The sequence below is a fragment of the Polyodon spathula genome, chromosome 50 (genome assembly GCF_017654505.1).
Source record: "Polyodon spathula isolate WHYD16114869_AA chromosome 50, ASM1765450v1, whole genome shotgun sequence".
Lineage (NCBI taxonomy): Eukaryota > Metazoa > Chordata > Actinopteri > Acipenseriformes > Polyodontidae > Polyodon > Polyodon spathula.
The window spans coordinates 305,697-449,875 of NC_054583.1; the positions used below are offsets into that span (position 1 = coordinate 305,697).

At 41.1% G+C, this 144,179-nt stretch overlaps 1 protein-coding gene across 1 annotated transcript; it reads right to left on the minus strand.

Moving 5' to 3' along the window:
- Nucleotides 1-18,993: 18,993 nt before the first annotated feature.
- Nucleotides 18,994-83,181, minus strand: doc2a (double C2-like domains, alpha). Its single transcript, XM_041238710.1, has 6 exons — nt 82,846-83,181; nt 81,125-81,362; nt 80,470-80,549; nt 65,624-65,698; nt 62,107-62,216; nt 18,994-19,282 (listed from the first exon to the last, which is right to left on the minus strand). Exons 2-6 carry the CDS (start codon nt 81,354-81,356, stop codon nt 18,994-18,996), a joined length of 786 nt encoding a protein of 261 aa, XP_041094644.1. The 5' UTR covers nt 81,357-81,362; nt 82,846-83,181.
- Nucleotides 83,182-144,179: the final 60,998 nt, after the last annotated feature.

A 144,179-nucleotide genomic window follows, 5' to 3' on the forward strand; every position in this document is an offset into this window, starting at 1 on the left:
AATTAATGCGATGGGGGCAGGGGGGGAGTATTGAAAGGACGGATCATGAACTGATTGTCTATTTCCTTTTGCAAAAGGGCAGTTACAGAAGCAGGATCAGACGTGGCATTAAGGAAGTTGTTGCAGTAGGGAGGAGAGAGAAAAAGCGAAGTGTCTGGTTAAAAAAAAAAAAAAACAAAAACATTCCTATGGATCGACCGTGAAGACAGTAAACAAACTGTGTCGGATGATTGCGCAGTTCTGATTTGAGAGCTTCAATATTGATTGGGGTGGATAGGAATTTTAAAATTAATACATTAGAAACATTTTCTTTTGGTTTTTGGGAGGAAATTAGCTTCACCACAGTTACTACAGTAATTACAAGAAGAAAAAGAGCATGCACTGTGGTTGAAATTATTGCAGACCTGGCAGCCATCTGTAAAGAGGATTGTGCAACCATCTTTTGAGTGTGAGGGAGCAAAAAAGACAGAAGGAGAAGGAGTTTTAGCCGGGAAATGGGTGGAGGAAGGGGCAGACTGAGTAAGAGAGCAAGCTGTGGTGGTTTGAGAAGTAGAACCACATACAGACCATGCCAGGAGTCATAAGCCAGTGAAGAAACTTGAAAAATTTTCTAGGACAAATTTGGTGGGGGGGAAAAACAAAACTGAACCAGGTAACTACAGACCAGTAAGCCTGACTTCTATTATATGCAAACTTATGGAAACTATAATAAGATCCAAAATGGAAAATTACCTATATGGTAACAGGGTCCTGGGAGACAGTCAACATGGTTTTAGGAAAGGGAGATCGTGTCTAACTAACCTGCTTGATTTTTTTGAGGATGCAACATCGATAATGGATAATTGCAAAGCATATGACATGGTTTATTTAGATTTCCAGAAAGCTTTTGACAAAGTCCCGCACAAAAGATTAATTCTCAAACTGAACGCAGTTGGGATTCAAGGAAACACATGTACATGGATTAGGGAGTGGTTAACATGTAGAAAACAGAAAGTACTGATTAGAGGAAAAACCTCAGAATGGAGTGTGGTAACCAGCGGTGTACCACAGGGATCAGTATTAGGTCCTCTGCTATTCCTAATCTACATTAATGATTTAGATTCTGGTATAGTAAGCAAACTTGTTAAATTTGCAGACGACACAAAAGTAGGAGGAGTGGCAAACACTGTTGCAGCAGCAAAGGTCATTCAAAATGATCTAGACAAGATTCAGAACTGGGCAGACACATGGCAAATGACATTTAATAGAGAAAAGTGTAAGGTACTGCACGCAGGAAATAAAAATGTACATTATAAATATCATATGGGAGATACTGAAATTGGAGAAGGAATCTATGAAAAAGACCTAGGAGTTTTTGTTGACTCAGAAATGTCTTCATCTAGACAATGTGGGGAAGCTATAAAAAAGGCTAACAAGATGCTCGGATACATTGTGAAAAGTGTTGAATTTAAATCAAGGGAAGTAATGTTAAAACTGTACAATGCACTAGTAAGACCTCATCTTGAATATTGTGTTCAGTTCTGGTCACCTCGCTATAAAAAAGATATTGCTGCTCTAGAAAAGAGTGCAAAGAAGAGCGACCAGAATTATTCCAGGTTTAAAAGGCATGTCATATGCAGACAGGCTAAAAATGAATCTGTTCATTCTTGAAGAAAGAAGACTACGCGGCGACCTAATTCAAGTATTTAAAATTCTAAAAGGTATTGACATTGTGGACGCAAGGGACTTTTTCAGCCTCAAAAACGAAACAAGGACCAGGGGTCACAAATGGAGTTTAAAAAAAGGGGCATTCAGAACAGAAAATAGGAGGCACTTTTTTACACAGTGAATTGTGAGGGTCTGGAATCATCTCCCCAGTAGTGTTGTTGAAGCTGACGCCCTGGGATTTTTCAGGAAGCTGCTTGAATGGCCTCCTCTTGTTTGTAGACTTTCTTATGTTCTTATATTCTTATGTCCCAGTACAGATTCTGATTTCACTGCAAGAGGGGTGTGTTGGCTTTACTAGAAAAAAGCTTTATGGTAAAGCTTTTTATGGCCATAAAAGCGGAACCTCCAAAATTGATGTAAAGATTGAGGATGATGTATAAATTGTCATCTAGTTCATGGCAGCGATCAGGGTAGACTTCACAAATAATGTCTCTGAATGGCTAAAAGCTAGAATGAATTCTGAAATTGTAGGTGTTTGAAATAACCTGGTTCTGATGAGTTTAAAGTGACAGAAAGATTGGAACAATCAATGGTCCTGTGGCAAAACGGAGTCAAGGGTGTTAGTGAGTAAAGAGTCAGGGTTATTATCTGAGAGGGAGGGCTGAGGAAGGCTGTTGAACAGAGGACAGAATATCAGGCAGGGGGATACAGGGGTCTGTTGGATGCCCGCATCTCCCACAGAAAAGTTGGAGGGTACGAAGTGGTTTCCTGCGTGGAGTACCTTACACTCTTCTCTATTAAAAGGAGTCATTTGCCGTGTGGGTGCCCAGTTAGGAATCTTGCCCAGATCAGTTTGAATGACCTTTTCTGCTGCAACAATGTTTGCCACTCCTGGATACCTTTTGCAGTCAGGAAGGAGGATTTAGCAGCTGTTGCTTGCTGTACCAGAATCTAAAGCATTAATCTAGATAAGGAATTGTGGAGGACCTAACACTGAGACCTGTGGTTACAGCACAGCTTTTACCACACTCCATTGCAGAGGTTTCTCCTATAATCAGTACCTTCTGTTTTCTACATGTTAACCACTCCCTAATTTATGTACATGTGTTTCCTTGAATCCCCAGATGTGTTCAGTTTGAGGATTAATCTTTTGTGCGGGGCTTTGTCGAAAGCTTTCTGGAAATCTAAATAACCATGTCATATGATTTGCAATTATTCCTTATCGATGTTGCTTCCTCAACTGTAATTACTCTTTCATGTTCTGTAGTACTGGAACTGGGAGAGTCTCATCCGCCCAGGGATTTCTTGATTTAAAAAGAGCTCCTAGGTCCCCTTAACAATCTGCCTCATTATGCTAAGTTTATTTAAAACTTAGAGGAACTGGATGACATGTGGGAGTCAGTGTTGTGCCAGTATCGGGTCCTTTGTAAAAACTTGTGAAAGTAATCACCCTAACATAAGAGTGCTGACATTTTTTTTACCAGATGCCAAAGAAGTTTTTAAAAAACTAGGCAACAACAAAAGCAATATATGGAGCTAAAAAAAAAGGTGTATTGACAATGAACTAGATTGCCTGGCCAGGCTTACTGGCATTCATTTAAGAATGTGCAGGTGCCCCTTACAATGTTCATTGTCTAGTTCTCTCCTAGGGTTGGCCTTGTAGTAGGTAACTTCTTTTTTGTCACTGCGTTTGCAGTTCCTGTGTAATTCTTCCTGCGATACTTTCTTTTTGGTCCTTTTTGGAAGGGGAAAGACTTCCACGCATTTGGAAAAGTAATCAAATCACTACTAAAAGATATACATTGCCTTTTTTACTTCATGGAAAAGGTCCCATCTAGTCAACTCCCAGCTTCTCTCCTGGCTCACAGATGGCAGTTGGCTGTAACAATCCTGCTGGTTTATTAATAGCTGGCTTGTATTTCTGACAAATACAGCATTCCTTCATGTGTTGCCATGTGTCTTGCGAACTTTGGGCCACCAAGCCACCTCCAAGATCCTGAGCAAAGTCTTCAGATGTCCCAGGTGTCCACCCAAAGGATTATCATGGAAACAGGATAAAAAAGATTGTGCAAGTGCAGCAGGAACCACTAGCTGAAATCTGTAACCTCACCTCAATAGGGACCCTTAGGTAGACCAACCCCTGTTGTTGGACAAAGGTGATCTGGTTAGGTCCTTCCAGAGGTGGCATCTTCATCTCATCAAGAAACTCGAGCACTGTGGGATCCTTTTCCTGCGCAGCCGCCACCTCACCGCGTGAAGTAGGAAGATTGGTCCCAAAGTGGTTCCTCTGTCTCACACACACTGCTGTAACTGCCATACGGGTGACTGAAGCACGGGACAGGGCATCTGGGACTACATTGATGCTGCCTTTTCTGTATAAAACAGTCAAAGAAAACTGCTGAAGTCTCAGTGTCCACCTTGTCAGCCAAGAAGATGTCTTCGGATCATTAAAAGCCCATGTTAGTGCGGCATGATCCATCACCACATGAAACTATACTCCCTCCAAGTAGTGACGCTACTTCTCAACCACCCACACTGCTGCCAGATATTCTTTTTCAGAAGTGGAATAATTACATTCTGCTCTGTTTTGCACCCTGGAAGCATATGCAATCACATGCGCTTCATCATCCTCTCTCTGGGTAAGCACAGTGCCAAGACCCACCTCGTTCCCATCCATTTAGACCCAGAAGGTCTTAGAAAGATCTAAGTGTGACTAATTCAGAGGGGCTTGAAGAGCTTTCTTAAGAAGCTCCAGGCTGGTCTGACATGCTGTTTTCCATTACCACTTCACATCCTTCTTTTTTAGATGATTGAGGGGAGATGCGATGTCTGCAAAATGTGGAATAAGGTTATGGTATCAATCTGCCAACCCGATGAAACGCTGTACCTCCTTAATGTTGGTAGGTGCTTGATAGTCTTGGATGGCTTTTCTCTTCTCCCAGTCAACGGCCACGCCTTCCTTAGCCACAATATGTCCTAAAAGCTTAAATGAGCTTTTGAAGAAGTTACACTTGGCCAGGTTTAAAGTAAGACATGCTTGGTGTGGCTTCTAAAACAGAAGCCTGAGGTCCTTCAAATGTTGGGACTCACTGGGAGAATAGAGGATGATATCATCTTTGTAAATAAAACAAGAGCTTCCTCCCAACTCTCCCAGCATGTGATGCATGAGATGCTGAAAAGTAGCAACAACGTTCTTCAGTCCAAATGGCATGACCCTGAACTGATACAAACCAAATGGAGTGGCAAATGCAGTTTTCCTTTTGGAGTCGGTGTCAATGGCAACTTGCCAGTATCCCAAGCGCAGATCTAGTGAGCTGAATACAGCTGCTCCATACAGTGACTCTAAGATGTTATGGACTTGAGGCATGGGGTAGGAGTAAAACTGGGTTTTGAGGTTCATGCACACAGAACCAGTAGGATCCATCATGCTTCCGAATTAAAATAACCAGGGCAAACCAATCTGATGAAGATGGTTAAATCGTCCCATCCTCTGTCATCTGAGGCAGGTGTTCTTGTATTAATGCTTTCTTGTGGGGAGATACTCCGTAGACCCTACACCTCACTGGCATTTTGTCTGTAGTATATATGGTGTGGGTGCAAACAGTAGTCATGCCTAGTTGTGAGGTGCACACAGCAGACCATTTTTTCATGAGTTGCTGTAAATCTTGTTGTTGGATCAAATTATGCAAGTCATTCATGGTATTCTCCTCTGTAAACTGGGTGAGACCTATGGATCTTAGAGACAGCCTGATGGTCTCCACTCCATCTTGGGCAAGAATGGATAATATGCATATCCCTTTTGTCCTTTGACCCCATAATGTTTGTTTTGCATGTCAATCACAGTGTTGGTTTTATATAAAAAATCCAAACCCAGAATCAATGGAAATGCAGGTGTTGGTCTGACATGACGTAAATGTCGACCATCCAGATTTAGCCATGAAAATCGAAAGGTGGGTTTTTCCCAGGGCACAGTGAGTCTGTTCATCCACCAACACGAATGCTTGACCATCACATGGCTGCAATGTGTCGCTTGGCTTCTGACTCCATGTCAGTACTCCTTGCTTCTCAGCCATCCACCAGCTTTTAGCTGGCCCCTTTAAAATTGAGGACAACGTTGCCATAATATCATTGTCCTAGAGGTTGCAATGCTAAAAACTCTTCACACGAATCGATATATCCCACAGTATCGGAGCTCTCATCGCTCACCTCATGGGCCCCTGTGACAGAAATACACATGTGAAGGCGCTAAGCAGCGAGAACAGAATTCCTTGGACAGGCTGGCCTGACAGTTCATTTCCATGGTCGGGAAGTCAACCAGTCTGGGAGAAGGCGAGACTCTGTTGCAAGAACGTATTGACCCTGAAGGGAAACAATGTAGCAGCCACAGGTTGTAAAGGCAGCTGCATTTGTTTACTAAGGGTTCATGTGTGACAGCATATAAGGCGACGGGGGGGGGGGGAAGGGGACGGAGAATCGGAATCTGTTCCTTTGTTTTGGTTACCGTATTGAGACTGGAAGGACCCATATTATTGTATCATGAGTGTTATGTTCTGTTTGTCTACCTGTCTTTGCTTGTTATTTGTTAGATGGTTAAACTTTCCAAGGCTGTCACCAGAGGCCAGCACCCATCCAGTACATCATGCATTAGAAAGCACATCACTATTGTATATATTCACACGAGCACTACTGCACTCATTAAAGGACTGGTGACCGTGTATGTTTTGTCTGTTTGTGTCTATTTTTGTGTGTTATTATTTGGGACTGTCAGTGCATTATTTATACAGAGCAGTAGCAAGCATTGTGTACTGCCTATATCTCTTTATAGTTTCTGTTGGTCATTTTCGACCGTTGGATTATAAGTAAAATTGTTGGTCGTTTTTATAGTGTCTTGACTTAAACCCACAACCTTCGCACTGCATCACCTCTGCACCTGCGCACTATAACCCACTTTGCCACAGCCACCCATGGGGAATCAGCTGGGTGGGACCTCAATGTATGATGGCGAGATGGAATGACTACAGGCTAACACTTTTAAAAGCTTCTGGAGACTAACACTTATAAGGGTCTAAAAACTAACTACGTTTATGAAACTGGTTATGAAAATATGTACAGTATTTATTTATCTTTAATATAAATAGCTGCAAGTCTAGTGCCTTGCATATACTATTGCTTTACAATAATACCTCAATACCTGATTGTCTAAATATGTAATGAATTGGTACACTTGTTAGTCCTTTCAAATACGGTAACTGCTTTGATAATCTGTGCTATCCGCCAACGAAGCCACTAATAGTCCCTTTGTCCCCTACGTGGGGGTGGGGGGGTGTAGATAATAGTGACCCCTCGCTTCTAAATATAGCACTACATCACTGTTTATTGGCTTGACAAGTTCAACAAGTATTGCCACAGATACATTGCATTAACACAAAGGAACAGACCGGTGCTTGAATTACACTGTGTAACAATTTTTTTTTTTTTTTGTTTCTGGGTAGTTAGTGTTATTTCCTAATTTCTTTTGCCTCAGAAGTATAGAAAATGGCTAATATTCCCCACTATTTCCAATGGGAGAGCAGGCAAAAGATTATTAGAAGTGAGTAGTTTTTCGAGAAAATTTACGATTATACTGTATTTACAGTATATAACGTAAAACATCTCGAAAAACTACTCACTTCTAAATACTTTGTAGTCATTTTTGTATTACTTTAGTATAAATACATGTTAATTTGGATTCATATGTTGTTTTTTATCTTGACTTTATGTGAACGAAAAGACACACATTTATGCCAGTTTTCCCACTGGAAATAGTGATATTTTTGAAATATCACTGTCCTGGTCACAAAAGCAAAGTTTGTGGGGAATAATAGCCATTTTCTTTACTTTTGAGGCATAAGCAATTTGGAAATAACACTTACTACCCAGGAACCAAAATTGTGTTACTCTTGTTATAGGGGGCCAAGCCTCCTTACTTCTTTTAAGGACCCCTTCACTTTTTTTTATCAATGTTGGGCCCCCTTACTTCTCACCAGGGATGATAGAAATCTGTTTGCAGCGGGAAGATTTTCTGTCTTGCCAGATATATCTTTTTTTTATTTTGTGATGAAAGTGCATTTTTGCATAAGTGCATAAGCAAGACAGTTATCAACACCACTGAATTAGCTTTACCTTTGCATGCTTTATATTTAAAATATTTGCAGGTGTGCATTGTAGAAGTGAACACGCTTTCTGCAGTGTACATGGCAGCCTGCTTCCGAAGCGTGTGCCATCAGCCGACCACTTCTTCACACACTGCAGACTCACCATGCATCCACCCAGAGCTACAGCGTCGGAGGACAATGCAGCTATGGGCAGCTTACAGGCAAGCCTGCACCGCGGTGTGGGGGTGGGGGGTGGGGGCCCGGACAGTCTACAGGGGTCGGTGGTGCGCGTTGAGCCGAGGACACCCTGGCTGACCTAAGTCCTCCCTCCCCTAGTGACGTTCAGCAAATTGAGCGCTGCCTCCTGGGAACTCACGCCCACGGTCAGCTGTGGAATAGCCCAGACTTGAACCGGCAACGTCCAGGCTGTAGGGGGCATCCTGCACTCCACGCAGAGCGCCTTCACTGGATGCACCACTCGGGAGCCTTATTATTTTATAATAATAAGACTAAGAATAATAATAATAGTAGTAGTGGTAGATTTATTTTATATAGCATCTTTCATTACAGAAATCTCAAAGCACTACAGAAACATTAAAACAAACCTAAAAACAGTGAACATATTACATAAACACCAGGTGATAAAAAAAGAAATCTTTAGTCCACATAATGACAGAGGATTTCCTTAAGATAGATTGGGCCAAGGCTGTATAAGGTTTTAAAAGTCAGCAGCAAAATCTTGTAATCGATTCTGAATTTTACTGGCAACCAATTCTCTCTCAACACAGGACGTAGTAACAGAACAAAATAGACAATAGAAAGAAACTGAAGGAGTAGACAACAGGGGCACAACACCAACTCTCTCTACCAACGTCATTTTAAGTCTTAGCTAATTGTTCTAAACGACCGACTGAAAAATTTTTGCTAATATGTCGGACGCGGGTTACGATAGAATTCCTTTAGCGACAGTTAATACACCTGATTCTAAAGAAAACTAGTGGACCACAAGACAGTATCAAGTGCAAAAATTCCAAACAGATTGGTTGCCAGTAAAATTCAGAATCGATTACAAGATTTTGCTGCTGACTTTTAAAACCTTATACAGCCTTGGCCCAATCTATCTTAAGGAAATCCTCTGTCATTATGTGGACTAAAGATTTCTTTTTTTATCACCTGGTGTTTATGTAATATGTTCACTGTTTTTAGGTTTGTTTTAATGTTTCTGTAGTGCTTTGATATGTCGTTACCTGCAACGATGCTATCATCAATAAATCTACCCAGTACTTACTATTATTATTATTATTATTTTATTATTATTATTATTATTATCCCGACGACTTTCAGTGTTAATCCAGTAAAGGCGCTCTGCGTGAGTGCAGGATGCCCCCTACAGCCTGGACGTTGCCAGTTCGAGTCTGGGCTATTCCACAGCCGACCGTGGATGGGAGTTCCCAGGAGGCGGCGCTCAATTTGCTGAACGTCACTAGGGGAGGGAGGACTTAGGTCAGCAGGGTGTCCTCGGCTCAACGCGCACCAGCGACCCCTGTAGTCCGTCTGGGCGCCTGCAGGCTTGCCTGTTAGCTCACCCAGGAGCTGCATTGTCCTCCTCCTCGCACACTGGGTAGCTCCTTGTGTGGTTGAATGGTGAATCCGCAGTGTGTAAAGAAGCAGTCGGCTGATGGCACACGCTTCGGAAGCAGGCTGCCATGTACACTGCAGAAAGCGTGTTCACTTCTACAATGCACACCTGCAAATATTTTAAATATAAAGCATGCAAAGGTAAAGCTAATTCAGTGGTGTTGATAACTGTCTTGCTTATGCACTTATGCAAAAATGCACTTTCATCACAAAATAAAAAAAAGATATATCTGGCAAGACAGAAAATCTTCCCGCTGCAAACAGATTTCTATCATCCCTGGTGAGAAGTAAGGGGGCCCAACATTGATAAAAAAAAGTGAAGGGGTCCTTAAAAGAAGTAAGGAGGCTTGGCCCCCTATAACACTATGTAACACAATTTTTGTTCCTGGGTAGTAAGTGTTATTTCCTAATTGCTTATGCCTCAAAAGTATAGAAAATGGCTATTATTCCCCACAAACTTTTTCTTTTGTGACCAGGACAGTGATATTTCAAAATATCACTATTTCCAATGGGAAAACGGGCAAACGTGTGTCTTTTCGTTCACATAAAGTCAGAAAAAAACAACATATGAATCCAAATTAACATGTATTTATACTAAAGTAATACAAAAATGACTACAAAAGATTTAGAAGTGAGGAGTTTTTCGAGATTTAGGATATAATACTGTAAATACACTATTAACATTATACGAGCTGTTTATGAGTGAAGATTGAGAAAACGGACGAGAGGAGGGGGGTCTCCCAATTGTAAAGTGTAGTGGGGAATAATAGCCATTTTCTGTATTTTTGAGGCATAAGCAATTAGGAAATAACACTTACTACCCAGGAACAAAAATAAAAAATTGTTACACAGTGTAATCAAGCACCGGTCTGTTCCTTTGTGTTAATGCAATGTATCTGTGGCAATACTTGTTGAACTTGTCAAGCCAATAAACAGTGATGTAGTGCTATATTTAGAAGCGAGGGGTCACTATTATCTACCCTCTACCCCACCCAGCCCCCTGCCATCCACGTTTCCCCTATAATCAACAGAAGCACAGCCTATCACTCTAAAGCAGTTACCGTATTTGAAAGGACTAACAAGTGTACCAATTCATTACATATTTAGACAATCAGGTATTGAGGTATTATTGTAAATCAATAGCATATGCAAAGCACTAGACTTACAGCTATTTATATTAAAGATAAATAAATACTGTACATATTTTCATAACCAGTTTCATAAACGTAGTTAGTTTTTAGACCCTTATAAGTGTTAGTCTCCAGAAGCTTTTAAAAGTGTTAGCCTGTAGTCATTCCATCTCGCCATCATACATTGAGGTCCCACCCAGCTGATTCCCCATGGGTGGCTGTGGCAAAGTGGGTTATAGTGCGCAGGTGTAGAGGTGATGCAGTGCTCCAAACAACGCCAAATGCAGTTCTGGTGATATGCTGGTTGTATTTTACTTATAATCCAACGGTCGAAAATGACCAACAGAAACTATAAAGAGATATAGGCAGTACACAATGCTTGCTACTGCTCTGTATAAATAATGCACTGACAGTCCCAAATAATAACACACAAAAATAGACACAAACAGACAAAACATACACGGTCACCAGTCCTTTAATGAGTGCAGTAGTGCTCGTGTGAATATATACAATAGTGATGTGCTTTCTAATGCATGATGTACTGGATGGGTGCTGGCCTCTGGTGACAGCCTTGGAAAGTTTAACCATCTAACAAATAACAAGCAAAGACAGGTAGACAAACAGAACATAACACTCATGATACAATAATATGGGTCCTTCCAGTCTCAATACGGTAACCAAAACAAAGGAACAGATTCCGATTCTCCGTCCCCTTTTATGCTGTCACACATGACCCCTCGGTAAACGAGTGCAACTGCCTCTCCAATCTGTGAGTGCCACGTTGTTTCCCTTCCGGGTCAATGTGTTCTTGCAACGGAGTCTTGCCTTCTTCCAGACTGGTCGACTTCCCGACCCTGGGAAAGAACTATCAGACCAGCCTGCCCAAAGAACTCTGTTCTCGCTGCTTAGCGCCTTCACATGTGTATTTCTGTCACAGGGGCCCATGAGGTGAGCGATGAGAGCTCCGATACTGTGGGATATATCGATTCGTGTGAAGAGTTTTTAGCATTGCAACCTCTAGGACAATGATATTATGGCAACGTTGTCCTCAATTTTAAAGGGGCCAGCTAAAAGCTGGTGGATGGCTGAGAAGCAAGGAGTACTGACATGGAGTCAGAAGCCAAGCGACACATTGCAGCCATGTGATGGTCAAGCATTCGTGTTGGTGGATGAACAGACTCACTGTGCCCTGGGAAAAACCCACCTTTCGATTTTCATGGCTAAATCTGGATGGTCGACATTTACGTCATGTCAGACCAACACCTGCATTTCCATTGATTCTGGGTTTGGATTTTTTATATAAAACCAACACTGTGATTGACATGCAAAACAAACATTATGGGGTCAAAGGACAAAAGGGATATGCATATTATCCATTCTTGCCCAAGATGGAGTGGAGACCATCAGGCTGTCTCTAAGATCCATAGGTCTCACCCAGTTTACAGAGGAGAATACCATGAATGACTTGCATAATTTGATCCAACAACAAGATTTACAGCAACTCATGAAAAAATGGTCTGCTGTGTGCACCTCACAACTAGGCATGACTACTGTTTGCACCCACACCATATATACTACAGACAAAATGCCAGTGAGGTGTAGGGTCTACGGAGTATCTCCCCACAAGAAAGCATTAATACAAGAACACCTGCCTCAGATGACAGAGGATGGGACGATTTAACCATCTTCATCAGATTGGTTTGCCCTGGTTATTTTAATTCGGAAGCATGATGGATCCTACTGGTTCTGTGTGCATGAACCTCAAAACCCAGTTTTACTCCTACCCCATGCCTCAAGTCCATAACATCTTAGAGTCACTGTATGGAGCAGCTGTATTCAGCTCACTAGATCTGCGCTTGGGATACTGGCAAGTTGCCATTGACACCGACTCCAAAAGGAAAACTGCATTTGCCACTCCATTTGGTTTGTATCAGTTCAGGGTCATGCCATTTGGACTGAAGAACGTTGTTGCTACTTTTCAGCATCTCATGCATCACATGCTGGGAGAGTTGGGAGGAAGCTCTTGTTTTATTTACAAAGATGATATCATCCTCTATTCTCCCAGTGAGTCCCAACATTTGAAGGACCTCAGGCTTCTGTTTTAGAAGCCACACCAAGCATGTCTTACTTTAAACCTGGCCAAGTGTAACTTCTTCAAAAGCTCATTTAAGCTTTTAGGACATATTGTGGCTAAGGAAGGCGTGGCCGTTGACTGGGAGAAGAGAAAAGCCATCCAAGACTATCAAGCACCTACCAACATTAAGGAGGTACAGCGTTTCATCGGGTTGGCAGATTGATACCATAACCTTATTCCACATTTTGCAGACATCGCATCTCCCCTCAATCATCTAAAAAAGAAGGATGTGAAGTGGTAATGGAAAACAGCATGTCAGACCAGCCTGGAGCTTCTTAAGAAAGCTCTTCAAGCCCCTCTGAATTAGTCACACTTAGATCTTTCTAAGACCTTCTGGGTCTAAATGGATGGGAACGAGGTGGGTCTTGGCACTGTGCTTACCCAGAGAGAGGATGATGAAGCGCATGTGATTGCATATGCTTCCAGGGTGCAAAACAGAGCAGAATGTAATTATTCCACTTCTGAAAAAGAATATCTGGCAGCAGTGTGGGTGGTTGAGAAGTAGCGTCACTACTTGGAGGGAGTATAGTTTCATGTGGTGATGGATCATGCCGCACTAACATGGGCTTTTAATGATCCGAAGACATCTTCTTGGCTGACAAGGTGGACACTGAGACTTCAGCAGTTTTCTTTGACTGTTTTATACAGAAAAGGCAGCATCAATGTAGTCCCAGATGCCCTGTCCCGTGCTTCAGTCACCCGTATGGCAGTTACAGCAGTGTGTGTGAGACAGAGGAACCACTTTGGGACCAATCTTCCTACTTCACGCGGTGAGGTGGCGGCTGCGCAGGAAAAGGATCCCACAGTGCTCGAGTTTCTTGATGAGATGAAGATGCCACCTCTGGAAGGACCTAACCAGATCACCTTTGTCCAACAACAGGGGTTGGTCTACCTAAGGGTCCCTATTGAGGTGAGGTTACAGATTTCAGCTAGTGGTTCCTGCTGCACTTGCACAATCTTTTTTATCCTGTTTCCATGATAATCCTTTGGGTGGACACCTGGGACATCTGAAGACTTTGCTCAGGATCTTGGAGGTGGCTTGGTGGCCCAAAGTTCGCAAGACACATGGCAACACATGAAGGAATGCTGTATTTGTCAGAAATACAAGCCAGCTATTAATAAACCAGCAGGATTGTTACAGCCAACTGCCATCTGTGAGCCAGGAGAGAAGCTGGGAGTTGACTAGATGGGACCTTTTCCATGAAGTAAAAAAGGCAATGTATATCTTTTAGTAGTGATTTGATTACTTTTCCAAATGCGTGGAAGTCTTTCCCCTTCCAAACAGTAAAACACAGAGCATCTCCTGAATCCTTACTCAGGAGATTTTCACCCAGTGGGGTAAATCTCGTTACCTAGTGTCTGACTATGTGGCAACAGCCACACAATGTGCAGCAAGAAGCACAGCACCTGCACATTCTTAAATGAATGCCAGTAAGCCTGGCCAGGCAATCTAGTTCATTGTCAATACACCTTTTTTTTTAGCTCCATATATTGCTTTTGTTGTTGCCTAGTTTTTTAAAAACTTCTTTGGCATCTGGTATAATTCATGTCAGTACTCTTATATTAGGGTTAATACTGTAATTTTCTGGCTATGTACAGTTGTATTTGGCTCTGTCAGCTATCGTAGTTGGGGGTGGAGCTTCCTTTGTTTTGGGAGCTTGTTACTTGGAAGGTATAAAAAGCACAAAAAAGCCAGGTTGGCGAGACTTGCTGTTCCTGCTATGGGTGAAGAAAGATAATGTAGTTAGTTTCCAGAAGCTTATAAAATTGTTAGTCTCCAGAAGCTTTTAAAAGTGTTAGTCTGTGTTTTGCATCAGCTATTTCTTTGTTAGTCAGACACATTTATTTTCTTTCCTACCAGTTTCAATATGTGTGTGGACTAAAACTAGTGAGGCAAACATGCAGTTATACTAACACGTAGCTCTTTCATTTTTGAAAAGTTTTATGTGCAATTTTCACTAACAACCCCCTCGGTTTAATTGATTTATTTTGCTACATTACACAAAGTGAAATAACATCATTAAGTTTAAAACTAAAGTTCGGGAGGATGGACAAACCCCCACACATTTACCACTTCATCTAGTGGAATCCAGATTTAATAATTTAAATAACCTGTCTACTCACCCTTCTTTTCACATTTGATCTTTCACATTCGCCAAGGAAGTTATACTGGATTACAGTATCTATGATGACAAACAATTATTTACTGTTCCTCCCCAAACAAAATCCTCCGGCGATGCAACCTTTAGTTACCCCCGGCAGCTGATTCCATCTGCAATAATTCCATCCCTGGCTTTCTCGGTCTCAATGTTAGTCTCCACAATCCTTAAGATCTGCTTTAACATGCAACAGGCCCCAACAGCTGTTCCTCCTCCTTCCTGTCTGCTGTGGGTGTCCAACAGGCCCCCACCATGTTCCCTCCACCTTGTTTGTCCACTCTGGGCATCCTACTGGCACCCACAGCCCCTCTCCCTCCTTTTCTGTCCTTTGTTGGCATCCAACAGGCCACCACTTCGTTCCCTCCAACTTTTCTGTCCACTGCGGGCATCCAACAGACCCCTGTATCCCCCTGCCTGATATTCTGTCCTCTGTTCAACAGCCTTCCTCAGCCCTCCCTCTCAGATAATAACCCTGACTCTTTACTCACTAACACCCTTGACTCCGTTTTGCCACAGGACCATTGATTGTTCCAATCTTTCTGTCACTTTAAACTCATCAGAACCAGGTTATTTCAAACACCTACAATTTCAGAATTCATTCTAGCTTTTAGCCATTCAGAGACATTATTTGTGAAGTCTACCCTGATCGCTGCCATGAACTAGATGACAATTTATACATCATCCTCAATCTTTACATCAATTTTGGAGGTTCCGCTTTTATGGCCATAAAAAGCTTTACCATAAAGCTTTTTTCTAGTAAAGCCAACACACCCCTCTTGCAGTGAAATCAGAATCTGTACTGGGACATAAGAATATAAGAACATAAGAAAGTTTTCAAGGAGGAGGCCATTCGGCCCATCTTGCTCGTTTGGTTGTTAGTAGCTTATTGATCCCAGAATCTCATCAAGCAGCTTCTTGAAGGATCCCAGGGTGTCAGCTTCAACAACATTACTGGGGAGTTGATTCCAGACCCTCACAATTCTCTGTGTAAAAAAGTGCCTCCTATTTTCTGTTCTGAATGCCCCTTTGTCTAAACTCCATTTGTGACCCCTGGTCCTTGTTTCTTTTTTTCAGGCTGAAAAAGTCCCTTGGGTCGACACTGTCAATACCTTTTAGAATTTTGAATGCTTGAATTAGGTCGCCACGTAGTCTTCTTTCTTCAAGACTGAACAGATTCAATTCTTTTAGCCTGTCTGTATATGACATGCCTTTTAAACCCGGAATAATTCTGGTCGCTCTTCTTTGCACTCTTTCTAGAGCAGCAATATCTTTTTTATAGCGAGGTGACCAGAACTGCACACAATATTCAAGATGAGGTCTTACTAATGCATTGTACAGTTTTAACATTACTTCCCTTGATTTCAATTCAACACTTTTCACAATGTATCCGAGCATCTTGTTAGCCTTTTTTATAGCTTCCCCACATTGTCTAGATGAAGACATTTCTGAGTCAACAAAAACTCCTAGGTCTTTTTCATAGATTCCTTCTCCAATTTCAGTATCTCCCATATGATATTTATAATGTACATTTTTATTTCCTGCGTGCAGTACCTTACACTTTTCTCTATTAAATGTCATTTGCCATGTGTCTGCCCAGTTCTGAATCTTGTCTAGATCATTTTGAATGACCTTTGCTGCTGCAACAGTGTTTGCCACTCCTCCTACTTTTGTGTCGTCTGCAAATTTAACAAGTTTGCTTACTATACCAGAATCTAAATCATTAATGTAGATTAGGAATAGCAGAGGACCTAATACTGATCCCTGTGGTACACCGCTGGTTACCACACTCCATTCTGAGGTTTCTCCTCTAATCAGTACTTTCTGTTTTCTACATGTTAACCACTCCCTAATCCATGTACATGTGTTTCCTTGAATCCCAACTGCGTTCAGTTTGAGAATTAATCTTTTGTGCGGGACTTTGTCAAAAGCTTTCTGGAAATCTAAATAAACCATGTCATATGCTTTGCAATTATCCATTATCGATGTTGCATCCTCAAAAAAATCAAGCAAGTTAGTTAGACATGATCTCCCTTTCCTAAAACCATGCTGACTGTCTCCCAGGACCCTGTTACCATATAGGTAATTTTCCATTTTGGATCTTATTATAGTTTCCATAAGTTTGCATATAATAGAAGTCAGGCTTACTGGTCTGCAGTTACCTGGTTCAGTTTTGTTTCCCCTTTTTGTGGATCGGTATTACGTTTGCAATTTTCCAGTCTGTCGGTACCACCCCTGTGGTTTAAACCAGGATCTTTTTTCAAGTTTCTTCACTGGCTTATGACTCCTGGCATGGTCTGTATGTGGTTCTACTTCTCAAACCACCACAGCTTGCTCTCTTACTCAGTCTGCCCCTTCCTCCACCCATTTCCCGGCTAAAACTCCTTCTCCTTCTGTCTTTTTTGCTCCCTCACACTCAAAAGATGGTTGCACAATCCTCTTTACAGATGGCTGCCAGGTCTGCAATAATTTCAACCACAGTGCATGCTCTTTTTCTTCTTGTAATTACTGTAGTAACTGTGGTGAAGCTAATTTCCTCCCAAAAACCAAAAGAAAATGTTTCTAATGTATTAATTTTAAAATTCCTATCCACCCCAATCAATATTGAAGCTCTCAAATCAGAACTGCGCAATCATCCTGACCACAGTTTGTTTCCTGTCTCTCACGGTCTATCCAATGTTTTTTTTTTTTTTTTTTTTTACCAGACACTTCGCTTTTTCTCTCTCCTCCCTACTGCAACAACTTCCTTAATGCCACGTCTGATCCTGCTTCTGTAACTGCCCTTTTGCAAAAGGAAATAGACAATCAGTTCATGATCCGTCCTTTCAATACTCCCCCCCTGCCCCCATCGCATTAATTCCATTGGCATAGCAACAAGAAAATATTGAGGCAAAAAAAGATTCATCATAGATCTCTCCACTCCTTACAATTCCTCCACTCCCAGCATAAACAGTTTAATTTCCCATGATTTTTCCATCCAGTATGCAACAATCGACCATGCTATTTCTCTCATAAAAATAGTAGGCCTTAACGCGTGGCTCGCAAAAGCCGACATATCAAATGCTTTTAAAATAATGCCTATAGATCCTGTGTTAACGCATCTCTTTGGAGTTCAGTGGTGTAATAAATTCTCGCTTTACCTTTGGTTGTAGAAGTAGTCCAAAAATCTTCAACACCATTTCAGAAGTGCTCTGCTGGATCCTCCTCATATTCCATTCCTGCTCCAGTTTTTAGATGATTTCCTTGTAATTGATTTTCCATAAACCCCACCCACACAACATATCCATTCTCAAAATCTGTTTTTCTAAGTTAGGGATCCCATTAGCTGAGGCCCCTCTGCATGAATTGAATTTCTGAGTATCAGCATTGATTCATTTTCCTTTAAAGCCTCGCTCCCCCAGGAAGAAATATGTCCTCATGCCTCTCCTCGGACACCTCAGCTACACAATGAGAATCATCCTGCAACATCGTTCTTTCATTTCCTACCTATTCCAACTCGCTTCCTCTGTCAGCTTCCTTTCAGACATTATTTCTCTGGATGTTTCTGTTCAGAAGAATTAAGCCTCTGGAAACTTCTCCTAAGCGAGTGGAACAGAATAACCTTCTTTATGATAAAAGTAGGTTTTCACCCAAAGTTTTACAACTTTTCACAGATGCCTTTCTTTCTCACAATTTTGGAGGCATTTTAAGGGGAAATGGTCTGCTGCCCCCTGGCCAAAAGAGTTTGATTCCATCCACATCTCCGACCAGTCAAACAGAAGTGCATCCGTTTGTAAACAAATATTTGTGTAAGGCCAGAGTTACCCTTTATTTGTTTGTTGCAATTAAGTTTTATCTTTTAAATAAATGTTTAGCTTACTTTATCTACTTGATTTTTGATATCTGGGTCAAAAATTACATCTAATTGTAAAACACTGACACTGCAGCACAGTATTGATACAGGTTCTCTTCACCTCACTTACTCATTACTCACTCCTGTTGTTCCAGACCAGAAGCTCGCTCTATTCAAACTTTTTCATTATTTGTCTCTCAAGGGTTTCTTACGATTATTGTATTCTTTGCTTATTTGCACGAGTTATACACATGTATATGTATCGCCATATATTAATAGGAGCAAAACAGTTAAATATTCTACATGTGAAGTACGAAGTGATTCACTCCCTGCCGACTCCCAGCACTACACCCCTGCTAATCAAATACTTAAACTTGAACTTGAGTGAGAGAGAAAGAGTGAGAGAATGAGCAACAGAAAGAGTGAGAAAAAGAGGGGGAGTAGCACAGTCTGTGGAGTGATAGTCAATAGGAGAGGTCCTTACAGGAGGCAGGTGTTCCAGGCAGATGCTGAATCTTTTGATTTGATTGGCCTTCAGCCTCCGCAAGGCGATGCGTGATTCACCAATGAACTCATTGTGGGACAGCTTGTCTTCGTCACATACAGAGACCCTGTAGACAGTGCGGAGACAAGGGGTACAAAATAATACATATATATATATATATATATGTATATATAATATATATATATGATCTCATAGTTGAATTATATATAGTAAAATATATATGGGCTATATAATAATGAGAAAAATAATATATCATGCAATATATATATATATATATATATATATACATATGTGTGTGTATTATCTCACGTGTAAAATCACCCCATGGGGTCACTTGATATATATAATATATATTATATATATATCTAGTTATATATCTTGTTTTGAAAAAAATTTAAATTAAAAATAGCAAAAAAAGTCTACCGTTCCCCAATTTGTCATGCATGAAATATTGAATTTCCCCAAGCAACATCGGGTATTTAGCTAGTTTAAATATAAAAGGAAACTGTGAATGTTTATTTTGTTTGCATGCATTTTTTATTTTAAAACAACTAACATTTTTATTAAATTAATTTCCTATTGAATACAAATGGGCTGGGCAAGAATATTTAAAACTTTGTTAAAATAACTTTAAGGATGCAGTTCAAAATCACAAAAGTCAGGAAATAGGACAAGAAACCTTGATTTGATTTAATTAGATATGATGTCATACATGACATCAGTAATGACATCAGCAATGACTAATCACATGACAAACGCTCCACCAAGGCTGCCCAGAAGGTCATTACCTGAGTATGTTTACCGGTATAGAGAATATTGTGCCGTCAGTTATTTTTAGGAACTCATATGACAATAACAAGACAAAGAAGCAGAGTTTGGTCCTCATTCTCCATGGCACTGTTCTAGAAAAAAATGTACTGAGTGAGCTACACATTCAAAAGCATTTGGGAACCCTATGGTCTTGGATATGTGGCAGTGCCATATTGCATAGTGGCAAGTGTGCCAACTTTTGCATTAGAAGTAACAGCAGTAATTATGCAACACCGATATCACGTCTATAGACAATAATATGAAGAGTGACCTGACTGACAGTGAATGCAATGAAAGGGTTCTTGTTTTGTCTATAACTGTGTCTTAGTTATGTCAGCATTCATGTTAAATTGAATTACAAAAGCAAAAGACATACTCCTCTAGACGATTAGATTTGACCTGTGACCTAAGCAAAGACGTCTTTATATTGTCTTTTTTTTAACAAATACTATTATCCAGGTATTATAAAAAATAAAATATGTACTTCAGTGAGTTACGGGTTCTGTAACTCTGTGAACTAAATGTCTTCTAGTTTATGATGACATCACAGAAACTCTGCAGAGGTTATGATTTTGGTAATGTCCTTCTGGGCAGTCTTGGTGGAGTGTTTGTCATGTGATTAGTCATTGCTGATGTCATTACTGATGTCATGTATGATGTCATATCTAATCAAATCAAATCAAAGTTTATTTATATAGGGTCCTTCATACAGGTGTATCTCAAAGCACTTTACAGGACAAAACTAGTCAAATTTATAAAAACAAACATGTTAGATGAAAACAGTTGAAGAAATTTATAACGTAAACAAAAATATATAATGCAGATAAAATAGAAACAGATACAACAACAAAAACTGAAACAGATATATACATATTATAAAAATGCCAGCTCAAACCAATATGTTTTTAGTCTGGTTTTAAAAACAGATAGAGTCTCAGTTTCCCTCACATGTGTTGGTAGCTCTATAACAAAAAACCCTTCCGCCACATTTACACACTTAATTTTAGGGATCATCAGCAGTCCCGAATTCAGGGATCTAAGGTTACGATTGTGGAGTTCTCCTAAATAGGTAGGTGCCGAGTTATTTAGGGACTGTAAGTTAATAGCAGTATTTTAAAATCAACTCTAAAATTTACAGGTGATATGTTCCCATTTTGAACCAGTTGCAAATGAGACAAAAACATTTTGTGGATACCAGAAAATAACGCATTGCAATAATCAATTCTGGAGGATACAAAGGCATGTACTAGCCTTTCAGCATCAGATGTAGAGATTACAGGTCTAAGATTTGCAATATTTCTCAAATGATATAAAGACGATTTTTTAATCTTTTTTTTTATATGTTTCTCAAATAAAAGAGTAGGATTGAAGAGCACACCTCAATTTCTCATTTCTAGTGCAGGTTCAGAAGATAGTCTGCTGAAATCCAGGCTAAATGATTCAGTCTTATCTAGCTGGTTTGATGAACCCACTAAGAAAACCTCTGTTTTTTCTGCATTCAACACTAAGAAATTTTGATACATTCAGCCGTTAATGTCAGTAAAACAAGATACTATATTGGTCCCAAAAGAGGCACCACCAGGTTTTAGAGACAAATACAGCTGGTTGTCATCGGCATAAAAATGGAGCCCTATGGAACACCACAAACTAATTCAGACAATTCAAAGTTTTCAGTCCCAATTAAAAGAAACTGAGATCTATCAGAAAGATAAGACTTGAACCAGCATAAAACAACTCCAGATAAACCCACACAATTTTGCAGCTGATTGATTAATATAGAGTGATCCACATTATCAAAAGCACTTATATCTAATAGAATTAAAACTGATAAATAGTCAGTGCCAATTAATAGATCATTTAATATTCTAACAAGCGCTGTCTCAGTACTATGTGCATGGCGAAAACCAGACTGACATTTTTCATAGATGTTGTTTTGTGTCAAAAATTAATGCAGTTGATTTGCAACTGCCCTTTCTATTATCTTTGCAAGAAAAGGTCGGTTTGAAATAAGGCCTATAATTATTTAGAATTGTTGGATCCAAGATATGTTTCTTGATCATTAGTTTCATGACAGCGACCTTAAGAGCCGATGGAACTAGCCGAGAAGAAAGTGAACCTATAATATTATAAAATTAAGAATATAGGTATTAAGACAACAACATATTCTTTCAATAATTTAGTTGGAATAGGATTAAGAATCTAGGTAGTAGGTTTAATATGCATGACTATAAGGTCACCAGAGAGAAGGAATAAAAAATAACCAGAATAGGTCTAGTAGGTTCTACTGGGGTTAAGTCTTTCATTAACAAATATATCTGTGAAATTTGATTTTTGATGTTTATAATTTTACCATGGAAATAGTCAATGAAGTCATTGCAAGAGACAGCAGCAGAAGGATTACATGGAGGGTTAACTAGTTTATTCAAAATAGAAAAGAGATATCTAGGATTATCCTTGTTAGTTTCAATTTTGAGTCATATGTTGATTTGGCTCTTACCAAAGCCTCTCTACACTTTACTTGATGGTCCTTCCATATAAGATAATGTACATGTCGCTTAGTACCTCTCCATTTATGTTCAAATTTTCCACGATCCCATTTAAGTTTCTGAGTGGTGTCTAAACCACGGAGAGTATTTTTTTTGCAAAACATTTCGAACCTTAGCTGGAGCAATAGTATCAAGGGTACTAGATAGAAAGATATTATAATTATCATCAAGCTCATCCATAGTTTCAGAGTGCAAAGGTAAAGAGCCAAGTGCCTCTGAAAACTTTAAAGTAGCTGAAGGGTTAAGTTCCCAAATTGTAAAAGTGTATTTCACTTTATTTATAAGTACTGGCACACTGATCTAAAAAATCACAGCTAAATGATCTGAAATAGTAAGATCAGTAATTATAAAGTCCATAGCGTTTATGCTGTGAGAAATTACTAAATCTAATGTGTGTCCATGATTATGAGTAGGACCTGTAATATGCTGGATATAGTCTAAAGAATCAAGTAAATTCAAAAAATGTGTTGATACTTGTCTGATTCGATATCTACATGAATGTTAGAATTCTTCTGTTGGGTGATTTTATCATAGTTGGAAGATAGGAAAGACAGAAAATCACCAAATTCAGATAAAAATTAAGTATGTGGCTTTGGTGCACGATATAATAATAATAATAATAATAATAATAATAATAATAATAATAATAATAATACACTATTTCGAGAGCGCCTTTCATACTAAGAGGTTCAAGGCACATCACACAGACTTACAAAAAGCTAATTACAAAAAATATTGTAAAAAGAATAAGACAATAAAAGACAATGTAATATAAAAAGATAGGTAAAATAATATATACACTGAGTGTACAAAACTTTATGAACGCCTTCCTAATATTGAGTTGCACCCCCTTTTGCCCTCAGAACAGCCTCAATTCGTCAGGGCATGGAATCTACAAGGTGTTGAAAGTGTTCCACAGGGATGCTGGCCCATGTTGACTCCAATGCTTCCCACAGTTGTGTCAAGTGGGCTGGTAGTGGATCTCTACTCCGAATAGCTCGTTCCATCTCATCCCACAGATGCTCAATTGGATTGAGATCTGGTGACTGGGCAGGTCACTGCAGTAAGATGAATTCACTGTCATGTTCGTGGAACCATTCCTGGATAATCCTAGCCTTGTGGAATGGGGCATTATTCTGCTGAAAAAATCCATTAGCAGATGGATACACTGCTGCCATGAAGGGATGCACCTGATTGGCAATGATGTTCAGATAGCCTGTGGCATTCAAACGTTGCTCCACTTTTATCAAGGGGCCCAATGTGTGCCATAAAACACACCCCACACCATCACACCACCACCACCAGCCTGCAATGTTGACATGTGGCATGATGGATGCATGTACTCTGTGGTTTTGTCCATACCCTAGTCCTCCCATCAGCGTCAAACAGCAGGAATCAGGATTCATCAGACCAGGCAATGTTTTTCCAATCCTCCAGTGTCCAGTGTTTTCGTTCCTTAGCTCACTGCAACCGCAGTTTCTTGTGTTTTGCTGAAAGATGTGGAACTCTGTTAGGTCGTCAGCTGCCGTACCCCATTGTGTCAAGGTACAATGAGTTGTGCATTCTTTTATGGGTCTTTCGGCACCAATGTCTGTTGCTCTGCACAATTCGTGTCAGCCTCCTTTGGCCTCTTTTATCAATGAGCCATTTTTGACCACTGGCCTGCCATTGGCTGGATGTCCTTTGGGTGGTGGATCATCATTGAAACACACAGGAAACTGTTGAGCGTGAAAAATCTGCGTTGCAGTTCTTGACACACTCACACTGGCGTGCCTGGCACCTACTACCATACCCTGTTCAAAGGCAATTAAATGTTTTGTCTTGGCCATTTACCCTCTGAATGGCACACATACACAATCCATGTTTCAATTGCGTCAAGGCTTAAAAATCCTTCTTTAACCTGTCTCCCCTTCATCTACACTGATTGAAGTGGACTTAACAGGTTACATCAATAAGGGTTCATAGCTTTCACCTGGATTCACCTCGTCAGTCTATTTCATGGAAAGAGCAGGTGTTCCTAATGTTTTGTACACTCAGTATATATATATATATATATATATATATATATATATATATATATATATATATATATATATATATATATATATACACACACAGTATATACAGTGCCTATAGAAAGTCTACACACCCTTGAACTTTTTTCACATTTTGTTGTGCCAGTGCCTCAGAGTTTCATGCATTTAAATGACCCCCCTGAGTTAATACTTGGTGGAAGCACCTTTGGCAGCAATTACAGCTGTGAGTCTATTGGGATAGGGCTCTACCAACTTTTTACACCTAGATTTGACAATATTTGACCATTCTTCTTTACAAAACTGTTCAAGCTTTGTCAAGTTCCTTGGGGAGCGTTGATAGACAGCAATCTTCAAGTCATGACACAAATTTTTGATTGGATTTAGGCCGGGGCTCTGACTGGGCCACTCAAACATTTACCTTTTTGTTCCTTAGCCACTCCAGTGTAGCTTTGGTTGTGTGTTTTGAGTAGTTGTCATGCTGAAAGGTGAACTTCTGTCCCAGTTTCAGCATTCTTGCAGAGGGCAGCAGGTTTTCCTCAAGGACTTCTCTGTACTTTGCTCCATTCATTTTCCTTTCTATCCTGACAAGTGCCCCAGTCCCTGCCGATGAGAAATATCCCCATAACATGATGCTGCCGCCCCCATGCTTCACAGTAGGGGTGGTGTTCTTTGGGTGATGCGCTGTGTTGGGTTTGCGCCAAACATAACGCTTTGCATTTAGGCCAAAAACTTCAATTTTAGTTTCATCAGACCATACAACATTTTGCCACATGGCTACAGAACCTCCTGATTGTTTTTTTTACCTACTTCAAATGGGATTCAAGGTGGGCTTTCTTGATTAATGGCTTCCTTCTTGCCACCCTACTATACAGGCCAGATTTGTGGAGTGCTTGGGATATTGTTGCACATGCACACTTTGACCAGTCTTGGCCATAAAAGTCTGCAGCTTTGCAAAGTTGCCATTGGCCTCTTGGTAGCCTCTCTGATCAGTCTCCTTCTTGTGCAGTCATCCAGTTTGTAGGGATGGCCTGATTTAGGCAGGGTCTTGGTGGTGCCATACACCTTCCACTTCTTAATAATCGTCTTGACCATGCTCCAAGGGATATTCAAGGCCTTTGATTTTTTTTTATACCCATCCCTTGATCTGTGCCTTTCAACAACTTTGTCCCGGAGTTGGCTGGTTGAGTCTTTACTTTGAAATGCACTACCCAGCATGGGGAACCTACAGGAACTGTTGAATTCATCCTGAAATCATGTCAATCACTACAATTTAACACAGGTGGAGGCCACTTAACTTAATGTGTGATTTTGAAGGTGATTGGTTACATCTGAGCTAATTTAGGCTTGCTATTACAAAGGGGGAGTGGACACTTATCCAACCAAGGTATTTCTGTTTTTATTTTTAATTAATTTTCTACAAATGTCTAGAATATTTAGTTCACTTGGAAGTTGTGGGGTAGGATGTGTAGATAAATGAAAAATATATAGTTTAATTTGAAGCTATAAGACAACAAGAGGTGAACATTTTTAAAGGGGGTGTAGACTTTTTATAGGCACAGTATATATTGTAATGCATGTAGCAGGACAGGGAGACCTGCAATATAAAACTTTTGTTGTATGGCAGTGTGACAGAAATACAATGAGTTCTGGTGATAAATCTCCCTCCAGACCTGTGAGGGTGCTAAAGAATGGGAGGAGAAGTATCTGGAAGGGCTGGCCTGACAGTTCGTTTCCGGGTCAGGGAAGTGGGTCAGCCTGGAAAGAAGCGAGACTCTGTTGTAAGACCATATTGACCTGAAAGGTAAACGAGGGGCAGCTGCAAGTAATAAGGCAGCTGCAACCGTTTACCTAGATGTCTTGCGGGATTACATATAGGGGCCAGGGTAACGCTGATCTTTTCCTTTGTTTGGGTTAAATGGTGGGAGAGAGAAGGACTGAGAGAGGAGCTGTCAGAGTGAATTAAATACATGTTGTGTGTTATTGTGTCTGTTCGTATAATTGTCTATTTTTGTGTTCACTACTAGACAGTTAAGCACACCTCCAGAGCTGTCGTCAGGGTCAGCACGATCCAGAGCACCACTGCACACCACACAACCTGTGTCTGCACCGAGCACCTGCACGTCTGCACTCACCCAGGACTGGTGACCGCGTCTTTTGTTTTTGTTCGGGACTGTGCCCTGTTTTGTTATCTCCGTGCTTTACACATTGTTGTGTATTGCCAGGGATTTATTATTTGATGGTACCAGACCTGGAATATAAATAAACACGAATTCACGGAAGTATCATTGTCTGCCTATCACTCCTGCACCGCATCACCACTACACCTGTTCCCTTTACCAGCCACTTTGCCACACGTGGTGTCAGATCCGGGATGGACAGCAACGCACTGGCGGAGCTGCTGTAGGCGCTGGAGAGCAGACGAGATGCAGAGGAGAGAAGGAGGGAGGAGGACTATACGGCGCTCATTGAACGGGTAGGGCTGGTCGTTGCTGCAGTGACGACCACTACTGCAACATCACGAATGTGGCCCCCGAAGGCACGGGTGATGAAAATGTCGGTGGAGGATGGCCCGGAGGTATATTTAGTGGCATTTGAGCTGCTAGCTACCGCAGCGGGATGGTCGCGGGAGTTCTGGGCAAGTCAAGTGGGACCCTGCCTGATTGAAGAGGCTCAGGCAGCTTACCAAGCCATGAGCGACCATCACGCCACTGACTATGATCTGGTCAAGCAGGCTATCCTCCGCGGCCTCAACATCACCGCGGAGACCCACCAGACGCGGTTCCGCGAGTACCGGAGAGCCACGGAGACACGCCCCAGGGTGGTCGCAGAGCGGTTGTGCGACCACATGGTCCATTGGCTGACCCCTGACAAGAATACCTCTCAACAAATGGGGGAAGCCATTGTGGTGGAACAATTCTGCCATGTGGTCGGCGCCGAAACCCAGGCCTGGATACGACTCCACAACCCGGACACCCTGGAGGAGGCGGTCCGACTGGCTGAAGATTATGAGGACTCCCTGACATCAGCCCGGGTCGGGATACTGTTGGTCCCTGCCCTTCGCAGTAGCCAACCTCTCCCTCCCTCCCTCTCCTCCAACACCACCACCACCACCATCCTCGTTCCATGGACCAAGACCACCGAGACGGCCAATGCCATTGGGCCCCCTTGCCCCCCCCCCCATGGAGACTGAGATTCGCCCCTAGCTGGGGTAGAGGTGTTGCCCCTGCCCCGTTGCCCTACCAGCAGCGGGACAGATATTTGACCTATGCTCCCTCTGTCCCCTCTCTCTGTTTCAGATGCAAAATAAAACACAGTACAACAAACTATAACTCAAAGGTGCCGTGAAAACCTTTGGCCTTGCAGCAGCCCCGAGCTATCTCCCGCAGATGTTTTTAACCTGACGGACACTCAGTCGAGACCTGCCCACCTGCTGATTGAGGACCAGCACAGCCAATCACTTGCTGCCCTTCCCCTCAACCAAGCAAAGCAGGCAACAAGTCTCAATCGAGCGCCCATCTGTAAACAATAATTCAATTACACAAATCAACTCCCAAAACAACACAAAATAAACTCATTCCCACATATAAATCACACCAACACTAATTTACCACTGTGCAGGGCAATCACCCTGCCACAGGCAGGGACAGAGTTAAAGCCTTCCTGCCAAGGTAATTGCTTTTTTTAATATAATTGTTTTGTTAAATTATTAATTATCACCTGCACCTGTTGAAAATTAGAGCCAGTCCGCTCTAGGCTGCTGCTGCTGCTGAGTGAAGCGCTCGATGGAAAGTCAAGCAGGTCTATTTAAAACCTACGTTTGGTTTTATAAAAATCTGTATTAGTGTTTTGTTTTGGTGTTATATGTCAGGTAAACAGCTTTCTTGCGCGTTAGACAGGGACCTGCATGTGTGCTGTGAGTGCTCAATGAGAGCTTGGTTTTTGGTTATCTGTTTGTGTTTTGAATAAAAATGAGCAGAAGCACTAAAATCAAAGTTTCATCTCTGGGTCACGTTTTTAAAGGGACACAAACAAAAAGCTACGGCCAGCTTGATCACTATATATATATATATATATATATATATATATATTATACTATATAGATAGATATATATATATAATATATATATATATATATATATATAGTTTATCCGGTTTAAATTATACAAATAGGTCTTAAGCCTTGATTGGGTGAAAGTCTAACATGATTAGGCATAGAATTCTACAGTTAAGGAGCCCAAACAGGAAGCAAAAGCGTCACGAAGGTTCAAAAGAACCAGAATGGAAATTGAATTTGAATCTGCACTCATCAATAAATCATTTATTCTCTAACCAGGACAGTCTCTGCACTGCAATTAGAACAAAACCCAGATTGAAAGAATATTATTTATTGTTGAATATTTCAAGAATGTAGTTTGAACTCAACAAAATATTAAGTTGTTTAAGTACTAGTTTTTCAAGTACCTTTGTTAAAAACTGAAGGTTTGAAATGGGTCTAAAGTTACTCAGAAGTGAGCTATCTAAGTTTGTTTATTTAAAGAAGGGGCTTAACCAGGACATTTTCAAAAGAGGACAGAACTATTTCAATTTCCAGTGAACTATTTATAATCATAAGAATATCATTGCACAGGAAACTAAACATATCCTTCAGAAATCTAATTTGGATCCAAAGTACTAGTTGCAGATTTTATCTGCATTACAGTCATGTTTAATTCCTCGGCAGTAATCAAAGCAAAGCATTCCAGCACTGTTTCCTCCAATCTTTCTGGGATACTTAAACGAGGACCATAAACTGAAATTTGATCCCTAATGGACTTTAGTTTATTTTGAAAGTAATTAAGAAATGCTTCACACTTAGTTGAAGACACTTCAATGTTATTAATAGGTGGTAAGAAGGGTTTACCAGTTTATATATTGTTAAAAAGAGCACCCTATTTTCCTCAATAACATTAGAGAAATAAGCATGTCTTATAGACCTTATAGCATTATAATACCTCAATAAATAATCTTCCATAATATCATAATAAATATGTAATTTTGTTGCCCTCCATTTAAGCTCCATCTTCCGACACTCTCTTTTCATTTGATGGATAGTACTGTTAATCCAAGGAGCTTTACGTTTAGAAGAGACTAATCTAGTCTTAACTGGAGCAACAGTATGAAAAGTAGTTGTGCACAGATATTATATCTGTCAACTAACTCGACAGGGACTGCGAAGGAGCTGCTGGCATTGAAGTTATAATTTCAGAGAACCTTTTTACCGTTGAGGGATTAATTACACGACTTTTAATTACAGTCCCACACTTATCAGGTACAGATAGAGAAAATTCAAATAAAATACAAAAGTGATCAGAGATAGTAAAGTCAATTATGGACAAAATATGAAAACCTAAACCCTGAGTAATGACAAGATCTAAAGTGTGCAAATAGTTATGAGTGGGCCTGACACATGCTGGGTGAAATCAAGAGAGTCTAGGATCCTTAGAAAGTCACAAGCCTTTGAATCATCTTCATTATCAATGTGTAAATTAAACTCTACTAGAATAATAATCCTATCATAACTAGTAGATAATATAGACAACTATTCCTCAAATTCTGATAGAAAAAGCTGACAAGGTTTTGGTGGTCGATAAATGCTTACAATAAGAATTGGTGGGTGGCTAGTTAATATTAAAGCTAGATATTCAAATAAACAAAATTCATCAGCATTTATTTGTTTACAGTTATATGCATTATGAAAAATACTAGCTAGACCACCCCCTCTCCTTACCAAACAAGCCTTCTGAACAAAAGTATCATCTGAAGGAGAGGCTTCAATCAAGGCGATATTCTCATCCACATGAACTCAAGTCTCAGTTAGAAATAAAAATCCAAGTTCATGCTGTGTAATAAAATTGTTAATTAAAAAGGTTTTGCTAGATAGGCGCGAACATTAAGTAAAGAAAAGTGATAGCTTACCATCTCGACTATCAGAGGTGTAGTTGTAAAGATAGGGACCTTAATAAGATTATTAACATTAATTCTTGGGAGTGAGCTATGTTGCCTATGGCAGAAATGCCTGGGTTGTGGTTTGATAATCCTAATAGGATTGATGGAAGGCAGCTCAGAAGCAACTGCAAAAGAACAACGTTTCTGTCCAGATAGATATTTAGGTGCAGGAAAAAATCCAGCGTTAGAGACATGTAGTCAACAATTAGGACAAAAGTTAATGAGGAAATGTTCCATGTTCTTCACAAGTATGTGAGAGCCTATCCTGCAAGGATGTAATCCATCCTTCCTACAAACCCTTGGTCTCTCCCAGAAGGTGTCCCAATTGTCAATAAAACCAATGCTCTCCACAGTGCACCAAGCTTTTAACCAGTTATTTAATTAAAACAATCTGCTAAAAGTTTCAGATCCTCTACCCATAACAGGTAAGAGGCCTGAAATGATAGTTCTCTTGTCATGCTCTTTTAACTTTGCAACTAGTATTTTAAAATCTTGAGGATCTCAGACTCTCTCAACCTCATATCATTGGTGCTGCAATGTAAAACTGCTGTAGAGGCCTGTTTGTATTGCTTTAACAAATGATATTCTTGAAAGGTAACATCTTTGACTGGCCCCTGGAAAACATTTCACATTTATTTTCTTTGTATCAGCACATTTTACAATAGACTCCCCTATTACAGAACTTCTTCCTGTTGCATAAGAGCATCATATCTGTTCCTGATGTCAAGATTAGGGACACGAGGAGCAGTCTTTAGCTTAGATCCCCTTCTCACAGTAACCCAATCTTGATTATCACAGCTTGGAGAAAGAGAAGTCTTATGCTCCAACATCTCTGCAGGAGCCAAGGGTTGAGCCCCGGCATCATGGATAGAAACAGAGGGGCCAGGAACACCCACCATCTCAATCTGACTTAAAGAAACACACCCTACCAGTCTAGAAGTATTGAAGCTGTCCTCTATGAATTTCTCTGACTTTAAAATGTCCCTTAATATAGCTATTTGTTCTTCTAAAGCAACTACTTTAGCTAGAAGTTCCTGGTTTGAATTGAATCGACATGGCTAATCACAGTGAGCATCTTACACAAACTTCATTGCATTTCCTTCTTAGCATCATTATAAGAAGACATCTCAAGCAAAAATAAATACAATAAATAACACCTTCAAGAATAGATAAAAATAACAAACAATTAGAAAGCACAGCACATAATAGCAGTTAAAAGTCTCAGCCTTACTTTTCGAGGAATAAAAGAGTCACTGAGTACTTGTAGAGAGAGAAGACCTTAGTCCTTTCAGGGAAAACAGCTTCCAAGTAGTAAAATTACAGTTTAGACAGAAAGCAACCAAGCAGTTGTAGAGCTGGGGAATCTGCTACTGCTGCTGCTGCTGCTGTATCGGAACTGGGCCTCAGGTGTGGTGCAGCTCCCTGCTGCTGTATCGGAGCTGGGCCTCGGGTGTGGTGCAGCTCCCTGCTGCTGTATCGGAGCTGGGTCTCGGGTGTGGTGCAGCTCACTGCTGCTGTATCGGAGCTGTTCCTCGTGTGTGGTGCAGCTCAGTGCTGCTGTATCGGAGCTGGGCCTCAGGTGTGGTGCAGCTCACTGCTGCTGTATCGGAGCTGGGCCTCGGGTGTGGTGCAGCTCAGTGCTGCTGTATCGGAGCTGGGTCTCGGGAGTGGTGCAGCTCCCTGCTGCTGTATCGGAGCTGGTGCAGCTCAGTGCTGCTGTATCGGAGCTGTTCCTCGTGTGTGGTGCAGCTCAGTGCTGCTGTATCGGAGCTGTTCCTCGTGTGTGGTGCAGCTCAGTGCTGCTGTATCGGAGCTGTTGCAGCTCTCGTGTATGTGGTGCAGCTCAGTGCTGCTGTATCGGAGTCGTGCTGCTGTATCGGAGCTGTTTCTCGTGTGTGGTGCAGTTCAGTGCTGCTGTATCGGAGCTGTTTCTCGTGAGTGGTGCAGCTCAGTGCTGCTGTATCGGAGCTGGGTCTCGGGTGTGGTGCAGCTCAGTGCTGCTGTATCGGAGCTGGGTCTCGGGTGTGGTGCAGCTCCCTGCTGCTGTATCGGAGCTGTTTCTCGTGTGTGGTGCAGTGCAGTTCAGTGCTGCTGTATCGGAGCTGTTTCTCGTGTGTGGTGCAGTTCAGTGCTGCTGTATCGGAGCTGTGTCTCGTGTGTGGTGCAGCTCAGTGCTGCTGTATCGGAGCTGTTCCTCGTGTGTGGTGCAGCTCAGTGCTGCTGTATCGGAGCTGTTCCTCGTGTGTGGTGCAGCTCAGTGCTGCTGTATCGGAGCTGTTCCTCGTGTGTGGTGCAGCTCAGTGCTGCTGTATCGGAGCTGTTCCTCGTGTGTGGTGCAGCTCAGTGCTGCTGTATCGGAGCTGTTCCTCGTGTGTGGTGCAGCTCAGTGCTGCTGTATCGGAGCTGTTCCTCGTGTGTGGTGCAGCTCAGTGCTGCTGTATCGGAGCTGTTCCTCGTGTGTGGTGCAGCTCAGTGCTGCTGTATCGGAGCTGTTCCTCGTGTGTGGTGCAGCTCAGTGCTGCTGTATCGGAGCTGTTCCTCGTGTGTGGTGCAGCTCAGTGCTGCTGTATCGGAGCTGTTCCTCGTGTGTGGTGCAGCTCAGTGCTGCTGTATCGGAGCTGTTCCTCGTGTGTGGTGCAGCTCAGTGCTGCTGTATCGGAGCTGTTCCTCGTGTGTGGTGCAGCTCAGTGCTGCTGTATCGGAGCTGTTCCTCGTGTGTGGTGCAGCTCAGTGCTGCTGTATCGGAGCTGTTCCTCGTGTGTGGTGCAGCTCAGTGCTGCTGTATCGGAGCTGTTCCTCGTGTGTGGTGCAGCTCAGTGCTGCTGTATCGGAGCTGTTCCTCGTGTGTGGTGCAGCTCAGTGCTGCTGTATCGGAGCTGTTCCTCGTGTGTGGTGCAGTTCAGTGCTGCTGTATCGGAGCTGTTCCTCGTGTGTGGTGCAGCTCAGTGCTGCTGTATCGGAGCTGTTCCTCGTGTGTGGTGCAGCTCAGTGCTGCTGTATCGGAGCTGTTCCTCGTGTGTGGTGCAGCTCAGTGCTGCTGTATCGGAGCTGTTCCTCGTGTGTGGTGCAGCTCAGTGCTGCTGTATCGGAGCTGTTCCTCGTGTGTGGTGCAGCTCAGTGCTGCTGTATCGGAGCTGTTCCTCGTGTGTGGTGCAGCTCAGTGCTGCTGTATCGGAGCTGTTCCTCGTGTGTGGTGCAGCTCAGTGCTGCTGTATCGGAGCTGTTCCTCGTGTGTGGTGCAGCTCAGTGCTGCTGTATCGGAGCTGTTCCTCGTGTGTGGTGCAGCTCAGTGCTGCTGTATCGGAGCTGTTCCTCGTGTGTGGTGCAGCTCAGTGCTGCTGTATCGGAGCTGTTCCTCGTGTGTGGTGCAGCTCAGTGCTGCTGTATCGGAGCTGTTCCTCGTGTGTGGTGCAGCTCAGTGCTGCTGTATCGGAGCTGTTCCTCGTGTGTGGTGCAGCTCAGTGCTGCTGTATCGGAGCTGTTCCTCGTGTGTGGTGCAGCTCAGTGCTGCTGTATCGGAGCTGTTCCTCGTGTGTGGTGCAGCTCAGTGCTGCTGTATCGGAGCTGTTCCTCGTGTGTGGTGCAGCTCAGTGCTGCTGTATCGGAGCTGTTCCTCGTGTGTGGTGCAGCTCAGTGCTGCTGTATCGGAGCTGTTCCTCGTGTGTGGTGCAGCTCAGTGCTGCTGTATCGGAGCTGTTCCTCGTGTGTGGTGCAGCTCAGTGCTGCTGTATCGGAGCTGTTCCTCGTGTGTGGTGCAGTTCAGTGCTGCTGTATCGGAGCTGTTCCTCGTGTGTGGTGCAGCTCAGTGCTGCTGTATCGGAGCTGTTCCTCGTGTGTGGTGCAGCTCAGTGCTGCTGTATCGGAGCTGTTCCTCGTGTGTGGTGCAGCTCAGTGCTGCTGTATCGGAGCTGTTCCTCGTGTGTGGTGCAGCTCAGTGCTGCTGTATCGGAGCTGTTCCTCGTGTGTGGTGCAGCTCAGTGCTGCTGTATCGGAGCTGTTCCTCGTGTGTGGTGCAGCTCAGTGCTGCTGTATCGGAGCTGTTCCTCGTGTGTGGTGCAGCTCAGTGCTGCTGTATCGGAGCTGTTCCTCGTGTGTGGTGCAGCTCAGTGCTGCTGTATCGGAGCTGTTCCTCGTGTGTGGTGCAGCTCAGTGCTGCTGTATCGGAGCTGTTCCTCGTGTGTGGTGCAGCTCAGTGCTGCTGTATCGGAGCTGTTCCTCGTGTGTGGTGCAGCTCAGTGCTGCTGTATCGGAGCTGTTCCTCGTGTGTGGTGCAGCTCAGTGCTGCTGTATCGGAGCTGTTCCTCGTGTGTGGTGCAGCTCAGTGCTGCTGTATCGGAGCTGTTCCTCGTGTGTGGTGCAGCTCAGTGCTGCTGTATCGGAGCTGTTCCTCGTGTGTGGTGCAGCTCAGTGCTGCTGTATCGGAGCTGTTCCTCGTGTGTGGTGCAGTTCAGTGCTGCTGTATCGGAGCTGTTCCTCGTGTGTGGTGCAGCTCAGTGCTGCTGTATCGGAGCTGTTCCTCGTGTGTGGTGCAGCTCAGTGCTGCTGTATCGGAGCTGTTCCTCGTGTGTGGTGCAGCTCAGTGCTGCTGTATCGGAGCTGTTCCTCGTGTGTGGTGCAGCTCAGTGCTGCTGTATCGGAGCTGTTCCTCGTGTGTGGTGCAGCTCAGTGCTGCTGTATCGGAGCTGTTCCTCGTGTGTGGTGCAGCTCAGTGCTGCTGTATCGGAGCTGTTCCTCGTGTGTGGTGCAGCTCAGTGCTGCTGTATCGGAGCTGTTCCTCGTGTGTGGTGCAGCTCAGTGCTGCTGTATCGGAGCTGTTCCTCGTGTGTGGTGCAGCTCAGTGCTGCTGTATCGGAGCTGTTCCTCGTGTGTGGTGCAGCTCAGTGCTGCTGTATCGGAGCTGTTCCTCGTGTGTGGTGCAGCTCAGTGCTGCTGTATCGGAGCTGTTCCTCGTGTGTGGTGCAGCTCAGTGCTGCTGTATCGGAGCTGTTCCTCGTGTGTGGTGCAGCTCAGTGCTGCTGTATCGGAGCTGTTCCTCGTGTGTGGTGCAGCTCAGTGCTGCTGTATCGGAGCTGTTCCTCGTGTGTGTGGTGCAGCTCAGTGCTGCTGTATCGGAGCTGTTCCTCGTGTGTGGTGCAGCTCAGTGCTGCTGTATCGGAGCTGTTCCTCGTGTGTGGTGCAGCTCAGTGCTGCTGTATCGGAGCTGTTCCTCGTGTGTGGTGCAGCTCAGTGCTGCTGTATCGGAGCTGTTCCTCGTGTGTGGTGCAGCTCAGTGCTGCTGTATCGGAGCTGTTCCTCGTGTGTGGTGCAGTTCAGTGCTGCTGTATCGGAGCTGTTCCTCGTGTGTGGTGCAGTTCAGTGCTGCTGTATCGGAGCTGTTCCTCGTGTGTGGTGCAGTTCAGTGCTGCTGTATCGGAGCTGTTCCTCGTGTGTGGTGCAGCTCAGTGCTGCTGTATCGGAGCTGTTCCTCGTGTGTGGTGCAGCTCAGTGCTGCTGTATCGGAGCTGTTCCTCGTGTGTGGTGCAGCTCAGTGCTGCTGTATCGGAGCTGTTCCTCGTGTGTGGTGCAGCTCAGTGCTGCTGTATCGGAGCTGTTCCTCGTGTGTGGTGCAGCTCAGTGCTGCTGTATCGGAGCTGTTCCTCGTGTGTGGTGCAGCTCAGTGCTGCTGTATCGGAGCTGTTCCTCGTGTGTGGTGCAGCTCAGTGCTGCTGTATCGGAGCTGTTCCTCGTGTGTGGTGCAGCTCAGTGCTGCTGTATCGGAGCTGTTCCTCGTGTGTGGTGCAGCTCAGTGCTGCTGTATCGGAGCTGTTCCTCGTGTGTGGTGCAGCTCAGTGCTGCTGTATCGGAGCTGTTCCTCGTGTGTGGTGCAGCTCAGTGCTGCTGTATCGGAGCTGTTCCTCGTGTGTGGTGCAGCTCAGTGCTGCTGTATCGGAGCTGTTCCTCGTGTGTGGTGCAGCTCAGTGCTGCTGTATCGGAGCTGTTCCTCGTGTGTGGTGCAGCTCAGTGCTGCTGTATCGGAGCTGTTCCTCGTGTGTGGTGCAGCTCAGTGCTGCTGTATCGGAGCTGTTCCTCGTGTGTGGTGCAGCTCAGTGCTGCTGTATCGGAGCTGTTCCTCGTGTGTGGTGCAGCTCAGTGCTGCTGTATCGGAGCTGTTCCTCGTGTGTGGTGCAGCTCAGTGCTGCTGTATCGGAGCTGTTCCTCGTGTGTGGTGCAGCTCAGTGCTGCTGTATCGGAGCTGTTCCTCGTGTGTGGTGCAGCTCAGTGCTGCTGTATCGGAGCTGTTCCTCGTGTGTGGTGCAGCTCAGTGCTGCTGTATCGGAGCTGTTCCTCGTGTGTGGTGCAGCTCAGTGCTGCTGTATCGGAGCTGTTCCTCGTGTGTGGTGCAGCTCAGTGCTGCTGTATCGGAGCTGTTCCTCGTGTGTGGTGCAGCTCAGTGCTGCTGTATCGGAGCTGTTCCTCGTGTGTGGTGCAGCTCAGTGCTGCTGTATCGGAGCTGTTCCTCGTGTGTGGTGCAGCTCAGTGCTGCTGTATCGGAGCTGTTCCTCGTGTGTGGTGCAGCTCAGTGCTGCTGTATCGGAGCTGTTCCTCGTGTGTGGTGCAGCTCAGTGCTGCTGTATCGGAGCTGTTCCTCGTGTGTGGTGCAGCTCAGTGCTGCTGTATCGGAGCTGTTCCTCGTGTGTGGTGCAGCTCAGTGCTGCTGTATCGGAGCTGTTCCTCGTGTGTGGTGCAGCTCAGTGCTGCTGTATCGGAGCTGTTCCTCGTGTGTGGTGCAGCTCAGTGCTGCTGTATCGGAGCTGTTCCTCGTGTGTGGTGCAGCTCAGTGCTGCTGTATCGGAGCTGTTCCTCGTGTGTGGTGCAGCTCAGTGCTGCTGTATCGGAGCTGTTCCTCGTGTGTGGTGCAGCTCAGTGCTGCTGTATCGGAGCTGTTCCTCGTGTGTGGTGCAGCTCAGTGCTGCTGTATCGGAGCTGTTCCTCGTGTGTGGTGCAGCTCAGTGCTGCTGTATCGGAGCTGTTCCTCGTGTGTGGTGCAGCTCAGTGCTGCTGTATCGGAGCTGTTCCTCGTGTGTGGTGCAGCTCAGTGCTGCTGTATCGGAGCTGTTCCTCGTGTGTGGTGCAGCTCAGTGCTGCTGTATCGGAGCTGTTCCTCGTGTGTGGTGCAGCTCAGTGCTGCTGTATCGGAGCTGTTCCTCGTGTGTGGTGCAGCTCAGTGCTGCTGTATCGGAGCTGTTCCTCGTGTGTGGTGCAGCTCAGTGCTGCTGTATCGGAGCTGTTCCTCGTGTGTGGTGCAGCTCAGTGCTGCTGTATCGGAGCTGTTCCTCGTGTGTGGTGCAGCTCAGTGCTGCTGTATCGGAGCTGTTCCTCGTGTGTGGTGCAGCTCAGTGCTGCTGTATCGGAGCTGTTCCTCGTGTGTGGTGCAGCTCAGTGCTGCTGTATCGGAGCTGTTCCTCGTGTGTGGTGCAGCTCAGTGCTGCTGTATCGGAGCTGTTCCTCGTGTGTGGTGCAGCTCAGTGCTGCTGTATCGGAGCTGTTCCTCGTGTGTGGTGCAGCTCAGTGCTGCTGTATCGGAGCTGTTCCTCGTGTGTGGTGCAGCTCAGTGCTGCTGTATCGGAGCTGTTCCTCGTGTGTGGTGCAGCTCAGTGCTGCTGTATCGGAGCTGTTCCTCGTGTGTGGTGCAGTTCAGTGCTGCTGTATCGGAGCTGTTCCTCGTGTGTGGTGCAGCTCAGTGCTGCTGTATCGGAGCTGTTCCTCGTGTGTGGTGCAGCTCAGTGCTGCTGTATCGGAGCTGTTCCTCGTGTGTGGTGCAGCTCAGTGCTGCTGTATCGGAGCTGTTCCTCGTGTGTGGTGCAGCTCAGTGCTGCTGTATCGGAGCTGTTCCTCGTGTGTGGTGCAGCTCAGTGCTGCTGTATCGGAGCTGTTCCTCGTGTGTGGTGCAGCTCAGTGCTGCTGTATCGGAGCTGTTCCTCGTGTGTGGTGCAGCTCAGTGCTGCTGTATCGGAGCTGTTCCTCGTGTGTGGTGCAGCTCAGTGCTGCTGTATCGGAGCTGTTCCTCGTGTGTGGTGCAGCTCAGTGCTGCTGTATCGGAGCTGTTCCTCGTGTGTGGTGCAGCTCAGTGCTGCTGTATCGGAGCTGTTCCTCGTGTGTGGTGCAGCTCAGTGCTGCTGTATCGGAGCTGTTCCTCGTGTGTGGTGCAGCTCAGTGCTGCTGTATCGGAGCTGTTCCTCGTGTGTGGTGCAGCTCAGTGCTGCTGTATCGGAGCTGTTCCTCGTGTGTGGTGCAGCTCAGTGCTGCTGTATCGGAGCTGTTCCTCGTGTGTGGTGCAGCTCAGTGCTGCTGTATCGGAGCTGTTCCTCGTGTGTGGTGCAGCTCAGTGCTGCTGTATCGGAGCTGTTCCTCGTGTGTGGTGCAGCTCAGTGCTGCTGTATCGGAGCTGTTCCTCGTGTGTGGTGCAGCTCAGTGCTGCTGTATCGGAGCTGTTCCTCGTGTGTGGTGCAGCTCAGTGCTGCTGTATCGGAGCTGTTCCTCGTGTGTGGTGCAGCTCAGTGCTGCTGTATCGGAGCTGTTCCTCGTGTGTGGTGCAGCTCAGTGCTGCTGTATCGGAGCTGTTCCTCGTGTGTGGTGCAGCTCAGTGCTGCTGTATCGGAGCTGTTCCTCGTGTGTGGTGCAGCTCAGTGCTGCTGTATCGGAGCTGTTCCTCGTGTGTGGTGCAGCTCAGTGCTGCTGTATCGGAGCTGTTCCTCGTGTGTGGTGCAGCTCAGTGCTGCTGTATCGGAGCTGTTCCTCGTGTGTGGTGCAGCTCAGTGCTGCTGTATCGGAGCTGTTCCTCGTGTGTGGTGCAGCTCAGTGCTGCTGTATCGGAGCTGTTCCTCGTGTGTGGTGCAGCTCAGTGCTGCTGTATCGGAGCTGTTCCTCGTGTGTGGTGCAGCTCAGTGCTGCTGTATCGGAGCTGTTCCTCGTGTGTGGTGCAGCTCAGTGCTGCTGTATCGGAGCTGTTCCTCGTGTGTGGTGCAGCTCAGTGCTGCTGTATCGGAGCTGTTCCTCGTGTGTGGTGCAGCTCAGTGCTGCTGTATCGGAGCTGTTCCTCGTGTGTGGTGCAGCTCAGTGCTGCTGTATCGGAGCTGTTCCTCGTGTGTGGTGCAGCTCAGTGCTGCTGTATCGGAGCTGTTCCTCGTGTGTGGTGCAGCTCAGTGCTGCTGTATCGGAGCTGTTCCTCGTGTGTGGTGCAGCTCAGTGCTGCTGTATCGGAGCTGTTCCTCGTGTGTGGTGCAGCTCAGTGCTGCTGTATCGGAGCTGTTCCTCGTGTGTGGTGCAGCTCAGTGCTGCTGTATCGGAGCTGTTCCTCGTGTGTGGTGCAGCTCAGTGCTGCTGTATCGGAGCTGTTCCTCGTGTGTGGTGCAGCTCAGTGCTGCTGTATCGGAGCTGTTCCTCGTGTGTGGTGCAGCTCAGTGCTGCTGTATCGGAGCTGTTCCTCGTGTGTGGTGCAGCTCAGTGCTGCTGTATCGGAGCTGTTCCTCGTGTGTGGTGCAGCTCAGTGCTGCTGTATCGGAGCTGTTCCTCGTGTGTGGTGCAGCTCAGTGCTGCTGTATCGGAGCTGTTCCTCGTGTGTGGTGCAGCTCAGTGCTGCTGTATCGGAGCTGTTCCTCGTGTGTGGTGCAGCTCAGTGCTGCTGTATCGGAGCTGTTCCTCGTGTGTGGTGCAGTTCAGTGCTGCTGTATCGGAGCTGTTCCTCGTGTGTGGTGCAGCTCAGTGCTGCTGTATCGGAGCTGTTCCTCGTGTGTGGTGCAGCTCAGTGCTGCTGTATCGGAGCTGTTCCTCGTGTGTGGTGCAGCTCAGTGCTGCTGTATCGGAGCTGTTCCTCGTGTGTGGTGCAGCTCAGTGCTGCTGTATCGGAGCTGTTCCTCGTGTGTGGTGCAGCTCAGTGCTGCTGTATCGGAGCTGTTCCTCGTGTGTGGTGCAGCTCAGTGCTGCTGTATCGGAGCTGTTCCTCGTGTGTGGTGCAGCTCAGTGCTGCTGTATCGGAGCTGTTCCTCGTGTGTGGTGCAGCTCAGTGCTGCTGTATCGGAGCTGTTCCTCGTGTGTGGTGCAGCTCAGTGCTGCTGTATCGGAGCTGTTCCTCGTGTGTGGTGCAGCTCAGTGCTGCTGTATCGGAGCTGTTCCTCGTGTGTGGTGCAGCTCAGTGCTGCTGTATCGGAGCTGTTCCTCGTGTGTGGTGCAGCTCAGTGCTGCTGTATCGGAGCTGTTCCTCGTGTGTGGTGCAGCTCAGTGCTGCTGTATCGGAGCTGTTCCTCGTGTGTGGTGCAGCTCAGTGCTGCTGTATCGGAGCTGTTCCTCGTGTGTGGTGCAGCTCAGTGCTGCTGTATCGGAGCTGTTCCTCGTGTGTGGTGCAGCTCAGTGCTGCTGTATCGGAGCTGTTCCTCGTGTGTGGTGCAGCTCAGTGCTGCTGTATCGGAGCTGTTCCTCGTGTGTGGTGCAGCTCAGTGCTGCTGTATCGGAGCTGTTCCTCGTGTGTGGTGCAGCTCAGTGCTGCTGTATCGGAGCTGTTCCTCGTGTGTGGTGCAGCTCAGTGCTGCTGTATCGGAGCTGTTCCTCGTGTGTGGTGCAGCTCAGTGCTGCTGTATCGGAGCTGTTCCTCGTGTGTGGTGCAGCTCAGTGCTGCTGTATCGGAGCTGTTCCTCGTGTGTGGTGCAGCTCAGTGCTGCTGTATCGGAGCTGTTCCTCGTGTGTGGTGCAGCTCAGTGCTGCTGTATCGGAGCTGTTCCTCGTGTGTGGTGCAGCTCAGTGCTGCTGTATCGGAGCTGTTCCTCGTGTGTGGTGCAGCTCAGTGCTGCTGTATCGGAGCTGTTCCTCGTGTGTGGTGCAGCTCAGTGCTGCTGTATCGGAGCTGTTCCTCGTGTGTGGTGCAGCTCAGTGCTGCTGTATCGGAGCTGGGTCTCGTGTGTGGTGCAGCTCAGTGCTGCTGTATCGGAGCTGGTTCTCGTGTGTGGTGCAGTTCAGTGCTGCTGTATCGGAGCTGTTCCTCGTGTGTGGTGCAGCTCAGTGCTGCTGTATCGGAGCTGTTCCTCGTGTGTGGTGCAGCTCAGTGCTGCTGTATCGGAGCTGTTCCTCGTGTGTGGTGCAGCTCAGTGCTGCTGTATCGGAGCTGTTCCTCGTGTGTGGTGCAGCTCAGTGCTGCTGTATCGGAGCTGTTCCTCGTGTGTGGTGCAGCTCAGTGCTGCTGTATCGGAGCTGTTCCTCGTGTGTGGTGCAGCTCAGTGCTGCTGTATCGGAGCTGTTCCTCGTGTGTGGTGCAGCTCAGTGCTGCTGTATCGGAGCTGTTCCTCGTGTGTGGTGCAGCTCAGTGCTGCTGTATCGGAGCTGTTCCTCGTGTGTGGTGCAGCTCAGTGCTGCTGTATCGGAGCTGTTCCTCGTGTGTGGTGCAGCTCAGTGCTGCTGTATCGGAGCTGTTCCTCGTGTGTGGTGCAGCTCAGTGCTGCTGTATCGGAGCTGTTCCTCGTGTGTGGTGCAGCTCAGTGCTGCTGTATCGGAGCTGTTCCTCGTGTGTGGTGCAGCTCAGTGCTGCTGTATCGGAGCTGTTCCTCGTGTGTGGTGCAGCTCAGTGCTGCTGTATCGGATCGGAGCTGTTCCTCGTGTGTGGTGCAGCTCAGTGCTGCTGTATCGGAGCTGTTCCTCGTGTGTGGTGCAGCTCAGTGCTGCTGTATCGGAGCTGGGCCTCGGGTGTGGTGCAGCTCAGTGCTGCTGTATCGGAGCTGGGCCTCAGGTGTGGTGCATCTCCCTGCTGAGCCTCAGGTGCAGGGCCTCAGGTGAAGTAACTTGCTCGTAATTTGCTCAGTAAGATTAAAAATTGATACTTCATTATGTAAAATTAATAATAATAATTCAAACGATGAATAATTGTCCATAGTTTCTTGTTTAATATTAAGATCAGAGTTATAAATTATAGCAAGTCCACCTCTTCTCCCACTGGTACAAAGGATTAGCCTGGAGGGGAAGCCTCAATCAATGAGACATTATCATCTACCCCAAGCCAGAGACAACATATTAAGCTTATGATCTACAATAAAATCAGGAATTAAAGGTGCTTTATTGGACAGCGATCTAAGATTAAATAATGCCTAACAAGATTATTAGGCTGATGAAGTTTTATTTAGCCAGTAATAATTACGATATTTATAAGGTTATTATAACAAACTCCACAAGGTCTATTAAAAGGTAATACTGTGATATGAGAAACAGACACAGCTTCAATGGGGTAGCCTTTTTGTTTTCTGGAGATGAATTAACTGGGATTGTCTTTGCTGAACAATATTTCTCACTAGTACCTTGCCCTTTCCTAGAGCTTAATCTAAAAATTATTTTAGGTAGTTTTCAAGATGTGCAGTAAGCCTACTTGCCCCAGTATTGTTCAAATGAAGCCCATCTTTACGATAGTTTTTTTTTTTAAAAAGAATCCCAGTTGTTAATGTACCCAATCTGTTCTTGAACACACCAGCCAGCTAACCAATTATTTATTGATGAAATTCTATTATATTGTTCATCACCTCTGCCAAAAACAGGCAGTAGGCCAGAAAGAATGGGTTTGCAATTCAGCTCTTTCAATTTCTTAGTTAGAGATTTAAGTCTTTGTTTGATCACTTCTAATTTTTTATCTTTTATGTTATTAGTACCTGCATGCACAATTACTACTGGTCCCTTTTGTGTTTTATTGGAATCACTTACAATTACAGAGTTACCTGCCAATAAAACATCCACATTGCTTTTGTATTGTGAAATTTTTCCGGTACTTAAGACTTGATATTTGTTGGATAATACAATACCCCCCCCTGTTGCTTATTTTTAGGTGTTCTATGGCTTTTCCTAGCTTTCACCCATGGTCTATTCAAGTTAACATCCTCTCTATGTAACACTTCCATAATAGGACATGCAGTGTTTTATAATGAGTTTGGCTCCTCATGAGCATTTGAGATCAGTAAGTTATCAACAGGTCTCATCTACAATATCTAAGTTAACCAGGAGTTGTTTATCTCATGAACACTGTTTTTTTATAAATTGCTCACTTGTATATATCTCTCTGAGTGTTACAATTTGATTTTCAAGTTCAGCGACTTTCTGCATTAATGTATTTATAAGAGAACATTTCTGACAATCAAAGACTTCCAAAAATTGCAATGGATCAACAAATATATACTTTTCGCATGAGCTGCATTCCATAGCACGCATTGCAGATTCCATATTTATTATAATAACTCGTCTGATAATTGTAAAATTTTAGTTCTCTCCTCAGTTGATCCCCAAATCTGGGCGGCTGCAGAATGCCTCCAAGTCACGACAAGCTTTGCACTTGTTGCGCTGCACTTTGCGTGTCGCGCACATTCACAGCACTTGCCTGCACTGTAGTTGTTATGAAGCCATCAATCCCGAATATTTCTGTGAGGTCTTCGCTGTCACCAGAGGTTGCAAGTAGTGTAGGGAGATGGATTTAATTCAAGCTTAATTTCAGCGAGCAGTGAATAAAAAGTGTGTGTGGTACACAGGTACACTAAACACAGCTCCTAATTTGACTTAGTCCAGCACAGGCATACACACAACAGTTACAGTCCAGCACAGAATCAAAAAGAAAGAACATAGGCATAATAGGGGAGAGTTAATGTTGCATGCTTTTACTTTTGAACTTCTAACTACTGTGTCCTCTGGATACGTATTTCCAAAAGCTTCTTGTTTGGTTTCAAAATGCCTTTTCATATTGAATTCCTTAACCACTGACACACACTCACTGCACAATAAGCACGCTGGCTTTGCGTTTGGTACAAAATAAATATTTATTGGTCCACTCATTGTTGAATTTACAATTTTCACTGTGTTCTGTTCTTACTACAGTAGCTAGAGTAGAGAGCTATGTTAAAGCAACACAAGTTGCTTTAAACGAGGCAGTTAAACGAGGCAGTCTTCCCAGCGACAGCGAGTGGGAGAAGTACAGCGTGGAAAAGTACAGAGCAGTTTCGAAGCAGAAAGGAGAAATTGCATCTTGAATTGCTTTAATCAGAAAACAGAGGACATTGGGGAAACACAGCCGCGTGTGTTTTTCTGATAACAAACAAGCTGAAACTCGGAGCAGCTGATTCAAATTCAGCGCCGTTTTGAGACACGGGCGAGGGGAGGAGCCGACAAGCACAGCAGAACAACGCAGTTAAACGAGGCAGTCTTCCCAGCGACAGCGAGTGGAAGCGACAGCGAGTGGGAGAAGTACAGCGTGGAAAAGTACAGAGCAGTTTCGAAGCAGTTGGAAAGCAGGTTGACGGCTGCAGAAGAAACTAAACTTCAAAAAAAAAAACCCTCAACATGGTCTTCAAGCCAGTAATCTGTGACACCTGCTTGATGTGGGAAATCCGAGAAAACCCAGCGGAGCTAAACCAAGTGTGCGTAAAGTGCCGCGCGATCCAGGATTTGCATAAACTAGTAAGCATGCTAGAAATGGAGCTGGAGGAAGTGAGACAGCAACAGGATCTTGAGGAACTGGCACACCCACAATTCATGGAAGTCTGCATCACCCCTAACAGACTGAAAGCCACCAGGGAGATAGAAGGTCAGAACAGCTGGGTTCAGGTAGGCAGAAGCAGGGAAAAAAAGAAACTTCGTCAAACACCACCAGAAATCAAAACAACCAACAGATTTGAGTCACTTCAGAATTTTGATGAGCAGAACCAACAACAAGAGAATGAAAGGAACAACATCCAGGACCCTATTGACAGTGGTGACAAGACAGTAAAAAGAAGGGAGGTCATGATTGTTGGGGACTCCATATTGAGAAACACAGCAAGTTCAGTTCGCAGTTTGGACCCCCTTACTACAACAGTGTGCTGCCTTCCGGGAGCCTCGGTCAAGCACATCACTGAGAACGTGGACAGGCTCCTAGAACGAACAGGAGACGACCCGGTAGTAGTCGTCCACATCGGTACAAACAACATTGGAAGAGACAGACCAAAATCCCTGCAAAACAAATTCAGAGAGCTAGGAAGGAAATTAAAAGAGAAAACCAAAACTGTGGTATTTTCTGGTATACTACCCGCACCTTGCAAAGGACCATATGGACAGCTGGAAATAATAAATCAAAACCAATGGTTGAAGACGTGGTGCACACGGGAAGGCTTCACCTATCTTGATCATTGGACCACATTCTACAACAAGGACTATCTGTATAGACGGGATGGACTGCATTTAAATAACAAGGGAACCAGTCTACTCGGAGAAAAGATCCTCGAGCAGGTTCAGAAGCATTTAAACTAGAAAGGAAGGGGGGAGAAATCAACAAAAAAACAGAAGGGAGACCGCATCAAAACAAGAACAACAACTCAGGTAAGACAACCATTAAATGTATTTATCTAAATGCTAGAAGTATCAGAAACAAAATTCTAGAACTTGAAGCTACTGCACTAACAGGTAACTATGATGTGATAGGTGTTACAGAAACGTGGTTATCTGAGAGTGATGGGGACGAATATAATATTTGTGGGTATACACTGTATAGGAAAGACAGGCAGGACAGAAGAGGAGGAGGGGTAGCGCTATACATAAGAAACAGTCTTGAAGCCCAGGTGTTAAACCTGGACAAAGAAAATAAAACCGAATCAATATGGGTCAGAATAACAGACAAAAATTCAAAAGGCATAATAATAGGAGCATGCTATAGACCGCCAGATTCAGACGGTGAGCACAATAATCTGTTATACAATGACATTAGAAATGTGTGTAGCAAAGGAGAAGCCATACTAATGGGGGATTTCAACTTCCCCCAAATAAAATGGGAAAACCCGGTGGGTAGCACGAAGGATGAAATAGAAATGGTGGAAATGACAAATGACTGCTTCCTAACACAATTTGTCAAGGCACCGACTAGAGGGGAGGCATGCCTTGATTTAGTCTTTTCAAATAACGAAGATAGAATAACTAAAACAGAGGTCAGAGAACCACTGGCAAACTCAGACCACAACATGGTCTCATTTGAAGTGTTTTTTAAATCCTCAAAAGTAAAGACTAAAGCTAAGGTTTACAATTTTAGAAAAGCAAACTATGAAGGTATGAAACAGAGACTAACAGAAGTAGATTGGAGTAAAATAGAGAAAACACCCACAGAAGAAGGATGGTTGTTCTTCAAAAACGTAGTACTAGAGGCGCAAAACAATTATATCCCTAAAGTAGACAAATCTAAATGTAAAACTAAATTGCCAAAATGGTTTAATAGATCAATTAAAAAAAATATTCAGCGAAAAAAGGCACTTTACAGAGCATTAAAAAAGGACCAAAAAGAAAGTACACAGAAAGAGTACACAGAACTGCAAATGCAAGTCAAAAAGGAAGTTAGAAAGGCCAAGAGAGAAATAGAAATGAACATTGCTAAGGGAGCTAAAACCAATTCCAAAATGTTTTTCCAATATTACAACAGCAAGAGAACATTCAAAGAGGAGATTAAATGTTTAAGAGATACAAATGGCAAAATCGTAGATGAAGAAAAAAAATAGCAAATATGTTAAATGATTACTTTTCACAAGTTTTTACAAAGGAAGATACTGACAACATGCCCCACATGTCATCCAGTTCCTATCCAGTTTTAAATAACTTTAGCATAACTGAGGCAGAAGTGTTAAAGGGACTAGGAGCTCTTAAAATAAACAAATCCCCTGGGCCGGATGAGATCCTCCCAGTAGTACTCAAAGAAATGAAAGAAGTAATTTACAAACCGCTAACCAAGATCATGCAGCAGTCTCTTGACACAGGGGTGGTACCGACAGACTGGAAAATTGCAAACGTAATACCGATCCACAAAAAGGGAAACAAAACTGAACCAGGTAACTACAGACCAGTAAGCCTGACTTCTATTATATGCAAACTTATGGAAACTATAATAAGAGCCAAAATGGAAAATTACCTATATGGTAACAGGGTACTGGGAGACAGTCAACATGGTTTTAGGAAAGGGAGATCGTGCCTAACTAACTTGCTTGATTTTTTTGAGGATGCAACATCGATAATGGATAATTGCAAAGCATATGACATGGTTTATTTAGATTTCCAGAAAGCTTTTGACAAAGTCCCGCACAAAAGATTAATTCTCAAACTGAACGCAGTTGGGATTCAAGGAAACACATGTACATGGATTAGGGAGTGGTTAACATGTAGAAAACAGAAAGTACTGATTAGAGGAAAAACCTCAGAATGGAGTGTGGTAACCAGCGGTGTACCACAGGGATCAGTATTAGGTCCTCTGCTATTCCTAATCTACATTAATGATTTAGATTCTGGTATAGTAAGCAAACTTGTTAAATTTGCAGACGACACAAAAGTAGGAGGAGTGGCAAACACTGTTGCAGCAGCAAAGGTCATTCAAAATGATCTAGACAAGATTCAGAACTGGGCAGATACATGGCAAATGACATTTAATAGAGAAAAGTGTAAGGTACTGCACGCAGGAAATAAAAATGTACATTATAAATATCATATGGGAGATATTGAAATTGGAGAAGGAATCTATGAAAAAGACCTAGGAGTTTTTGTTGACTCAGAAATGTCTTCATCTAGACAATGTGAGAAAGCTATAAAAAAGGCTAACAAGATGCTCGGATACATTGTGAAAAGTGTTGAATTTAAATCAAGGGAAGTAATGTTAAAACTGTACAATGCACTTGTAAGACCTCATCTTGAATATTGTGTGCAGTTCTGGTCACCTCGCTATAAAAAAGATATTGCTGCTGTAGAAAGAGTGCAAAGAAGAGCGACCAGAATTATTCCAGGTTTAAAAGGCATGTCATATGCAGACAGGCTAAAAGAATTGAATCTGTTCAGTCTTGAACAAAGAAGACTACGTGGCGACCTAATTCAAGCATTCAAAATTCTAAAAGGTATTGACAGTGTCGACGCAAGGGACTTTTTCGACCTGAAAAAAGAAACAAGGACCAGGGGTCACAAATGGAGATTAGACAGAGGGGCATTCAGAACAGAAAATAGGAGACACTTTTTTACACAGAGAATTGTGAGGGTCTGGAATCAACTCCCCAGTAATGTTGTTGAAGCTGACACCCTGGGATCCTTCAAGAAGCTGCTTGATGAGATTTTGGGATCAATAAGCTACTAACAACCAAATGAGCAAGATGGGCCGAATGGCCTCCTCTCATTTGTAACCTTTCTTATGTTCTTATGTAATCAATTAAGTTTTTTTTTAATTGGGGGTTGACAATCGTACTTTTCACTTTTCTGTATAAACAACTCCAAAATTATTCCATAGAACAGATCTCACAAAACCGCTAGTTACTTTTTTAAACTCGACTCACACAGCACATAGGCAGCGCCGCAGCAGAGAAAGACAGTCCATCAGCGTATCGCCCACAAAACCATCTGTTTTCTCATTATCCAATGATCCAAATAAACACACAAACATATACAAGTGTCATTTCTGGGTTTCTGGGTAGTGTAGTTTTCAAAACAATCCATTATTTTTTATAGGAGAATAACAGCAGTCAGTGGCGTAACTAGCACAAGCATCTGCCCTGCATTTGCCCTCCCTGACCACCTGCCCTCACACTTCTGAGTAATGCACTGTGTACTATCCATCACTGACATTTTGTACCCAATCAGGTTTTGAGTTTAGCTGACAATCCAACCTCCATTTAAAAATAAATAAAAGGTATCGTGGCAGAGCTGCCAACACTCACGCATTGAGTGGGAGACTCACGCATTTGGCCCTATTCTCACACTCACGCGCATTAGTAAAAAAAATCTCACAGAATTTTCAAAATTGGCAGTTTTTAGTCAGTTTCTAATCTATGTATAGTTTAGAATCAGCAGCTATCTAAAACACGTTGTGACTTGTTGACCGGCTGGATACAACAAATTTTCGGCCAATCATAGTGCGCTTCCATTTCTGGCGCTTCGTGCAGCTGCTGTCAGGGCAACATGAACTACAATATTTGAAGCACGCTGTGGTGGTGCGAGTTATTAGCTGAGGTAAGTTTTATGAATTTTCAGTGAATAAGTGCTTTTTTTGTTAATAAATCAAACGACCAAGTCGAGGTGGGCATGATTTTAAGGAATGGCTAGAGACACTTTTATCAGATTCTGCAGAGGCAACGCCTGTTTTGTTTTTAAAATGTCTAATAACGAAAATAAATCCTACTCATTAATAATAACTATAACGAAACCGCAACAAAAAATAAATAACTAAAATGATTGAGTTATCTCTGATCTGTTTGGTAAAATTGACATGTGATTCCATTTACCCTTTGTAGGGTCGCCTTGTCGGATTGTTTATGGGAGCGTATGATTTTATGTTCAGCATTGAATAGTCAGTTGAAAGTAAGCATTATATGTACATTTGTTACTTTACAGTAATTTGGCGTGTGTGGGAATCTGTTTATTGCAATCCCTGTAGAAGCCCTGCTCACTGTCTGATTGTATTCGTTTCAAGTGCTGTTGCTCAGACACCACATTGTTGCTAATGCGGTAACAATAATAATTTAAAAGAAAAATAAACTTTTCCAGAAAGAGCTGTGGTAATTCATGCTGTGTAGATAGTTCATAATATTATGCTGACATATGATTTAATACATGTATTTGTTTATTGTCATCACAGTGAAGTAAAATAGTAGAGAGTACAAGCTAATTGATGTGTATTTTACAAAATGAGCCTGCCCTAAATAAGTGTTCATGTCTGACTCCTTGTAGCACAATTTAGAAAAAGTTTTTTTTTTTTAAAGCAACTGTTTTTATTAGACGTTCATCACATAATAACAAACATCAAGGTTGTTTTTACTTAGTGTAGATAAAATCGGCGTAGTTATATTTAGAAACATTGTTCCTGAAGATTACAGCAGACACAGCGCAGACAGCAAGGCTGAGCTGATCGGAGGAAATCAATACCAGCAGTGAGACTGAGAGAGTTTAGAGAACACACGGAACAGCCCGAGAGGAAGGGAAATTGTTTTTTAGTTTTATTAGACATTTGTTATCGTCAGGTTTTGTCCCTCATCTGACCATGCAGTATTTATGATGCTACTATTAATTACAGTACCGTGAAAAAGTATTTGCCCCCTGTCAGATTTTCGGCATTTTTTGCATATTTCTGACACTGAATGTTATCAGATATTCAACCAAAATCTAATATTAGATAAAAGGGATCCTGAGTCAACAAATAACACAACATTTTCATGCTTAATTCATTTATTTATTAAATAAAGTTATGCAACACCCAGTGCCCCCGTGTGAAAAAGTAATTGCCCCCTTAGACTCAATAACTGGTTACACCACCTTTAGCAGCAATAACTGCAACCAAACACTTCCTGTAGTTATTGATCAGTCTCTCACAGCGCCGTGGAGGAATTTTGGCCCACTCCTTCATGCAGAACTGCTTCAACTCAGTGACATTTGTGGGTTTTCGAGCATAAACTGCTCATATCAGGTCCTGCCACAACATCTCAATGGGGTTTAGGTCTAAACTTCAACTAGGCCATTCCAAAACTTTAAATTTCTTGTTCTTCAACCATTCTGATGTAGACTTGCTTGTGTGTTTCGGATCATTGTCTTGCTGCATGACCCAGCTGCACTTCAGCTTCAGCTCACGGACGGACGGCCTGACATTCTCCTGTAAAATTCTCTGATACAGAGCAGAATTCATGGTTCCTTCAATGATGGCAAGTCGTCCAGGTCCTGATGCAGCAAAGCATCCCCAAAACATGACACTACCACCACCATGCTTGACTTTTGGTATGAGGTTCTTACTGTGGAATGCAGTGTTTGGTTTTTGTCAGACATAACGGGGCCCATGTTGGCCACAAAGTTCCACTTTTGACTCATCTGTCAATAGAACATTGTTCCAGAACTCTTGAGGATCATCCAGGTGCTTTTTGGCAAACTTGAGACGAGCATTCATGTTCTTCTTAGTGAGCAGTGGTTTCCACCTTGCTACTCTGCCATGAATCCCATTTTTGCCCAGTGTCTTTCTGATGGTGGAGTCATGAACACTGACCTTAGCCGAGGTGAGAGAGGCCTGCAGGCATCAACAACTTTTTTCCCAGAGGTCTTCAGGAATTTATTTTAACCGTGGCATGATGTGCCTCTAAAACCTGTGTGCTGACAACTTTGCTCTGATGGTAAGGGCCAAAGTTAGTCAGATTTACAGTACCAGTCAAAAGTTTGAGTACACTTGCTGGAAACTAGGTTTTTTCATAATTGACAATTGTCGTATACGTTTCTATAAACACTTGAAAATGAAGACACATGTTACAATATACAAAACAAAACATAAAGAGTATCAAAGCAATGTTCAAGAAAACTGAAAATTGTCTCTAAATCTTGGATTCCTCAAAATAGCCGCCCTTTGCCTTAATATCAGCCTCACATACACAAGGCATTCGGTTAACAAGTTTCAGAAGGAAATCACCCGACATGTCTTCCCAGCTCTTCTGCAGCAATTCCCAGAGATGCAGAGCACTTGTGGGTAGCTTTGCTTTGACTCTTCTGTTCAGTTCGTCCCATACAAGTTCTATGGGATTGAGGTCTGGAGACTGGGCAGGCTAGGTCATTAGATTGAGTTGTCCTTCACTTTCCTTCTTCGCCAGATAGTTCTTGCACAACTTCAAGAAGCTGCTTGATGAGATTCTTGGATCAATAAGCTACTAACAACCAAACGAGCAAGATGGGCCGAATGGCCTCCTCTCATTTGTAAACTTTCTTATGTTCTTATGTTCTTATGTTGCTGGGCTGGAGGCTGGAAAGAGCAGGAAAGACTAATGCTGGAGCTCCTGCAGCCGAATGGAGAAGCTGAATGATGAGAAGCAGCACCGGAGCAGGTAGGAAAATATTTGATAATATCTTGGGAGCGCTGTGCAGAGAATTGACCTCCAGTGAAAGGCAACAAAGTGTAAATTAGCGGTGAAGCACGAAAAGACGGCTTCTGAGCGTTTGCTAGAAAAATGAAATGCTAGACAGCGAAGGTGCAAGTGTTCACTGCTTAAATAGAAAATAGGTACTAATTGACAGGAAATTGGAAGCCCCCTGCTGCACGCCCCCTGAACTACACAAGCTGACATATGCAAAAGAAAGTATATCTTTATTTTTGATATTATGTACATTGCCATTGAAAAGATACTGTAGAGGGTGGAGTTGAGATGGCATGGGGTTGAGATGGCACAGAGTTATTATTTTTTTCCAGTCACTGACAGTGCAGACACACTGTTTGAGCACAACATATGGGAGGAATAAAAATACATTCAACGATGTCTTTCATTTCAGTCATTTCACAAGGTCTGTGTCAGAGACGGGTGGATAATGTGCAGAACAGACTTTTTGTGTTTTTCTGTAGCATTTACAAACCGCTAAAATTACATTATTTGAAGTGACAAAGGCAGGGTGAGTGAGTCTAAAGACAACTTTATCTTTTTGCTATATTTTCTTTTTTGTTATCTTTCAGTTCATTTAATTGTTCTTCATCCATCTCGGCATGTCTTCTTACTAATTTTTTGCTGGTAATTGGTCTCTCAGTTTCATAGTTACTGTACATCTGTAACTGTACACAAGATGGTTACCGATACTTTAAATTATGTGAGGCAGTGCAGTGATTTCGAATGTGTGACAAGACTCCAACTGTCCGTATCCATCCAGTATACAGACAGCTGGAAGCTTGCTCGACCAATCACATTGCTTGTTTCACATTCCAGTGCTAGCCTGTGTTATAAATATATAAGATTCCACAGACACCTTCTTTAACACTAGCACCACCATAGTCGCTTTTTGAATGCGTTTGCAGTTCAAATTGAAATATCTCTGCGTATGTGAATACCTCGTGCATGTCCGTTCTGAAGTGTTACTAAATATTTGAATTAAATATCCATATGGTGTTTCAGCTGCAGAAATGAAAAGAAAATTATTCTACACATTATTATTATTATTATTATTATTATTATTATTAGCAGTTGTCACAAAATATACACATTGAATCACAATACAGTGTGATATAGCTACATTACTTACAGGTGTAAAAAAAAAATTAAAAATGTGCTTATTCTAAGCTCTGCACAAATCAGAGACAATTGGGACTGATGCTAAACGAAAACCAGAGACTTTTACAACACAACAGAGTATGGTGTGGATATACTGGATCAAATGGCACGGCTGTACTCTGTCAAAGATGGTACTTGCAGGTGGCCTGTGGCTGTTTTTTTCTACTGTTTTGGACCTGGCAGCCATCAGCGCTTTGGTTTTGTACAAGGAGTGCACCGGCAACACAATCACTTGGGACTTCATTTTGCAGCAAGCCCCCGAGCTACAGCAGAAACATTGTGATAAGAGACACGAAAGCCGGCTGGCAAATGCCCCTCAACCTTCAGCCAGCACTGCACCCATTGGCACACAGAATAAAAGACAATGCCAGGTTGCTAAATGCAATAAAAAGAGAACTTTTGATGTCTGCGCTCGTTGTGAAAAGGCAGTCTGTGGTAAATGCACTGGTACAGTTGAAGCGTGTTTTCTGTGCAGATTGTTCTGTGAAAGCTGTAATAGAACTCTGAACAAACAGACAGAGCCTTTGAACTCTGCTTCACTAAAAGCGCTTTCACATTGCATAAGTTATGTTATATGCTATTTATGTTTTATAATTTTATATGTGCATACAGCTTTCTATGCCTGTTTACACAGAAGATTATTTTATTACAGATTTTCATGTTTATGTATATGTGCTCTTTTTGAATGCAAATACGGTGTTTCTGCACTGAAGATGTTATTTATGATGTTCATAAATAAAAATATTAAGTTAATATTAATCTGAGACAGCCCTTGTCAGAGTTATGAATGATCTGGTGGTAAGCTCTGCTTGGGCTTTCCATCAGTTTTAATTTTTATACTGCCTTTCATACTGTAGACCATTCCATCCTACTGAATTGTCTTGAAAGCACAGTTGGACTGTCTGGTCTTGTCCTATCCTGGTTCAAATCTTATCTTTCTGATTTCAGTTTGTCTCTATTGGCAAAGTAGTTGCAGTGTGCAGGGGAAATGCAGTGCTCAAGACAATGACAGACAACAAAGTACTGGTGAAATGAAAGTTTATTTTTATAATCCGATGACAAAACAGTAAATAATGATGTTAACAGACGATACACAATGGCTTGGTGTTGAAACATATTGTGAGTGTTGTCTTTTGTTTGTGTATCATACTGTCTGTATTACACTACAGGCCAGCACTAAACTCAGACTACCCTACACTACTGTTTCTCTATTATTGTAATGCACTGCACCTCCACTAGAGCACTTGCTATCAGGATGAGTGACGGTGTCTGTGCTGTGTGTTATGGTTGTTGTATTATTTCAGGACTAAATCCTGTGGTTTATATGCTGGCGATACACATCGCTGTGTACAGCCAGTACTATTATTTAATTTCAAACTGAACAGCATTAAAAGAACAATTTAAACCGTGAACTTTGTGTCTGTCGTTGTTTGGAGTACTTGCTTCAACTGTCACCTGCAAACCACTTGTTCACACCACCCCATTACATTTAAGATTGTAGAGTATTTATCGAGATTACTCATGACTTCAAGGTAATGTGCATTTTACCCCCTGAAAATACAATTTACTCTCAGTGTTAAAATTAGATAGTAAGTTGCTCCTAGACCCAAATCCTTATCTGGAGTGTTGCTTGAGGTGTTCTAATACATTTGCACACTGCTGTATACTTATATATAGAGAGACATTCCACAGTTGAATTAATAAAAACAAAATTATAACATCAAATCAGGGGGGTGGGATCTGTGAACTGAGAATGAGGCTGATTAAAATATCGCAAAAGGTTACAAAGTGGCAAATTTAATTTAATAAGAAATGTAATTGATCGAATTTAATTATAGCAGTGGGGCATGAGCATTCTTAATGAGAGGAGAGAAGAGAGAGGGGAAAGAGGAGAAGGGAGAGGAGAGGAGAGATGAGAGGAAAGAGGGGGAGAGAGAAAAGAGGAAAATAGGAGAGAGGGGAAAGAGGAGATGAGAGAAGAGAAGGGAGAAGATAGGAGAGAAGGAAGAGAGGAGGGGAGAGAAGAGAGGGAAAGTGGAGAGGAGGGGAGAGAGGAAGGGGAGAGGAGAGGAGAGGGGTGAGGGAAAGAGAGAGAAAAGGGGGAGAGAGAAGAGAGGAAAAGAGAAGTGAGCAGAGGAGAGGAGAGGGAGAGAGGAAAGAGGAGAGGAGTGAGGGGAGCAGAGGAGAAGGGAGAAGAGAGGAGAAAAGGAAGAGAGGAGGGGAGAGAAGAGAGGGAAAGAGGAGAGATGAGGGGGAGAGAGGAATGAGAGGGGAGAGGAGAGGGGTGAGGGGAAGAGAGAAGAGAGAAAGGAGGAGAGAGAGGAGAGAGGTGAGGGGAAAGGAGGAGAGAAGAGAGGAGAGAGAAGAGGAGAGGGGAAAGGCGGAGAGAGGAGGGGAGTGAGGAGGGAGAGAGGAGAAGAGAGGCGGTGGGTTTAAAGATATTGTAAGAGGCTTGGGGAGCTAAGCCTCCCCAAAATAAATTGCCCAAACCCTCACAGAAATTGTTCTGACCAATACAAAAAATATTTGTGAGAGAAGATCGATTTTTTTTCCCCGCAAGCACACAAAGCAGGTCTAACAAACATATTTCTCGTTTTTCTACTGCACAACCACCAGATCTCTAGGGCAGCTGGGATATCAAAATCAACACTGTAGTCAGATCCAGGATTTAGGTGCATTTCAATGCCCCCCATACCGCTGCAGGAGGCAGCCAACAAAAACTCTGACTCATTTTTTCTCATTGCCTTGCCTGGAACATCCTCTTCACAATTTCTACATTTATTCAAATTGCTGTTATTTATACAAACAGCTTGATCTGAATCTGATTTTACAGAACTTGTCGCAAAATATTTTTATGCACCACTGTTTTGTGAGAATTTGATATCTGCATGTGACACTAGTCAGAATACATCCTTCAACTGTTTGAACAAATGCCACCTTTCAGAACGCAGTTTGTTGCCAGATTATGAATGCTTCTGAAGTTTTTTCTTTCATTCACTCCATTTTCAGTGAAAGCGGGGTCTTTTGAACATCTGCTGCTAACTGTGCTCTAAATATGAAAACCTATTTTAATATTCTGATGAAAATGAATGGCTTACCAAAGACAGTTTTCAGATACACAGGTATACAAGGCTGTGATGGTCCTGTTGCAGTATCACCAAGGTCCAAAATACAGGATTTAGTAGCATTTCAATGTCATTCGAGGAGACAATGCTTGGCTGGTTTAAGGTTAATTCTTCCCGCCGATCTGAGCCCAATATAGATATTTAAAAGTTTACAGTAAGAGTACAGTTATTTATTTATTTATTTGCAAATATACCTTATTAAATACGCGGAATGCCTCTTGATTATAAGTACAATAGTAAGTGTGTGTTTAGAAGCTTAATAGTCAGTATTAATAATGTAATTAAATTGGTGTGAAAAAAACAATGTGAAATATATATGTAGCGTCCCTGAATGGTTTCGAGGTCTGTTTTGTGCTATAAATTATACAAGTTATCAAAAAGACGCAGGAGAATGAATCCGGTTTACAGATTTTATTTGTGTTTGTCAGTCTGACTATTTTTCAAACTCAACACAATGAATGAAACTTAGTGTTCGCTGATAATAGAGTAATAAAAAAAATCCCACATCTTATTTTATATATATATATATATATATATATATATATATATATATATATATATATATATATATATATATATATATACATGTATATGTGTGTATGTGTATCTGTATATATCTATATATGTGTATATATCTTACTGTACATTGTTCAATAAATGCAGGGGGAAAAGTGTGGAATACTAGCAGGGTTGCCAGATTTCTGCTGGGTTTATAGCTCAAAGTCACTTCAAAAATAGCCAAAAAAATAGCCCAATTGTTTGTTTTACTGAAAGAAAGCTTATTATTAACACGTAGGCCTATGCATAAAACAAAACAAAACAATTAAAAGTTTTCATAAGAAGAGATACCTGGTATAAATTTGATAAAAACTACAAGCCCCAGTACAGCTCATCCACACGTCACTGTCAACAAATGTGTATGGAAGCACTGAAGGTACAAATCAACATTCTTACCAGCAACCGAATTACAGCGTGATCCCTTTATTGAAATACTAACGCTGATACTGTATACGAAAGACTCACACGCCGCCTATGATTTGCCCTGGGTATCAAAGCTTTTTCAACCATCGGGGAGGGCTTTTGTTGCAGGGTTTTAACTTTCTGACTGTTTTTCGTATTGTGAGCTAAGCCAAGAAGGATGAGAACAGTCGCAAAACCTCAATTCCAACAGCATGAGGAATCTTATGCAAAGCGGGTAGCTAATTAACATACCTCCCATGCAAAAATCAAAAGGTTGAAGCGGTCGGAGTGTGTATTTTCCATCTAAAGTGATTGTGCCTGTTTCAAAGAGTCCTAAGGAGGTGGGAACATATTTCAAACAGGCTCAATGCTAAAATAAATCAGCTGTTTGGACCTTACAGAAGAGCAAGTGCTACAAAGATATTGAACGCAGAAGGCTATGATATTGTATTTATGTGACAAAGTTAAAGAGGATTTAGAGTCAAGCATCCTGTCAGTCAAGCTCCTCAGTACGTACGGTAATTGACATAAGAACATAAGAACATAAGAACATAAGAAAGTTTACAAACGAGAGGAGGCCATTCGGCCCATCTTGCTCGTTTGGTTGTTAGTAGCTTATTGATCCCAAAATCTCATCAAGCAGCTTCTTGAAGGATCCAGGGTGTCAGCTTCAACAACATTACTGGGGAGTTGATTCCAGACCCTCACAATTCTCTGTGTAAAAAAGTGCCTCCTATTTTCTGTTCTGAATGCCCCTTTTTCTAAACTCCATTTGTGACCCCTGGTCCTTGTTTCTTTTTTCAGGCTGAAAAAGTCCCTTGGGTCGACACTGTCAATACCTTTTAGAATTTTGAATGCTTGAATTAGGTCGCCACGTAGTCTTCTTTGTTCAAGACTGAACAGATTCAATTCTTTTAGCCTGTCTGCATATGACATGCCTTTTAAGCCCGGAATAATTCTGGTCGCTCTTCTTTGCACTCTTTCTAGAGCAGCAATATCTTTTTTATAGCGAGGTGACCAGAACTGCACACAATATTCAAGATGAGGTCTTACTAGTGCATTGTACAGTTTTAACATTACTTCCCTTGATTTAAATTCAACACTTTTCACAATGTATCCGAGCATCTTGTTAGCCTTTTTTATAGCTTCCCCACATTGCCTAGATGAAGACATTTCTGAGTCAACAAAAACTCCTAGGTCTTTTTCATAGATTCCTTCTCCAATTTCAATATCTCCCATATGATATTTATAATGTACATTTTTATTTCCTGCGTGCAGTACCTTACACTTTTCTCTATTAAATGTCATTTGCCATGTGTCTGCCCAGTTCTGAATCTTGTCTAGATCATTTTGAATGACCTTTGCTGCTGCAACAGTGTTTGCCACTCCTCCTACTTTTGTGTCGTCTGCAAATTTAACAAGTTTGCTTACTATACCAGAATCTAAATCATTAATGTAGATTAGGAATAGCAGAGGACCTAATACTGATCCCTGTGGTACACCGCTGGTTACCACACTCCATTCTGAGGTTTTTCCTCTAATCAGTACTTTCTGTTTTCTACATGTTAACCACTCCCTAATCCATGTACATGTGTTTCCTTGAATCCCAACTGCGTTCAGTTTGAGAATTAATCTTTTGTGCGGGACTTTGTCAAAAGCTTTCTGGAAATCTAAATATGACTTACTATTACTTTTTCCCACCGGTGATATCCTGCTGTACACCCACATGTTATTCATTTTCATAAACTACAATTGGGTATGGAAGATATTTATGCCAAAACGAAAAAAAATAAACTAGTGTAAGTAATACATACAGTGCCTATAGAAAGTCTATACCCCTTGCTTTTTTTTTACATTTTGTTGTGTCAGTGCCTCAGAGTTGTATGCATTTAAATGGGGATTTTTTTCCCCACTTATCTACACACCATACTCAACACAGTTAAGGGGAAAAAAAATTATTGAGAAAAAAAATTATATATTAAAAATACAAAACTGAAAGATCAGAATTGGATAAGTCTCCACCCCCCTGAAACACCTTTGGCAGCAATTACAGCTATGAGATTTGGCAATATTTGACCATTCTTCTTTACAAAGCTGTTCAAACTCTGTCAAGTTCCTTTGGGAGCGTTGATGACAGCAATCTTCAAGTCATACCACAAATTTTCAATTGGATTTAGGTTGGGGCTCTGACTGTGCCACTCAAGGACAGTTACCTTTTTGTTCCTTAGCCACTCCAGTGTAGCTTTGGCTGTATGCTTTGGGTCGTCACTAACAACCAAACGAGCAAGATGGGCCGAATGGCCTCCTCTCGTTTGTAAACTTTCTTATGTTCTTATGTTCTTATGAAAAGTGAACTTCCATCTCAGTTTCAGCTTTCTTGCTGAGGGCAGCAGGTTTTCCTCAAGGACTTCTCTGTACTTTTTCTCTGTACTTTGCTCCATTCATTTTCAATTCTATCCTGACAAGTGTCCCAGTCCCTGCTAATGAGAAACATCCCCATAACATGATGCTGCCACCACCATGCTTCACAGTAGGGATGGTGTTCTTTCAATGATGCGCTGTGTTGGGTTTGCGCCAACATAACACTTTGCATTTAGGTCAAAAAGTTCAATTTTAGTTTTGTCAGACCATAACACTCTTTGCCACATGGCTACAGAATCTCCTGAGTTTTTTTTTTGCATACTTCAAATGGGATTCAAGGTGGGCTTTCTTATTGTTGTCACTTGCACACAGTCTTGGCCATAAAAGCCTGTAGTTCTTGCAAAGTTGCCATTGGCCTCTTGGTAGCCTCTCTGATCAGTTTCCTTCTTGCGCAGTCACCCAGTTTCGAGGGACAGCCTGATCTAGGCAGGGTTTTGGTGGTGCCATACACCTTCCATTTCTTATATCGTCTTGACTGTGCTCCAAGGGATATTTAAGGCCTTTGATATTTTTTATACTCACCCCCTGATCTGTGCTTTTCAACAACTTTGTCCCGGAGTTGTTTTGAAAGCGCCCTGGTACTCATGGTTGAGTCTTTGCTTTGAAATGCACTACCCAGCAGAGGGAACCTACAGGAACTGTTGAATTTATCCTGAAATCATGTGAATCATTACAATTTAACACAGGTGGAGGCCACTTAACTTGGTGTGTGATTTTGAAGGTAATTGGTTACACCTGAGCTAATTTAGGATTGCTATTACAAGGGGGGTGGACACTTATCCAACCAAGCTATTTCAGCTTTTATTTTTAATTAATTTTCTACAAATTTCTAGAATATTTTTTTCTCTTGGAAGTTGTCGTTTCAGATGTGTGGATAAATTTAAAAAAAAGTATTTTAATGCATTTTAATTCCAGGCTATAAGGTAACAAAAGGTGAACATTTTGAAAGGGGGTGCAGACTTTCTATAGGCACTGTAAATGAATAAATAAACAAATATAGAAATAAATGTGTGTGTGTGTGTGTGTGTGTGTGTGTGTGTGTGTGTGTGTGTGTGTGTGTGTGTGTGTGTGTGTATATATATATATATATATATCTTATATAGATATATATATATTATATATATATATATAACTATGTGTATTCATATACCAGGTATATGAAATATAATTTAATTAATTTGAACATAACCTAGGCTAATTTCTTTTTGTCCAGCTACATTAAATACAGAACATACATAGGCTACATTAAAGAAAACAGGCTACATTAAAATGAGCTCTCTAACTTCCCTTTTCTCTTTGTCCTGATGTTCTTATGAGGTTCTATTAAATGCATCTTCTCTTGCATCTCCATATCTCCTGAAACACATCTGTTTTGTTTTTCTCCACCTTTATTACCTTTCAATCCCACCTGTCCGTTTAAATACTGAATAGTTATTCCGCCTCCTTTGTGTAAATTGCACCCATTCCAAATGTCGGAAAACAGCAGAAAAGTGTTTCATTTTTTGATAGAAAAGAGTCGTGTTAAAACAGACAGAGACAGCAAGTTTCGGACTGCCGGAAGAAATTTGATATTCAGGGCCAATGAATCACAATAGTGTGATAATTTGTCTGCTCAACCTGTAATTGCATTAACACTGGAGTTAATTATTTTCAAGCTTTCAATTGTGAGAAAACATTCAGCGCATTTTAATTGCTAATTGCGCTCTGGTGTGCAGAAATTAATAACTGATACTGATACAGGGAAAGGGGGGGTCGGCTGGACACGTCTTAGTTTAGTGAGGAGATAGACAGTAGACGTGTACCATAAGAGACAGGGGAAAGGGGGAGGGAGAGAGAGAGACATTTTGTTTTAAAATGTCAGGTTCTGACCTTCAGTCTGTTGGTAAAATCTTTTGCCCTACGGGGGGTAATAAAATAAAACAACTGTGAGGGCGACCTAGATCTGTCAATCTCTCTAAAAAGAGAGGAGAGAGACAGACAGACAGACAGATTCACTCTTTCCTCTCCTCACCGCAATGTTTTCCTCCCCATGTCCTCCTCTGTGATTCCATAGTAAGTCAGGGTTTCGTTCCAGATGGGATTCAGACTGTTCCTCACTGTCCGAGTCTTCAACTTGTTTGCCTGGAAGAGAGGAAACAATCAAAAACAATAGGAGTAGGCTCACAGACAGACAGACAGACACAGATAGACAAACAGACAGACAGACAGAAAGGCAGGCAGACACACACAAACATTTTGATTAGGAGATCAGCGTGCATGTGCCAAGACAGCAAAGGCTAGAACTTAAGCTCAGTAATACCTTGCTGTGTTCGGCACATTTTCTTATTTTTTTGTTTGTTAATTTATTGACCTACTGTCTGTTTGGGGTAATCGCTTATTAAATATGCTGTACAGTATATTTGTATTATTTTAATATTATTTATATAATATGTTATTTTATCTATTTTTTAACTGTTTGTCTGTAGCTGATCATTCTTTTATTAGGTCTATATACAGCTGTAGTAAAAAAGTTACCTACCCAATGGAAATGTATAATTTCTAGAAAATCCTTGAAAACAAAGAAAAATATTTTTTTATTTTATGAAAAATATTTTCTAGCAAAAGTGTTGCTTTGTGGATGAGAGAAAAAAAGTTACAAAAAATAGATTTCTACAGTTATTTATTTCAGCATTTATTTTTATTTTTTTTGTAAAACTCCACAAATTCTAACTCAAAAGTATTCAAACTCTGACAAGGACAATGAAATTAATAGCTAGCTAGTTGAGGAACCTTTAGCATAATGACCTCTTTTAAACGATTAGGATATTTGTCAATGAGCTTTTGGCTTTTGAGCTTATAATTCTTTAGTGATTTTTGACCATTCTTCAATGCAAAATTGTTCCAATTCATTCGAATTCCGGGGATTTCAATGGTGCACAGACTTCTTCAGCTCATACCAAATATTTTCAATTGGATTTAGATCGGGACTTTGACTAGGCGATTCCAGAACCTTGATTTTATTCTTCTTTAACCAATCTGAAGTAGATTTTGATGTGTCTTTGGATCGTTGTTGTGTTGGAACATCCAGTTGTGCTTTAAACCAAGTTTTGTAGCGGAGGGTTTCAGATGATTGGCCAATATCATTTGGTATGTTATGGAATCTGTTTTCCCATGTATTGGAACTAAATGTCCTGTGTCAATAGAGGAAGAACAGCCCCATAGATGGATATTACCACCTCCATGCTTGAAAGGTATGGTGTTCTTTTCCTTGTACACCTCACCAGACTTTCTCCAGACATAACCACTATCAGTGTGACCAAATAGCTCAATTTTTGTTTCATCACTCAACAAAACCTTTGACCAAAATGATTATCCATCATTCAAATGCCATTTTGCAAACTTTAAGTGATTATGACATTTTCCTATGGCCTGTGACATTGAGGCCTTCACCATGCAATACTCAACCAGTGGTTGAAATGAAAACCCCAGTGCCACTTGCAGCCAGTTCATAAGAACATAAGAAAGTTTACAAACGAGAGGAGGCCATTCGGACCATCTTGCTCGTTTGGTTGTCAGTAGCTTATTGATCCCAGAATTTCATCAAGCAGCTTCTTGAAGGATCCCAGGGTGTCAGCTTCAACAACATTACTGGGGAGTTGATTCCAGACCCTCACAATTCTCTGTGTAAAAAAGTGCCTCCTATTTTCTGTTCTGAATGCCCCTTTATCTAATTTCCATTTGTGACCACTGATCCTTGTTTCTTTTATCAGGTTGAAAAAGTCCCTTGGGTCGACATTGTCAATAGCTTTTAGAATTTTGAATGCTTGAATCAGGTCGCTGCATCGCCGTCTTTGTTCAAGACTGAACAGATTCGATTCTTTTAGCCTGTCTGCATATGACATGCCTTTTAAACCCGGAATAATTCTGATTGCTCTTCTTTGCACTCTTTCTAGAGCAGCAGTATCGTTTTTATAGCGGGGTGACCAGAACTGCACACAATATTCAAGATGAGGTCTTACTAATGCATGGTAAATTTTTAACATTACTTCCCTTGATTTAAATTCAACACTTTTCACTATTGGCCTTTTTTTATAGCTTCCTAACATTGCCTAGATGAAGACATTTCTGAGTCAATATAAACTCTTAAGTCTTTTTCATAGATTCCTTCTTCAATTTCAGTATTTTCCATATGATATTTATAATGCACATCTTTATTGCTTGTGTGCATTAAGTTACTTTTCTCTATTAAATGCCATTTGCCATGTGTCTGCTCAGTTCTGAATGCTGTCTAGATGATTTTGAATTATCCCGGTTTCTCCTCTAATCAGTGCTCTATGTTTTCTACTTGTTCACCACTCCGTAATCCATGTGTATGCATTTCATTGAATCCCTACTGTTTGAGTCCCTACTTTTATTTTTTCCTATTGCTGGTCTTTCAAAGGGATTGATTTAGATTCAGGGACAACTTAAACTTAAATACACATTTCAATTATCAACTACATTTGTTGTGTTTAATATATCTCTCTTATTTCAGAATCTCGCTTTTTATGTATTTTTTTTTAATGCTTGAAAACTGAACGATTAAATGCTTTAGCCATGGTGTCAATTGAAAAGACACAATGGCTGACACTCCTGACTTTGATACAAAGTAATCAAAAAATGTACCTTGATAAGACATCGCAGAGCAAACTTTTTGTATCAGTTTCAACGAGAAGCAAATCCATGGACAATGTTTCTACCACTGGACCTCACCCCCCCCCCCCACCTGCATCTGAGGTGTGAAATGTTGGCCACCAGCCGCCTCTGATACATACAATACAGAGACAGGCAGGCAGGCAGGCAGAAAACAGACAAGCACACACAGAAACACAGGCATGCAGACACATAGACAAACAAACAAGCACACACAGACAGACAGGCAGACATGCAGACACACACACACAGGCAGACATACAGACAACAGACAGGCAGACAGACTGACAAAGAATGAATCTTGGTGTAAAGGGAACACAGTGCCCCGGACTGGATGGTCTGACAATTCATTCCAGGGAAAAGTGAAAGTCAGACATCTAGAAAGGGGGCGGAGCTACAGTACACCAAGTCATCGCCCAAGATGGGAAGTGAAACAGTTGCACTCACTAGCCAAGGAGGCATGACTGACAGTACAAAAGAGGACATGAACCTCTAAAGGAGAACTATAACTGTACCGTGAGTGTTTAGTGTTTGTTTGTTTTGCTGTGTCTAATTATACTTTTTTGTTTATTAGATGGCACATACCAGGAGCTGATGCTTAAGGCCAGTACCAACCCGAACAACAGTACACAAATAAATTGTATTTCACCCTTTGCTCGTAGCACTCACACTGGACTTGTGATCGTGGTGTTTATACTGTGGGACTGTAACCCGTTGCAGTACACATTGCCTATTCTTTGTGGTCGCCAGACCATGATTTACAAAAATAAACGTTTGTTTGGATCGTGGACTTTGTTGTCTGTCTTCTGTTCGTAATCACATCACTTTGCAACACAGACACACACACAGACAGGTACCTTGCAGGCTCCTGGCAGTAGATGCAGTTTGACATATGGATCAGCCAGTCCATTGAAATCCATCGGCTTCAAACCCTATGAGAGACGAAAGGGCATGCGAGAGAGAGAGACACAATCATAACTGCTCTTGTGTTCCTGTAAATGTGAGGGGAAACAGAGGGGGGGGATTATAGGGAGTGGGGTGGGGTTCTATACGAGATGTAGGGGTGTATAAGAGGAGGGCGTATCCGCAGTGGTGTAGTGCTAGAGTATTCAAAACCTAATTTCCATTTCTTCCAGTCCATTTTATTTAATTGAAAATATATGCAACACTAATTATTTGCAACTTCACATATTATAATAAATACACATTTTATCAACATAAAACTCGCAAGTCACCTTCCATTAAACCAAGCAGCAAGGCACGTCCAAGTAGTAGTGTAGATTCTGGGATCCCATTGTTAAAGTGGGGGTCCATGCAGTTTTACAAACATAAGTGAAAATCCCCAACAGATCAGAATTCTTGAGTGTGTGGGAGACATTATTAAGTTCATATGGCTCAATCCTCGCTCACATTCTGCAGAGCTGCATGGTATTAGTTGTGTACATCTCAGCAAAGGTTGTAATTCTTGAGGAATTCATCTCATCATCCAACTTTGTTGACATAATCTCTGTAGGCATTTATAATAGTAGTAGATGTCAATTTAAATTTCTTGCGGAGAGAAGTTAACTCTAATTCCCCATACCCTGGAGGAAGCTCAGCTGGCTAGTACTCAAGAACTTGAATCTGTTCGATTAGCGAGACATAGTTGGATTGAGTCTGGGATGTTAAACAAGATCCTATCGATGAAGATGTCATGAACATTCAGTTCAGATTATTAATGAGATTGTATTATAATGGTATGTTATTAATATAATTATAAATACAGTATAATTGTAAATCTCGAAAAACTACTCACTTCTAAATCTTTTGTAGTCATTTTTGTATTACTTTAGTATAAATACATGTTAATTTGGATTCGTATGTTGTTTTTTTCTGACTTTATGTGAACGAAAAGACACACATTTGCCCTTTTTCCCATTGGAAATAGTGATATTTTGAAATATCACTGTCCTGGTCACAAAAGCAAAGTTTGTGGGGAATAATAGCCATTTTCTATACTTTTGAGGCATAAGCAATTAGGAAATAACACTTACTACCCAGGAACCAAAAACAGTGTGTTACACGGTATAACTTAACAAAACAGCTCAAAATTGTCTTTCTGCAATTGCAATTTCAGCCTCAAGAGTTTTGGTAACCTGTCCTTCAAAGAAGCACATGCTGTGATAGATCAGTTTGTCTGCGTACAGAATTGTTGTGGTACTGTAATTATATTTTTGGAGTTTTATATTTATTTGGGAATTGAGCTTAATGAAACCTAATACTGGAAAGCCATTCTAAAACCTGTATTTAATTCCAAGATACTTGGAAAGAGTTATCTTACTATGGTTTTTAAACATGCTTTCCTCAATGCTTGTAAGAATTTGAGGTGTGGTTTTATGGTATGTCATCTTATTCGAAATCCTCCTAACACAGTCCGATGGAGGTATGTTTGTCCTCTTTATCAAATTAACCAGTCCTAAGATTGTTAAGTTGCCAAGAGCTTCTCTGATTGGTTATCGTAAATGCATTTAAGCTTGTGTTTGTCCTACTTTTCTATGCACTCAATTTCCATCGAGACATGCTCTGTTCTACCAAGGGGTACTCTCTTCCATCTTGGAGGTTCTGTGTTTTAAACTTGTCAATCAAATAACGGTGCAGTTTAAATAACTCACTTGTGTTTCAAAGTTACAAAATGTTAGGCATTGTGTGATTTTTCTTTTAGGCCAGTCATAGTGAGATGATCTGACGGATGGGTCTTATACCCTTTTTTTGGTTTACTGCGATTTAGGTACATTACGGTATTAATACATTTCCTTTTATTCTCATAATTCCTTTATACAACATTTAATGCATTTCTCAACTGCAAACATGCTTCTTCTAAATCAAGCTATGGTGCTTGCAGCCTTAGCAAAGTGTCTGAGGAAGATCTTTTTGTGAACTGATACTGTATTTTGATAATGGTTTTGAAGGAAACACGTTTAGAATACACGTTTCAATTGCTGCATTCTGTTACCCAGAGATTGCTGGGCTGGCTGATCTTGGCTGATGTCTCTATAATGTCACACACAGCTTTTAGAGAAACGCCTTCTCCAAACCTTGCAGCATAGCACACATTTTCAACGTGCTATATTTACAATTGTCTGGATTGTCAACAGTCAGTTTAACGTAAAGTTAATGTAATAATTAACATTAACTTTATTGTAAAATTGTACATCACTTATTATTATCACAGATTTACTACATTTTGTTTGTTTAAATAATTGATTTATTTATTTAATATAGCGTTGGCATGGCTGTTCAAGGCTTCATTGTATAATGATAAAATGTCATTCTCAGCTACAAGGTGGCAGCAGTAGTTTTAGTGGTTATTTGCATTACAATTAGAAGGTCACTCGTGGTCTTTGCATCGTCCCTTTGGTTCACAGCCTCAGCCAGCCTCCCGCATAAGAACATAAGAAAGTTTACAAACGAGAGGAGGCCATTCGGCCCATCTTGCTCGTTTGGTTGTTAGTAGCTTATTGATCCCAGAATCTCATCAAGCAGCTTCTTGAAGGATCCCAGGGTGTCAGCTTCAACAACATTACTGGGGAGTTGATTTCAGACCCTCACAATTCTCTGTGTAAAAAAGTGCCTCCTATTTTCTGTTCTGAATGCCCCTTTGTCTAATCTCCATTTGTGACCCCTGGTCCTTGTTTCTTTTTTCAGGCTGAAAAAGTCCCTTGGGTCGACACTGTCAATACCTTTTAGAATTTTGAATGCTTGAATTAGGTCGCTACGTAGTCTTCTTTGTTCAAGACTGAACAGATTCAATTCTTTTAGCCTGTCTGCATATGACATGCCTTTTAAGCCCGGAATAATTCTGGTCGCTCTTCTTTGCACTCTTTCTAGAGCAGCAATATCTTTTTTATAGCGAGGTGACCAGAACTGAACACAATATTCAAGATGAGGTCTTACTAATGCATTGTACAGTTTTAACATTACTTCCCTTGATTTAAATTCAACACTTTTCACAATGTATCCGAGCATCTTGTTAGCCTTTTTTATAGCTTTCCCACATTGTCTAGATGAAGACATTTCTGAGTCAACAAAAACTCCTAGGTCTTTTTCATAGATTTCTTCTCCAATTTCAGTATCTCCCATATGATATTTATAATGTACATTTTTATTTCCTGTGTGCAGTACCTTACACTTTTCTCTATTAAATGTCATTTGCCATGTGTCTGCCCAGTTCTGAATCTTGTCTAGATCATTTTGAATGACCTTTGCTGCTGCAACAGTGTTTGCCACTCCTCCTACTTTTGTGTCGTCTGCAAATTTAACAAGTTTGCTTACTATACAAGAATCTAAATCATTAATGTAGATTAGGAATAGCAGAGGACCTAATACTGATCCCTGTGGTACACCGCTGGTTACCACACTCCATTCTGAGGTTTTTCCTCTAATCAGTACTTTCTGTTTTCTACATGTTAACCACTCCCTAATCCATGTACATGTGTTTCCTTGAATCCCAACTGCGTTCAGTTTGAGAATTAATCTTTTGTGCGGGACTTTGTCAAAAGCTTTCTGGAAATCTAAATAAACCATGTCATATGCTTTGCAATTATCCATTATCGATGTTGCATCCTCAAAAAAATCAAGCAAGTTAGTTAGACACGATCTCCCTTTCCTAAAACCATGCTGACTGTCTCCCAGGACCCTGTTACCATATAGGTAATTTTCCATTTTGGATCTTATTATAGTTTCCATAAGTTTGCATATAATAGAAGTCAGGCTTACTGGTCTGTAGTTACCTGGTTCAGTTTTGTTTCCCTTTTTGTGGATCGGTATTACGTTTGCAATTTTCCAGTCTGTCGGTACCACCCCTGTGTCAAGAGACTGCTGCATGATCTTGGTTAGCGGTTTGTAAATTACTTCTTTCATTTCTTTGAGTACTACTGGGAGGATCTCATCCGGCCCAGGGGATTTGTTTATTTTAAGAGCTCCTAGTCCCTTTAACACTTCTGCCTCAGTTATGCTAAAGTTATTTAAAACTGGATAGGAACTGGATGACATGTGGGGCATGTTGTCAGTATCTTCCTTTGTAAAAACTTGTGAAAAGTAATCATTTAATATATTTGCTATTTTTTTTTCTTCATCTACAATTTTGCCATTTGTATCTCTAAACATTTAATCTCCTCTTTGAATGTTCGCTTGCTGTTGTAATATTGGAAAAACATTTTGGAATTGGTTTTAGCTCCCTTAGCAATGTTCATTTCTATTTCTCTCTTGGCCTTTCTAACTTCCTTTTTGACTTGCGTTTGCAGTTCTGTGTACTCTTTCTGCGAACTTTCTTTTTGGTCCTTTTTTAATGCTCTGTAAAGTGTCTTTTTTCGCTGAATATTTTTTTAATTGATCTATTAAACCATTTTGGCAATTTAGTTTTACATTTAGATTTGTGTACTTTAGGGATGTAATTGTTTTGCGTTTCAACATTTCAAAGCTGCGCTGGGCTCTGCAGAATCTGCACAGATTCCTGTGGGTGTTGAGTGACGTGTCCAGCGCATCTCCGAGATTCTGTGCAGCGCTGTGCAGAACTGCGGAAATCTGCGCTATAAGAACACGACCAATGTTTCAATTAAAATTAGCACAGACCTGTGACTGCAGCAGGATAGCCTACTTATTATCAACATAGTTTTGTTTAAACAAGTCATAACAGTATTCCAATGTTCTTAGGAAAGTGAAGAAATCTTTTTTTTACAAACTCCACATGTTAATAATCATTGAAAGCTTACTTGTGCAATGTCGTGACATGCAGCTATAAATCCCAGTAACACAGTTTTAATATATATATATATATATATATATATATATATATAATATATATATATATATATATATATATATATATATATATATATATATTTAAATAATAACCTGTGGTATATGTCTGTTTTTAAGCAATAAGACAGATCATTTCCCAATTCTATATACCATCAGCTAAACAAAGCATTTATTTATTTATTTATTTATGTATTTGTTTATTTTTTTAATTGTATACGTTAAAATGTTTTAACAAACTACAGCACCACGTCCTTTTGAGCAAATAATAGATCTTAACACTGTTGTAGTATTATAACACTGAGAGTGTACAACTTGAGTTTTTTTTATTTTGATTGTCTTTATAAAAAAGAAATGTACCAAGTTATTTGGCACAGTAAAATACTAAATACCAAATGTTTAAATCATTCCACGAAAGGAAGTGTGATTTATTGATTTTATTTTTGTGACTTACAGTAATTTAAGTGATTTGCATTAGTCTTTCTTCATTTAAGCCTTTATTTTATAACTTGCATGCTGTTCTGTATACCGTGATATTAAGGTTACCACTGTATTTTTTTTAACGGTTATCATAATGTTACAAAATTTTGGAATACCTTCCCATAACCCTAACCATGGTAAAATTTAACTCAAGTTTATTTATTCTAAGAACATAAGAACATAAGAAAGTTTACAAACGAGAAGAGGCCATTCAGCCCATCTTGCTTGTTTGGTTGTTAGTAGCTTATTGATCCCAGAATCTCATCAAGCAGCTTCTTGAAGGATCCCAGGGTGTCCACTTCAACAACATTACTGGAGAGTTGATTCTAGACCCTCATGATTCTCTATGTAAAAAAGTGCCTCTTATTTTCTGTTCTGAATGTCCCTTTATCTAATCTGCATTTGCTCCTTGGGTCAACATTGTCAATACCTTTCAGAATTTTGAATGCTTGAATTAGGTCGCCACGTAGTCTTCTTTGTTCAAGACTGAATAGATTGAATTTTTTTAGCCTGTCTGCATATGACACGCCTTTTAAACCCGAAATAATTCTGGTTGCTCTTCTTTGCAATCTTTCTAGATGCATTGTCTTACTAATGCATTGTACATGTTTAACATTACTTCCCTTGATTTAAATTCAACACTTTTCACAATGTATCCGAGCATCCTGTTGGCCTTTTTTATACCTTCCCCACATTGTCTAGACGAAGACATTTCCGAGTCAACAAAAACTAGATCTTTTTCCTAGATTCCTTCTTTAATTTCAATATCTCCCATATGATTTTTATAATGCACATTTTTATTTCCAGCGTGCAGTACCTTACACTTTTCTCTATTAAATGTCATTTGCCATGTGTCTGCCCAGTTCTGAATCTTCTCTAAATCATTTTGAATGACCTTTTCTCCTGCAATAGTGTTTGCCACTCCTCCTATTTTTGTGTCGTCTGCGAATTTAACAAGTTTGCTTACTATACCAGAATCTAAATCATTAATGTAGATTAGGAATAGCTGAGGACCTAATACTGATCCCAGTGGTACTCCACTGGTTACCTCACTCCATTCTGAGGTTTCTCTTCTACAATACTTTCTGTTTTCTACATGTTAACCACTCCCTAATCCATGACTACTTAAATAACTATTTGAAAAATGTATGTATTTGACTATTTAAAATATTACTCTTTTTTAATAAACTGTTAGTTACTATGGCAACTGAGAATGAAACTGAAGAAAGCAAGTAAGAAGGACAGATCTAATTGGTTAATGATCTAAGTAACATGGTGTGATGGGGTGCCCACCACTTGTGTGTATTATTATTATTATTATATTATTATTATTATTATTATTATTATTATTATTATATTATTTATATGTTTTTGAATGTGGGCAGACGGGAGCAGTCTGCCATTATTATTTATTATTGGAGACCAGCGGAAAGCCAGTCTTATGATGTGTAGTTGGGTGGATTGGAATAAAATCTCACAGGAATGTGGCTGGAGCTTTAAGAAGGTAATGATTTAATTAATGGGTAATTAAGGCTCCAGCCATAGAATATAAAAGACCCACTCGAGGCACGCTGAAGGGAGAGCGTAGAAGAGCTTGGCCAGCCTAGGAGAAAGACATGACTATAGAAAGAGAAAGCGAATGCTACTCGATTTGAAAGGTACTCGTTTTAGCAACATCATTGTTGGTTGTGTTTATTTTGTTTTGGCCAATGTGCCCATTTGTTTTTTTGTATAAGTGTTTTGTTTTGTTATTTAATAAAGCTACAGCTGTGGCCATTTTAGCCCCACATAATCTGTGTTTACTACTGCTTCCTGAACCTGACATCATCCACACACACCACTCTCGCCATCTGTGACACATGGCAAATGAAGAGAAAGTTGGTATATTGTATCTTCAATCTCTTAAACTCACACATGATAAGCAATTGCAGTATTCGAGTGCAACTAAGGTAGTGAACAATAAACACCAAATTGAACAAGCTTTGAGACAATGTAACTAGGATAGACTTGCATTGCAGGAGGAAACTATGTTCCTGAATAGTAAAAGAGAAGCTGAATTAGAAAGTGTGATTGCTGATTTAAGAGAACAATTGTCTGAAAGGGACCAGAAAATTTTCATTGACATTACAGATATGTATTATTACAAAGATTAGTGTGAAAACTTGAAAGGTACTGTAAATCAACTAAAGAACAATTGCATGCATTAGAAATGAAAGTAATGAAACTCAAATAAAAAATGAAAACTAGGATAGCTTTATCCAAGCTCAAACTGAGCAATTCAGGGATTGTAAAGTGCAGGTTAGTCAGTTACAGAATCCAGGGGCAATTCCTAAAGTGAAATCAACTGTTGACAGGGTAGATTTTTCTGACAATGGGTTTGGTGTACCCCAAGTGTCCCATAGGAATTTCAAAAAAGAGCTACAGACAAGGTAACAACTGAAATTGGTAACGGTAATGCTACAAATGTTAATTTTGCTGCTAGGAATTCTGAATTTCATTGTAAACACTTTGCAGTTCCTTCTACACTACATTTGCCAACAGAGGAGAATCTCAATTGTTCTCTTATGATCATACACGTCTACAGTGAGGGAAACTGAACATGTGAGGTCTGAAAGATCAGATTTTATGGAGCGTGATGTAAGATTAACCCACACCCTTTCATGAGAACATAATAGACAAAGAGAAGGAGAAGTGATACCTTTTATTGGACTAACTAAATAATAATTATTCACAAGCTTTCAAGACCTCAAAGGTCTCTTCTTCAGAGAGATTGATGTTTACATGCAAAGGTTGCATCAGAACTTTAACAAAAATAACCCATTCTAATTCACTACAATTCTAATGTAAGGAAAAAAGCTGCATGTCATACACACACACACACACAAATATACAGTGCCTTGCAAAATTATTCAGACCCCTTACCAACTCTCTCATATTACTGAATTACAAATGGTACATTGAAATTTCGTTCTGTTCAATATTTTATTTTAAAACACTTAAACTCAAAATCAATTATTGTAAGGTGACATTGGTTTTATGTTGGTAAATATTTTTAAGAAAAATAAAAAACTGAAATAGCTTGCATGCATAAGTATTCAACCCCCACACATTAATATTTGTTAGAGCCACTTTTCGTTGCAATAACAGCTTTAAGTCTTTTGGGGTAAGTATGTACCAGCTTTGCACACAGTGTTGGAATGATTTTGCCCCATTCTTCTTGGCAGATTTGCTCCAGGTTGTTCAGGTTGGTTGGACGACGCTTATGGACGGCAATTTTCAAATAGTGCCACAGATTCTCAATGGGATTGAGATCAGGACTTTGACTGGGCCACTGTAGGACATTCACCTTTTTGTTCTTGAGCCACTCCAATGTTGCTTTGGCCTTGTGCTTGGGATCATTGTCCTGCTGAAAGGTAAATTTCCTCCCAAGCTTCAGTTTTTTAGCGGACTGAAGCAGATTCTCTTGCAGTATTTTCCTGTATTTTGCTCTAGTCATTATTCCTTCAACTGTTGCCCAGTCCCAGCTGATAAGACGCATCCCCACAGCATGATGCTGCCACCACCATACTTCACTGTAGGGATGGTGTGTCTTGAGGCATGGGCAGTGTTAGGTTTGCGCCACACATAGTGCTTTGAGTTTTGGCCAAAAATCTCTATCTTGGTCTCACCTGACCACAAAACCTTTTCCCACATCGCAACTGGGTCACTCTCATGCTTTCTGGCAAACTCCAGACGTGCTTTCAGATGGCACTTTTTGAGTAATGGCTTCTTTCTTGCCACCCTCCCATACAGGCCAGAGCTCTTGATATGGTTGACTGGTGCACCATTTCTCCACTCCCAGCCACTGAACTCTGTAGCTCCTTCAAAGTGATTGTTGGCCTCTCTGTGGCTTCTCTCACAAGTCTCCTTCTTGTTTGAGCACTGAGTTTTGAGGGGCGGCCTTTTCTTGGCAGTGCCTGGGTGGTGTGATGCAGCTTCCACTTCCTGATTATTGATTCAACTGTGCTCACTGGGATATCCAAACACTTGGATATTAATTTGTACCTTTTCCCTAATCTATGCATTTGTATTACTTTATCTTTATATTCTGTAGAATGCTCTTCATTTTCCTTCAGATTCACAGCCTTACCAATGATCCTTCAACAGTGGGGTTTTTATCCAGAAAATGTGACAGCAACTTTAATGGTTCACAGGTGGAGGCCAATGGTAAGGTAATCGTGTCCTCGTTAGGGCAATTTCTTTCATCGGTGCAAACTGGGAGCTTCCACAGCACAGGGGTTGAATACTTATGCAAGCAAGATATTTCAGTTTTTTATTTTTCTTAAAAATATTTCCCAACATAAAACCAATGTCACCTTACAATAATTGATTCTGAGTTTCAGTGTTTAAAAATAAAATATCAAACAGAACGAAATTTCAATGTACCATTTGTAATTCGGTAATATGAGAGAATTGGTCAGGGGTCTGAATACTTTTGCAAGCCACTGTGTGTGTGTGTATGTATATATATATATATATATATATATATATATATATATATATATATATATATACACACACACACATTATATAAACACACTTTAAGAAATAAAATAAATAAATAAATAAATAAATAAATAAATAATAAATAATGGATTTGAACCCATCAGGATTAATTGACATACACATTTATGCAATGTATATAAACAAGTACTATAGATTGAGGAAGAAAACCAGTATGCCGATTGAGTCCTTTGTTTTTTGAATCCAGGAATTTTATAAATTTAAGTTCCCAAGTTCTCCTGTCTTGTGTGTTTTTGAAATTGCCCTTTAAAACAAAAACTGTCAGATCATGCAGAGAATGGTTAGGCATGTTAAAATGGTTACTAATAGTGCTGGTAATTTTGTTGCTGATGGTGTATCTATGTAGATTCATCCTTGTCCAAAGATGCTGTTTGGTTTCTCCTATGTAAGTACCATCGGAGCATTTGCTACATTTAATCATGTAGATTGCATTTTTGGATCTGCAGGTGAATGATCCTTTTATCTCCAGTTTCCCTTGTGCTGTGAGGATGGTATTCTACGTAGAGATATGGGGACGGGTTTTTCACCTGTTGGCATTGCAGGGTTTAGTTCCATTGTGTGCATTGTTTAGGTCAGTTGGTAGTTTGCTCTGGATGATAAGCTCGGACAGGTTAGGTGGTTGTCTGTAGGATAGGAGAGGTGTTTCCAAGAAAATATTGGAGAGGGTGAAATCTTCAGCTAAAGTTGGGTGTAATTCTCGGATGATTTTGCGCAGGGGTCGTAGGGATGGATTGTAGGTAGTAACTAAGGGTACTCTATTAGACTCGGGTTTTACTTTGTATTCTAATCATTTTTCTCTTGGTTTTCTGATGGCACGTTCCACTTCTCTGTCAGTCTGTTTTGGAGGATATCCTTGTTGGATGAAAGCATCACAAAGACTGCAAAGATGTTCATTTCTGTCAGTAGTTTCAGAGCAGTTTCAGTGGTAACGAATAGCGTGACTGTAAATGACAGATTTCTGAGTGTGATGTGGATGAACACTAGAGATGTGTATGTATTTTTGGCTGTCTGGTTTTCTGTAGATGGATGAAGTAATATTGCCTTTTTTGATGATTATTGTAGTGTATTCCAGAGCAAACTAACAACTGACCTAAACAATGCACACAATGGAACTAAACCCTGCAATGCCAACAGGTGAAAAACCCGTCCCCATATCTCTACGTAGAATACCATCCTCACAGCACAAGGGAAACTGGAGATAAAAGGATCATTCACCTGCAGATCCAAAAATGCAATCTACATGATTAAATGTAGCAAATGCTCCGATGGTACTTACATAGGAGAAACCAAACAGCATCTTTGGACAAGGATGAATCTACACAGACACATCATCAGCAACAAAATTACCAGCACTCCTATGGGTAACCACAAAGGACGCAATCAGGATACTGGTTTTCTACCTTATTACAGTCTATAGTACTTGTTTATATACACTGCAAAAATATGTATGTATGTGTGTGTTTATATGTATATATTTTTTTTTTTTTTACTATACTTGTGTTTTATTATGTGTGTGTGTGTGTGTGTATGAGCTTTTGTCTGTAAGTAATCTGAGATCTGCCTGATAGGTCTGATCGGCCCAGGACACACATCGATAGCCATGTGCTCCTGAATAGACACAGAAAGCTTGTTAGCTCTACGAACAGTCATTCAGCTAGAGGAGATGAAAAGGGAGGGGGAGAGGGGGAGAGAGAAGAGAAATAAGCTTTTTGTCCTTACATTAGAATTGTAGTGAATCAGAATGGGTTCTTTTTGTTAAAGTTCTGATGCAACCTTTGAATGTAAACATCAATTTCTCTTTCCTATTTTCACCTGAAGTAGAGTCCTTTGAGGTATTGAAAGCTTGTGAATAATTATTATTTAGTTAGTCCATGTGACAGAAAGATAATGAGTTCTGGTGATAAATCTCCCTCCCGACTGTGAGGGCACTAAAGAACAGCAGGAGAAGTATCTGGAAGGGCTGGCCTGACAGTTAGTTTCCGGGACCGGGAAGTCGGTCAGCCTGGAAAGAAGCGAGACTTCGTTGTAAGACCATACTGACCTGAAAGGTAAATGAGGGGCAGCTGCAAGCAATAAGGCAGCTGCAACCGTTTACCAAGATGTCATGCGGGATTACATATAGAGGCCAGGGTAACGCTGATCTTTTCCTTCGTTTGGGTAAACTCTCGAAGAGAGAAGGACTGAAAGAGGAGCTCTCATTGCGAAAAAGAATATGTGTTGTGTATTGTTGTGTTTGTCTGTGTTTTCACTAACAGACAGTTAAAGCACATCAGGCGCTGTCGCCGAGGGTCAGCACTATCCGGATCACCACTGCACTGCCGTCACGAAATACCCGTGTCTGCACTCAGCACCAGCAGGGCTGCACTCACCCAGGACTGGTGACCGTGTGTTCGTTTTTTTCGGGACTGTGCCCTGTTTTGTTATCCCCGTATCTTACACATCATTGTGTATTGCGGGGGATTTGTTATTTGACTGTCACCAGACCTGGAATACAAATAAAGCACTTTTTCACCGGATTACAATTGTAGACGGCCGTGTCGTGCGGTCTGGTTGCATGTTGTACAAGGAACCGTCCTCATTCACCAGCTGGCACACAGTCCCAAAAGGTAAACTTCACAGGACACTGAGTCCAATAAACTCCTGTCATCACTGCTACACCTGCACCTAATATCACATCTTTTTCTCTTTGTCTATCATCTCTGGACTATTATGGCATTTCATCTATCTACGACTATAAGAACATAAAAAAGTTTACAAACGAGAGGCAGCCATTTGGTCTATCTTGTTTCTTCGGTCGTTAGTAGCTTATTATTCCCATAATCTCATCAAGCAGCTTCTTGAAGGATCCTAGTGTGCCTTCAACAACAATACTGTGGAGTTGGTTCCAGACTCCGACAATTTTCTGTTCTGAATGCCCCTTTACCTAATCTCCATTTGTGACCCCTGGTCCTTGTTTCTTTTTTCAGGTCGAAAAAGTCCCTTGGGTCAACATTGTCGATGCCTTTTAGAATTTTGAAATCAGATTGCAGCGTATTCTTTTACCCTGTCATATGCATATGACATACTTTTTAAACCCCAAATAATTATGGTAGCTGTTCTTTGCCATCTTTCTAGAGCAGCAATATCCTTTCTGTAGCAAGGTAACCAGAGCTGAATACAATATTCTAGATGAGGTCTTACTAATGCATTGTACAGTTTTAACATGACTTCCCATTTTTTTTTTATAAGAACATAAGAACATAAGAAAGTTTACAAACGAGAGGAGGCCATTCTGGCCCATCTTGCTCATTTGGTTGTTAGTAGCTTATTGATCCCAAAATCTCATCAAGCAGCTTCTTGAAGGATCCCAGGGTGTCAGCTTCAACAACATTACTGGGGAGTTGATTCCAGACTCTCACAATTCTTTGTGTAAAAAAGTGCCTCCTATTTTCTGTTCTGAATGCCCCTTTGTCTAATCTCCATTGTGACTTCTGGTCCTTGTTTCTTTTTTCAGGCTGAAAAAGTCCCTTGGGTTGACACTGGCAATACCTTTTAGAATTTTGAATGCTTGAATTAGGTCGCCACGTAGTCTTCTTTGTTCAAGACTGAACAGATTCCCCACATTGTCTAGATGAAGACAGTTCTGAGTCAACATAAAATCCTACATCTTTTTCATAGATTCCGTCTTCAATTTCAGTATCTCCCATATGGTAATTATAATGGACATTTTTATTGCCTGCATGCACTTTTCTGTATTATATGTAATTTGTCATGTGACTGCCCAGTTTTGAATGCTTTCTAGATCATTTTGAATGACCTTTGCTGTTGCAATTTTGTTTGCCACTCCTCCTATTTTTGTGTTGTCTGAATATTTAACAAGTTTGCTTACTATACCAGAATCTACGTCATTAATGTGGATTAGGAAGAGCAGAGGATCTGTTACTGATTCCTGTAGTACTCCACTGGTTACCTCGCTCCATTTATCTGGGTATTGCTCCAAAAGTTTGTGAGCTATGGCTGAATTGTGGCAATGCTGACAATGGCAAGGCTGGCTCCTCTAGCACTGAAAGACCTCCGGGCTTTGATGAACAGGTGGTGACGAACAAGCATCCCTGGGAGGTGCGTGACAAGAAACCTGAAGTTACACATGAAGCTATTTGGTAGGGGGCAATTAACCTTTCCTTGTTGGCCTAAAAGAACAGTGCAAAATAAACCTACATTTAAATAATACTATACAACACAAATACAAAATTAACCAAAATATAAAGGAACGCCATTTGTTTGAAAGGCTCAATCCTTTACTTTTAAAGATGGAAAGATCCACGACACCCGAACAAATGTTCCACCATCTTCCAATGCAGTCAATCCATGGATGGGCCTCCTTCCCTTGTTCACACATCAGGCCACGGCACAGCGGAATCAGGCCCTGTAGATGTCTAAGCCATGGATTCAAAGGTGCCTCATATCCAGGTTAATTCTCGGATGTCTTCTGCATTCCGTTACTGCTGTAGTGAGGGCCTTTGTCTTTTTTTGTACATGTTTTGTTTAGCCACCATTTAACTGATGGGTCAAGCATGTGACGCATACATAATTTCTGTTTTTCAAGAGGCAGCACTACACCTCTGGGTACGACGCTTATCTGTTTGTATGATGAGTTGTGTTGATGTTTGTTGTTTATTTTGGCAAAACTAAATTTATTTTGTTGTGCCAATAAAGCCACTTTTTAATTTAAATTTGCATTTGAGAGAGCAATAGAAAGGTAGAGAGAGAAGAAGAGAGAGACAGAGGGAGAGGGGTAGACTTATTTTGACCACGTAAACACTATAAACAAAGCCACAAAGACACACACACACACACACACTGATACACTCTCTTACTGTCTCACCTTGGCTCTGATTACTGTGCAGTGCAGGGAGCTTGTGTGTTTCTCATAGAGGAGAGTGAACTCCAGCATTCCTAAAGCAGCTGAGAGAGCGGGAGAGGAGAGGAGAGGAGATTTATATTCACAAGGTTCTTTTGAAATTGGTTCTTTTGAATCCAAAAAAAAAACACATTAACGTACTGACAGAAAAACAGACAGACACACTGTAGCAGAGCAAAAGTATGTGTGTGTGTATGTGTGTATATATAGAGGCTAAATTCACACTAACAAACCCTTTTTATAATGAACACTTGTTTTTAACGATCCCAACAGCAAGAATTGATTTTTTCAATGCAAAATCCTATTATAGTGAACATCCTGATATAACAAACATTTCTCCAGGTCCCAGGGGAGTGCGTTATAGTGATGGTGCAGGGAGAAAGTCTTTGTCTGGAAAGATGTTAATTGGTGTGAATTGCAGAATTGTTTTGTTTTACCCTTTTATTTTGGCCCTTGTGCCGTGTTTGATTTGTGTATGTTGTTTAATAAACATGCTCAACAGCACTTAAACTGCAGCTTCTTGGCTCTGAGACTCATTCTTGACTCTATCCTGCTACACACACACACACAGATAGGCAGACACACAGACAGACAGATACACAGACAGACAGACACTCACTTGAGTCATCGCTATCACAGCTATCCCATTCAGTCGACGTGTCTGTAATGGACTGCAGGCTGGGTTGCCCTGTCACCCCCTGCCCTGGCACCTGCCCCTGCCCCTGCCCCTGCCCCTGCCCCTGCCCTGCGGGGCTCACATGCCCCTCGGCCCCCGTGGGGGAGAACCGAGGGAAGTAATCTGAGATCTGCCGGATAGGTCTGATCGGCCCGGGACACACATCGATAGCCATGTGCTCCTGAATAGACACAGAAAGCTTGTTACCTCTACGAACAGTCATTCAGCTAGAGGAGATGAAAAGGGAGGGAGAGAGGGGGAGAGAGAAGAGAAATAAATAAATACATAGTTAGATCAATTGTACTAGCTCAACGTTGTTGTAGTTGGCACTATTTGTGTTAACAGCCATAGAGAGAGTGGAGGGGAGGGAAGGGAGACCCAATAGACTGTTTAATTGCTCACTGGGGAGATGAAAGGAGGGAGAGAGAGAATGATGGGCTGAGACAGGTGAAGCTGACAGCAGTCCATTTAATTACACACTTGGGAGAGAGAGAGTAAGAGAAGACAAAGAGAAAGATATGATAATATTGACAGTGTAATGTAGAGATTGAGAGGCGGGAGGGAGGTATAGGAGAGACATTAGTATACAACTGTTGCATGTTTAGTGATGAATATCTGAGAGAGAGAGATAGAGAGAAAGAGAGAGAGAGAGAGAGAGAGAGAGAGAGAGAGAGAGGTGGGGGTATGGCTAATATGTATAGTTTTATAGTAAATTGAGAAAGCAGAGAGGGGAGGAGAGCGAGAGAAGAGGGGAAGAGGGAGAGAGATGGAATTTGATAGATGTGTTTTGATCTATCATCTTGTTTGTTTACCTTGATTGACTTAATTTGAATTTAAAAAAACATCTCTATGCAAACACAGAGATGAAGGGAGAGAGAGTATGAGAGACAGAGAGAGAGAGATAGAAAGAGATGTGTAAACAAAATAATGTTTTCATTAGAATAGAGGTGGAGGGGGGGGGGTAGAGAGGGAGAAACATTTGCTGCATTAACTTTGGCAATGCTTGTATGTACCTCCCTCTCCCCTGTCCCCTATCTCCTTTCCTCTATCCCCTCTCCTCTATCCCCCTCTCCCCCTCATTTCTCTTCACTCCCTATCCCTTTCTTACCCTCCTCTCTATCACTTCTTCTCCCTCTTTCCCCTCTCCCTTTCTTCTATCTCCTCTCTCACTCTCCTCCTCTCACCCCTCTCTTTATCCCCATCAGGATATTAACAGAAAGAAAGCAGGCAATTTAGACTGAGAAGGATAATATTTGAATACATTGGCAGACAATTCCAAATAAACTAATTAAAATATAGAAAGTAAGATAGAATGAAAATATTTTAACACATGCAGAAAAAGGAGACAGAAAGAAAGAAAAATGGAAACAAAAAATATTTGAATGTTTTAGCAGACAAAAGAAATGAAAGAACATTCTTGAATACATTAGCAGAAATTTACAATCAACTCATTAAAGAAAGAAAGGATAGATAGATAGACATGAGAATAGAGTGATAGATAGATATATAATAGATATAGACTTATTGATGGAAAGACAGATAAATAGATAGCTAGATAGAATGATATAATTATGCAAACAGATAGTAGATAGATAAATAGACTGAAATACTTTTTTTGACATGCTTCCCTGTTCTCAAGCACCAGTTATACTATTTCTCCTTACCTTAGCTGTGATGGAGTGAGTGTGAGCTTTCCCAGATAAATGAGTATTGAGCAGTATTGAGGTATGTCCCAATCGATGGGATGGAGGAGGGGTGGGAGGTGCTGGGGAGTCTTTAAGGGGGAGAATTCCCAAAATATTTAAAAAACAACAAAAACAAAAAAACAGAATGTGTAAATTGTAATCCTGACAAGAAAGAGGCTGAGTGAGAAAGAGAGAGCAAGAGAGAGAGAGAGAGAGAGGACGGTTACTGCATTCCTTGAGTCTTGTATCTGTGTGTGTGGTTCTCTCTCTCCCCTCCTCTCTCTCTCTCGCTCTCCCTTCCTCTCTCTCCCCTCCTCTCCCTTTCTCTCTCTCTTCCAGTCTCTCCCTTACCCTCTCTCCCCTCTCTCTCTCCTCCTCTCTTTCTCTCCCCTCTCTAGGAAAATGTTTCCTTCTAATTTATCTCTCCTCTCTCCTTTCTATTAATCTCTCCTCTCTTCATGCCCCCTCTCTTTTCCCCTCTCTCTCATTCACCATCTCTTCTCATTCTCCATTCTCTCTTTCACCCCCCCTCTCACTCCCTATCTCCCTCCCCTTCTCCTTTCTCTCCCCATTCTCCCATATCCTCTCTCCCTTATTCCATCTTTCTTCTCTCTCCCCTCTCCCCTGCCCCTTTCTGGCTTATTCCCTCTCTTCACTCTCCCCTCTCTCTCATCTTGCCTCTCTCCCAGTGATGGACAGATCAACTCCCTCCCTCTCTTTTCTCTCTTAGAGATAATTACTGACCCCGGCATAGTGAGGGCGTGTGTTGGGCTGTCAATAAACAAGTGTAGACTTTGCTTTACGAAATCATACCCGTCAAGAAAAAACATGAGAGACTGAGAGAAACTTAATAAATTCAATGACAAACATTTCCATTAGAAGATGGTTAGCACTCCTTTAAAGAGAGGACCAGTGATAATGTTAATAAGGCTAATAAGAGCTAAGAGAATGGATTTTAAAGCTGGTTAGTCTCTCTCTCTCTCTCTCCTTTTGCTCTCCCTCATCTATCTCATTCCTCTCTCCTCTCTCCTTCTCTCTCTCTCTCCTCGATCTCAGTGTGTTTCCTCTGCGGGTGGCCTGTCACTTTGACTCAGTGTCATCTGAGTGCTTATTGGCTGAAGGGCTGTGTCACTCACTTCCCATTCCCATGGCCCAGACACTGAAAATAAAATGAAACAAATTAGACAAAATGTTTTTTTGATATATTTCCCCCCTTGCTCTCTTTCTTTTTCCTTCTTTCTTTCTCATTGAAAAACACAAACAGTTTGTGAAGCTTGACTAACTCAGGTGTTTATGAAATAACAAACTTCAGCTTAAAATGTTTAAGAAAAATCATAACAGATAAAAATGTATTCAGACATTTTATTGACGTAGACGTTTAGTATAAACAAGTAGGACCTACCAAACACCAGCAATGAGAGCCTCAGTTAGATGTAGGTACTCTAACCCTAATTCCACCCTGTTACAAGTGACCCCCAAACCTCTCCACTTGTACAAGTCTCTTGCACTCTTTGATTGGAAAGTGTATGGAGCAGGACTATATGACCCTTTGATTGAGCCAGCTTCATTTCTGTGCGGTTTTCCCACTGGAGAACCACACAGAAATGGATATGAGGCCTGGGAATGTCGTGACATGAAAAATGAGAGCAAAGTGAAATGAGTGAACATAACAGGCTGTGTGGTCCTGTGGTTAATGAAAGGGCTTGTAACGAGGAGGTCTCTGATTCAAATCCCAGCTCACTCACTGACTCAGTGTGTGACCCTAAGCAAGTTACATCTCTCCTTGTGCTCTGTCTTCGGATGAAATGTTGTTGTAAGTGACTCTGCAGCGGATGCATAGACCACACACCCTAGTCTCTGTACGTTGCCTTTAATAAAGGCATCTGCTGAATAAACAAATAATAATAACACTTCTAGATAATAATAACACAGACCTAAAGTAGTCACTCCAGAGGGCCAAGCAGACATACTCCTTTGCTCACATGTGGCTGTCAAAGGTGCAGAATTGGATTGACTCAAACTGGACCATTAATCTGCCCACTTTGTACAAGTATGATTAAGCATTGTAAAATGATGTAGTGATGCTGAAGGAGTAATGTTTTCTCATTTAAATGTTAGTCCACAAGACATCAAGCGAATGAATGTTTGGGTTGTGAGCCTGTGCACCCTGTGAAATGGGCACATCTGGGACCATTAGTGTGCTCAGATGGAAGTCCCGCTAGCAGGGTATAAGTGTTTTGCAGGTACTCAAGACTGTCACCCAGATCTGCGACGCAAGAAGTTGGATTCCGAATCCATGGTGACTTTTACAGATCCTGTGGAAGGGTGGGGTGCTTGAAAACACTGCACAGGTGCCCAGTTTTATTTATTTTCTTTTTGATTTATTTTAGCCCACAGAGGGTTAAAATAAAACACAGTAATAAAACTACAAAATAAAAGTGCTGCTTACGCAGTGCCCCCACTGCCACTAAGCCGGTCAGCTCAGGTCTCCGTCCTACAGATCTCCCCTGTTACAGATCCATTAAGAGCTGAGCAATCCGACACTTGGAGAAATGTGATTAAAATGTATTGTGTAAAGCTGTGATAATATTAAGTATTGCAATAATTCTGTAATGTGTTTTAAAATATGTTAAGGCCTGCAGAAGTGTTATTGCAACAACATTATGAGCAGGATTTGAACTAAAAATCAAGCAGGCAATGGTGTAAATGTTTAAAAGCTAGTCTATGTGCCTCTGTGAGTGGAATGAACATTATTCACTGGTAACTGTTTGAAGCTAAGATGTGGGCCTCTTCTTATCAGTAGAATGAGCAGTCTCTTGAATTTAGCAGAACAATAACCGAATGTAATCAATTTGAAAATAGGTTTACAGCCTGGTTTCTCTAAAACAGTAACTCCTGCTAGAAGATAGGCCCATTGAATTCTTATCTGTAAGTTAGGTAAGAACTGCAGAGAAAGGAATTTTAACTGAGGGGTCAAGCTTGTTAAAGACACATTAAAAGACTGTCAGGAGGAAATATATTTTAGACCACCTCAAAGAATACATTTCTATATATATTTATATCTCAATCAGTAGCAGGAGCTGCATGATACACAACAAAAAAAAACATTTAAAGGTTACCTCACATATTTTAGGGATTAGAAAATAAGGAGCAGGTAATATTAGAGGAATAAACCTGACAGTATGACCATATTAGCATAGTGATAAGGGCTGTCTAAACATCCAAATGTTTTAAGTTTAATTAAACATTATGACACATGAAGGAGGGGAAAATTGTTATAAAAGAGCGAGCGAAAAGGCAGTATGATATCAATCGAAAAACCTGATCCACTTTCTGCATTGCTGTCTTGAGGAATCTTGATTGACTAAAGGCGTTGAATCTTATAGAACAACTTATATTATTATTTGGGATTCGTCGTTAAGCACACTATACATATATTATATCCTTATATATATATATATATATATATATATATATTATATATATAGTAACAAGACTACAACTCTCATAGGTTCGTTGCCCCTTTCAAAGCAGACCCAGGACCTTGATTTTTCAGCACAGATGCGCTGTTTTTTGTTTTTTTTAATAAACACAAAATCGACATACACAACAAAACAGAAACAAAACCTAGCTCCGTTTTGGAGCACTAACTAAACACTGACAGGTCCCTGACTAACACGCAGGGTGGCTAAGCCGTTTACCTGTCATAAAACACTATAAACACAAAGACTACACTTTACCTTTTCTACGTCTGGGTGTACACACTTACCCAGACAGACTCTTCACCCAGCACAGTAATAGGGTATAGGATTTATATTATTAGTTGTAGGGAGTTGGTATATTTGCTGCTATTTTTGGGAGCTATAATCTTAAACATGTATTTGTAACCATTTTATTATATAAAACTTATACTGACAGTTGACAGTCCCATTCCCAACCCTAAAACTGAATACTTTATGTCTCTATGTCTATCTCTATATCTAGCAATGGGACTGTAATGAGCATGTATCAATTATTGTTTTTAATGTATTAATTGTGACTTTTACATTTCAGTAAATTAATAGCTAATGGAGTATTTTCAAAACTATCTATCTGCTTTCCTGGAGGGTTTCCCAGTTTAATACCTCCTGTCCCATCACTACAGCAGGGGTTGCTAGGCAACAAGGAGGATGAGTTCCGATCATTAAGAAATGGAGAGATAGGGGAGAGTGAGTGGAGAGTGGGGAGAGGAAATGTTGAATATGTTTGTATGTTTTCTGCATTCATTTTGGCAATATACAATGTGTATTTGTGTGTGTGTGTGTGTGTGTGAGAGAGAGAGAGAGATGACAGGGAGAAAGATAGAGGGGAAAAGAGAGGAGAGGGGATGGAGAGAGAGAAGAACAGGGGAAAAGAGAGGAGAGGGGATGGGGAGAGAGAAGAAGAGAGGAAAAGAGAGGAGAGGGGATGGAGAGAGAGAAGAGGGGAAAAAAGAGGAGAGAGTGAGAGGAGGGAAAGAGTGAGGGAGAGAGAGAGGAGAGTAGAGAAAGGAGAGAGTGAGGTGTAAAGGGGAGGGAAAATGAGGAGAGAGAGTGAGGGGGGAGAGAGGAGAGAATGAGAGTGAGAGCAGTCTTTTTTCCCAGCAGAGTTTGAACCTGAAACATTGTCTTAAAACATAAATATGAACAACATAAATATTATAATTAAAAAAAAAAAAGGCCAGGATACAAAATACCAGTTAATCTTCGCTGGTGAAACATTAGCACACACAATAAATTACACTTATCTGGGACTAATGATCAGTGCATCAGGGAGCTTTAACCCTGCTGTCTGAGACAGAAAGCAAGCGAGCTATTCATGCAATGTAGAAATGGGTGTGTAACCTAAAGCCATCAATCATGGTCTGCTTCAAACTCTTTGACCAAGTCATACAACCATCCTTTTGCACAGCAGTGAAGTTTGGGGCCCTACTCTAAATAAACAGTAATTGAAACAAAGCCCAACAGAAATCTTACACTTAGAAAACTGCAAAAACATCCTGCAGTTGCACAGGAATGCTCCAAGCAAATGCTTGTAATGCTGAGTTAGGATGTTTTCCCTTACTACTCACTGTACAAGAGAGAACTTTGAAGTACTGGAGTCACCTGAACCAAAGCAATCCCGCCTACCAGTTCAAGGCCCTGAAGAGCCAGGAGAGCTACTCAAATAAAAATACCACTGACTACATGATGGAGAAGCTCTGTGAGGAGAACCAGATCAGCATCACAGAGCCTCAGAACAGCTGCTAATCGGGCCCCAGTGATATCTAAAATAGCTACAACCCTGAAAAACAAACCTGATACACTGGGAGAGCCAAGTAAAGTCACAGCATGAATCAGAGAGAGTGCTAACAGAGCTTAAAGAGACCTTACGCCCTGGAAGAATGTTTGGTCAGTGTTAAAGACCAAAAACAACTACTGACCAAATACAGATTGAGTGACCACGATTTAGCAATTGAAAAGGGTCGACACAGAGCCACCTGGAGACCCAGAGAAAGGAGAGTGTGAGCACTGTGAGGCAGAGCTCCACTTCACACTGCAGAGAGAGGAGAGTGTGAGCACTGTGAGCCTGGCCAGACAGAGACAGAGCTCCACTTCATACTACAGAGAGAGAATAGAGGGTCTGAGCACTGTGAGCCAGGCCACACAGAGACAGAGCTCCACTTCATACTGCAGAGAGAGGAGAGTGTGTGCACTGTGAGCCAGGCCACACAGAGACAGAGCTCCACTTCATACTGCAGAGAGAGGAGAGTGTGAGCACTGTGAGCCAGGCCACACAGAGACAGAGCTCCACTTCATACTGCAGAGAGAGGAGAATGTGTGCACTGTGAGCCAGGCCACACAGAGACAGAGCTCCACTTCATACTGCACTGCCCCAAATACAAGCTGCTCAGGGACACATTCATACCCAAATTCACAAGTCAATTAGTAACTTCACCCACCTCACAGAAACAGACAAATGACAAATATTTTTAAGAGGGGTGGGGACAACATCTGGACTAGCTGCAGAATATGTGACTACCTGCCACAGTCTAGACCGTGGTTCTCAATCTGGGGGGCGCAGGCTGTATCTTGGGGGACAATAGAAGGTTCAGGATTTTATTTTTTTATTTTGTTTTATTTTTTTTTAAATTACAGCACGACCTAGACCGTATAGTATAACACGCAGATAATTTATTTTAGCTTTATTGGCAGTTTTGATTGGATCTCCAATAATACTTCCACCGTTTGGAGGGTTTTATACAGACTCGTAGTGAATAATGTCTCAGATATCAAAAGTGGATATAAGAATGGCAGTGATGAAGCCAGTTTGTTTGAAAACATGAAATGTAGACCCAGAAGAACTGTAAACTGCACCTGCTACTGTAGTAGGGCTTTTCTTTTTTATGTTAAGCATTGTTGTGTTTTTTTTTAAAGGGTTAATTAAGTAACAGCCTAAACTATAGTTGGTATTAAATGGTTGATTGTTATTGTCACAATACGTTGTAGGTAAAACTACAGTGCAGGCATCGCGCTGGCACAAAGTCTATAAACAAAGCAAAACATTACAATCAATTAGTTCTGTACTGTATAAAACTGGGTTGATTTTGCCAGTGTTTGCTAGTCTTAACCAGTTTAAAATTATTTAGAAGCACATACAAGCATTTTTGTTTCGGCTTTATTGTTAAAGATTTTACAATGTGGCAATACTGCCCTACAAAACTGAGAGATAACAAATGCTGATCGTAATCATTTACCGATACATCAAAATTGAAGGCCATCCATATAACAGTGATAAATACTGTAACTGTAGAAGTCTGTCTTTGTTGTTCTCCAAGTTGCTGCAGTAACATTGTAGATGCTATAACGAGTTACTGTAAATAAGATACTATTTTAGCAGACATATTTCATTTAGTAAACATTTATTTGAATGTTTTTGGAATTTAAAAGTATAAATAAATAAATGCAAAACTGTGTGATTTGTATTGTGAACGTACTAAGTGAATTAGCCTATTATTAGCAGGGACCATATATATATATATGTGTGTGTGTGTTTGTGTGTGTGTGTGTGTGTGTGTGTGTGTGTGTGTGTGTGTGTGTCCCACTTAGATGAGAAAAAAACGTAGCCGGTAGTATTTTTTAGAAAAAAAACGTAGCAAGGTAGTATTGGCCGACTGTCAATCAAAACACAAATTTGCTAATCACAGTTGACAGATTGTCTATCGGAGGCGGGACGCAGAGCGAGCGTTCTGGCAATAGGTCAGTGCTAAGGTCATGTGAATGCTGGGAGATGTGATACTAAAGGCGTAATTTTGTGAGACCAAACAGAACTGGACAACCTGATTGGCCGGTACCGTTCCACTTTCCTGTCGTGGAATGTGTTTTGCTTGTTCAGTTGAACAACCCGGTCTGCTCAAGGAGTTCCAGGTACAGCTATAGCTAAAATCAGTTTTGCATCATGTGGCAAAGTGGTTGATAGTGTGCAGGTGATCAGAGAACAGAGCCTGACGGCAAAGTCCAGTGCTGATGGCAAAACAAGCAGTAAATAATAACGGAGGTAAATAATACAGCGGCGTGCATTACTTCATTTATTATCGCTGTGTTGCCCCACAAATAATAATCTTGTTATTATTATACACTCACACAAAACACAAAACACATACACAAGTCTGTTAGTGCATGAGTTAGTGCTAGTGGTGCAAATACAGTTTTATTTGTGACAAAGGTGCAGATTCGTGCTGCCCCCTGGTGACAGCTCTGGAACTTGTTTACTGTCTGGTAACGTATAAGACAAGACGAGACAAACAAACAAAAAAAAACAACACTCATGATTTCTGGCAACAATACACTTTTACTGTCCTTCTGGCTTTTACTCACTACAAACCAAATGTGAAGGAACAGATTACGATCCTTTGCATCCCTTATATGCTGTCATGCTGACTTAAATGTTATTGCATTCAACAGATTATATGTTCTGTAGAAAACCCCTTAGATTTATACTACTCATCTAGAAACCAGACATGTATGCTATGCATATAAACAAGCAAAACCACTGCTGTGTAAATCAGATGATTTTGGTTTTTAGTAAGAGTTATATACAGGGAAACACTCAAATAATGTAGACAGGAAGAAACACACGTTTTTGTGAAGACTCATAAATAGGTCCACAAATGACCTTCAAAGCAGTATAAAGATTAGTAGTTGTTACAGTACAAATTATAACATAAGGACAAATAATTCACAACTGATTTGTACTGCAGTTCTTCCTGAGGTTTTGTGTACACAATTAAATGTCAGAGAAGACCTATTATTAGCAGGGACCATTATTTGATATTGAGATATATGGAATTGGTTTAGAGATATCTCTAAATGACAATTTGGCTTGCCATATACCAAAGGTTTCATTCCCTTTCAAGTGGAATGACAACCATTACCGAATGGGAAGAGCCTCTCTGACCCATCAATCACTGAGCACATATAAAAAAGCTGCCCTATCAGGGCTTTGCTGTGAGGGGGAAGTCCCTCCCACCTCCTGCTGAAGCAGGACATCATCACAGTAGCATATTGCCATTTTCTCTCTCACCTCACAGAGACAACACTTGGATCGCTTTGCGCTCTCCTTGTGCTGGAAATTGGTTCCTTTGCACAGTGAAAAACACTCAAAATTGAGTATCTAGCCTGCAAAACGGATTTGCTACAGTAATCTGCTCCATTTACTATGGTATTTGCTATAGTATTTTGAGATTGCTAGTTGCCTTAGTCTCACTTTGGTAGATTCTACTGAATAGAGCTGGTTTCGACCCCTCTACAAAGATTGGCGCTAAGCTTTTAGTCTCTTTATTAATATTGTTGTAGTTCTTACTGTGCTTGAGTCGTGAGCTATTGTGGCAGTTGCTGTCAGGTGACCCCACTGTTACACGGTGCTGACCCCGACGCCGACACCGATTGGTGAGTCCCCACAACTCGCCACAGGCGCCTACTGCTCAGCACCGACGCCCTTACGGAGGCATAAACGCCCCTCTACAGAATCATGGTGGACACCGCCAAGGCGTCACCATTCGAGAGGGCGCTCACTGGGAGGTAGATGATCGCCGTGGAGGTACCGCTCCCCTTCTCATAGATGCAGGAGCTCCCCTTCTGCGTCTCCAGAGAAAAGCCAGGGCTCTGCGATGTGGCGGTTGGAGGAGCTGGCTCAGGCCGTGACAGCCCAGCAGGCCATGCTCAAGACCTTGCTGGCTCAGGGGAGACTGCCCCCTGCTACCAGGAAGCCCCAGCTCCCCCACTCCCGCTCTCCATCTCAGTCCTGACTCAGACCCCGGCCCAACGAGCACTCCTTTACTGCCTCAAGGTTGGACATGTCCAACCTCGCCACTTTGGTCAGGCAGGCCACAGCTGGAGGCTCCACATCGACCCTCCCACATACCTCTCAGAGGGAGGAGTTCCAGGCCCTGATGCAGTGCGCAACTGCTGCCACGGATGTTCCCTGGCCTGTGGAGCAGGAGGGAAAGGGGAATAGCTCCCTCAAGCAAAAAAAGAACCTGACACAACATGCCCTTCCTCTCTGTGAGGACATTTTGGAGCTGGTTCGCACTTCCTGGAACCACCCGGCATCTGCTCCCTCTGGCTCCAGAACAGCGGAGTCCCTGTTGCACGCTGCCAGAGGCCAAGAAGCTGGCCTGGGCACGTTCCCTCCCATCTGGGACACGGTCACTGCACTGGTGCAAGGGTCCACCTTCACCAGGGGAGATAAAGACCCTACCTGCCCTTCCAAGCCATGCAGGACAACTGAAGTTGCTGAAGAAAGCATATGGTTCAGCGGCGCTGTCAGTGACAGCGGTGAACTTCATATCCATCTTGGTGCTCTACCAGTCACAGTTAGCGGCAAGACTGCAGGAGCAGGCAACGGAGACAGATGCGGGGGGAGCTTCAGGCGGGAGCTATCAGGTCAGTTATCAGGGAGGTCTCTGGCAGCGCTGGTGGCCGCATGCCGACATCTTTGGCTGACCCAGGCCAAAGTGATGGAGACAGAGAAGGCTGCGTCACTGGATGCACCAATAGCACTGGGGCAGACATTTGGAGTAATGGTGGATGTGACCCTTGAGAGGTCCCACAGGGCCACACATAGGTTGCTTCTAAGTTCTCACACCTTCCTGCCTATTGCCAGTGCCTTAGGTGGCCTTCCAAGTCTGCTGGGGCAGCTAGGCCTGAATGCTGCCCTTCACCTCAGGCCAAACAAGCAGACAGAGGAAAAGGATTGCCAGCGGCAAGGGACCAACAGCGGGCAGGAGTAACCGGTTCTTTGGCTGGAGACCGAGGCCGGGGCCTAAAAATGATGTACCTCCTCCCAAGCCCAAGGGAGACCGCCCCTGATGGGCTCCGGCTGTCACCTTCCCGCCTCACAACCGGACTGGACACAACTCATGGCAAGGCTGCACCCAGGACTCCTGGGTACTCATGACTATGCTCTGCAATTCCGCTTAGGCCCTCCACCCTTGAAGGGTGTGCTCTCTACCACCATCGGACCAGCATGCATGATTCTCTTCCAACAGGAGATCACCACTGTGCGCTTGGTAAATCCAAGCGATGCCCTTAGCGGGTTCTACTCCAGGTACTTCCTGGTACACAAGAGGGACGGCGGTTCCCAACCTATTGTGGACCTCAGGGTTCAAGTTCAATATGTTGACTGCACAGCGTATCCTCCAGTCCGTCCAGCCGAGTGACTAGTTCACATCAATCGACCTGCAAGAGGCCTACTTCCATGTCCCGATCCATCCCAAGCATAGAAAATATCTATGCTTCGCCTTTCAAGGCAGCGTGTACAAATTCTGCACGCTGCTGTTTGGCCTCTCGCTGGCGCCCCGCACATTTTCCAAGTGCATGGACGCAGCACTGGCTCCACTCAGGCTGCAGGGTATTCGGATCTTGAACTACCTGGATGATTGGCTAGTTTGTGCTCATTCCAAAGCACTCAGACGCACACCAGACAGGTCATAGATCATGTGACAAAGTTAGGGCTCTCCATACTTCAAAAGAAGAGCAACTTCGTACCGTATTAATCCACAGTGTTCCTGGGGATCAAATTGAACTCTATGAGTATGCTTGCCTCACTGTCAGAAGACAGGATTCGGTCGTTGGAAGTCATGCTCTCCCAATTCAGGGAGGATGCTCTTCTACAGGTCAGAATATTTCAAAGGTTGTTGGGATTAATGGCAGCCATCTTAAGAATCCTTCCCCTAGGGCTGCTGAGAATGCGCCCACTTGGGTGAATGGGCTCAAGGTGCACTCGGTCCGCAATCGACATGGCTGGTGCGAGTTTCCAGACAATGCCAGAACACACTGGTGTGGTGGCTCAGCCCTGGAAATCTGTGTCTTGGATCTCCTCTCGGCTCACCTCACAGAAGGGAAATTGTCACTACGGACGCCTCCAGCCTGGGCTGGGGAGCAGTCTGGAATGGGAGCGGAATACAAGGTCAGTGGAAGGGACCTTGGCAGCAAGTGTATTTAAATGCCCAAGAACTGCAAGCAGTAGCCCTAGCCCTATTTCATTTTCACCAGCAGTTAGCTCACAAACATGTGCTGGTCCGGAGGGACAACATGACAGTGGTCGTCTACTTAAACCATCAAGGCGGCCTGTGCTCACTTGGCCTTCACCATGCGGCGCACAGACTCCTGTCTTGGACACACAGAAACTTGCGTTCCATCAGGGAGGTCCACCTTGTATGCGTTCCCTCAGCTACCGCCACTGACACTAGAGAGGTTCAGGGTTTTGCTGGTTGCACTTAGATGGCCGAGGCACCCCTGGTTTGCTCACCTCTCCAACATGTTGTGGGGCAAACCGTGGCAGCTGCCTCTCTGCAAGGACCTCCTGAGCCAAGCGGAGGGGTTATTGTGGCACCCGAACCTGGCCCAGCTCCAACTTTGGGTTTGGCCATTGAATGGAGCCGTCTATCCAGACGAGGTCTGCCAGATGCAGGGGTAGAAACACAATAGTCTGCTAGGGCACCTAGCACCAGAGCCTAGTATTCGTATAAATGGAAGATTTATCCAAAACTGGCGCATTGCTGGGGGTCACCACCATGTCACTTGCCCTATTGAGACAATTTTAACCTTCTTCCAACACCTGTTTGATGCGGGAAAATCTGCATCTACTCTGAAGGGCAGCAATATCGGTGTGCCACGATAAAACTGACTGTGTCCGGTGGAGCACACTTCCTGGCAGTGCAATTTCTTAAAGGGGCTTGGAGGCTCCGTCCTCTGATGAAAAGCATGTTCCCTAAGTGGGATCTGGAGCTGGTGCTGGGGGTACTTACAGGTCCCCCATTTGAGCCCATGGAAACAGCCCAGCTGCGCCCTGTTTCCTTCAAAGTGGCATTTTTATTAGCCATTACGTCTGCCAGAAGAGTAAGTGAGTTTCATGCACTGTCCATCGATGACACCTGTATGGCTTTCACTGGTAATGATTGTTGTAGCCTAATTATTATGGCTGAGGCAATGCATGGATGCCTTGCATTGTTTGACTATTGATAGTCAAGCCTGTGCATCGCTTTTGTGTACAGTGTTTGCAAAGGAAAGCTTTTACTTTTTATAAAATTTGGAAGCAGCAATGTTTTTTTTCATTAAGCGCAGAGCTTCTATCCTCCCCTCAGGTCTGACTCTGAATCTGCAGGAGACTGAGCTCACCTTCTCCCCTCTGCTCCGCCTGGTCCACTGTGAGTGATTACTGATGGGATTGGATCTGTGCAGCAGTCTTCAAAATAACAGAGCAAGTGTTGTGGTAGAATTACAATGCCATGATTTGTGAGCATGTGATGATCAATTAAAATTAGATCAATTAAAAAAAAAAAACTAGAGATGTGCTATGCTCCGTTTATCCTAACCACAGAGCTGAATTTGACTCCTACGAGTATTATATCATGGTATGTCAGATACGGAGAGACTATGTTCTTCGAATATCATAAAGCGTTCTCAGCAAAAGCAGCAGCCACATTGGCATCGGACAATCATTTAATCATTTGGGCTAAACCTGATCCAGATTTATTTAATCAGATTTTCGGCAGCCTCAGAGCTAACGCATGCAGGTCTGTGCTTCCACGGATCATTCAACATCCCTCTGCCCTAAGACTGCTATAGCGTCTACTTCTATAGCAGCACCTGGTACCACCGCTAATTATTCAAACAGATCCTCCTTTCCCAATCCAATACATTCCTCAGCTCTACCCGATCAATCCACAAGACAAGACAAATATGGGTGCAGAATTAGATTCACAGGAGGAAGACAAACTTGTAACAACTTCAACACCAGTTTCTGTTCAAACAGGAAATGGAATTTCGTTCATATGTGCAGCAATCGTGGAGATGCTCACGCCAACTCAGTCTGCCCTTTAAATCGCAAGTGACTTTCTCCGATGCTCATAGTCTCCACACCCATTAACATTCCAGCTTTATATAATAAATTACAAAAACATCCTGATATCAATTTCACCAATTACTTAATTGATGGATTAAAAAATAGGTTTTCAACCGGCCTCACCCAAATTCCTTCTTCCTCGTTTCAAAGTAAAAATCTTCATTCTGCTAATCAAGATCCAGAGTCAGTTCAATTTCTCATTGAAAATGAAATTTAAAAAGGATTTATAGTATGTCTTTTTTTTAGCTCCTCCTTTTCCAGTCTATAGAATTAGTCCTATTGGCATAGCAACTCAGAAAATGTCGGGAAAAAAGTGTCTTGTCATTGATTTATCAGCTCTGCGGTGTTCAAGCACCAGCAGTATCAACTCACTTATTCCTCAAGATCAATTTTCTCTTCATTACATTACTATTTCAGATGCAATTCATTCAATTAAATTAGCAGGTTGTGGTTCCTGGCTTGCTAAAGCAGATATATCAGCTGTATTTAAGGTAATGCCAACCCATTCTTCTCTTAGCCACCTGTTTGGTGTATGCTGGGAAGGAAATTTTACTTTGCCACTCTTAACTTTCAGCTGCTGCAGCAGCCCAAAGATATTTAACACTCTGTCTGAAGCATTATGTTGGATACTGCTCAGTGCCTACCATGTTCCATTTCTGCTTCACCTGCTTGAATACTTTTTATTGATCTCCATCCATCTGATCTGCCAGTAGAAGCAATTACTAAACTCAAGAGTTTGTTTTCAGAAGTTGAAAACAATCAGCCCCCTTCATTCTCTGGAATTTCTTGGAATCATTCTGAACACAGAAAAATTCAAAACTAGCCTCCTTGAGTCCAAACTCAATCACATTCAATTTCTTACTCAGAACTTTCAGATTAGTAAAACTCAGAAAAAGTGCTATGCGATAATTTAGCTACAGTTCATATTATAAACAAAGGCCGTTCCAGTTCACCTCTTATCATGCAGTTACTGCAGCAGCTAGTATGGATTTCAGTATCCAACAAATTTCCGATACAAGCTCGCCATCTACCAGGCATATGTAATAATGCAGCTGATGCTCTCTCCCATTTACAGATAGCCAAATTTCATAGATTGATTCCTACAGCTCTAACATCCCCAGCAGCAACTCATCAGTTCAACCAGCTCATTTTCAACTGAATCCAACCATCAATAAGCTACTTAATTCAGCTCAAGATTACATGGCTTCAGCACTTGCCCCTTCTACCAGATCTTCTTACTCTACAGGTTTGGCTTGTTATGAAACTTTCTGCTCTCAAAATAGGATCAATCCTACTTCATTCAACCAGAATTGGATCATGGCTTTTAGTTTAGGATTCTCTGCACCTGGCACACAATAAAATCCTATTTTTCAGGAATTCAACACCAATTTCGCTTGATGTCTATTTCTTCTCCAACCTTACTATAAATCCCAGCCATTCATCTCCTCTTGCGATGAATTTCCAAGAGCTCGCTGGCTGCTTCTACCACTCGCTTGCCTATCTCTGTTGACATTCTTGGCAGCATGATTTCAATTCTCTGACAAGGCTGTTTTTCTCCAGTTGATGACCTAACAGTGGAAGCATTATGTCTTTCTGCATTTTTAGTTTTTTTGAGATGCTCTGAATATTCAGTCCCTTCTATTTCCAGTTTTCCCACTCTGGGTGTTCGCTCTGGGTGTTCGTGACCTCACTCATATTCTGGATTCTCATTTTATTATCTTTCTTCGCATTTCAAAAACTGATCAGCTTCGGTAAGGCCATGTGAATGACGTTTCAACCTGTGCCATCTGATCTGAGACTGAGAACTATAGGAAAAAATTACCGTGATCAGTGACCTGAATGATCTCCCTGCGAAATAAAACCCACGTTGATTTAAATGCACTGTGTCTGTAACACATATCAAATATGCTATGAAATAGTTTAAAAAATATTTTAATAAAACACAACGGTTCCCAAATTGTTCAACATGTTGGCACATTGAAATAAAATAAAATTTAATTTGCTAAAGCATATATTGTTCATATATATTCTTGCACATGACTTGACAGTTGTAAAGTTACAAAAAATATATATTTCTGTGCACTGATTTTATGCTCTGGCATAAAATTGATATACAAATTATTAAAACACTAGAGGCATTGGAATTTTAAATAATAAGCAACCCTATTAAAAACAATAATACAAATTAGGCAATAATCCTTTGACACAAAGTCCTTTTGACTTACAAAAAAATTAAATTCTATTTAGCAGTGTTATCAAACAGGAAACACCAATCATGTCTTCTGGAATACTAATCTTGGCCTTATCTCAATCACTATCAAATTCTGGAAGTCTGGAAAGTGTAAGTCTTTCATTTTCATGGTCTGCAACCATCCCTTGTAAAATTTTTCACAACTCGTACCAGCTACCTCGCCCAATGCATTTTCTACTGCAATGGTTTCTTCAAGACTCAGGTTGAGAACAATTGGACATCCAAAGAAAATGCAACAGTCAGAAAACCGGCTAGCTGTTTGTATAGGTGTGGCAAAGTGGTTGGTAAGGAGAACAGGTGTAGCGGTGATGCGGTGCAGGAGTGATGAACAGACAACAGCGATTCAGTGAACAAGGTGTTTTAATTCGTAATCCAGGTCTGGTGACCGATAAATAATAACTCCCCGGCTATACACACCAATGTGTATAGGGTGGAGATAACAAAAACTGGGCACAGTCCCGAACAAAACACAAGACGCGGTGACCAGTCCTGGGTGCGTGCAGGCGTGCAGGTGCTCGGTGCAGACTCAGGTGTGTTTCGACAGCTCCGGAGGTGTGCGTTAACTGTCTAATAGTGTGAGAAAAAGACAGACAATGACTCTCAGACAAAAATAAACACACAACACGTAAATCCTTTCCACTGAGAGCCCCTCTCTCAATCCTTCTCTCTCCCACTGTTAACCCAAACGAAGGAAAAGATCAGCGTTACCCTGGCCCCTATATGTAATCCCGCATGATATCTAGGTAAACATTTGCAGCTGCCTTATTACTTGCAACTGCCTCTCATTTACCTTTCAAATCAACATGGTCTTACAACAGAGTCTCGCTTCTTTCCAGGCTGACCCACTTCCCTGACCTGGAAACCAACTGTCAGGCCAGCCCTTCCAGATACTTCTCCTCTCGTTCTTTAGCGCCCTCACAGGTTGGGAGGAAGATTCATCACCAGAACTCATCTTTCCATCACAATAGGTAAATGAGATTCAGACAATTTATGAAAGTTTGTTGTATATAGTAAGATCAGCATTCTGTTTATCAGAAAAATGCATCAGCATTGGATCAGGCAAAAGAAAACTTAAAAATCTGCTCTGGTACTGATTTTGTTCCATGAAACAGATAAAAAAGTTTACCACATGCATCTTCATACACAAATGCAGAGGTAGCCCAAAGTGGGCCCAAGTCTTGAACAGATTCCGTTAAATGCGTAAGCAGGTGTACGTTGTATGAGCAATGCTCTATTCCATACAGCTCTGGTAATATTGTGCAGAATTTCATAAAGCACAATGACTCACATGGTGAGAACCCCCCTGAAGGTAAAGGGAGGTGGATGCCTAGCGCTGAGCTAGGGGAAGTCAGACTCACTTGCCCCCCAAAGGATGGACCCCCGGCTCCTCATGAAATCTCCCACACCATGAGATGAACAAAAGACAGCACATTCCAGCACATAACATAAACAACAGACCAGAAGGACAAACAGGAGGATGGTCAGTAATTTAGTAGGATGTGACTATAGGAACACCTGCTGCTCAATGAAGAGGAAAAAAACCCTTGAGGCTGATTAGGGGAAAACCTCTAGTTGCCCCGGCAGACAGGAAGCCCCCACTCCGGGCATGCTACAAATTTTAGAAGGAGCAGCAACTATATCAGGGAAGGATGAGGTGAGGGTGGAAAGAGGGAGGTCTGCTCGGAGGCGAGGGTGGAGGAGATGAAGGAGGCCTGCTGTGGAGTCGAGTGATGATGGGAGTGAGAGGAATCAATGAACAGAGGGTCGGGGAGGGGGGGGGGGGGGGGGGTTCCTGCTGGGGAAATACCTTGAAAAGGGAGATAGGGGATTTGATACTTGACAGGTGAATGGACTGACCGCGCTGAAATTTACCTGTCTTGGAGGTATGCAGCGAAGTGATGGAGTAAGCATCGAAGGCGGCCGAGAGCTGATCTCCATAGGTAGATCCTTGTAGGGGGAGAAGCGGCTTTTCCAAATAGTGGAAATTAGCAAATGGAGAATGTACATTGATATAGACAGACAGGAAGGTGAGGCAGGTGGAAAGCTCTTAAGAATCCCACAGAGGGTCAGGCAAACTGCTGCTATGGAGAGACTGGATGTAGATGGTGAGAATCCCTAGCAAGGATGATGAGAGCCAGGATCCTGTTTTGATTGAAGGAATATGATTATTCGATTCTCGGTGCAGAAGGTTAAAGACATTGAGCAGGCTGTAGAATAGAAGCTCTGAACAAGGGGAAAAGATTGAAGGAGGTTACTGAGAGTAGGATTCAGTCAAATAGCACCTGGAGAAGCTGGGGATGCTGGATGGGGGTTGTGGAAGCAGATGGGACCAGCTGACTGAACTTGGATACCGAAAGTAGAGGCAGAAGGAGAGATGGAACTGAGGGCTTAGGTGGCAGCTGAACTGAACAAACATATAAATCAGTTGCTGGGGAAGCTCAGCGCCTTTGCGCTCCATATTCTAGAAAATAATAATATTCTCCTTAACTCATAATCAAGACAGATTTCCAGTCTTGTACTACGTCTCTCACCAAGTATAAATGCTGTAACATTTGAGAAGATGAGTGGAGATATGAATAGGATTGCTGAGGAAGGGCCCCGTATTTTGATTAGATGGGGATTAGCGTTAGCCTTGATTGTGGGAATGCTGCCACGATCTGCATATTGGAGGAAAGCTGGAGCATTGGAGGCTCTGGAGAAGTGCACTTGCATATTTAAACAGTAAACTAGAGCAATGTTTGCATGCTGCAGTACTGAGCAGATCTGAAGAGGGAGCAGAGATCTGCTGTAGTAAGGAGCGATTAACAGTAGAGGGCGGGATCTGCTGAACAGAGCAAAGGTCTGAGGAAGAAAACAATGGAGTGCTGTCAGTAGTGTGCAGAGGCCCAGCTGTAGAGAGCAGATATCTGCAATAGTGAATGGATGACTACCATCGGTAGAGTGCGGTGGTCTGCTGCAGAGAGCAGGGATCTGCTGAATGCGGTAGATATTGGTCTTTCAGTGTTAAGGCAGATTTAGATGGAGCCAGAGATGGGGCTGCTTTTGGGAGAGATGAAGAATGCAGAGATCTGAGACCGCTGCAGATCCCGAAAGGATGAAGAATGTGTTCCTCTGAGTCGTCTGCAAAACCTATTGATTCATTGGGAACAGTTTATAAAAAAGACAAAGATGGGAAAGAATGGCAGAAAGCAGTAGCCTCAACAGCAGGCTGGGTGTTACTGCTTGCGCTGAGCCTGGGCATTCTAGCACCAACTGCCCCTGGTACCCCCTTGGACAGCTACCCCAACTATGCCCTATCTGCAGAGGTAAACACTACGTGGCCCGCTGCCCTGTCCATCAGGAGAGGGAGGAGCAGGGGTTGCCTCAGTCTTCCCCCACCATCAGGTTTTTTTAAAGAACCTCGCGGCAGAGTTATGCCCTGGCTGTGGGGCTTATGGGCACACGTTAGCAACATGGGCCCAGGAGAGGAGGTGAGGAGGAGGCAGAGAAGGAGAAAGGGGAAGAGGAAGGCAGAGCGTCCACCGCCCAAGTCTCCACCAGCAGAGGAAGAACGCCTGCTGGTTTTGTCTCCAGCGCCAGAGGGAGAGGAGCCGTTGCTGACGTCTCCAGCGCCAGAGGGAGAGGCCCCACTGCTGTCTCCAGAGCAGGAGGGAGAGCTGCACCAGTCCTCTGCAAGTGAGGGAGAGCCATACCAGTCCCCTAACAAGGGTAGTCTACACGCTGCTCCCACCTTCACCAGCAGGAGACTACATGCCTCTGCCACCTCCACCTCCACCAGAGGATGAATGCCTGCTGGTATCACTTCCCCCACCAGCAGAGGATAAATGCTTGCTGGTATCACTTCCCCCACCATCACGAGGAGAGGAGCTGGAGCTGCCTCTGCCTCCATCACCATCAGAGGGAGAGGAGCAGGAGCTGCCTCTCCCTGTACAAGAAAGAGTACCAGGATTTGATTCTGGCATTCCTCAGCAATTACTACATAGTCTGCTGAGGGGAGCACAGCGGAAAACAGCCCGACCGCAACGGCTACAAAGAGGGCCAGCACTGCCGCAGCCACTGCCACAGTGGCCAACACCCGCACCCCAGCTTGTCCTGACTCCCTGCCTCACTTCACCCAAGAATGCCTGTCTCACTTCGCCCAAGAATGCCTGTCTCACTTCGCCCAAGGATGCCTGTCTCGCTTCGCCCAAGGATGCCTGCCTCGCTTTGCCCAAGGATGCCTGCCTCGCTTTGCCCAAGGATGCCTGCCACGCTTCGCCCAAGGATGCCTGCCTGACATCGCCTGGGGTTGCCAGCCACTCAACATTGACTGGCGTCACTGGAACTGCTTTGCCTGGGGTTGCCAGCCGCTTTGCATTGCCTGGGGCTGCCAGTTGTTTCGCATCACCTGGGGCTGCCTGTTGCTCTGCATCGCAGCAGGAAGTACTGTGGCCGGAACACCACCAAGGAGAGCTGCCGGCCACAAAGAAGGGGGGGGAGGATCAGGAGACCTGCTCCCACCGCAGCACTTTCACTGCCAGAAATACTGTGGTCGAAACTCAACTAAGGGGAGCTGCCGGCTATGAAGAAGGGGGGAGGTCGGGAGACCACCCCCCACAGCCTTTCCACTGCCAGGATTACCCCGGCTGGAGGAGCCAGACTGGGGACTATAAATGTCTCGGCTGACGGCATTTCCGCTGTCAGCTGGGAAGCTGCCGGCATTGTCACCAGCAGCAGAAGAGTGGCAGGAGTATGCCACCCCGCTGTCAGCATTGCTGCTGACAGCCTTACGACCTGTAGGCCCCTTGAAGCCTCTGGTCCCGGCCCAGGACTTTGTGCTGGACTTTTGGACTTTTAAGGGGAGAGGTGGCCATTGAGGCCATGTGTGCTTTGCACAGGGGCGGGTATATGTGACAAAGTGCCCTCCCCTGTGTGTATTTTCTGTTATATGTTGCGTGTTGTCACGAAATCCGTGGGTTCAGATTTCTTTACGTATTCTTTCCATTTCGCTCAGCATATACTCTTATCTCAGGGGAGACGTTACAGAGATGATACTACTCCTAGTGGGGTATTGTTCCGCACTGGACCAGCAATATATCCAGATGACTAATATAGCACCCAAGAAATTGTCAGATTCATGTATTTAAAGTTTTTTTACGAATCGGAGTATTATTAGTTTCTTAACAGTTAAATATTGAACCTAGAGTAGTTACAGGCTACTTCATATTCCCAGCTGACAAACACACTGGGCAGTCCAGAGTCTTAACAGATATCAATGTTAACACTTTAATACATGTATATATGTATGTATTCAAGGCCGACAAGCAGGCCAAGAACATGTCACTTATAGTACCCAATGGTCTATTTCAGCACATTCAACAAATCACTCTAATTTCTTAAACATAGCGTGAGTCCCTTATAGCAAAACATGCAATACATGTGAGATTAAATAATAATTGATTAATGCTTACCCTTGAATATAGATCGTAAAAGGATAGGACTGTCTGCACCAGGCAAATTAAACTGAGTTCATTCAGCTCAATTGTGTTTTGGTTTGCAGAAGATGGACCACCTTACCCTGTCTGTGATAAGTGTGGTGGTCTATTGTAATTTACCTAGGAGTTATATAGGTTTTTCATCCCATTGGAATACATGGGACGCCTCAATTAAATCCAGTCATTAATCAGTGAGACAGTTCTTATCCATTTCACAAATAATAGTTTTTCAAAAGATCCGGACTCATTTTTTAGAATTAATAGGTGTCATGTACTCAGATAAATTCAAAACTTCACATTTGTTTCAACTCTTATGAGCTCATTTTTTGTTTTCCTCCAAGCCCTTCCTTTATCTGAAAAGTTAAGTGAACCAATGTTCCCAGGATCTTGGTTTATAATATAATATAAAAACACTACTGTTATATGCGCATGCAAAACACTATTTTTATATGTGTTATATATGAGAGATGTTCTTAATATGTGACATCATCTTCTAATTGATTATATTTTACTAAATTAAAGGTATGTGTTTCTTTTAACCTCATATTGTTTCATCATTTTATTAATGAGTCAGTTTTAATTCCATATACCAATGTCTAACAGAGTATTTGACAAAAGATTGTTTAAGTCAATTAGTTTCACTAAGTTTAAGTGGTAATAGTTTTCATTAGAATTATTTATCCCTTAAAAATTGTACTAACCAGGCTCTGACCTGTACCTGACTTTTGAATGTACTATTCCAAGCAGTTTTCCACAGTTTCTTGCTTTTTACAAAGCCAGAGTCTGTGCAAACACTTTTTAGATTTATGACCTATGAATGTCTGTTAAGCCATAATTTTTGCATATTATTTCTAGATATATTCTTATCTGTGCTAAACCACTAACTCCATAAACCCTAAATTCCAAATCTATAAGACTTGCAGCTTTGCTGAAGTGGAACCCAAGGACATTCCTCCTTTTTTAATAAGGAGAGAGGCCCCTTTTTTCAGCAGCAGTTTCAAAGAACCACATTATAAGGACTCCATCTACCATCATTAGACAATAGTATAGTGGATTAACAACAAGGTACATTATAGTATATCATTACAAACTTAACACAAAAACATAACACAATGCCTTTTATATTCTGTAATTCAATGGATATCATAATGTCTAGAGGTCTTGTTGTTCAATAGAAGGAGAAAGAACCTGTACCACTTTCCCATTTAATTAAATCAAATACTGCTCCAGCTTTTAATCTTCTTATCACTAAAGTCATGAACAAGCAATAATACTTGTCAGTTTTAAATAATATGTTTTTTTTTTTTTTATTATAGCAAATACTTGAAACATATTAGTAATCTTATGAAATCAAATAATTATTTTTAGTTTCAAATATCATGCTGTCTAAAAAGGGGTTAATCATTTATTTTATTAATTCATAATACCTTCATGTCTAATTACTATAAACAGTATCAATTAGCACTGAACCTGTTTCATTATAAGATAATCTTTCAATTAATTTACTTCAGCTTAACAGTTGCCCCTAGAATTTCTAATATCACTTTATTTCTTTGGTGATTCCCTCTAAGATTTAAATCCAAACATCAACCAGTATAACTGCATTTGATTCTTATATTTTTATAATGACTGAACTAGGCTTGACGCTGTTCTTTGTTCATACAAAATCCAGCCGAGACAGGTTTTTTTCTTAAGACTTTGGTTGTTCAAGGATTAATATTAATTTATTGTGGTAAAGAATTCCTTTCTTATCTTATTTTGTTGGAACATAAATTTGTAGATTAACATTCACTTTTTAGCCAGAATGGTGCTTTTTATCTAGCGTCATGCTTTCTAAAGATAAGACATACAAGTGGTAAATCGTTCATTATATATTTTCTTAGAAATTCCCATTTTACTAAGTATATCTTATCTTTAGAAAGCATGACTGTGAGGCGTGTGAGTAAAAATGGATTTTCCAGACAGTGATTTACGTGTAAAAATTAAAATTTTATTTAATATTACACAGAAAAAAAAAGAAAAATAATAAAGAAGGATGTGAGGGAGGGAGTGCTGGAGTAATCAAAAATAAAGGAACGGAAGCCCCTTAGTCCTCTTCGCGCTCTGCTTAAATCCAAAAATAAAACAAAAAGGAATAAAAACAGAAAAGAGCCAAGTTAGTAAGGCCTCCGTTCGTGACGCAGTCCAAACTCCCATGTACTTCCCTCCAGCCTTTTTTCCCCCGCCTCTATTCCTTAGGACCAACCCCAAACACAGTAGCACGTTCCCTTTAGTATGCAAACCCCGCCCCGGTAGTCAGTGGATCACCAATCCCAAACTGACAGGTATCCTTAATTTCACTTGACTCCAGTGGCTGGAATTTACATACTCGTACTTCCGCCCCTCACCAAGGTGCCGCCCCTCAAAAAGATGACTTTTGTCATGGTCACAAGACCTTGGTAAGGGAAGTCCCAAGTTGGTTTGATGCCTTCTACTGTTGGGAGGCTGAATTGCAGACTGAAACCCCTTTGACTCATCACAATGACGCTAGATAAAAAGCACCATTATGGCTAAAAAGTGAACGTTAATCTACAAATCAAACACAACCACCAGAAATCAAAACAACCAACAGATTTGAGTCACTTCAGAATTTTGATGAGCAGAACCAACAACAAGAGAATGAAAGGAACAACATCCAGGATCCCATTGACAGTGGTGACCAGAAGGGAGGTCATGATTGTTGGGGACTCCATATTGAGAAACACAACAAGTTCAATTCGCAGTTTGGACCCCCTTACTACAACAGTGTGCTGCCTTCCGGGAGCCTCGGTCAAGCACATCACTAAGAACGTGGACAGGCTCCTAGAACGAACAGGAGACGACCCGGTAGTAGTCGTCCACATCAGTACAAACAACATTGGAAGAGACAGACCAAAATCCCTGCAAAACAAATTCAGAGAGTTAGGAAGGAAATTAAAAGAGAAAACCAAAACTGTGCTATTTTCTGGTATACTACCCGCACCTTGCAAAGGACCATATGGACAGCTGGAAATAATTAATCAAAACGCATGGCTGAAGACGTGATGCACACGGGAAGGCTTCACCTATCTTGATCATTGGACCACATTCTACAACGAGGACTATCTGTATAAACGGAATGGACTGCATTTAAATAACAAGGGAACCAGTCTACTCGGAGAAAAGATCCTCGAGCAGGTTCGGAAGCATTTAAACTAGAAAGGAAGGGGGGAGAAATCAACAAAAAAACAGAAGGGAGACCACATCAAAACAAGAACAACAACTCAGGTAAGACAACCATTAAATGTATTTATCTAAATGCTAGAAGTATCAGAAACAAAATTCTAGAACTTGAAGCTACTGCACTAACAGGTAACTATGATGTGATAGGTGTTAAAGAAACGTGGTTCTCTGAGAGTGATGGGGACGAATATAATATTTGTGGGTATACACTGTATAGGAAAGACAGGCAGGACAGAAGAGGAGGAGGGGTAGCGCTATACATAAGAAACAGTCTTGAAGCCCAGGTGTTAAACCTGGACAAAGAAAATAAAACCGAATCAATATGGGTCAGAATAACGGACAAAAATTCAAAGGGCATAATAATAGGAGCATGCTGTAGACCGCCAGATTCAGACGGTGAGCACAATAATCTGTTATACAATGACATTAGAAATGCGTGTAGCAAAGGAGAAGCCATACTAATGGGGGATTTCATCTTCCCCCATATAAAATGGGAAAACCTGGTGGGTAGCGTGAAGGATGAAATAGAAATGGTGGAAATGACAAATGACTGCTTCCTAACACAATTTGTCAAGGCACCAACTAGAGGGGAGGCATGACTTGATTTAGTCTTTTCAAATAACGAAGATAGAATAACTAAAACAGAGGTCAGAGAACCACTGGCAAACTCAGACCACAACATGGTCTCATTTGAAGTGTTTTTTAAATCCCCAAAAGTAATGACTAAAGCTAAGGTTTACAATTTTAGAAAAGCAAACTATGAAGGTATGAAACAGAGACTAACAGAAGTAGATTGGAGTAAAATAGAGAAAACACCCACAGAAGAAGGATGGTTGTTCTTCAAAAATGTAGTACTAGAGGTGCAAAACGATTACATCCCTAAAGTAGACAAATCTAAATGTAAAACTAAATTGCCAAAATGGTTTAATAGATCAATTAAAAAAAATATTCAGCGATAAAAGGCACTTTACAGAGCATTAAAAAAGGACCAAAAAGAAAGTACGCAGAAAGAGTACACAGAACTGCAAACGCAAGTCAAAAAGGAAGTTAGAAAGGCCAAGAGAGAAATAGAAATGAACATTGCTAAGGGAGCTAAAACCAATTCCAAAATGTTTTTCCAATATTACAACAGCAAGAGAACATTCAAAGAGGAGATTAAATGTTTAAGAGATACAAATGGCAAAATCGTAGAGGAAGAAAAAAAAATAGCAAATATATTAAATGATTACTTTTCACAAGTTTTTACAAAGGAAGATACTGACAACATGCCCCACATGTCATCCAGTTCCTATCCAGTTTTAAATAACTTTAGCATAACTGAGGCAGAAGTGTTAAAGGGACTAGGAGCTCTTAAAATAAACAAATCCCCTGGGCCGGATGAGATCCTCCCAGTAGTACTCAAAGAAATGAAAGAAGTAATTTACAAACCGCTAACCAAGATCATGCAGCAGTCTCTTGACACAGGGGTGGTACCGACAGACTGGAAAATTGCAAACGTAATACCAATCCACAAAAAGGGAAACAAAACTGAACCAGGTAACTACAGACCAGTAAGCCTGACTTCTATTATATGCAAACTTATGGAAACTATAATAAGATCCAAAATGGAAAATTACCTATATGGTAACAGGGTCCTGGGAGACAGTCAACATGGTTTTAGAAAAGGGAGATCGTGTCTAACTAACTTGCTTGATTTTTTTGAGGATGCAACATCGATAATGGATAATTGCAAAGCATATGACATGGTTTATTTAGATTTCCAGAAAGCTTTTGACAAAGTCCCGCACAAAAGATTAATTCTCAAACTAAACGCAGTTGGGATTCAAGGAAACGCATGTACATGGATTAGGGAGTGGTTAACATGTAGAAAACAGAAAGTACTGATTAGAGGAAAAACCTCAGAATGGAGTGTGGTAACCAGCGGTGTACCACAGGGATCAGTATTAGGTCCTCTGCTATTCCTAATCTACATTAATGATTTAGATTCTGGTATAGTAAGCAAACTTGTTAAATTTGCAGACGACACAAAAAGTAGGAGGAGTGGCAAACACTGTTGCAGCAGCAAAGGTCATTCAAAATGATCTAGACAAGATTCAGAACTGGGCAGACACATGGCAAATGACATTTAATAGAGAAAAGTGTAAGGTACTGCACGCAGGAAATAAAAATGTACATTATAAATATCATATGGGAGATACTGAAATTGGAGAAGGAATCTATGAAAAAGACCTAGGAGTTTTTGTAGATGAATGTCTTCATCTAGACAATGTGGGGAAGCTATAAAAAAGGCTAACAAGATGCTCGGATACATTGTGAAAAGTGTTGAATTTAAATCAAGGGAAGTAATGTTAAAACTGTACAATGCACTAGTAAGACCTCATCTTGAATATTGTGTGCAGTTCTGGTCACCTCGCTATAAAAAAGATATTGCTGCTCTAGAAAGAGTGCAAAGAAGAGCAACCAGAATTATTCTGGGCTTAAAAGGCATGTCATATGCAGACAGGCTAAAAGAATTGAATCTGTTCAGTCTTGAACAAAGAAGACTATGTGGCGACCTAATTCAAGCATTCAAAATTCTAAAAGGTATTGACAGTGTTGACCCAAGGGACTTTTTCAGCCTGAAAAAAGAAACAAGGACCAGGGGTCACAAATGGAGTTTAGACAAAGGGGCATTCAGAACAGAAAATAGGAGGCACTTTTTTACACAGAGAATCGTGAGGGTCTGGAATCAACTCCCCAGTAATGTTGTTGAAGCTGACACCCTGGGATCCTTCAAGAAGCTGCTTGATGAGATTTTGGGATCAATAAACTACTAACAACCAAACGAGCAAGATGGGCCGAATGGCCTCCTCTCGTTTGTAAACTTTCTTATGTTCTTATGTTCTTATGTACTTAATTAAAAACATTTGTAGACTGACCTATTTCATGGAACAAGAGAGCCATCTACTGGTGGTACAAGGATACTCCCTCTTTATCCCTCCTTCCAAAAAGCCTCTAACACTTCATTTTTATATCAAAGTTCATTCCATATGTGAAACTGCCTCATCCAGCATATCCCCACGTTCCCAGCAGGATTCAACTTCTATGTCGGGTTCAGCTCTGGTTGGTTCCGAAAATACCATCACAGGTCTCTTTATCCAAAGTTTAGTATCACAGGTGTGAGACGCCATCTTCCTCACTTCATACCTACAAGATACTTGGACACATTTATCTGGGACACCTTCTACACATTCCAATTTACCTAGATGTGCCCATTTCACTAAGTGACCTCCTTCACAACTCATGCACTCAATCCTCTTAATATCTTTTGGGTTTACACTTAAATGAGAGAAAGATACTCCTGTAGAATCATTGCATTCAAACAAGATTCTACAGTGTTTAGCCAAATGACTGCAGGCCGGACAAAGTCTGGGTCCAGTCACTGATGACTTGCTTTGGCACATATCACATGCACAATTAACAAGAGGATTATGTTTTAATTTATGTGTCAGGGTTACTTCTGCACCATGTACAATAGTTCTGGATCTGCACACATTGTTACTATACATTTCTTTCTGCTCACATAAGGTCACTTTGTGAGGTATGCCTTCCATCCAGAATACTGAAGGAGGCCAAAACTCACTGTTATTCATATTTTCTGGTATCCAGTTACTGTTCTGCCTCACATCATCAGTTGGCAGACACAATACAACTGAATCTGAATCAGTTGATGAACCATGAGCCTTAGCTATTGAGATTCTCCATACAAAGGGATTCAATGTTTTACTGACCAGCCTAGATGATTGACCATCACTTGCGACAGTGTGGTGTGTTAAATGTTGGGGTATTGGCATTGGTACACAGGATATAAACGGGTCTGTGTTTCACGTGTGTTTAAAAATGTATAAATGTATTTAGGCATGGGATTGTACATCACTTCACGATCAACAAAAAAACAGAGACAAAAATTCAAAAGGCATAATAATAGGAGCATGCTATAGACCGCCAGATTCAGACGGTGAGCACAATAATCTGTTATACAATGACATTAGAAATGTGTGTAGCAAAGGAGAAGCCATACTAATGGGGGATTTCAACTTCCCCCAAATAAAATGGGAAAACCCGGTGGGTAGCGCGAAGGATGAAATAGAAATGGTGGAAATGACAAATGACTGCTTCCTAACACAATTTGTGAAGGCACCCACTAGAGGGGAGGCATGCCTTGATTTAGTCTTTTCAAATAACGAAGATAGAATAACTAAAACAGAGGTCAGAGAACCACTGGCAAACTCAGACCACAACATGGTCTCATTTGAAGTGTTTTTTAAATCCCCAAAAGTAAAGACTAAAGCTAAGGTTTACAATTTTAGAAAAGCAAACTATGAAGGTATGAAACAGAGACTAACAGAAGTAGATTGGAGTAAAATAGAGAAAACACCCACAGAAGAAGGATGGTTGTTCTTCAAAAATGTAGTACTAGAGGCGCAAAACAATTATATCCCTAAAGTAGACAAATCTAAATGTAAAACTAAATTGCCAAAATGGTTTAATAGATCAATTAAAAAAAAATATTCAGCGAAAAAAGGCACTTTACAGAGCATTAAAAAAGGACCAAAAAGAAAGTACGCAGAAAGAGTACACAGAACTGCAAACGCAAGTCAAAAAGGAAGTTAGAAAGGCCAAGAGAGAAATAGAAATGAACATTGCTAAGGGAGCTAAAACCAATTCCAAAATGTTTTTCCAATATTACAACAGCAAGAGAACATTCAAAGAGGAGATTAAATGTTTAAGAGATACAAATGGCAAAATCGTAGAGGAAGAAAAAAAAATAGCAAATATGTTAAATGATTACTTTTCACAAGTTTTTACAAAGGAAGATACTGACAACATGCCCCACATGTCATCCAGTTCCTATCCAGTTTTAAATAACTTTAGCATAACTGAGGCAGAAGTGTTAAAGGGACTAGGAGCTCTTAAAATAAACAAATCCCCTGGGCCGGATGAGATCCTCCCAGTAGTACTCAAAGAAATGAAAGAAGTAATTTACAAACCGCTAACCAAGATCATGCAGCAGTCTCTTGACACAGGGGTGGTACCGACAGACTGGAAAATTGCAAACGTAATACCGATCCACAAAAAGGGAAACAAAACTGAACCAGGTAACTACAGACCAGTAAGCCTGACTTCTATTATATGCAAACTTATGGAAACTATAATAAGATCCAAAATGGAAAATTACCTATATGGTAACAGGGTACTGGGAGACAGTCAACATGGTTTTAGGAAAGGGAGATCGTGTCTAACTAACTTGCTTGATTTTTTTGAGGATGCAACATCGATAATGGATAATTGCAAAGCATATGACATGGTTTATTTAGATTTCCAGAAAGCTTTTGACAAAGTCCCGCACAAAAGATTAATTCTCAAACTGAACGCAGTTGGGATTCAAGGAAACACATGTACATGGATTAGGGAGTGGTTAACATGTAGAAAACAGAAAGTACTGATTAGAGGAAAAACCTCAGAATGGAGTGTGGTAACCAGCGGTGTACCACAGGGATCAGTATTAGGTCCTCTGCTATTCCTAATCTACATTAATGATTTAGATTCTGGTATAGTAAGCAAACTTGTTAAATTTGCAGACGACACAAAAGTAGGAGGAGTGGCAAACACTGTTGCAGCAGCAAAGGTCATTCAAAATGATCTAGACAAGATTCAGAACTGGGCAGACACATGGCAAATGACATTTAATAGAGAAAAGTGTAAGGTACTGCACGCAGGAAATAAAAATGTACATTATAAATATCATATGGGAGATATTGAAATTGGAGAAGGAATCTATGAAAAAGACCTAGGAGTTTTTGTTGACTCAGAAATGTCTTCATCTAGACAATGTGGGGAAGCTATAAAAAAGGCTAACAAGATGCTCGGATACATTGTGAAAAGTGTTGAATTTAAATCAAGGGAAGTAATGTTAAAACTGTACAATGCACTAGTAAGACCTCATCTTGAATATTGTGTGCAGTTCTGGTCACCTCGCTATAAAAAAGATATTGCTGCTCTAGAAAGAGTGCAAAGAAGAGCGACCAGAATTATTCCGGGCTTAAAAGGCATGTCATATGCAGACAGGCTAAAAGAATTGAATCTGTTCAGTCTTGAACAAAGAAGACTACGTGGCGACCTAATTCAAGCATTCAAAATTCTAAAAGGTATTGACAGTGTCGACCCAAGGGACTTTTTCAGCCTGAAAAAAAAAACAAGGACCAAAAGAGGGCTTATTGTAAAACACTTTATTTTGTGACATTAAATGTTTATATTTTGGTTGTAATTTTTTTTTAACCATTCATAATCAACTGGGAGGTGAGAAAGAACAGATAACGTATAATAATTTGGACATCCCACTGTAGGTAAGTGCCCTACAATTTGAACACTGTGAACACTTGATTAAATGCAAGCACAATTAATTACTATAAATAGTAGGTCAAAATATTTGTCTAAAATTAAGAGAAAGTGAATGTTCCTGTTTATTTAATATTTTATGTTACATAATTAACAGGTTGGCTGCATTGGGTTCAGCAGATACCAGTTTTAATTTTGGGGGGAATATTTTAACAGGAACAACGCTTCGACTGGCAGAATGGCCAAATACGCTTTGTTTGACTTTTTCAAAGAATACGCTCTAGAAATTGGAGAAAGTTCCTGGATTGAAGACGTTACACCAGAAGATTGCCACAGCCAAAAACTCGATCCCAATAAAACATGGCCAGAAAAACTCGGAGGGAAAAATAAGAAAGGAAATACATTGCAAAGATCATCCAATTTAGTGGTAAATATATAGGCTGTATGTTAAGTCCCTCTTAACTAATTCACTGTTTTTTAAAAATGTGCTGCAATATAATACAGCAGGCCTATAATAAGCTAGTACAGTATTTTCAAAAGTCATACTAGTTGTTATGCGGGTAAATTGTGATGGAGCGGGACAGGATCTGTAGATTGGCAGAACTAATTTAGCACTTCTGTTCTGACAGACAGGAGCAACAAAACAAACAGAATTGGTGATTATACAAAAGTGACCTAACATTTCATGGGAAAACAAAAGTTTTTGCACAGGGTCACATGCAATCTGTGAAATGGAAGGTTTCTAAAAATGGCATCCCTGTCAAATATTACTGAATTTATCAGTAAGTTGAAAACTCAAGTGTTCTGATATTCTGAATAAATATTCCAGATAACAAATAGGAATTACTGGCATTAACGGTGAAAATGCATAAAGGGGAAATTTACAGTGATAGTCAACTTGGAAGAGGGAAAAGGAGAAACAGATCAAACCAATAACGAGGAGGTAGGTAAAAGTATTGTAACAGACCCATTGCTAATATAAAAGCTGCAGTTTAAGATCTTCTAAATAGAACAATTACCAGGAAGTACAGTATTTTGGCCTCTAAAGCTAGAAAAAAAAAAATGTGTTTCTTTCCTCCCAATTAGAAGGATGAAGTACAGACTCACAAAAAACATGCAAAAGCCAAGCACAAGACTCAAGATGCCTCTTTAAAAGGGGCTTCTGTTCAGATACTACAGAAGTTAAGAGATTAGGTGGGTGATTCTACCATTATGGTACATTTGCAACACATGAAAAAGGAAAAATAAGAGTAAATATTTTTTTCCAAATATTTTTTTTATTCAAAAAATAAACCTTCAAATATACAGAAACTCTTTGCAGAGCTCAACAGCAAAACAGCTAAAATATTTATGCTAAAAATCCACATGTAAACAGTATTTTTGGTCAACTCTGTTACTGACATGTAGCATAATGTTCAGCAAAGTGTGTCTACTATTAAATATCTAATTCATGGATATATTGCAGTCCATGTGTCCCTTATCTTAGTTTAAAAAACGATCTACGAAAATAATGCTGATTTAGGTAAGGTAGTCCAAGATTACTCTTAACCAGGGTCTGTGAAACCATTTAGAGATTCACTGTTGCATATCACTATCCGTTGAGCTATACACAATGTTAGGAGGGAAAAAAAACATTCTGCTGAAAACGAATGTGGGATGCAGAGTTAAGGTCATTGTGATTAATCATCTGTTAGCCAACATATTGGCATAAGGGAGCAGCTCTTGAAAGTTAAACACATGCAACACAAGTCTCTAAACTTCAAGATGTAGGAAAGTACCTTATGGTTTTCTGATATGTAATTGATTACATTGTAAATGTTGGTGTGGTTTTTAATAGACATTTATTGTCTTTCGCTTTTCCTTTTCTTTTAAGGATGTGGTACAGAAGCATTTTCTGGAGCGCACACCTGCAGAAGTCAAGGCTTGCATGAGGATGAAACTCTGCAGTGCTGCAAAAGCGTTCAAAAGACCAGATAAGCAAAATACAAATGTCAATATTGCATAATTGGTAACAAACAATCTGAAAATATAAATATGTTACTTTTTTCATGTGAAATTAGCAGTTTTAGTTTTACTTTTATAAGTGTTCAAGTTATTACCACTGGTAGCTCTAAGATTGATATTAGACTATGATATAAGTTACATTGTACAACTTGTGAAAGGTTTGTATCAGTACAGTGTAAATGATTACATTTTCAATAAAATAGTTTGAAAAGAACACTGATTTCTGCAATGTTATAAATAGGCTATCACATTAAACATTAGTACAATTCTGTACGGTTACCAAGTCTTCAGCTGCATTTCTGGTAAATGGTCATTCTGAGCAAAGCAACACTGGGCTTTATGCTATTTAACTGTGAACTAATTAACAGTAGTTTTGTCCAATGCAGAATTGGTAAACTATGTACCTGTAATTATGAAAAAAATAGTACAACTATAACTATTCTGTATTACACATTGTTATTACAGCAACTACAGTAGTATAAACTGCTGTAATTACTACAGTAAACTATGATCCCTATAAGCACAGAATGGATAATAATACTATACTATTAGCGATAGTTTTTAATACAAAAATAAGAGGAAACATAGTAGTATTAACAATTGTTAATACTATAGTAAACTATACTATAGTTGAAGGTAGCATAAATTGTAATATAATTACTATAGTGCACAGTATAGTAAATACCTTAATGGTAAGACTATAGTTTCCACAGAAATACAATGGTAAGTTACTATAGTAAATGTACTATAGTTTTACTATAGTATTTTTTTTCCTGGTGGAGAAAAAATCACTTCCCCCCCAAAAGAAGGACCCCTGGCTCCCCGCAGCACCGCACCTTGATGATAGGGAAGAGACCGCTGAGCTGCACACATACATAAGAGGAAGTTGTAAAGAAGAGAAAATACAGGGAGAGGTTAGTAATGATGACTAGGGATTGGAAGCCATCTGCGCTGTGGGGAGGAACTCCCCCCCCCCCCAGTGGGTGGAAAACCTTTGGTGGACCTGGTGGAGAGAGCGCCCCCACTCTGGACATACTAACAAAGGACTTTTGAGCTGCTGCAATGTCTGATGTACATTATAAATATCATATGGGAGATACTGAAATTGGAGAAGGAGTCTATGAAAAAGACCTAGGAGTTTTTGTTGACTCAGAAATGTCTTCATCTAGACAATGTGGGGAAGCTATAAAAAAGGCTAACAAGATGCTCGGATACATTGTGAAAAGTGTTGAATTTAAATTAAGGGAAGTAATGTTAAAACTGTACAATGCACTATTAAGACCTAATTGAATATTGTGTTCAGTTCTGGTCACCTCGCTATAAAAAAGATTTACTGCTCTAGAAAGAGTGCAAAGAAGAGCGACCAGAATTATCCCGGGCTTAAAAGGCATGTCATATGCAGACAGGCTAAAAGAATTGAATCTGTTCAGTCTTGAACAAAGAAGACTACGTGGCGACCTAATTCAAGCATTCAAAATTCTAAAAGGTATTGACAGTGTCGACGCAAGGGACTTTTTCAGCCTGAAAAAAGAAACAAGGACCAGGGGTCACAAATGGAGTTTAGACAAAGGGGCATTCAGAACAGAAAATAGGAGGCACTTTTTTACACAGAGAATCGTGAGGGTCTGGAATCAACTCTCCAGTAATGTTGTTGAAGCCGACACCCTGGGATCCTTCAAGAAGCTGCTTGATGAGATTCTGGGATCAATAAGCTACTAACAACCAAACCAGCAAGATGGGTTGAATGGCCTCCTCTCGTTTGTAAACTTTCTTATGTTCTGTTTTTACTTTAAAAACACTGTGGCTGCAAAAGCCATAGGAAACGTTCATGTGATTTGATTGGCTCTTGTATCCTTCATTTGCATATTTCCCTAAAACCCATTATTTTTAAATGTATTGCTTTCATTCACATTAGCTTGAAAGCTTCTTGTTTTTATTTACTCTACTGGGTCTTATTGAAGTCAAAACTCAGTTGCACTGTACTGATGAGCCCTAAAAAAAGGGCAAAACATGTTCTCAGCTACTATATTTTGACTTTTGAAATTATGACTGCAGAAGCCGTTAGGCAACATTCATACAATTTGATTCCCTCTTATATGCTTCATTTGCATATTTCCCTAAAACCCGCTGTTTTTAAATGTATTGGTTTCACAGACCTTAACTCGAAAGCTACTTGTTTTTTCTTACTCTCCTGAACCTTTGTCAAAAGACAGTTGCACTGCACTCATGAACCCAAAAAGAGTGAAACGTGTTTGCAGCTAATATATTTTGACTTCTTAAATGCGGTGACTACAACTTTCACGCGATTTGATTGGCTCTTCTGTGCTTCATGTGCATATTTCCCTACAACCCATTATTTTTAAATGTATTGCTTTCATTCACGTTAGCTCAAAAGCTACTTGCTTTTACTTGCTTTCCAGAACCTTTGAAGTCAAAACACAGTTGGTTGATGAGCTCCAAAAAGAGTGAAACATGTTCTCAGCTCCTATATTTTATTTCACTTGTGAACTCCAAAAAGTTTGAAACATGTTCACAGTGAATATATTTGGACTTTTAAAATGCTGTGACTGTAACTTTCATGCGATTTGATTGGTGCTGTATGCTTTATTTGTATATTTCCTGACAACTCTTTTTTTTTTTTAAATATTGTTTTCGTTCACGTTAGCTCGAGAGCTCCTTGTTTTTACTTACTCTGCTGAAATGTTTTGAAGTCAAAACTCAGTTGTGCTGTACTGATGAGCCCCTAAAAGGGTGAAAGATGTACGCAGCTACTATATTTTGACTTTTAAAATGCTGTGACTGCAGAAGATATTATGCAACTTTCCCGGGATTTGATTGGCTCTTGTATGATTCATTTGCATACCTCACTGTGACCCATTATGCTTAAATGTAATGCTTTCTTTCACTTTAACTCGATAGGTACTTGTTTTTATTTACTCTCCTGAATCTTTTTGAAGTCAAAACACATTTGGGCTGCACTGATGCTGAAAAAGTGTTGTACACTACACAACTATACCCTTGGTAAACTTGACGAGGAACATGGTACACGCCTTGTCCAAAAACGACATACACATGACGCTGAAAAAACTCATATAAATCGTTACATACGCCGAGAAATGTGTGACACCCTATAGCTATGAATGTGGTACACTCCATTATGTCAAACTAGGTACCTACGAATAATATAAATGTGGTACACAACAGGCCAAAAAACGTGCAGAAAAAAAACGGCGCTGCTAATTAGGTCTTGAAACCTAGTAAGCCCTGCAGTAGTAGTAATGGCTATAAATGTAATACATACAACAGATATAAAAGCCGTACAAATGCCGAAAAATAAAGGTCACATCATGCGGATAAACACTGCACTAAAAGGTTCTATATATCACACAGAACTACAGGGTGTATACCATGGCTATGATCGTATAAATCTGTTATTACGACTATAACTGTTGCAGTAAACATCAAAACTATAATTGTGGGAAATAGCACAGAAATATGGTTACAACCATGCCGAAAAAGTGTGTGTCTACACCATGCATAACAAAGTGATTAAAAAAAGGCTAAAAAAGTGGTATATAACTCGGAAAAAAATGTAGTACACACACCACGGATATAAAGGTGGAAGAAATCCTGAGAACATGGTACAAGCAAGCTAATAAACCTGGCACCGATCACGGCTATAGACGTTTAGCTAAACATGATAATTGATGTGATATTTACCACGTTTATTTCCGTTACTGATACCAGACTTATATTGCCTGTGTACCAGTTCTATCTGCTTTGTTTTATCCATGTTTCGGCATGCCTACCACATGCTGTGTAAAAGGTTTATCGGCGTGGTGTGTACCACGTTTTTTCGCATTTCTACAACGTTTATATCTCTACTTTGTCTCACTTTAAAGCCGTAGTGTGTGTAACACTTTTTTCCACCGTAGTTGTACAGTATATTTGTGGTGCATACTGGTGTTATAGTCTTGATTACCACAATGATTGCCACTCTTAAAAGCAAACAATTTTACACGTTTATAGCCGTGGTGGATGGCAAATTTATCAGCTTGCTTGTTCCACATTTTAGGCATTTGTTTGATCCGTGAGTTTTTCTGAGTTTTATATCGCTTTTTTAGTCGCTTTCTGTACCATATTTGTATGCGTGGTGTGGAAAAAGTTTTTTTCTGTTCTATTTACTGCAATTATAGCCTTGATGATTACCACCACAGTTATAGTCATAACACCCCCTCACTGTCGAACATTTATAGCCGTGGTGTGTACTAAGTATTTCGGTTTGCTCTATACCACGTTTATATCATTAGTCTGTACCACGTCTGTCGTCACGGTTTGTACCAAGGTCTGGGTTGCTGTGTGTACCACGTTCATAGCTGAGCCGTGTAAAATGTTTCAGCATTGTGTACAATGTTTAGTTTGTTCGGTGTCATGGCTACGTCACTTTTGGACATGGCATCTACCATGTTTTTCATTTTGGTGTGTACCACGTTGCTTGGCATGTACATATCTATGGTTTGTATGATGGTTATTGTCTTGCTATGTAAAACATTTTTATGCATGTTGTGTAACACCTTATTCGCATATTGTGTACCATATATTCGTGTACTTACCATGTTGTAATACCATCGAGATATGACATGTTTTTCGGTCTTGTGTACGCACCACGATTTTGGGCTTATTTACCAAGTTTATGTCTATCTTTGATAACAGGATTATAGTACATGTGTACCAGTTTTTCAGCTGGTTATGACCATATTTCAGCATTTCTACTACGTGTAGATCCATGCTGTTCCACGGTTTATTCTAAGTTTATCGGCATGTACGTATCTATGGTGTGTATGATGGTTATTGTCTTGGTATGTAAAACATTTTTGGACGTGTTTTGTACCACCTTATTTCGGCATGGTGTGTACCATATATCCCTGTAGTTCACACCATGAAATGACATCTTTTTCCGGCTTCTGTGTGCACTACGATTTTGGGCATTTTTACCAAGTGTATATCAGTCATTGATAATATCATTATAATACGTGTGTATCAGTTTTTTTGGCTTGGTTCTAACCATGTTTCGGCATGTCTACTACGTGTATATCCGGCTGTGTTCCACGGTTGTTTACCAGGTTTCTCGGCACATCTTTGGTATGTACTACGGTTATAGTCGTGTTATGTAAATCATTTTTTGGGCATGTTTTGTACCATCTTATTTCGGCATGGTGTGTACTTACCACAGTTGTAATACCAACACGGTATGACTTGTTTTTCAGGTTTGTGTCTGCACCACGATTTGGGGCATTTTTACCAAGTTTATATCCGACATATATACCAGGCTTATAATGCGTGTGTATTGTGTATAAAGTTTATTCTGTTTGGTGTCGTATCTATGTCGCTTTTGGGCATGGCGTCTGGCACATTTTTCGTTGTGATTTGTATTATCTTTCTCGGCATGTACATATCTATGGTATGTACCACGGTTATAGTTGTGTTATGTGAAATTTTTGTGGGCGTGTTTTGTAACACCTTATTTCAGCATGGTGTATACCATACATCCGTGTCCTTACCACCGTGAAATTACATCTGTTTTGGCCTTCTGTGCGCACCACGATTTTGTGAGTATTTCAAGTCTTTTTAAGTCAAAATATAGGAGCTGCAAAAATGTTTCACGCTTTTCTGGGATCATCAGTGCATCAAATGTGTTTTGACTTCAGAAAGGTTCAGGAGAGTTAAGCAAACAGAAGTAGCTTTCGAGTTAAGGTGAATAAAAGCAATACATTTAAACATAATGGGCTGTAGGGAGGTATTCAAATGAGGCATATAAGAGCCAATCAAATCGCGTTAAAGTTGCAGTCACCGCATTTAAGAAGTCAAAATATATTAGCTGCAAACACGTTTCACTCTTTTTGGAGCTCATCCGTGCAGACCAACTGTGTTTTCACTTCAAAATGGTTCAAAAGAATAGTCAAAAACAAGTAGATTTTGAGTTAACGTGCATGAAAGCAATACATTTAAACATGATGGGCTGTACGGAAGTATACAAAAGAGCCAATCAAATCGCAAGAAAGTTCTATAATGGCCTCTGCAGGTACAGTGTTTTAAAAGTGCAAATATAGGAGCTGCAAACATGTTTCACCCTTTTGGGGGATCATCAGTGCAGCGCAAATGTGTTTTGACTTCAGAAATGTAGAGAGTAATAAAAACAAGTAGCTTTAGAGTTAAGTGAATGACAGCAATACATTTAAACATAATTGGTTGCAGGAAGGTATACAAATGAAGTATACAAGAGCCAGTGAAATTGCATGAAAGTTGCCTATTGGTCTCTGCAGGTACAGCATTTTAAACATCAAAATATAGGAGCTGCGAACATGTTTCCCTATTTTTGGGGTTCATCAGTGCAGCCCAATTGTGTTTTTAATTCAAAACCATTCAGGAGAGTAAGTAAAAAAAAGTAGGTTTCGTGTTAAGGTGAATGAAAGCAATACCTTTAAAAACAACCGATTGTAGAAATATGCAAATGAAGCATAGAAGAGCCAATCAAATTACACAAAGGTTGCATAACAGCTTCTGCAGGCACAGCATTTTAAAAATCTAAATATAGGTATAGTAAACATGTTTCACCCTTTTTAGGGCTGAACAGAGTAGTGCAACTATGTTTTGACATAAGAACATAAGAACATAAGAAAGTTTAGAAATGAGAGGAGGCCATTCGGCCCATCTTGAGCGAATCAAATTGCATGAATGTTGCCTAACGGCTTCTGCAGTCCCAACATTTCAAAAGTCAAAATATAGTAGCTGCAAACACGTTTTGCCCTTTTTTTTGGGCTCATCAGTACAGCGCAACTGAGTTTTGACTTCAATAAGAATCAGTAGAGTAAGTAAAAACAAGAAGCTTTCAAGCTAATGTGAATGAAAGCAATACATTTAAAATAATGGGTTTTAGGGAAATATTCAAATGAAGGATACAAGAGACAATCAAATCACATGAACGTTTCCTATGGCTTTTGCAGTCACAGTGTTTTTAAAGTCAAAATAAGAACATAAGAAAGTTTAAAACGAGAGGAGGCCATTCGGCTCATCTTGCTCGGTTGGTTGTTAGTAGCTTATTGATCCCAGAATCTCATCAAGCAGCTTCGTGAAGGATCCCATGGCGTCAGCTTCAACAACATTACTGGGGAGTTGATTCCAAACCCTCACGATTCTCTGTGTAAAAAAGTGCCTCCTATTTTCTGTTCTGAATGCCCCTTTGTCTAAACTCCATTTGTGACCCCTGGTCCTTGTTTCTTTTTTCAGGCTGAAAAAGTCCCTTGGGTCAACATTGTCAATACCTTTTAGAATATTGAATATTTGAATTAGGTCACTGCGTAGTCTTCTTTGTTCAAGACTGAACAGATTCAGTTCTTTTAGCCTGTCTGCATATGACATTCTTTTTAAGCCTGGAATAATTCTGGTCGCTCTTCTTTGCACTCTCTCTAGAGCAGCAATATCTTTTTTATAGCGAGGTGACCAGAACTGCACAAAATATTCAATTAGGTCTTAATAGTGCATTGTACAGTTTTAACATTACTTCCCTTGATTTAAATTCAACACTTTTCACAATGTATCCGAGCATCTTGTTAGCCTTTTTTATAGCTTCCCCACATTGTCTAGATGAAGACATTTCTGAGTCAACAAAAACTCAGAGGTCTTTTTCATAGATTCCTTCTCCAATTTCAATATCTCCCATATGATATTTATAATGTACATTTTTATTTCCTGCGTGCAGTACCTTACACTTTTCTCTATTAAATGTCATTTGCCATGTGTCTGCCCAGTTCTGAATCTTGTCTAGATCATTTTGAATGACCTTTGCTGCTACAACAGTGTTTGCCACTCCTCCTACTTTTGTGTCATCTGCAAATTTAACAAGTTTGCTTACTATACCAGAATCTAAATCATTAATGTAGATTAGGAATAGCAGAGGACCTAATACTGATCCCTGTGGTACACCACTGGTTACCACACTCCATTCTGAGGTTTTTCCTCTAATCAGTACTTTCTGTTTTCTACATGTTAACCACTCCCTAATCCATGTACATGTGTTTCCTTGAATCCCAACTGCGTTCAGTTTGAGAATTAATCTTTTATGCGGGACTTTGTCAAAAGCTTTCTGGAAATCTAAATAAACCATGTCATATGCTTTGCAATTATCCATTATCGATGTTGCATCCTCAAAAAAATCAAGCAAGTTAGTTAGACACGATCTCCCTTTCCTAAAACCATGTTGACTGTCTCCCAGGACCCTGTTACCATATAGGTAATTTTCCATTTTGGATCTTATTATAGTTTCCATAAGTTTACATATAATAGAAGTCAGGCTTACTGGAATGTAGTTACCTGGTTCAGTTTTGTTTCCCTTTTTGTGGATCGGTATTACGTTTGCAATTTTCCAGTCTGTCGGTACCACCCCTGTGTCAAGAGACCGCTGCATGAACTTGGTTAGCGGTTTGTAAATTACTTCTTTCATTTCTTTGAGTACTACTGGGAGCATCTCATCCGGCCCAGGAGATTTGTTTCTTTTAAGAGCTCCTAGTCCCTTTAACACTTCTGCCTCAGTTATGCTAAAGTTATTTAAAACTGGATAGGAACTGGATGACATGTGGGACATGTTGTCAGTATCTTCCTTTGTAAAAACTTGTGAAATGTAATCATTTAATGTATTTGCTATTTTTTTCTTCATCTACGATTTTGCCATTTATCTCTTAAACATTTAATCTCCTCTTTGAATGTTCTCTTGCTGTTGTAATATTGGAAAACATTTTGGAATTGGTTTTAGCTCCCTTAGCAATGTTCATTTCTATTTCTCTCTTGGCCTTTCTAACTTCCTTTTTGACTTGCGTTTGCAGTTCTGTGTACTCTTTCTGCGTACTTTCTTTTAGGTCCTTTTTTAATGCTCTGTAAAGTGCCTTTTTTCACTGAATATTTTTTTTTAACTGATCTATTAAACCATTTTGGCAATTTAGTTTTACATTTAGATTTGTCTACTTTAGGGATGTAATTGTTTTGTGCCTCTAGTATTACATTATTGAAGAATAACCATCCTTCTTCTGTGGGTGTTTTCTCTATTTTATTCAAATCTACTTCTGTTAGTCTCTGTTTCATACCTTCATAGTTTGCTTTTCTAAAATTGTAAACCTTAGATTTAGTCATTACTTTTGGGGTTTTAAAAAACACTTCAAATGAGACCATGTTGTGGTCTGAGTTTGCCATTGATTATCTGACCTCTGTTTTAGTTATTCTATCTTCGTTATTTGAAAAGACTAAATCAAGGCATGCCTCCCCTCTAGTCAGTGCCTTGACAAATTGTGTTAGGAAGCAGTCATTTGTCATTTCCACCATTTCAATTTCATCCTTCGTGCTACCCACTGGGTTTTCTCATTTTATATGGGGGAAGTTGAAATCCCCCATTAGTATGGTTTCTCCTTTGCTACACGCATTTCTAATGTCCTTGTATAACAGATTATTTTGCTCACCGTCTGAATCTGGCGGTCTATAGCATGCTCCTATTATTATGCCCTTTCAATTTTTGTCCGTTATTCTGACCCATATTGATTCGGTTTTATTTTCTTTGTCCAGGTTTAACACCTGGGCTTCAAGACTGTTTCTTATGTATAGCGCTACCCCTCCTCCTCTTCTGTCCTGCCTGTCTTTCCTATACAGTGTATACCCACAAATATTATATTCGTCCCCATCACTCTCAGACAACCAAGTTTCTGTAACACCTATCACATCATAGTTACTTGTTAGTGCAGTAGCTTCAAGTTCTAGAATTTTGTTTCTGATACTTCTAGCATTTAGATAAATACATTTAATGGTTGTCTTACCTGAGTTGTTCTTGTTTTGATGCGGTCTCCCTTCTGTTTTTTTGTTGATTTCTCCCCCCTTCCTTTCTAGTTTAAATGCTTCCGAACCTGCTCGAGGATCTGGCTCCCCCTAAAAGAGCTCATCTGATCGAGACTTTTTCTAGTCTTTTTCTCCAGTAGACTAGAAGCCCCCGCGGCATTGTGATCGCCCACCACAAAAAATCCATTAGTCGTTTAAAGGAATTTAAAAAGCTCCTGAGTAGTCAACCAACATTACAAGTGACAGTCAGGCATTGGAAAGGCGCATGGAACATGGAAATTTGCATAGCTCCAGGAAGCCCCCACGGCGTTGGATTCGCACACAACAGGGCCCTTGGTCATTTAAAAGAGATATAAAAGCTCCTGAGTTTACAAACAACATTACAAGGGAAGGTGGACATTTGCATATCTCGCAGAATCTCGTGAGTTTTTGCGTTTGCCCATTACAATAAGGCCATTAGTCAAATAAAGAAGAATTAAAAGCCCCTAGGCACTCAAGCAACACTACAAATGACAGTCAAGCATTGGAAAGGGGCAGGCAATGTGGAAATTTGCATATCATCCAGAAGCCCCAGCAGCGTTCCGTTCACCCACCACAGCAGGGCCTGTAGTCTTTTAAAAGAGATATAAAAGTTCCTGAATAGTCCACAAACAATACAAGTGAAGGTCTCTCAATGGATATGCAGATGCAATGTGGAAATTTGCATATCTCCCAGAACTGTAACATGTACGTTTGCAAACAACAACAGAACAATGCAGTTAAACATTGAATGGCTTCTCCTTAGAAAAGCAAACTATGAAGGTAAAATGAAACAGAGACTTAACAGAAGTAGATTGACAACCATTAAAGTAAAATAGAGAAAAGCTACCACACAGTAACTAAGATAGGTGGAAATGGTTGAGAGTGATGGGGACTTCATATTTGTGGGTATAATGTAGAAGCTAAGGTTTACAATTTTAGAAAAGCAAACTATGAAGGCATGAAACAGAGACTAACAGAAGTAGATTGGAGTAAAATAGAGAAAACACCCACAGAAGAAGGATGGTTGTTCTTCAAAAATGTAGTACTAGAGGCACAAAACAATTACATCCCTAAAGTAGACAAATCTAAATGTAAAACTAAATTGCCAAAATGGTTTAATAGATCAATTAAAAAAAATATTCAGTGAAAAAAGGCACTTTATAGAGCATTAAAAAAGGACCAAAAAGAAAGTACGCAGAAAGAGTACAAAAAGGAAGTTAGAAAGGCCAAGAGAGAAATAGAAATGAACATTGCTAAGGGGGCTAAAACCAATTCCAAAATGTTTTTTCCAATATTACAACAGCAAGAGAACATTCAAAGAGGAGATTAAATGTTTAAGAGATACAAATGGCAAAATCGTAGAGGAAGAAAAAAAAATAGCAAATATATTAAATGATTACTTTTCACAAATTTTTACAATACTAGATACTGACAACATGCCCCACATGTCATCCAGTTCCTATCCAGTTTTAAATAACTTTAGCATAACTGAGGCAGAAGTGTTAAAGGGACTAGGAGCGCTTAAAATAAACAAATCCCCTGGGCCGGATGAGATCCTCCCAGTAGTACTCAAAGAAATGAAAGAAGTAATTTACAAACCGCTAACCAAGATCATGCAGCAGTCTCTTGACACAGGGGTGGTACCGACAGACTGGAAAATTGCAAACGTAATACCGATCCACAAAAAGGGAAACAAAACTGAACCAGGTAACTACAGACCAGTAAGCCTGACTTCTATTATATGCAAACTTATGGAAACTATAATAAGATCCAAAATGGAAAATTACCTATATGGTAACAGGGTACTGGGAGACAGTCAACATGGTTTTAGGAAAGGGAGATCGTGCCTAACTAACTTGATTGATTTTTTTGAGGATGCAACATCGATAATGGATAATTGCAAAGCATATGACATGGTTTATTAGATTTCCAGAAAGCTTTTGACAAAGTCCCGCACAAAAGATTAATTCTCAAACTGAACGCAGTTGGGATTCAAGGAAACGCATGTACATGGATTAGGGAGTGGTTAACATGTAGAAAACAGAAAGTACTGATTAGAGGAAAAACCTCAGAATGGAGTGTGGTAACCAGCGGTGTACCACAGGGATCAGTATTAGGTCCTCTGCTATTCCTAATCTACATTAATGATTTAGATTCTGGTATAGTAAGCAAACTTGTTAAATTTGCAGACGACACAAAAGTAGGAGGAGTGGCAAACACTGTTGCAGCAGCAAAGGTCATTCAAAATGATCTAGACAAGCAAGATTCGGAACTGGGCAGACACATGGCAAATGACATTTAATAGAGAAAAGTGTAAGGTACTGCACGCAGGAAATAAAAATGTACATTATAAATATCATATGGGAGATATTGAAATTTGAAGAAGGAATCTATGAAAAAGACCTAGGAGTTTTTGTTGACTCAGAAATGTCTTCATCTAGGCAATGTGGGGAAGCTATAAAAAAGGCTAACAAGATGCTCGGATACATTGTGAAAAGTGTTGAATTTAAATCAAGGGAAGTAATGTTAAAACTGTACAATGCACTAGTAAGACCTCATCTTGAATATTGTGTGCAGTTCTGGTCACCTCGCTATAAAAAAGATATTGCTGCTCTAGAAAGAGTGCAAAGAAGAGCGACCAGAATTATTCCGGGCTTAAAAGGCATGTCATATGCAGACAGGCTAAAAGAATTGAATCTGTTCAGTCTTGAACAAAGAAGACTACGTGGCGACCTAATTCAAGCATTCAAAATTCTAAAAGGTATTGACAGTGTCGACCCAAGGGACTTTTTCAGCCTGAAAAAAGAAACAAGGACCAGGGGTCACAAATGGAGTTTAGAAAAAGGGGCATTCAGAACAGAAAATAGGAGACACTATTTTACACAGAGAATTGTGAGGGTCTGGAATCAACTCCTCAGTAATGTTGTTGAAGCTGACACCCTGGGATCCTTCAAGAAGCTGCTTGATGAGATTCTGGGATCAATAAGCTACTAACAACCAAACGAGCAAGATGGGCCAAACGGCCTCCTCTCGTTTGTAAACTTTCTTATGTTCTTATGAGTTCTACCCTCTGGGATACATGCCAAATTTCCATATATTTATATATATATAATTTTTTTATTCAAAACAATAAAAACAATAACAAAATCCAAAAAAACAAAAACAAAACAAAAACCTTATCTACAAAACAAAATCATATTCAAAACACAAATATCCTTACTCAAAAATCAAAACAGTCATCAAACTTTCTTTTGTAACAAAAACAATCATTAACTTTTTTAACATTTTTCTCTGTTATTTTCACAGCAGTCTCTTTTACTTTCTCTGCTTCCTCCGCATGATCCACCCAGTCCTTCTTCTGCTCTTTCTCAGGTGATAACCCAAGCTCCTCCACTCCCGCTTCCTCTGATGACCTCTTCTCTACCGGCTGTCTCTGCTTCTTCCCCTTCTCAGCCAGGTTCCCTTTTCCAGATGTAGTCACTGGCACTGACATCAGTTTCTTTTCTGACCTTTTCTTGGATGCAGTTGATGGCGCTGACACTGGTATCTGGCGTTTTCACTTCTCCTTTATCTGTTGCTCCTTTCTTAGTCTCCTCCTCCTCCTCCTTGCTCTCCTTCTCCTCACTGGACTCATCCTCACTGCTCTCGGGTTCAACGAAACCAGCAGGCCTGTGCGGACTCTTATAAAACAAATGATTAATATCCCCACACAAATGACATTTTCTCCGTTCTTTACATTCTTTTGTATTATGTCATTTTTTATTGCAATTCCTGCATTATAAATCTTTACACTCCTCAGCCTTGTGACAAATCTCATTACATTTTCTGCAAACCTCCGGTTGTCCAACATAATACAGATATCCTCTGTTTGGTCCAATTGAGAAAGAGGAAGGCAGATGCCCCACTCCCTCATACCCCACTTTACTGGGGCGGAACCTCGCCCACACTCTCCAAATTCCGTTCCACTTGACAAATTCATCTAGGCATTTCTCAGGTGGCCTGACCACATTACAGTATTGTCCCAGAAAAATGGATACATCCCCCCCAGGAACAAAAGGATTGTACATATGTACATTCACCACACGCACTTCTTGAACAAAAAGTGGTTCAAAAACAAATCAACTCAAAGGCAATACTTTTTCATTCTCCTTAAAACATCAGTAAACAATATTGCAATACTGTTCAGTTTTAAACGTTATATCAAAAATTCCTCTTGCCTGGAAATCCTTTAAGCAGAACACTTCGATGAAGTCAACCTTGAGCCTCCTCAAAATGTTGATGACAAAATCCTTCCTTCCAATATCCTTTGTTCCTTCTTTCTTCAGCACACAAATAGACCCTGTACCAAAATTTGCATATCTGCCAAACACCTTCTGCCAAAATTTGAATACCTGCCAAATACTGCCCTCCAAAATGTGCATAACTCTACAACATAGGCTCCTAAAATTAGCATATCTGCGCTATACACTCTGCCAAAATTTGCATATGTCCCATAATACCCTCTGCCAAAATTTGCATATCTGCCAAAATTTGCATACCTGCCAAATACTGTCCTCTAAAATTTGCATATATCGCACAATACATGGTCCCAGATTAGCATATCTGCCCTATACCCTATGCCAAAATTTGCATATCTCCCACAATACACTCTGCCAAAATATGCATACCTGCTGTCCTCCAAAGTTTGCATATTTCACAATACACTCTACAAAAATTAGCATATATGCCATACACCGTCTGCAAAAAAATTGCATATCTGCCAAATACAGCCTGCCAAAATTTGAATACCTGCCAAATACTGTCCTCCAAAATTTGCAATTCTCCCATAATACATGCTCCTAAAATTAGTATATTTGTGATACACACTCTGACAAAATTTGCATATGTCCCATAATACCTTCTGCCAAAATTTGCATATCTGTCAAATAGTGTCCTCCAAAATTTGCATGTCTCCCACAATACACTCTGCTAAAATTAGCATATCTGCCCTATACCCTGTGCCAGAATTTGCATACCTCTCTCGAAGATGTGTACTGGTTGAAGGAGATACTTACCACAAGCTTGAAAAGTCGTTTTGAGCTACAGAGTGAGGTGCCTCTGAAGACCATAGATTCAGAAGGAATATGGAATGGGGTATGGAAGTACACGGCGAGGTTACTTGTGAAGGATGAAAAGTTGCTTCATGTTCGACCTAACTTCAGGATTGGTGCGGGAAGAGGGACTGTTTTCTACAGAGGTCAGCCAAAAGTTTGTTTTAAATGCAATAGAACAGGGCATTTTGCCAGAGTGTGAAGAGATTGTTTTTAAGAACAGTAATCAGACTGGCCATGTTTCTAAAGACTGCACCAGAGGGATTAAATGCAATCTCTGTGGAGCTATTGAGCACACGTATAAGGATTGTCCACAGAGTGCTAGAAGTTATGCTCAAGCTGCAAGAGATGGAGAGAAGAAAAAAGAAGATTCAAAAGGAGAGACCACAGAGAGAGGAAAAGAAACAGAGGCAAAAGAAACCCAAAAGAACAAAGGAGAGAGTGTTGGGGGAGGAGCTCGCAAAAAAAGGAGATGGAAAGGTGGGAAAAAATGGAACGGAACAGACAAAGGAAAGAGGCGGAGAGTCGAGAAAGGAGGAGGGAGGAAGTGATTCCAAAGATGATCAGCTGAGGTCCCCAGAGCATTCTAGTGATGAAATGACAGAGACAGTAGAGGGAGAGTTGCAGAGGAAGAGATAAGATAGAGATGGAAAGGAGGTGAGGACTAGTGAAGATCTGTCAAGAAAGATGAGAGGAGGAAAGGAGGGTGTAACAATGGGCCCGAGTTGGGGGTGAGACAATGGAGGACGAGGAGAAGAAGAGTACTGGAAAGAGCAAAGAATTTGTGAAAGTTTCAAAGAGAAATTAATGAAGGCTGTATGTCCCAAGGAATTTGAAGAACTTATGGTGTGGAAGGAGAGAATGAGAAAGGGAAGGATTACAGAAACAGAGAGGAAAAGATACGAGGAAGAGAGAAAGAGAATTTTGAAAGAAGCAAAGTGGAAGGCGGATGAGGTGATGAGAAAATATCCAACAAAGTTCTAGTTTGGAGGAAAGGAAGTAAGGGAAAAGAGTTAAGAAAGACTTTTTGTTTGTTTTTTGTTTTGTTTTTTTGAATAAGTTTTGTCTTAGAAAAAAGTTAAAAAAGATTGTTGTTTTTGGTTTTTGAATAAGTTTTGTCTTTTTTTTGTTTTTATTGTTTTGAATAATAAAATAAAAAAAAATCTGCCATATAACTTGTGCCAAAATTTGCATATGTCCAATAATACCTTCTGCCAAAATGTGTATATCTGCCAAATACAGTCTTCCAAAATTTGAATACTTGTCAAATACTGTCCTCCAAAATTTGAATATCTTCCAAAATACACATTCCTAAAGTTAGCATATCTGGCCTTTACAATTTGCCAAAATTTTTATATCTACCATAATGACCTCTGCCAAATTTGTATATCTCCCATAATATCGCTTCTGCCAAAATTTGATTAACTGCGAAATAATGTCTTCCAAAATTTGCATATCGTCCACAGCACAGTCTCCTAAAATTTACATACCTGCCTAATACCCACTGCTAATAATTGCATATCCCCCATAATACCCTCTGCCAAAATTTGCATACCTGCCAAAATTTACATATATCCCAGAACACAGGCTCCTGAAATTTGAATAACTGCCCTATACCCTCCCAAAAATGTGCATATCTCCCATAATACCCTCTACTAAATTTGCATATCTCCCATAATTCCCTCTCCCAAAATTTGCATATCTGCCAAATACAGCCTACCAAAATTTGAATACCTGCCAAATACAGTCCTCCAAAATTTGCATTTCTCCCAAAATACCTGCTCCTAAAATTAGCATATCTGCCATAAACCCTGGACCAAAATTGTATATGTCCCATAGTACCCTCTGCCAAAATTTGCATATCTGCCAAATACATTCTGCCAAAATTTGCATAGCTACCAAATACTGTCATCGAAAGTTTGCTTATCTCCCACAATACATGCTCATAAAAAGAACACATCTGCCCTATACACTGTGCAAAAATTTGCATATCTCAAATAATTCCCTCTGCCAAAATTTCCATTATCTCCCATAATCCGCTCTGAAAAAATTTGAATATCTGCCAAATATCGTCTGACAAAATTTGCATATTCCCAACAAAACACACTTCTAAAATTAGCATATCTGCCCTGTACACTCTGCCAAAATTTGCATATACCCTTAATACCGTCTGCCCAAATTTGCATACCTGCCAAATACTGTCCTCCAAAATTTGCATATCCCCCAGAACACAGGCTCCTAAAATTTGCATATATCCCATAATACCCTCTACCAACATTTGCACATCTGCCACATTTCTACTGCCAAAATGTGTATACCTGCCCTATATTGCCTCCAAGATTTGCATATTTCCCATAAGACACTGTGCAAAATTTGCATATCTCCCATAATATCCACTGCCATCATTTGAATATCGGCCAAATACCGCCTGCCAAAATTTGCACACCTGCCAAACACTGTCCTCCAAAATTTGCATATCTCCTAAAACACATGCTCCTAAAATTATCATATCAGCCCTATACCCTGTGCCGAAATTTGAATATCTTCATTAAAACCATATGACAAACTTTGTATATATCTCATGATACACTCTTCCAAAATTTGCATATCTGCCAAATACATTCTGCCAAAATTTGCATAGCTACCAAATACTGTCATCAAAAGTTGGCTTATCTCATATAGCCCTATACACTGTGCAAAAATTGGCATATCTCAAATAATTCCCTCTGCCAAAATTTGTATATATCTCATGATACACTCTGTCAAAATTTGCATACCTACCAAACACTTTACTCCAAATTTTGCATATCTCACATACGCGCTAATACAATTAGAATATCTGCCCTATACCCTGTGCAAAAATTTGCATATCTCCCTTAATAATCTCTGACAACATTTGCATATATCCCATAATACCACCAGCCAAAACTTGTGTATGTGCCAAGTACTGTCCAACAAAATGTGATTACCTCCCACAATACATGCTCATAAAATTAGCATATCTGCCACATGCCCTGTGCCAAAATATGCATATGAACTATAGTACCGTCTACCAAAATTTCCATATCTGCAGAATACCGTCTCCCAAAATTTGCATATGTCCCACAATACACACTCCTAAAATTGGCGTATCTGCCATACACCCTCTGCCAAAATTTGCATATCTCCAACAACACACACTCCTAAAATTAGCATATCTTCCGTCTACACTGTGCCAACATTTGCATACCTGCGAAATACTCTCCTCCAAAATTTGCATATCGCCCAGAAAACATTCTCGTAAAATTTGCATACCTGCCCTATACACTGTACAAAAATTTGCATATCACCCATAATACTCTCTGCCAAAATTTCCATATATCCCATAATCCCCCTCTGCAAAATTTGAATATCTGCCAATATTTGCATATCTGACAAATACTGTCCTCCAAAATTTGCATATCCCCAAGAAAAAGCACTACTAAATTTAGCATATCCACCCTGTACCCTCTGCCAAAATTTGTATATCTCCCATAATACAATCTGCCAAAATTTGCAAACCTGCCAAATAATGTCCTCCAAAATTTGCATATCTCCCACAACAAAGGCTATTAAAATTTGTATATCTGCCTTATACCCTCTCCCAAAATTTGTATATCTCCCATAACACCCTCTGCCAAAGTTTGCTTATCTCCCACAATATACTCTGCTAAAATTAGAATATCTTCCATACACACTACGCCAAAATTTGCATACGTTCCAAATACTGCCCACCAAAATTTTAAAATCTCCCACAACACAGGCTCCTAAAATTTGCATATCTGCCCTATACCCTCTCCCAAAATATGCTTATCTCCCATAATACCCTCTACCAAAATTTCTACTAGGAGAATACCAAACATGTCATTGTAATCTGTGACATTGGTTGTGTGTGTTCGGGAGCTTTTATATCTCCTTGAAATGAGTAAGGGTCCTGTTTTGGTGTCTGACCGCCATGCTGCAGGGGCTTCTGGGAGATGATAGGCAAATACCCACAATCTAGGAGTCTACTACATGCGTCACTGTCACAAGTGACATTGGTTTTGTGCTTGGGAGTTTTTTCATCTCCTTGAAACAACTAAGGGCCCAGTGGTGGTGTCCGACCGCCACGCTGCATGAGCTTTGTGAAAATAATATGCAAATATCCACATTCTAGGCGCTGATCAAATGCATTACCGTGACTTGTGGCACTGGTTGCATGCTCAGGAGCTTTTCTATCACCTTGAAACACTAAGGGCCCTGTTGTGGTAGCTTAATGCCACGCTGTGGGGCATCTGGGAGATGATATGCAAATGCCAACATTCTAGGAGCCTACCAAACACGTCACCATCACCTGTGACGTTGTTTTTGTTTCTCAGGAGCTTTTATTTCTCCTTGAAATGATTAAGGGCCCTGTTGTGGTGGCCGAATGCCTCGCTTTGGGGAGATGTTATGCAAATGTCCACATTTTATTAGCCTACAGAACATGTAACTGACATGTGACATTGTTTGCATGTTCAGGAGCTTTTATATCTCTTGAAAAGACTAAAGGACATGTTCTGGTGGCCAAATGCTGTGCCACGGGGAGAACATATACAAATTGCCGCATTCAAGGAGCCAACCGGGTGTCAGCGTCGTCTGTGACGTTGGCTGTGTGCTCGGGAGCTTTTATATCTCCTTGAAACCACTAAGATCCCTGTTGTGGTGGCCAAACGCCATATGCTTTGGTGAGATGATATGCAAATGCACACATACTAGGAGCCTACCAAATGCTTCAACATCATGTGTGATGGTGGTTGTGCGCTTGGGAGTTTTTATATATCCCTGAAATGAATAAGGGCCCTGTTGTGGTTGCCACAGGGGCTTCTAGGAGATGTTATGCAAATGCCTCCATTCTATGAGCATACCAAAATCATCACCATCACTTATGACGCTGGTGCCATGCTCGGGAGCTTTTATTTCTCCTTGAACCGACTAAGGGCCCTGTTGTGGTAACTGAACCAGGGGGTTATGGGAGATGATATGAAAATGCCCACATTGTAGGAATGTGCTCAGGAGCTTTTATATCTCCACAACAGGGTTCTTAGTCATTTAAACGAGATATCAATCTACTCAGCACTAAACCAGCATTACAATTGACAGTCGCTCATTAGATAGGCACATGTAATGTTGAAATTTGCATATCTCCCAGAAACCCCCATGGTGTGGTGTTCGCCCACCACAACAGGACACTTATTTGTTTAAAGTAGATATAAAAGCTCCTGAACCAACATTACAAGTAACAGAAGCATTGGATACTGGCATGTATTGTTGAATTGCATACCTCCCAGAAGCCCATGTGGCATTGAGTTTGCCAACCACAACAGCATCTTTAGTTGTTAAAGGAGATATCAAAGCCCCTGCGTAGTCAACCAACATTTCAAATGAATGGATATGCATTGGAGAAGTTTACATATCTCCCAGTTTGCCCAACACAACAGGGAACTTAATCGATGTCACATGTTACGCTCATGCGTGTTCAGGGAGTCACCAACACACGTGATGCTGTTTGTGTGTTTGGGGAATGACCATCCCAGGTGACTGGTTGTGGGCTGGATATTCCCTGTCATGCATTATGCTGGTTTGTGTGCTCCAGGAGTCAGCCTCACATGTGACTCTGGGCAAGCGCACAATTGTTACCATCAAGTGTGATGCTGGTTGCATGCTCAAGGTGTAACCGTCGCATGTGACTTATGTTTCATCCTTGCTATCACCGTTACTTGTGACGCTTGTTGTGTATTTGGAGCATCACCATCCCACCTGACTCTGTTTGTGGGCTCAATCATCACCATTATGCTCTTTATGTGCTCAAAGTGTCACCATCACCTGTGACTGTTTGCATGCTCAAGATGTCACCCTCAGATGTGATGCTGGTTGCCTGCTAATACTGCAGGGGCATCTAGGAGATTTGCAAATTTCCACGTTGTGCAACCTTCACATGTAATGTTGGCTGACTACTCAGGAGCTTTATATCTCCTTTAAATGACTAAAGGTCCTGTTGTTGTGGGCAAATGCAATGCTGGAGGGGCTTCTGGGAAATATGCAAATTTTCAAATTACATGTTCCTATCCAATGCGTGACTGTCACTTATAATGTTGATTGACTCAGGACCTTTTTATATCTCCTTTAAACGACTAAGGGTCCTGTTGTGGTGGGTGAAGTAAATGCCAAGGGGGCTTCGGTGAGTTATGCAAATTTCCACAATGCATTTGGCTATCCATTGCGAGATCTTCAATTGTAATGCATGACTGTCAGTTGTTGGTTTTCTACTCAGGAAGTTTTATATCTCCTTTAAACAACTAAGGGTCCTTTGTGGTGGAAGAAAGCAACGCCACAGGGTCTTCTGAGAGATATGCAAATTTCCAAATTACATGTGCCTATCCAATGCGGGACTGTCACTTGTAATGCTGGCTGACACTCAGGAGCTTTTATATATCCTTTAAACCACTAAGGGTCGATAAGAACATAAGAACATAAGAAAGATTACAAATGAGAGGAGGCCATTCGGCCCATCTTGCTTGTTATGTTGTTAGTAGCTTATTGATCCCAGAATCTCATCAAGGAGCTTCTTGAAGGATCCCAGGGTGTCAGCTTCAACAACATTACTGGGGAGATGACTCCAGACCGTCATAATTCACTGTGTAAAAAGGTGCCTCCTACTTTCTGTTCTGAATGCCCCTTTGTCTAATCTCCATTTGTGACCCGTGGTTTTTCAGGCTGAAATAGTCCCTTGGGTCGACACTGTCAAAACCTTTTAGAATTTTGAATGCTTGAGTAAGATCGCCACATAGTCTTCTTTGTTCAAGAGTGAACAGATTCAATTCTTTTAGCCTGTCAGCTTATGACATGCCTTTAAGCCCGGAATAATTCTGGTCGCTTCTTTGCACTCTTTCTAGAGCAGCAATATCTTTTTTATAGCGAGGTGACCAGAACTGCACACAATATTCAAGATGAGGTCTTACTATTGCATTGCACAGTTTTAACATTACTTCCCTTGATTTAAATTCAACACTTTTCACAATGTATCCGAGCATCTTGTTAGCCTTTTTTATAGCTTCCCCACATTGTCTAGATGAAGACATTTCTGAGTCAACAAAAACTCCTAGGTCTTTCAAATAGATTCCTTCTTCAATTTCAATATCTCCCATATGGTATTTATAATGTACATTTTTATTTCCTGCGTGCAGTACCTTACACTTTTCTCTATTAAATGTCATTTGCCATGTGTCTGCCCAGTTCTGAATCTTGTCTAGATCATTTTGAATGACCTTTGCTGCTGCAACAGTGTTTGCCACTCCTCCTATTTTTGTGTCGTCTGCAAATTTAACAAGTTTGCTTACTATACCAGAATCTAAATCATTAATGTAGATTAGGAATAGCAGAGGACCTAATACTGATCCCTGTGGTACACCGCTGGTTACCACACTCCATTCTGAGGTTTTTCCTCTAATCAGTACTTTCTGTTTTCTACATGTTAACCACTCCCTAATCCATGTACATGTGTTTCCTTGAATCCCAACTGCGTTCAGTTTGAGAATTAATCTTTTGTGCGGGACTTTGTCAAAAGCTTTCTGGAAATCTAAATAAACCATGTCATATGCTTTGCAATTATCCATTATCGATGTTGCATCCTCAAAAAAATCAAGCAAGTTAGTTAGACACGATCTCCCTTTCCTAAAACCATGTTGACTGTCTCCCAGGACCCTGTTACCATATAGGTAATTTTCCATTTTGGATCTTATTATAGTTTCCATAAGTTTGCATATAATAGAAGTCAGGCTTACTGGTCTGTAGTTACCTGGTTCAGTTTTGTTTCCCTTTTTGTGGATCGGTATTACGTTTGCAATTTTCCAGTCTGTCGGTACCACCCCTGTGTCAAGAGACTGCTGCATGATCTTGGTTAGCGGTTTGTAAATTACTTCTTTCATTTCTTTGAGTACTACTGGGAGGATCTCATCCAGCCCAGGGGATTTGTTTATTTTAAGAGCTCCTAGTCCCTTTAACACTTCTGCCTCAGTTATGCTAAAGTTATTTAAAACTGGATAGGAACTGGATGACATGTGGGGCATGTTGTCAGTATCTTCCTTTGTAAAAACTTGTGAAAAGTAATCATTTAATATATTTGCTATTTTTTTTTCTTCATCTACGATTTTGCCATTTGTATCTCTTAAACATTTAATCTCCTCTTTGAATGTTCTCTTGCTGTTGTAATATTGGAAAAACATTTTGGAATTGGTTTTAGCTCCCTTAGCAATGTTCATTTCTATTTCTCTCTTGGCCTTTCTAACTTCCTTTTTGACTTGCGTTTGCAGTTCTGTGTACTCTTTCTGCGTACTTTCTTTTTGGTCCTTTTTTAATGCTCTGTAAAGTGCCTTTTTTCGCTGAATATTTTTTTTAATTGATCTATTAAACCATTTTGGCAATTTAGTTTTACATTTAGATTTGTCTACTTTAGGGATGTAATTGTTTTGCGCCTCTAGTACTACATTTTTGAAGAACAACCATCCTTTTTCTGTGGGTGTTTTCTCTATTTTACTCCAATCTACTTCTGTTAGTCTCTGTTTCATACCTTCATAGTTTGCTTTTCTAAAATTGTAAACCTTAGCTTTAGTCATTACTTTTGGGGTTTTAAAAAACACTTCAAATGAGACCATGTTGTGGTCTGAGTTTGCCAGTGGTTCTCTGACCTCTGTTTTAGTTATTCTGTCTTCGTTATTTGAAAAGACTAAATCAAGGCATGCCTCCCCTCTAGTCGGTGCCTTGACAAATTGTGTTAGGAAGCAGTCATTTGTCATTTCCACCATTTCAATTTTGTCCTTCGTGCTACCCACCGGGTTTTCCTATTTTATATGGGGGAAGTTGAAATCCCCCGTTAGTATGGCTTCTCCTTTGCTACACACATTTCTAATGTCATTGTATAACAGATTATTTTGCTCACCGTCTGAATCTGGCGGTCTATAGCATGCTCCTATTATTATGCCTTTTGAATTTTTGTCTGTTATTCTGACCCATATTGATTCGGTTTTATTTTCTTTGTCCAGGTTTAACACCTGGGCTTCAAGACTGTTTCTTATGTATAGCACTACCCCTCCTCCTCTTCTGTCCTGCCTGTCTTTCCTATACAGTGTATACCCACAAATATTATATTCGTCCCCATCACTCTCAGGCAACTAAGTTTCTGTAACACCTATCACATCATAGTTACTTGTTAGTGCAGTAGATTCTAGTTCTAAAATTTTGTTTCTGATACTTCTAGCATTTAGATAAATACATTTAATGGTTGTCTTACCTGAGTTGTTGTTCTTGTTTTGTTGCTGTCTCCCTTCTGTTTTTTTGTTGATTTCTCCCCCCTTCCTTTCTAGTTTAAATGCTTCTGAACCTGCTCGAGGATCTTTTCTCCAAGTAGACTAGTTCCCTTGTTATTTAAGTGCAGTCCATCCCGTCTATACAGATAGTCCTCGTTGTAGAATGTGGTCCAATGATCAAGATAGGTGAAGCCTTCCCGTGTGCACCACGTCTTCAGCCATGCGTTTTGATTAATTATTTCCAGCTGTCCATATGGTCCTTTGCAAGGTGCGGGTAGTATACCAGAAAATACCACAGTTTTGGTTTTCTCTTTTAATTTCCTTCCTAGCTCTCTGAATTTGTTTTGCAGGGATTTTGGTCTGTCTCTTCCAATGTTGTTTGTACCGATGTGGACGACTACTACCGGGTCGTCTCCTGTTCGTTCTAGGAGCCTGTCCACGTTCTCAGTGATGTGCTTGACCGAGGCTCCCGGACCTGGCAGCACACTGTTGTAGTAAGGGGGTCCAAACTGTGAATTGAACTTGCTGTGTTTCTCAATATGGAGTCCCCAACAATCATGACCTCCCTTCTTTTTGCTGTCTTGTCACCATTGTAAATAGGGTCCTGGATGTTGTTCCTTTCATTCTCTTGTTGTTGGTTCTGCTCATCAAAATTCTGAAGTGACTCAAATCTGTTGGTTGTTTTGATTTCTGGTGGTTGTGTTTGACGAAGTTTCTTTTTTTCCCTGCTTCTGCCTACCTGAACCCAGCTGTTCTGACCTTCTCTCTCCCTGGTGGCTTTCAGTCTGTTAGGGGTGATGCAGACTTCCATGAATTGTGGGTGTGCCAGTTCCTCAAGATCCTGTTGCTGCACTTCTTCCAGCTCCATTTCTAGCATACTTACTAGTTTATGCAAAGTCCTGGATCGTGCGGCACTTTACGCACACTTGGTTTAGCTCCGCTGGGTTTTCTCGGATTTCCCACATCAAGCAGGTGTCACAGATTACTGGCTTGAAGACCATGTTGAGGTTTTTTTTTTTTGAAGTTTAGTTTCTTCTGCAGACTGCGTCAACCTTATGTTTGTCTGACGAAGTTTAACTGCACTGTGAAACTGCTGTGGACATGAAGTGGGTGACTTTCCACTTGCAGGCACCACTGGAAAGACGTTTATTACTGCATTTCCTGTTGTTTCAAATGCAACCTGATAAAGCAAGTAAGACCTTCGAAGATTTTGACAGGAGGTTTTATACTGCTTGAAAACTGCGCTGAGCGTTTTTCCACCTCGCACTACGGGGCTCCGGGAAGACTGCCTCGTTGAACTGCGTTGCCCTGTTGTTGGAGAACGCAACACTGAGGGGGCTTTGGGAAGATGTGCAAATTTCCATATATCTATCTATCTATATAGCTATCTATCTATATATATATTTAATTTAATTTTTTTATTTAAAACAATAAAAACAATAACAAAATCCAAAATCATATTCAAAACATAAATTTCCTTACTCAAAAAATCAAAACAGTCATCTAACTTTCTTTTGTAACAAAAACAATCATTAACTTTTTTAAACATTTCTCTCTGTTATTTTCACAGCAGTCTCTTTTCCTTTCTCTGCTTCCTCCACATGATCCACCTAGTCCTTCTTCTGCTCTTTCTCAGGTGATAACCCAAGCTCCTGCACTCCCGCTTCCTCTGCTGATTTCTTCTCTGCCGGCTGTCTCTGCTTCTTCCCCTTCTCAGCCACGTTCCCTTTTCCAGATGTAGTCACTGGCACTGACACCAGTTTCTTTTCTGACCTTTTCTTGGATGCAGTTGATGGCGTTTTCACTTCTCCTTTATCTGTTGCTCCTTTGTTAGTCTCCTCCTCCTCGCTCTCCTTCTCCTCACTGGACTCCTCCTCACTGCTCTCGGGTTCAGCGTAACCTGCAGGCCTGTGCGGACTCTTATAAAACAAATGATTAATATCCCCACACAAATTACATTTTCTCCGTTCTTTACATTCTTTTGTATTACGTCATTTTTTATTGCAATTTGCATTATAATTCTTTACACTCCTCAGCCTTGTGACCCATCTCATTACGTTTTCTGCAAACCTCCGGTTGTCCAACATAATACAGATATCCTCTGTTTGGTCCAATTGAGAAAGAGGAAGGCAGATGCCCCACTCCCTCATACCCCACTTTACTGGGGCAGAACCTCGCCCACACTCTCCAAGTTCCGTTCCACATGACAAATTCATCTAGGCATTTCTCAGGCGGCCTGACCACATTACAGTATTGTCCCAGAAAAATGGATACATCCTCCCCAGGAACAAAAGGATTGTACATATGTACATTCACCACACGCACTTCTTGAACAAAAAGTGGTTCAAAACAAATCAACTCAAGGCAATAATTTTTCATTCTCCTTAAAACATCGCCAAACAATCTTGCAATACTGTTCAGTTTTAAACGTTATATCAAAAATTCCTCTTGCCTGGAAATCCTTTAAGCAGAACACTTCTTTGAAGTCCACATTGAGACTCTTCAAAATGTTGATGAGAAAATCTTTCCTTCCAATATTCTTTGTTCCTTCTTTCTTCAGCAAACAAATAGACCCTGTACCAAAATTTGCATATCTGCCAAACACCTTCTGCCAAAATTTGAATACCTGCCAAATACTGTCCTCCAAAATTTGCATATCTCCCACAATACACGCTCCTAAAATTAGCATATCTGTCATATATCCTGTGCCAAAATTTGCATATCTCCCATAATACCCTCTGCCAAAATTTGCATATCTACCGAAATTTGCATACCCGTCAAATACTGTCCTCCAAAAATTTGAATATCTTCCAAAATACACATTCCTAAAATTACCATATCTGGCCTTTACCATTTGCCATAATTTTCATATCTACCATAATGACTTCTGCCACATTTGCATATCTCCCATAATATCGCTTCTGCCAAAATTTGATTACCTGCGAAATAATGTCTTCCAAAATTTGCATATCGTCCACAGCACAGTCTCCTAAAATTTACATACCTGCCTAATACCCACTGCTAATAATTGCATATCCCCCATAATACCCTCTGCCAAAATTTGCATATCTACCGAAATTTGCATACCCGTCAAATACTGTCCTCCAAAAATTTGAATATCTTCCAAAATACACATTCCTAAAATTACCATATCTGGCCTTTACCATTTGCCAAAATTTTCATATCTACCATAATGACTTCTGCCAAATTTGCATATCTCCCATAATATCGCTTCTGCCAAAATTTGATTACCTGCGAAATAATGTCTTCCAAAATTTGCATATCGTCCACAGCACAGTCTCCTAAAATTTACATACCTGCCTAATACCCACTGCTAATAATTGCATATCCCCCATAATACCCTCTGCCAAAATTTGCATATTTGCCAAATACACTCTGCCAAATTTAGGATAGCTGCCATAAACAATCTGCCAAAATTTGCATACCTGCCAAAATTTGCATATCTCCCAGAATACAGGCTCCTAAAATTTGCATATCTGCCATAATACCCTCTGCAAAAATTTGCATATCTCCCATAATACCCTCTGCCAAAATTTGCATATCTGCCTTGCATAATACAATGCCTCCAAAATTTGCATATCTCCCATAATACCCTCTGCCAAAATTTGCATATCTGCCAAATACCCTGTGCCAAAATTTGCATATCTGCCAAATACTGTCCTCCAAAATTTGCATTTCTCACAAAATACCCTCTCCTAAAATTAGCATATCTGCCATAAACCCTCTGCCAAAATTTGCATATCTGCCAAATACCTTCTGCCAAAATTTTCATAGCTAGCAAATACTTTCATCAAAAGCTTGCTTATCTCCCACAATACATGCTCATAAAATTAACATATCTGCCCTATACCCTGTGCAAAAATTTGCATATCCAAATAATTCCCTCTGCCAAAATTTTCCCAACAATACACACTCCTAAAATTAGCATATCTGCCATGTACAGTCTGCCAAAATTTGCATATCTGCCATAATACCCTCTGCCAAAATTTGCATACCTGCCAAATACTGTCCTCCAAAATTTGCATATAGCTACACGCTCATACGTTATTACATCTGCTGCCCTATAACCCTCTGCCAAAGTTTGCTTATTTGCACAATATAACCGGGCTAAAAATCACATATCTGTATAACATCTCCTGCCAACGAAAATGACGGTTTTCATACCTGCCAATACGGTCCTCCAAATTTTGGCAGATATGACCCACTCCTATTT

Excerpts from the sequence above, each read along its gene's own strand:
- doc2a (XM_041238710.1), bottom strand. The coding sequence starts at position 81,356 with ATGGCTATCGATGTGTGTCCCGGGCCGATCAGACCTATCCGGCAGATC. Across the intron at positions 62,217-65,623 it reads TACTGCCAGGAGCCTGCAAG|GCAAACAAGTTGAAGACTCG; the intron begins GTACCTGTCTGT and ends CCTCTCTTCCAG. Across the intron at positions 19,283-62,106 it reads ATGGGGAGGAAAACATTGCG|GGTCTCTGTATGTGACGAAG; the intron begins GTGAGGAGAGGA and ends CACTGTCTACAG.